The 144,179-nt window shown below is 47.6% G+C and overlaps 1 protein-coding gene across 1 annotated transcript; it reads left to right on the top strand.

The window, feature by feature from the left end:
• The first annotated feature begins 47,673 nt into the window (after positions 1-47,673).
• CALHM3 (calcium homeostasis modulator 3) lies at positions 47,674-137,466 on the top strand. The gene is made up of 3 exons (XM_069612210.1): positions 47,674-48,374; positions 74,589-74,844; positions 136,116-137,466. The coding sequence occupies exons 1-3, from the start codon at positions 48,088-48,090 to the stop codon at positions 136,584-136,586; spliced, it is 1,014 nt and encodes a 337-aa protein (XP_069468311.1). The 5' UTR covers positions 47,674-48,087; the 3' UTR covers positions 136,587-137,466.
• The last annotated feature ends 6,713 nt before the right edge of the window (positions 137,467-144,179 follow it).

Below are 144,179 nucleotides of genomic sequence, written 5' to 3'. Positions count from 1 at the left end.
GTTCCCTCCTTCATCGTCAGACCCTGAGCCCATGTTACTGCAAAAGTCATCTACAAAGCTCAGTCTTCTTGTGGTTGTGTCCATGTTTGGTTTCATGGTAATTTCGGTGTCACACAAGTCATGCCTGCTTCCGCCCCCTCAGGCCCCTAGGCCTGTCCTGTTTGATTCCGTGGCACTCCTGCACTGTACTGTCGTGCTATCAGTCTCTGCTCATTCCGCCCGTCATGTTTTATCATGTCCCTGTTCCGTTGTCCATTGTGTCTTTGTTGCCCTTATTGCACGCTCATCCTCCTCCTTTCCGTGCATGTTCCCTTGCAAATCTCTCCACCTGCAACTTTCTTTGTTCCCTCTCTATCAACATGTGTTTTTCCTGCTCTGCTGTGTCCCTCCACCTCTCGATCTCCTCTAACTCTCTTATCCTCCTGTACCGCTGCTCCCGCTCCTCTCTGCACTCTCTTTCCATCCTATCTTGTCTTTCCTTCTGCACCTGCTCCTTCTCTTCTTCTCTTCTCCATTCTCTGTCCTCGCTCTCTAACCTCTCTTCTCTTTCCTTCTCCTTCCTATCCGCGTACTCCATTATCTCAGCCCAAACCATAGCTTTGCAGTGCCCCATCATTGCCTTAGCTGCCCCCTCTGTCTCCTCATCTGTTTTCCCTTCCAGCTTCAGAAGAATTGGTCCCCCTATCCATTCGTACATAGCTATGCTCCCTAGCCCCTCCTTCGTGTCCTGCTGCGCTTCCCTGCTTGCTCCTCGCCCAGTGACCAGCTGCCCTGTGCCTCTCTGCCCTTCTTCCCTAGTGTATGGGGTTAGTTTATATGTCAGATTTGAATACCCATCTGCTGCTCTTAATTCTCGTAGTAGGTACATCCCCTGCTCATCGTCTGTGTCTTCGGAGACCACACTCGGAGAGACATGTGGGGGAGCACAGGGTGGGGTCGCGTGCCCCTGCATCTCCTGCTGGCTCAACATCCACTGACGCCTCACTGCATCCCCCTCATCCTCTTGGAACATCCTCCAGAGTTCAAATATAGCCATGCAGCTTGCTAGCTTCTCCCCCTTATAGGTACCCTGAATGTGTGTCCGTAGTGAATTCTACACATCCTTAGAAAAACTCATGCACAGTGGCCATGGTTTAGTTAACTTACCCTCTGTACCTTTGGACCGTTCTATGCTATATTTCCATATCTTGTCCTTATAGGGTGGGAGCATTTTACACCGGTGCTGGAGGGGCGTGTCCCCCCACACTTCCCTTGATACATTGCTCTTGCGTTTAACTGACCTCAAATTGAGGGTTTTGATAGTCCACTGTTAAGGGAGGCACACAATGGGCCTCATTACGAGTCTGGCGGCCGCCGTGCCGGATACACCGGCGGGCTGCCGCCGGACCCGAAATACCATTCCGCCTCCGTGATTGCCTGAATCACTGGGGCATTACAACCCTGGTGACCTGGTAATTCTGGAGGCAGAATTGCATAAATCCCCATTCCCAGGACTCCATGGGGATGGCGACAATGGAAACACTGGTTCTATGACGGAGCCAGTGTTTCCATATCCGCCTGCATGCCGGCGGCGTTACTCCCGCCAGGTCAGATGGTGGATTTACTGCCACTGTTTTTTCCAGACCGGCTGACTGATAATGAGGCCTAATGTGATCACAATTCTTTGATAAATCACTATAATCCTCTCTGGCTCCTCCACCTGTCGGGTGTGCTCCGCGCACCGCCCCTTTCAAAATTGCCGACTCCTCAGGCTCACGCACAATCTTGCGCATGTGCCTTCCACACACCGCCACTTGCTCACCTCGTCTGCCAATCCCAAGTTTTCCAATGCTAACTCTTCACGTCTCGTGCTCTCCGTGTCCTATGAATCAACCTACGGGTGACGTCACCAATTCACTAACCACATAGCGCTGAGATGTCAAATACTGCATTCACAATGTTATGTCTGTTACCCCAAAATACACAAAACCCCAACACAAACCCTACAGCTGTCTTCCTGCCTCCAAGCAGAGTTTACCAATATTCTATTCTGTTTGATCTGTAACTGCTGCGTCGCCTTGCAAATAATACGCCGTCCATCGAGACTTAACCAGTCTAATCACCTTCTGCAATCTAGGTCAGCTCCCTTGTTAAACCTTACGGGGATACAGCCATCTATGACCCGAGCTAAAATGCCCAACCCACAGGAAACCACCATTTATATACTTCTGTCATCCGCGCCTTCGAGTCAATAGTCTGGGTTGTTCACCAGAACCGTTTACCTCTAAGCTTGTTCCCTAACCACATATAATGATGTCTACCTCTGCTCCTGTCCTAGTAAGTTTAACAATGCTTAACACTACTTTGACAATACTAAACAGTGCTCAACGATACTTCACAATACTTAATACCCTCCCTCACACCCACGGTTGCCGTGTGACTCGGTCAATACTTACACTCCGTGGTCTGCTGGTGCTGCTCGGCTGCCGCGTCCCCCAAAGCTGCCACTTCCCTGTAATGTCTGCCTGGACGCCTCACTGACCTCGGGTAGGATATTTCCAAGCTAGCTCCTGACAGCCTTTCCATGGGTACGTGTTCCCCGTCCTTCTCGAAATATGCGAGGGACCTGCAGCCTCTCAGGTTCTGTGACAGAGGAGACGGCTTTGTGCCGGGCTGGCACAGCCAACCATCAACTGTCTTACCAACTTGTTGGGGGGGACTCCCCGGTATGCCATAGCGAGGCTGGGGGATCGCTGGCTTCGAGGGCCCAACACCATTCCCAGAATAAACAGAGGACTCAGTCAATGGCTAGTGAAAACTCTGGTTTATTGCAAATAAACCCAACAGGGATCAATACAAGAAAACAGGAATTCTCTGGTACATCTCAATCTTTCATGGCATGCAGAAGCACGGCATGAAGCATGGCAGAAGCACGGAAACTGCTCTTCTGAACATCAGCGAAGACCTGCTCTTTAACCTTGATTCCAACACCCCCTGTGTCTTCATCTTACTTGATCTGTCGTCTGCCTTCGACACGGTCAACCATACCATCCTACTCAACTGTCTCGTGATAATATGGGCATCACAGGGTCAGGCCCTGGCGTGGCTGATTTCTTTTCTCTCCGATCGACCCTCCCAGGTCCATCTCGGGTCCTTCCTCTCCTCCATCTCTATCTCTACCTGTGGTGTTCCCCAGGGGTCAAACCTCTCTCCCTGGCTGTTCAACCAATACCTGGCACTTCTTGCCCACCGCATTGCCGCACTCTGCCCCAACTTCCAGTGCTATGCGGATGATACTCAGCTCATTTTCAGGCTACCCTCAGCCACTTCTTCTCCCTCCCTCCCTCCCTCATCTCTGACTGCCTGTCTGCCATCCAGGAGTGGTGTGCCGCCAATGATCTCTGCCTGAATGCCAGCAAGACTTAGATTCTCCTCATCGGCACACCCACACCCTCCTTTCCTGTCACTCTGTGGCCGGCCTCTCTTGGCCCTCTCCCTGCTCCTACCTGTGGGGCTAAAAACCTTGGGGTCATCTTCGACTCCACACTCTCCTTCTCTCCTCACATCTCTGATCTCTAAGAAGTCACATTACCAGCTGCACCTCCTCAGAGGTATTCTACATTTCCTATCCTTCCCCCCGAAGCTAACAATAAGTTAGTGTGGCAAGGGCGGGGACTGAAGCAATTACTTCACACCATACTACCCTATCCTACTACACTACCACTCATCTGCCGAAAGCTAAACCACTGTAATCTCTTCCATCTGTAGTTTATTTGCATATAGAAGTGTGCCTAATGGCGTGCCCTGGTTGAAACGACTAGTGTCCCTAATAGCCTCTCTGTGTAAAGTTGAAGTTAGAAGTGTGCCTAATTTCCTCTCTGTACAAAGTTGAATTTAGAAAAGTGCCAAATAGCGTGCCCTAGTTGAACCTAAAAAGGTCCCTAATAGTCTCTCTGTGCATAGTTTAATTTTGAATTGTGCATAATAGTCTCTCTGTGCATAGTTTAATTTAGAAGTGGGCCTAATTTCCTCTCTGTACAAAGTTGAATTTGGAAGTGTACCTAATAGTGTGCCCTAGTTGAATTTAGATGTGTGCTTAATGGCGTACCCTGGATGAATTTGAAGTGTGCCTAATAGCGTGCCCTAGTTGAACTGACAAAGTTTCCCTAAAAGTCTCTTTGTACATAGTTTAATTTAGAAGTGTGCCTAATAGCATGCCCTACTTGAATGTAGAAGTGTGCCTAATATCTTCTCTGTGTAAAGCTGAATTTAGAACTGTGCCTAATTTCCTGTCTGTGTAAATTTGAATTTAGAAGTGTGCCTAATAGCCTCCTTGTACAAAGTTGAAGTTAGAAGTGTGCTTAATAGCGTGCCCTAGTTGAACTGACTAGTGTCCCTAAAAGTCTCTCTGTGCATAGTTTAATTTAGAAGTGTGCCTAATAGCCTGCCCTAGTTGAACTGACAAAGTGTCCCTAATAGTCTCTCTGTGCATAGTTTAATTTAGAAGTGTGCCTAATCGTGTGCCCTACTTGAATTTAGAAGTGTGCCTAATATCCTTTCTGTGTAAGCTGAATTTAGAACTGTGCCTAATTTCCACTATAGGTAAAGTTGAATTTAGAAATGCGCCTAATAGCCTCTCTGTGCAAGACTTGAATCTAGAAGTGCACCTAAATATCCCCTGTGTGCAAAGCTGAATTTAGAAGTGTGCCTAATAGCCTCTCTGTACAAAGTTGAAGTTAGAAGTGTGCCTAATAGCGTGCCCTAGTTGAACTGACCAGTGTCCCTAATAGTCTCTCTGTGCAAGGTTTAATTTAGAAGTGTGCCTAATAGCATGCCCTGGTTGAATTTAGAAGTGTGCCTAATAGCGTGCCCTAGTTGAACTGACAAAGTATCCCTAATAGTCTCTCTGTACATAGTTTAATTTAGATGTGTCTAATAGCGTGCCCTATTTGAATTTAGAAGTGTGCCTAATATCCTTGGTGTGTAAAGCTGAATTTAGAACTGTGCCTAATTTCCTGTCTGTGTAAAGTTGAATTTAGAAGTGTGCCTAATAGCCTCTCTGTGCAATACTTGAATCTAGAAGTGCACCTAAATATCCCCTCTGTGCAAAGTTGAATTTAGTAGTGTGCCTAATAGCCTCTCTGTGCAATACTTGAATCTAGAAGTGCACCTAAATATCCCCTCTGTGCAAAGTTGAATTTAGTAGTGTGCCTAATAGCCTCTCTGTGCAACACTTGAATCTAGAAGTGCACCTAAATATCCCCTCTGTGCAAAGTTAAATTTAGAAGTGTGCCTAATAGCCTCCCTGTACAAAGTTGAAGTTAGGAGTGTGCCTAATAGTGTGCCCTAGTTGAACTGACTAGTATTCCCTAATAGCCCCTCTGTGCACAGTTTAATTTAGAAGTGTGCCTAATAGCGCGCCCTGGCTGAATTTAGAAGTGTGCCTAATAGTGTGCCCTAGTTGAACTGACTAGTGTCCCTAATAGCCTCTCTGTGCATAGTTTAATTTAGAAGTGTGCCTAATAGCGTGCCCTGGCTGAATTTAGAAGTGTGCCTAATAGCGTGCCCTGGTTGAATTTAGAAGTGTGCCTAATAGCGTGCCCTAGTTCAACTGACTAGTATTCCTTAATAGCCTCTCTGTGCATAGTTTAATTTAGAAGTGTGCCTAATAGTGTGCCCTGGCTGAATTTAGAGGTGTGCCTAATAGCGTGCCCTGGTTGAATTTAGAAGTGTGCCTAATAGCGTGCCCTAGTTCAACTGACTAGTATTCCCTAATAGCCTCTCTGTGCATAGTTTAATTTAGAAGCGTACCTAATCGCGTGCCCTAGTTCAACTGAATAGTTTTCCCAAATAGCCTCTCTGTGCATAGTTTAATTTATAAGTGTGCCTAATAGCGTGCCGTAGTTCAACTGACTAGTATTCCCTAATAGCCTCTCTGTGCATAGTTTAATTTAGAAGCGTACCTAATCGCGTGCCCTAGTTCAACTGACAAAGCGTCCCTAATAGTCTCTCTGTGCATAGTTTAATTTAAAAGTGTGCCTAATAGCGTGTCCTACTCGAATTTAGAAGTGTGCCTAATATCCTTTCTGTGTAAGCTGAATTTAGAACTGTGCCTAATTTCCATTATAGGTAAAGTTGAATTTAGAAATGCGCCTAATAGCCTCTCTGTGCAAGACTTGAATCTAGAAGTGCACCTAAATATCCCCCCTGTGCAAAGCTGAATTTAGAAGTGTGCCTAATAGCGTGCCCTAGTTGAACTGACTAGTGTCCATAATAGTCTCTCTGTGCATAGTTTAATTTCGAAGTGTGCCTAATAGCCTGCCCTAGTTGAACTGACAAAGTGCCCCTAATAGTCTCTCTGTGCATAGTTTAATTTGAAGTGTGCCTAATAGCGTGCCCTACTTGAATTTAGAAGTGTGCCTAATATCCTTTCTGTGTAAGCTGAATTTAGAACTGTGCCTAATTTCCACTATAGGTAAAGTTGAATTTAGAAATGTGCCTAATAGCCTCTCTGTGCAAGACTTGAATCTAGAAGTGCACCTAAATATCCCATCTGTGCAAAGCTGAATTTAGAAGTGTGCCTAATAGCGTGCCCTAGTTGAACTGACCAGTGTCCCTAATAGTCTCTAAGTGCATAGTTTAATTTAGAAGTGTGCCTAATATCCCCTCTGTGCAAAGCTGAATTTAGAAGTGTGCCTAATAGCCTCTCTGTACAAAGTTGAAGTTAGAAGTGTGCTTAATAGCATACCCTAGTTGAACTAACCAGTGTCCCTAATAGTCTCTCTGTTCATAGTTTAATTTAGAAGTGTACCTAATAGCATGCCCTGGTTGAACTTAGAAGTGTGCCTAATAGCGTGCCCTAGTTGAACTGACAAAGTATCCCTAATAGTCTCTGTGTACATAGTTTAATTTAGAAGTGTGCTTAATAGCGTGTCCTACTTGAATTTAGAAGTGTGCCTAATATCCTCTCTGTACAAAGTTGAAGTTAGACGTGTGCCTAATAGCGTGCCCTAGTTGAACTGACAAAGTGTCCCTAATGGTCTCTCTGTGCATAGTTTAATTTAGAAGTGTGCCTAATAGCGTGCCCTACTTGAATTTAGAAGTATGCCTAATATCCTTTCTGTGTAAGCTGAATTTAGAACTTTGCCTAATTTCCACTATAGGTAAAGTTGAATTTAGAAATGCGCCTATTAGCCTCTCTGTGCAAGACTTGAATCTAGAAGGGCACCTAAATATCCTCTCTGTGCAAAGCTGAATTTAGAAGTGTGCCTAATAGCCTTTCTGTACAAAGTTCAAGTTAGAAGTGTGCCTAATAGCGTGCCCTAGTTGAACTGACCAGTGTCCCTAATAGTCTCTCTGTGCATAGTTTAATTTAGAAGTGTGCCTAATATCCCCTCTGTGCAAAGCGAAATTTAGAAGTGTGCCTAATAGCTTCTCTGTACAAAGTTGAAGTTAGAAGTGTGCCTAATAGCGTGCCCTAGTTGATCTAACCAGTGTCCCTAATAGTCTCTCTGTGCATAGTTTAATTTAGAAGTGTGCCTAATATCATGCCCTGATTGAATTTAGAAGTGTGCCTAATATCCTCTCTGTGTAAAGCTGAATTTAGAACTGTGCCTAATTTCCTGTCTGTGTAAAGTTGAATTTAGAAGTGTGCCTAATAGCCTCTCTGTGCAAGACTTGAATCTAGAAGTGCACCTAAATACCCCCTGTGTGCAAAGCTGAATTTAGAAATGTGCCTAATAGCCTCTCTGTACAAAGTTGAAGTTAGAAGTGTGCCTAATAGCGTGCCCTAGTTGAACTGACCAGTGTCCCTAATAGTCTCTCTGTGCATAGTTTAATTTAGAAGTGTGCCTAATAGCATGCCCTGGTTGAATTTAGAAGTGTGACTAATAGCGTGCCCTAGTTGAACTGACAAAGTATCCCTAATAGTCTCTCTGTACATAGTTTAATTTAGATGTGTCTAATAGCGTGCCCTATTTGAATTTAGAAGTGTGCCTAATATCCTTGCTGTGTAAAGCTGAATTTCGAACTGTGCCTAATTTCCTGTCTGTGCAAAGTTGAATTTAGTAGTGTGCCTAATAGCCTCTCTGTGCAACACTTGAATCTAGAAGTACACCTAAATATCCCCTCTGTGCAAAGTTGAATTTAGAAGTGTGCCTAATAGCCTCCCTGTACAAAGTTGAAGTTAGAAGTGTGCCTAATAGTGTGCCCTAGTTGAACTGACTAGTATTCCCTAATAGCCTCTCTGTGCACAGTTTAATTTAGAAGTGTGCCTAATAGCACGCCCTGGCTGAAGTTAGAAGTGTGCCTAATAGTGTGCCCTAGTTTAACTGACTAGTATTCCCTAATAGCCTCTCTGTGCATAGTTTAATTTAGAAGTGTGCCTAATAGCATGCCCTTGCTGAATTTAGAAGTGTGCCTAATAGCGTGCCCTGGTTAAATTTAGAAGTGTGCCTAATAGCGTGCCCTAGTTCAACTGACTAGTATTCCCTAATAGCCTCTCTGTGCACAGTTTAATTTAGAAGCGTACCTAATCGCGTGCCCTAGTTCAACTGAATAGTGTTCCCAAATAGCCTCTCTGTGCATAGTTTAATTTATAAGTGTGCCTAATAGCGTGCCGTAGTTCAACTGACTAGTATTCCCTAGTAGCCTCTCTGTGCATAGTTTAATTTAGAAGCGTACCTAATCGCGTGCCCTAGTTCAACTGACAAAGCGTCCCTAATAGTCTCTCTGTGCATAGTTTAATTTAAAAGTGTGCCTAATAGCGTGTCCTACTTGAATTTAGAAGTGTGCCTAATATCCTTTCTGTGTAAGCTGAATTTAGAACTGTGCCTAATTTTCACTCTAGGTAAAGTTGAATTTAGAAATGCGCCTAATAGCCTCTCTGTGCAAGACTTGAATCTAGAAGTGCACCTAAATATCCCCTCTGTGCAAAGCTGAATTTAGAAGTGTGCCTAGTAGCATGCCCTAGTTGAACTGACCAGTGTCCCTAATAGTCTCGAAGTGCATAGTTTAATTTAGAAGTGTGCCTAATATCCCCTCTGTGCAAAGCTGAATTTAGAAGTGTGCCTAAGAGCCTCTCTGTACAAAGTTGAAGCTAGAAGTGTGCTTAATAGCATGCCCTAGTTGAACTAACCAGTGTCCCTAATAGTCTCTCTGTGCATAGTTTAATTTAGAAGTGTACCTAATAGCATGCCCTGGTTGAACTTAGAAGTGTGCCTTATAGCGTGCCCTAGTTGAACTGACAAAGTATCCCTAATAGTCTCTCTGTACATAGTTTAATTTAGAAGTGTGCTTAATAGCGTGCCCTACTTGAATTTAGAAGTGTGCCTAATATCCTCTCTGTACAAAGTTGAAGTTAGAAGTGTGCCTAATAGCGTGCCCTAGTTGAACTGACAAAGTATCCCTAATAGTCTCTCTGTACATAGTTTAATTTAGAAGTGTGCTTAATAGCGTGCCCTACTTGAATTTAGAAGTGTGCCTAATATCCTCTCTGTGCATAGTTTAATTTAGAAGTGTGCCTAATAGCCTGCCCTAGTTGAACTGACAAAGTGTCCCTAATGGTCTCTCTGTGCATAGTTTAATTTAGAAGTGTGCCTAATAGCGTGCCCTACTTGAATTTAGAAGTATGCCTAATATCCTTTCTGTGTACGCTGAATTTAGAACTGTGCCTACTTTCCACTATAGGTAAAGTTGAATGTAGAAATGCGCCTAACAGCCTCTCTGTGCAAGACTTGAATCTAGAAGGGCACCTAAATATCCCCTCTGTGCAAAGCTGAATTTAGAAGTGTGCCTAATAGCCTCTCTGTACAAAGTTGAAGTTAGAAGTGTGCCTAATAGCGTGCCCTAGTTGAACTGACCAGTGTCCCTAATAGTCTCTCTGTGCATAGTTTAATTTAGAAGTGTGCCTAATATCCCCTCTGTGCAAAGGTGAATTTAGAAGTGTGCCTAATAGCTTCTCTGTACAAAGTTGAAGTTAGAAGTGTGCCTAATAGCGTGCCCTAGTTGAACTAACCAGTATCCCTAATAGTCTCTCTGTGCATAGTTTAATTTAGAAGTGTGCCTAATAGCATGCCCTGATTGAATCTAGAAGTGCACCTAAATATCCCCTCTGTGCAAAGTTGAATTTAGAAGTGTGCCTAATAGCCTCCCTGTACAAAGTTGAAGTTAGAAGTGTGCCTAATAGCGTGCCCTAGTTGAACTGACTAGTGTCCCTAATAGCCTCTCTGTGCATAGTTTAATTTAGAAGTGTGCCTAATAGCGAGCCCTGGCTGAATTTAGAAGTGTGCCTAATAGCATGCCCTGGTTGAATTTAGAAGTGGGCCTAATAGCGTGCCCTAGTTCAACTGACTAGTATTCCTTAATAGCCTCTCAATGCATAGTTTAATTTAGAAGTATGCCTAATAGCGTGCCCTGGCTGAATTTAGAGGTGGGCCTAATTGCGTGCCCTCGTTGAATTTAGAAGTGTGCCTAAAAGCGTGCCCTAGTTCACCTGACTAGTATTCCCTAATAGCCTCTCTGTGCATAGTTTAATTTAGAAGTGTACCTAATCACGTGCCCTAGTTCAACTGACTAGTATTCCCTAATAGCCTCTCTGTGCATAGTTTAATTTAGAAGTGTGCCAAATAGTGTGCCCTGGTTGAATTTAGAAGTGTGCCTAATAGCGTGCCCTGATGAATTTAGAATTGTGCCTAATATCCTCTCTGTGAAAAATTTGAAGTTAGAAGTGTGAATTTAGAATTTTGCCTAATAGCCTCTCTGTGTAAAGCTGATTTTAGAATTATGCCTAATATCCTCTCTGTGTAAAGTCGAATTTAGAATATTCCCTAACAGCCTCTCTGTGCATAGTTTAATTTAGAAGTGTGCTTAATAGCGTGCCCTGGTTGAATTCAGAGGTGTGCCTAATAGCGTGCCATGGTGAATTTAGAATTGTGCCTAATATTCTCTCTGTGCAAAATCTGAAGTTAGAAGTGTGAATTTAGAATTTTGCCTAATATCCTCTCTGTGTAAAGCTGATTTTAGAATTATGCCTAATATCCTCTCTGAGTAAAGTCGAATTTAGAATATTCCCTAATAGCCTCTCTGTGCATAGTTTAATTTAGAAGTGTGCCTAATAGCGTGCCCTGGTTGAATTCAGAAGTGTGCCTAATAGCATGCCGTGGTGAATTTAGAATTGTGCTTAATATCCTCTCTGTGCAAAATTTGAAGTTAGAAGTGTGAATCTAGAATTTTGCCTAATATCCTCTCTGTGTAAAGTTGAATTTAGAATTGTGCCTAATAGCGTGCCCTGCATGAAATGGCTAGTGTCCCTAATAGCCTCTCTGTGCAAAGTTGAATTTAGAAGTGTGCCTAATAGCGTGCCCTGGTGAATTTAGAATTGTGCCTAATATCCTCTCTGTAAAGTTGAAGTTAGAAGTGTGCCTAATAGCGTGCCCTAGCTGAACTGACAAAGTTTCCCTAATATCCTCTCTGTGCAAAGTTTAATTTAGAAACGTACTTAATAGCGTGCCCTAGTCCAACTGACTAGTATTCCCAAATAGCCTCTCTGTACAAAGTTGAATTTAGAAGAGCGCCCAATAGTCCACCCTGGTTGAATTTAGAACAGTGCCTAATTTCCGCTCTGTGTAACGTTGAATTTAAAAGTGTACCTAATAGCCTCACTGTGCAAAACTTGAAGTTTGAAGCATGCCTAAATATCCCTTCTGTGCAAAGTGTAATTTAGAAGTGTACTTAATATCATTCTCTGTGTAATGTAGAATCTAGAAGTGTGCCTAATAGTCTAATATCCCGCTGTGCAAAATTGAATTTAGAAATGTGCCTAAATATCCCCTCTGTCCAAAGTTGAATTTAGAAGTGTCCCTAATATCCTCTCTGTGCAAAGCTAAATTTAGAAGTCGACCTAATTGCGCACCTTGCCTAAATTTAGAAGTGTGCCTAATAACGTGCCTTAGTTGAATTCAGATGTGTCCCTAACACCCTCTCTGTGCAAATTGAATTTAGAAGTGTACCTAATATCCTCTCTGTGTACATAATATCCCTCTCTGTGCAAAGTGTGCCCATTAGTGTTGCGTTATTGGTTGAATATAGAAGCATCATTAATATCCTATCTGTACAAAACTCAAATTTAGAAGTGGGCCTAATAGCGCCCCCTGCTTGAATCTAGAAGTGTGCCTAATAGTGTGCCCCGATTGAATTTAGAACCACAATCAGAAAGTCCTCATAAATTGCACTTAAAAGTCAACCTAAACGCATACCTGTGACGTTGCTACATTCAATTTCTCCCTAATAGCTTACCTGTATTACAGCTTGCTAGAAGAAAGTCTACCCAACAGCGTACTTGTGCTGTAGTGGCAACTAAATAGGCCGCCTAATAGCATATCCTAAGGTGTAGCTACACTTCAAAATGGCCTAATATTTGCAACTTATTTTCAATTAATACCCTAAAACCTAGAATAAGTGAATAATATCACCCTGCTTAGTGGAACCTAGAAACCAAGTCTAATCTCACCCAGTGATATAGCTGAACTTATGAAGTCTAACATAAAGTGTAAGTAGCACCTGAAACTACACCTAATAGCAGGTACTAACCATGAGTGCACCCAATCCTCCTGGGTCGGCCAGAAACGATCACCATTGACCGCCTCCACTCTCCGGTCTGCCTTGCCTCTCGTCCCCCCTTCCCAAATCATCCCACCCTCCTTCACATTCCCTACCCATCCTCTTTCCAAACACCAAGCCAGAGGGGCACGATGGCGAGCCAACCACCCTAAGACCACTGCTCCCCCCTAACCCCACCACCGACCAGCCCACGTTGATCATTCCCGCTCCACTCACTATCATACCGAGCACACCCTGCCCTGCAATCATGCACCTGCACCCCCTGCTTTTCCCACTAACCCCCACCATCATCCCCCCGCGACCACACCCCTTCCCCTCCCTTAAAATTGCACGCCTAGCGCTAGCAAGAACAAAAGCCTCATCCCTCTCCCCTTCTTACCCCCCACCCTCTCGCACACACCTATCGCAACAAAGACACTAAAGAGGAAATGTACCTGGTACCCCTCAATCTCTCAGCACTCATCGCCTCCCCTGTCTCGACCCATCACCTCAATCTCCGAATCACCACCATCCCCCCTTGCTTCACCCTTCCTAAAACCCCTCTCCCTCGATTTCTCACCGACCGCAACTGAAACCCCTAACCGCCCACACTCCACCTTCAAATCCCCCATGCTAACACATGAATCCACCCACTCCCACCCGAAACACGCCAACCCTTCTGCCCGCCCACTTTTCCCATCGATCATCAACCACCCCACCCCTCTCCCTCTCCAGTTTCCACCCTCTCTGCCTACCCCCCTCCGCAGCAGCTCCGACACCAACCTCACCTACCGAAGTGAATTGCATCCTATTTAATGCCCGATCCGTAGCAAAAAACAGACACAGCATCTTTGACATCCTCGCCTGTGACAAACCAGACCTGGTTTTCATCATCGAAACTTGGTTCCCCGACGACTTCGCCCCAACCGCCAATGAAGCCTTCCCCCCTGACTACTCCCTCATCCCACTGAACCGTCCCTCTAAAGGAGGGGGAATAGCATTCGTCTTCAAGTCTCACTTCCACGCCTCAATCATCGACAATCAACCTTTCATTCCTTCCTGCGAATCACTCCTCATTAAACTATACCTCTCCCCGTCGTTCTCACACAGCTTCCTAATAATCTACAGACTCCCTGGCTACGATAGACAATTCTCAAACAACCTCTGCGACTCTATTGCTACCCTTCAACTAAACCATCCCAACCTCACCCTTCTTGGAGATTTCAATATATGGCTCGACATCCCCACCAACCCTATGACACACTCTCTGGTGGACGGTCTAGACACGATTAACCTAAACCCCACATAAACAGCCCGACTCACTTTAAAGGACACACTCTTGATGCCATCTTTAGCTCCCACAACCGGATACATCTAAACCCTCCCCACCCCAATCATCTGGTCCGATCACTTCATTGTTTCTTTCGCCATTCGCTCTCCCGACCCGCTTCCCATACTCGAACCTGAACCTCTGATTCTACTCAAATGCTGGAAAAAACTAATAATCGTTCCTGACCTAGCCGACACACTCCTCCAGTCTCCTCCACCTACCTGCCAACTCAATAAACAACTAACCCCCGACGCCTTTGACTCATGGCTCAACACCTCACTAATGCGGCTCACACCCTCCTGCAAACCATCAGCCCGCCGTGGCCTGTTCCCTAGATGGTTCACACCTGATTTGAAGAACATTAAACAACTATATAAATACCTAGAACGCAAATGGCAGAAAGACAGAACCCAAGAGAGCACAGCCACCTTGGCCCGACACCTTCATCAGTACAAGGCCGAAATCCGGAAAGCAGAAAAAGTCCACTACAACTCCCGAATCCTAAACTGCAAAAACCCCAGCAAAGAACTTCACAAAATCATCACCGAATTCACCAAACCGGCATGCACTACCACCGTCCCGACCCCCTCACAATCACTGTGCGACACACTCTCCCTCCACTTTTACGCCACGGCTCTCGAAAGAACAAATGCGCTAACCAACAAACTGGCTCTCTTACATCCACCAGGCAACCCTCCCCCCATACTGGCCAACCCGCCGCCTGTGACCACTGCGCAACCAACGTTCGACTCCTTTAGTCCAATATCACCCGACCAATTTCTCAAACTTCTCTCTGCCAGCAAACCATTCGGCTCTCCTCTAGACCCTTGCCCGGCCACAACCCTAAAATAAATGTTTGCTTCTACCTGCGCAGGAGAACACGCAAGATCCATCATAAATGACTCTCTCTCCTCGGGTATTTTTCCCAACGCATTAAAAATGGTTCATGTCAAACCTCTAATAAAAAAACCTTCCCTCCACCCCCTCAAGCCCAAAAACTACCGCCCCATCTCAAACACCAGGTTCCTTGCCAAACTCATTGACCGAACCGCCTACTCCCAACTAAATGCCTTTGTCGAAGTCAACAATCTCCTAGACCCCGCAAAATCAGGTTTCAGAGCCCGACACGGAACTGAAACCACGCTAACCTCAATCTGGGATGACCTTAAAAACACGGCAGACTCCGCGGGATGCGCCGCATTAATCCTTCTCGACCTATCCGCCGCCTTCGACACAATCAATCATTCAATCCTCCTTGACCCCCTCCACTCCTTAGGAATTCGTGGAACAGCTCTCAAATGGACAGCTTCATTCCTCAAAGATAGGTACCAAATAACAATACTCTCCACCTATTCCTACCAAGCCTGACCAGTCGACACGGGAGTTCCACAAGGAGCATGCCTATCTGCCCTCCTGTTCAATCTCAACTTGATCACCCTCCCACCAATAATTTGTTCACACAACATCCGGTGTTACAACTACGCTGATGACACCCAACTAATCCTAAAACTCTTGAACTCAAAACCCAACCGCCGACCTGACCTCGTCTCCTGCCTCCTCGACATAGAGCTCTGGATGACCCAAAGCCACCTCTTGTTAAACCCCTCCAAAACTGAAATCATGGTATGAGGCAACTCAGAACTTTTCCCACACCCACTACCTTGGCCATCTGCCATGGGCAACTCACCGACTCTGTCTAACTCAATAATAAACCTTGGATGCACCCTTGACTCTGACCTAACATTCTCGCGCCAAGTCAACAACGTCTCAAAGTGCTGCCACTACCATTTTAAAACTCTTAGACGCATCTTTCCATATCTCTCCTTTCCCAACAGACTCTCCGCAGTCCAATCAATTGTTATATCAAGACTGGACTACGCTAACCCCCTCTACCTCGGAGTTCACGCGTACCAACTGAATAAACTTCAAAGAGCACAAAACGCTGCAGCAAAACTGCTACTAGCGCTCGCCGAGAGACCACATCTCCCCAGCCCTTAAAACTCTGCACTGGCTCCCAGTGGCCCGAAGGGTGACTTTCAAAACCTTATGCATTTCTCATCGGGCATTGCAAAAAAACGGACCTAAATATCTTCAAGACAAGCTCAAACCCTATCACCCTCCACGTACTCTAAGATCAAGCTCAGCCGGCCTCCTAGTCATACCTAAAACAAACTCAGCCAGGTTAGGTCGATCATCATTCTCAGCCTTGGCCCCCACACTGTGGAACGCACTCCCACCCCACATCCGCCTAACTGAAGATCTAATGTCATTCCACAAACTACTGAAAACTTGGCTCTTCCCCTAAAACCAACACGTACGCAAACTAACCCAAACTGAATAACAGCATCTCAATGACACCAACCCAACAAACTACTATATCTTGAATAACAATAAAACAATTAACAATACAACATCAAGATCCATGCGAGAAATCAACAACTAATAACCGCTAATGTAAACTAAAAGGACAAACAAAATAGAATGAGTGAAGTGGATCAAAGCAGTGAGGTGGATAAAAAGAATAAATCGTACGAAAACAGTAATGAGGTTTAAATGAATGAAATGGATGTAATGAATTAATGAAATGGATGTAATGAGTGCAATCGACAAAATGAATAAACAGAAGTGGATGGAAAGATGAATACAAGAGACTGATGAGTACACAGACAGATGATACCGACTGTATGAGTGCATGGCATAAATGTAAAGTACAGAATAGACGATTCAAGTGCATGAGATGAGTATAGTGCATGAAACGGATAGAGAGCACGGAACGGATCCAGTACGTATGACAAGTGACATGGCCTGAAATCGATAATGCATGATGAATGAACGAGGTAAATGGAGTGGATGAAATCGTTGGAATGGACGAAGCACATGGAACGGATGAGTGCGCTGAGCAGATGAATGCGTTGAGCTGATGAGTGTATAGAATGGATGAGTGTGTTAAGCGGATGGGGAGTAGAGCGGATGAGTGTGTAGAGCGGACGAGTGCATAGAGCGGAGGAGTGTGTAAGTGCGGAGGAGTGTATAGAGTGGATGAGTGCATATGAGCAAACGACTTTGTAGAGCAGATGAGTGCATATAGCAGATTAGTGCGTGGATAGAACGAGTGCATAGAGCGGATGGGTGCAGGGGAACGGATGAGTGCATGGAGCGGGTGGGTGCGCAGAGCGGATGGGTGTGCAGAATGGATGAGTGCGCAGAGCGTGATGGGTGCGCATAGCGGAAGAGTGCGCAGAGCGGAAGAGTGCGCAGAGCGGAAGAGTGCCCAGAGCAGAGGAGTGTGTAAGAACGGAGGAGTGTGTAGAGTAGATGAATGCGTAGAACAGACTAGTGGGTAGAGCCGACGAGTATATGGAGCAGACGGGTGCGTAAGAGTGAATGAGTGCATAAGAGCGGAGGGGTGCGTGAGAGTAGGTGACTGCGTAGAGCGGGTGAGTGGGTGAAGACTGTAAGCTTTTACTAAATCATCACTGTCCTGAAGATGGCCCAACATTGACTATTCAGACCACCGTAGACAACGATGGTACTACTGAAAGGGGCCGAAACATATGTCGACCTATAGAAAATCCATGCTTGTTTTTTCCCAATGTCATACATATTACCAACAACTAATATGTTAGAAGTAAATGTTAAATTGCTGAACCCGAATGTCACAGAATGACTGAATTGATATGAATGGTATGAGTGAGATAATGAAAAGCCTATTATTACATGGTTTTTGCAATATATGTAATTTTATTATTAACTATTAAAGTGATTTATATACTTTCAACGGTCTCTGCTCAACAATTGTCTCTTCCATAAGGTTCCTGCTGTAAATTTACATATCAGTATTCCAGCACCCGTATCTGTTGTGTCGCAAGACCTGAAAGAGAGGGGTAATCAGTCTGTTACTTCTCTTCCCTTCCTTCATTCTCCCTGTTTACAGACCTGACCCCCCGAAAACAAAAAATTTGGGAGTACCCATCACTATATCCATAGAGATACTATGACACCATTCGGTATAGCTGTTCTCATACCAACATCTGCCTCATACTCCCCATCACTCTAACTAAACACTGCTGATTACACCCCCCCCCACCCCAGCCAGGCGTTCTCCTCAGGCCTAACGTAGCCAGAATCGGTCTGGATAAATCCTGCCAGAACAAACACATAGGGCCTCATTACGAGGCCGGCGGTAACCGCTGCGGTAAAACCGCCTGCCTGATTACCGCCGGACTCGTATTACCATTCCGCCTCCGTGACTCCCGGAAATACCAGGGCATTATGACCCCAGTGTCCCAGGAGTCACGGAGGCGGAATGGTGTTAATCCCTATTCCCATTGAGTCCGACAGAACTCAATGGGAATGGGGAAGTGGAAACACCGGCACCAACTCGTGATGGTGCTGGTGTTTCCACATCCGCCTACAGACGGGAGGTGTTCAACCCGCCAGGTCAGACCTGGCAGGATGATCACCTTCCGCCTGCAGGACTCGGGATTGGGCGGTCCGGAATTAACAGTGGCGGCGGGTTTACCGCCACTGTTAATTCCGGACCGCCTGACCTGTAATGAGGCCCAAACTCTTGATCTCTCAACCACCACACCTACGGCTAAGAAGCAGCTATTACACGAATGCCACACCAGCTGCACACATATCCGGTGCTCAGATGCACCTTGACTCTCTCTACTCTCTCTACTGACTTGAACTTCGGTTCCCAAGGGTGTTCAACCTGCCAGCGCTTTCAGACCATACCAATGGTACGTAAGGCGCTATATAAATGCAAAGTAACATAACATAACATATACTGAAACTGCACTGGCTTACCTGGCCACCCTCTGATCTCGGGCCCAAGTCTCCCCCCTCTGCCAGTCGCACACCTGCACTGCCCTCCTGGATACCCCAGCACTTGGGGACTGTTCTCTGTATCCCTACAGTCCTACCACTAGCACTTGACACCCCATGCCTGCACTTACCCTTCTCCCTTGCACTTGCCACCTTTTGGCCATTCTTTACTTTGTTATTTATTCTTATCCCGTGCATTGCACTGTCCACTTCCCCCTTCCCCCCTGCACTTCCCCTTCCCCCCTTCCCATATACTTGTGCGATCTGAATGACACTTGGCCTAGTAGGATCGTTGTCTGTCTTCCCTCTGTTCCCCCTCCCTTGCCTCGCCGCGCCTTGAAACACTTGTGTTTAGGGGCGTTATAAATGCCATATCATATCATATCATATCATATGGCATGGTTTTGTGGGACTCTGGCGTCATCACTTGGGGCCTTCTTCAGAAAACCTACCAGCACGAGGGATTGGGTATTGGAAGCATTACTACCTATAGGAGACCCGGTATGTTGTATTGCATGTCAGGTGGCTGGCATGTCCCATCCCCAAGAAACTGTCTATTACATTGTTGCAGAGTAGTGGGCTTATCATTGGTTTGTGCCTCTTGCCATCCACCCATGGGCTTCTAGGCTGTGATTGGTTAAAGCTGATCTCCCCAGGCCTGGGACTTCATTGAGATTCTCAGCTCCCTGTGCACCTCTTCAACGTGATCTGAATGATTATGTGTCTGTATTGTAACTTGTGTGTACCACCTTTTCCTCTGAGAATATGCTCCTCACGTGGTAACACTTGTTGCAGTCTGTGTCGGGCTTGCTGGGATCAGCTCCCTTTTCCCACCACGGATGACAGTCCATTGTCTCGTCTGGCTGTACCACATGTTTAGGGACCACAAAATCGAGCTCTTCAGCTTAGAATTGTGAGGATTTATTGCTTTTTTCTGCAGCTGGTCCCCTTGTCATCTGGAGATTGGAATGTGTCCACGTATCGCTGACCTTGGCTGTGAGCTTGTCTTTGCACGTCTTGCTCCCTGTGCAACGTGAATCAGCTTGGCTCGTCTCATACTCAGAGACTTGAGGCCTGCTGTCATTTTCCTAACCTTTATAATGCGGTTTCTACAATGTCCATGTTTTGCTAGGTTCTGTATATGTTAATAACACGTAGCTCCATCAGGCTCCATAAATACTCCTGTAATTCCTCTCGATCATTGTTATAAGCATCTGCAAGCTTGCTCAGAATCCCTTGTACCTTGCGGTTCTGCGTTACTGCATTTGGCGAATGGCAGATACAATAAATGCATTGACAGTATGTGTATGTATCTGTCCTCTAGCTATAGAACTATGCACTTATGTTCTTCATGTATACGAGTGTGTGTGTTACGCTCACCTGGTCTGTGCGGGGGCGTTGGGGCACGGTTGGAGCCCTCCCTCGACTTGGCTCCCCTGGATTGCCTCTCTGTCCCTGTTGCTGGAGAGCCTGCTGTTCTGGATGCTGGTATTGCCTCTGAGAGAAGGTGAGAGGCAATGAGAATGGCGTGGTAGTGTCGTGACTTCCCTCGACACTCTCGTGCCAAAATGATGAAGTGCGCAAGCATTTTCCCATGCAAGCTCACCTGTTGTGTTGTAATGTTCAGCTATCCATCCTGCTTCTTATAGCAGGGGCACGTAGAGTGGACCTAGTTGCTTCACTAGTCCGTGGAATTGTTGAACCAGACCGGCTGCGACCAATCCACTTAGAAGGTAAGTCTTTTGTTATGATTATAGTTTGTTTATTATAATGTCTTTTGTTGTGATCATAAATAGTAATTCTTGCAATGTCTTATCTCTTCCCAATAGGTGTGAAGATGCAGATCAGAGTCGTGGAGCAAATCCGGGGATTCCCCTGAGGATGATGGAGCTCCCAAAGTAGCTGGTAAGTAGGCCTTTATGATGAAACTCTAGTCTCAAGAATGGCGCGGCCAAGTGTTCGTTATCTATATGATTTCTAGCCTTTTGTGTTGTTTTTCCCTTGCAGGAGAAAGCAGGCGGCGTAGAGCAAAGCCTGGATGTTTGGCGCAGCTCCGCGGTTGCAGAATGAAGGTACCGCGAAGGAGAAGAAAAGAATTGGAGCTCCGAGTAGCTGGGCGCCCGGAGCAGGTGAGAAGAAGGCTCTGACTCTGATAGTGATGGGGTGCTAGTAAGAGGCGCACACAGCAATGGAGCGGTTGGGAGTAGGTAAGTTATGCCTACAGCGGTGGAGTAGCTGGATTCAGGTAAGAGACGCCTTCAGCGTTAGAGTAGCTGGAATCAGGTAAGATACACCTTCAGCGGTGGAGTAGCTGGGTTCAGGTAAAAGGCGTCTTCAGCAATGGATTTGCTGGAATCTGGTAAGATGTCTTCAGAGATGAGCAGCTGGAATCAAATGGATGCACAGGTAAGGACAGCGGTAAGCGTTACGCTGCAGAAAGCAGAATAACGCAAAGCGGAGGCATGTGGATGGGTTGGCCTTATAGGCTGTCCCTGGCTCCTCCCTTTAGCCTCACCTAGTGGCTCCACCTTGCCCCTCCCAGGAACTCCTGCACGTGCCTTCCAATGATGTTGTAGGGCCACGCTTAGGCACAGAGTGTGCAAGGCACACTTTTTCATGAGCCTGGCACCAGAGGCACCATGACTGGGTCCATTTGGACCCTGCGGGTGAGGGAGGACTGGACCCTTGTCCAGTGGCCATGACAGCACTCCCCCGCAAGGCCCCTCTCACGGCGTTCTTCTCCCCGGTCCAGGTTTGATGGGGTTGTTATAGTGAAACCGCCTGATTAGTCGAGGTGCATGGAAAAATTCCACAGGTTCCCAAGTGCGATCTTGAGATCCATAACCCTCCCAATCGATTAAGTAGTACAGTTTTGATCGCACTATTTTGAAATCTAGGATGTTTTTAACCTCGTACTCAGGTTCTCCTCTGATAATTTCAGGTTCCGGTGGTTTTTTGATCCTAGTCTCAGGCTTCACAGGCTTCAAGAGGGAAATGTGAAACACTGGATGAATTTGCATATTGACGGGTAGATCTAGTTTTACTGCAGCCTGGTTGATGATGGCCTTGATGGTTTAAGGTCCAAGATATCTGGGACGGAAGACCCAAGGCCCTTTTAATGGTATTGTTAGGTGTATCGACCCACGTTCAAGTTATTATGCTGCAACATTTGGTGCTGTGGGCTAGAGAATCCAAGATGGCCGAAAAGCCCACATTTGCACCAGAATCCGGGAAAACTGCGCAGTTTTTGCGCACACCAAAATGGTCGCCTGACCCGCCACCCACCAGTGCGAGCGTGATGGGCCAGAAGAGCCATGAGTGAAACGTGGTGCCAAAGGAAAAACAGCATTGCCTGTTAGCTCAAAAAAACTCTTTGAAATCACCTTTGTTTCTCTGAATGCAAGCTCAAAATGCCTATTTCAAACATTGCAAGATATTCAAAAATCTTACTGAACAACAGCAGACGTCTGGTAGAATGAAGTTTTGTGTGCATACCACATCTGGAAAGATGAAGAGCCTAAAATAATATTCATAACAAAACTGGCTGAGCTGTGGATGTCAGCAGCTTAAGTGAAATGGGATTTAAAGCCACTAAAATCGAAATGTTTAAAATAAATGAGGGACCTACTTTTGAGCGTCACATAGGTGCTTAAATGTCTTAGTTTTGAACTTAGAATCAGCGTTCTAACTGCATGTGTCAAAATTGTAAGTTTGATTTGAATGAAGAAAAATGGAAACAAAAGTGACCTTTGGCTGAAGCCTGGATTAAAGGGACTGAATTCTGCCCGGCAACTACCCCCGACAGGAGTTGAAACTTGCCCAGAAACTGCATTCACAGGCCTGGACTGCCTTCTGCTTCCCCACCAAAAGGAGATTACACCTCTCTGATTGAATAAGGGGGGGAGTACCTGGGACTGCAGTGAAACAGAACAATGAACTTCCCTTTGCTCCAAGCAATTGCTAAATCAGCGGGTCATAAATGGCTTCCTCTTGGAAGGAAATGGGAGGGGCACTGCCTCTGTGAGCCAGCTGAGCTTGGAGGAAGTGGACAAAGCAGAAATTCCCCATGTGCTTTGGGAAACCACACCCCTCTGGGCCAGAGCATAATTTTAGAAAGATGGATAATTTATAGTACATAATTGTCAAAATTATATCAATAATATCATTATTCCTGTGATTTTCTGTGCACATTTTAAGAGGTGTTAGGACTCTGTGGTATGTTCTGGCGGGTAGTGGCGGAAAATAGGGTATTGCTCCAAATGTCTGTATGTTAAAAAGCTGACACTTCATCATCTGATGCCCATATTCCTTGAACACATTTGTGTAAATTCTGGAAAATTTCTGGAAAATTCTGGAAAAGTTTAGAGATTGTGTTCTGGATGAAAAGGGCAGAATTCTGTCAGAAGTGAACACAACATCTTACAAAGACAGGGATGGTTTGGCGCTACAGAAAATATGTTAACTGTACATATAATATTAGAAAAATTGTACATAGATAAATATGCATTTAAGTCAAAAATAGATTTGTGTGCAAAGTGACAAGGGGAGTGTTCTTTCTGTATGCCATAAAAATGATGTCTCATGACACGGGATGACTCACAACTCAGTTCCCCAGTCAGGCGACAGAGAATCCTCTAGCCTATCAGGATCCTCAGAGGATTGGGCATAGAAAGTCAGCCTTCCCACCCACTTTCAAAAGACATAAAAAGAGCCAATGAAACCCAGGTAGGACATTCACTTTCCACTTCAAACTGATTTCTTGCGAAGCGCTTTGCCAGAAGACTCCAGAACCAGAACTTAGAATCCAGACTTCAGAACTTGTAGCAGAGAGGCCTAGTCCACAAGCTGAATCCTTCAGAGGCCCCAGAATCCAGCAACCTAACTAAACTATTCAACAGCCGGGCTGTGCTGTTTGCTTCTGGCTAGAACTTTTGCCGGAACCAGAGACCCAGACAAGAGCTCTGTGCCAGAATCAGACCGCTGTGCAGTGTCAAGAACTTTTGCCAGAACCAGAGAACCAGACCACGGTGCAGTGCCGATAGCAGACCCAGACAATGCTGTGAGCAGAACCAGTGCCAGAGACCGTCCAGGGCGAGTGAAGTCTAAACCTGACCAGATCTTGACAGCCTATTTCAAAGTTATAGTGTGAGTATCCAGCCAGAACTGTGCAAACCAATCTCTTAGTTTAAAATAATCTAATTCAAACCATTTCCACCTATTTAGAACTGCATAGAAATCGTGTGTCCATTCTGTGATTTCAAACCTGTGAAAGTGTCATTTGTCCTTCTGAGCTTTGCTTTAATTTGAGAAACTACCTCCACTAAATCGTCCGTATCTGTTGAACCGCGATTTAACTTTCATTTTAAAGCTAAGAATCTAGGCCTTCCAACAAGCCCAAAACCGACTTTCTACTCCTTATAGTTTTTCCGTAATCGCGATCGACACACTCGGAAAAAGTGCTGCGAATTGCAATTTGACTCAAATTTCTCCACCTGTCAAAAATAGCTGTCCTTTTGCTTGCATTGCTGAAATTCGTTTCCAGCATGATAATCATTCATGAATCACTGATAGTGTTGACCTGAACCAATCTTAAGTAGCGGTCACCTACCTTGAATCTCCTAGAGGGAATTAAAATCATTTTTTGCATATTTTCACTTCATTGCAAATCACATTAAAAGTATTTCTGCATGTTTCAAAAGCATACCGGTTGCTCCAAGCTTGCTAGGGGGGAACTAGAATTTGTATTGCATTTGATTATATTCCTGAAAATTGTGTGCTCTTCTTCCATCTCTTTATATTGCATAGGGGGGAGTGAATTGTCAAAAGAAAAAGTGATCATATTATTTCTTGTTGAAACCATATCAGTTTATTTCTGTGCTGCATTCTTTTCCATCGTTGCATTTCCTTGAAACCATAAAAGTATTTTCAGCTACCTTATCCTTTCTATACCAACTCCTAAGTAATTAAAAAAGTGTGCTAGTGTAATATTATCCATTGTTGATCACTGTCATATTCATAAGTGTGCTATCAAATATTAATGTATTCATAACAGTGTGATATATATATATATATAATGTTTAATTTTTCAAATAAATCTTTTTATTTGCAAAACAAACCTACTTCTTGGCTCAGTGAGGTCAGGGGGATTCAAAGAGAGGGGCGTTATACAAGGGTTTATCATCCAGATCTATGAACTTGCCTTGGGCATCCCAGACTAGACATTGACTTAGTTGGAGTGCTGAATTGAAGTCACTTTACAGAGTGGGGGCTCGTCCAGGATGTCTGGATTAGATCTACGTCTTGTGCAGCTTAATACAGTGTGCTAACTGACAGGATACATAAATCCTGTTGGATCACCACACTGTGTTACACTGTAAAAGCACCCCTCGAAAGAAGGATGCTCTAAGGAGATGGTCTGTTTTGCAAAATAAAATACTAACTTCTGTAAATCAGGAAGGAAATCAATTTCCAGAATGACGACCTTGGTAGATATCAAAATAGACAGAGAGCACCTCTTACATAAGCTATTTGTGAGAGGCGAATGGACAGAACAGGACCAGACGGTGTGGTTGCAGGCAATCGCACACCAGATCACTGCAACAGGGTCAGACATATGGAGAGATCAGGGTCCATTTCATGTGGCCCTCAGTGAACTATATATGGCCCCTGAAGCCAAAGATGAGCACGACAAGATTGTCAGGATAGCGGCATATTTATATTTATATATGGGAGCTATACAGGGCAAATATGCTGAAGGCCAAGACCTGGCAAATAGGCAACAGGTGGCATTAGAGAAGGCCCAATCTGACCTGGTCTCTTCTGAGCAGAGGCTGCACAGGAGCCAAGAGTCAGAAAATTAGAGTAGACAGTATCTCATTAAAATCAATGAGGATATGGGTATCCTGCAACAGGAAAAGTCTGACGAGGATACCAGATTTCTGGCCTTGCAGAAGGAGTACCAAGAAGGTCTGGACTCCCTACTGCAGAGCCAGAAAAAGCTGGAGCAACAACTAGACTTCAACAGGGCATGCACAGAGCAGGTAGCCACCCTGCAAAGTCATATAGATAGAGTGAAGGCAGAGAGCAATAAACTGATTCTGAAAGACCTGGATACCCAGACAGAATTTGAGGAAGAACGCCAGAAAGCTGGTGCCTTTCAAAGGCAGACGGATGACCTGGCGGCACAGATGCAGGCTCTTAGTCAGGAAAGGGACACCTTAAGCCGGGAAGTCTGCCGATTAAAAGAGAAAAATGAAGAAAATCACTTGGCCCTCCAGGGACAAGGTGACCTCCAAAAAGAGCATCAGGACTTGTTAGAGCACACCAGGATGGTGGAAGATGCTCTAGCAAGAAAGGAGCAGGCTAGTAGGGATGGGACTCAGGAGGTAACCCTCCTGCAGCAAAGACTGGCCCAGTACTCCAAGACTAACCAGGAAGCACGGAGAGAGAATGAGGCTCTCTGCAAGCACAATGATAGGCTCCAGCAACAGGTAGCCATGCAGGAGAGACTGATAGAGTCTAGTAAGGCCTTGACTGAGGAACTGAAAGCACAGGCTCTTGCATGGCAACAGGGAGCAGGGGCTGATAGAGGTGAGGTTCGCTGGGAAAGGGAAACACCTGAGCATAACCTCAGGAGCCCTAGTACCAGAGGCCTTCATCTCTCCCAGTCCCTGGACTCTGCCATCCCCATGTGCCCTGGCACACATGAGCACAGGGCCACAGGGATGGCAGATTACTATCCAGCCAAAAGTATGGGGCTCATAGGCCAGTACCACCCAGGAATGGATGGGCGGGCATCCGGGCATGGGCACCTAAGTACAGTGCAATTTAGTGGGGAACCCCAGGAGAGTAGGCCCACTAAGGGCATCCTGAAAACCTCTGCCCAGTTAGGTCAGTGGGGGGGTGGTACTCATAAAGTCCTGGCAGCAAGGAGGAATCTGAAGACTCCTCTGAACGTCACAGGAAACAGGAGACCAGGTCCCCACATTCTGCAAGCCATTCCCAGGCTTGCAGAATCCGGGAAAACATGGAAGATCAGACAGGCACCTCTGGGAGCAGTGCTTCTGAGTCAGAGGATGAATGGACCAGGGTTACCCGAACCAAAAAGGCCAATAAGGCAAAAATGGCCTTGCTTAAGGACCCCTTAAAACAGATTAAGGCAATAAGGAGTGTCATCACCCCTTATCACAAGAACGCCAAGTATTCTGTTTGGAAACACTTGGAGCTTTACAAGCAAATGATGGAGACTTTCCATCTGAAAGACAGCAGGAGCTGCATTCAGTATGTAAAATGGACATTCTCCCCAGAATACTCCAGTTTCTTTGCAGGGCTGGAGGACCAAAACCATTCAAGATGGTCCACATATAGGGCGGCCATCTTGAAACATTTTTCTGTATACAGAAATCCCCAAGAGGCTTGCAAGGCAGCCTACAATTTGCAATGTGGAGAGGATCAGGCCCCCAAGAATTTGTGCAGGAATTGAAGCATGCCTTTGCGCAGACTACCAGAAGGGTGCGCACGGACAGCAAAGAGTTTGTAAATACGTTTTTCCATGCCTTACCCAAATACATAATGACCCAGCTAGTGAGAGATTTTTACGAGAAATGGTCACTAGACTGGGTCATTGAACAGGCTACCCGGATCTATGAGGTGCAGAAGCCCATAGAAAATAAAAATAACGCTCAGAAAAGCCCCAAATCGACCAGCACCCCTGCTGCTGCCAAGGTGGCAGAGGTAAAAGTTGCCCCCATTTTAGATTTGGAGATGGGGGGCCTAAAAACCTGCCTGCACCGAAGAATTCTCAGCCCAGAAGGCCCTCAGGCCAGTCACAGATAGGGAGTCAAGGAGGTAGTCCCACAAATGGGGTCCCTCACTCCCCTGACTATGTAAGTCCCCGCTACAAGGGAAACCGACCCATCCTGGAGTATGTGTGGACTCCTCCAGCCCAATGGGGGGGGATCCAACCAGGCACCCAACCCAGGGAACTTCCCTCCTAACTCCCACAGGAGGGCAGAAATTCACCAAACCCTGGGCAGAACTTTTTCCCCAGGTATCCACCCAACTTCCAACCCCAAAATCATCCATCCTTCTTTCCCCAATTCCCTGAGCCCAGACCACTTAATCCGGGAGAGGGGAGGCCAAGCGTGGAGGGGCACCCAAATATTCCCAACCCGGGGTACTACCAGAGAAGGGATAGCTACCCTTCCCGGGATCAGCCCAGGGGAGAAAACCGAACTCCGTATCAGCCTGAGCGGGTTTCACAGTTAGAGCGCCACGTCCAAAATATGGCACGGGATCTGAGTCACATGCTGAGGGCTCAACAGAACCCTCAGATGAGCATGTCGGCTCAGAATGTCCCAAACTCTGGGCCTGGTGCTCCAGAACAATGACGGGGCAGCACCCCGATAACCCACCGGTTCCCAGGGAGGAAGCACAAGGGGAAGGGGGGTGTAAAGCCTTGGAGGAAGCTTCCTTCCCCACTTGTAAACAGCCCCTGGAAACCCAGGAACCGGAAACAAAATCTCCTACCCCTGAAAGTCTGCCACCCAAGGAGCAGAGAGGAGGTAGGAGAAACAAAGGACCCAAACAGACGCATTTTGTGGAGGAGGTACAGATCTTCCAATTTGAGGGAGAGGGATCCTCAGAGGATCCTGGGAAAAGGATCTTCTCCTTCAGAGATGGGGGAGCTCCTCCCAAAGAAAAATGGGTCCCAAGGGATCCAAATCCAGACTGGGTAGATGTGGGGACTGAGCTATCGCCGCCCATCATCTCATCCCAGAACCAACAGCATCAAAATCCCCTGGTTCAAACCCATTCTGGTGACTGCCTCCAAAAAGGGGGGGACGGCCCAGAACCGGAACCAGGGGAACCCACAACGGCTCTGATTTCCAGTTGCCAACTCTTTCTTGCAGATTCCCATGACTCACCACCGAATTCTGTCCATATCTCTTCTCTCGCAATGTCCAAAACTAAAAAATTAGCCCACCAGTTGTCCAAAAATGTGCATTATCTGTGCCCCCTTGAGGAGAAGGAGGGAAGATACTATGCCCCAGTACAAGTACAGGGGCACGGTACAATTTTGGCACTGGTGGACACTGGATCCCAAGCTACCCTTTTGTCCAAAAGGGCCTTTGATGAACTAAATGCAGGAAGGGGGGAGAATTACCAAATTCCTCTCACCTCTCTTCCTGGAAAACTTCAGAACTTTGACGGGAAGGAAATTCCAGTCGAGGGGACTGCAGATTTGGACATCAAAATTGGGCGACACAAGGTGAAACACCCGGTCATAGTAGTGACTCCAGAGGGCACCCCTTGTTTACTAGGGAATGACCACCTGAGAAGGTTGTCACCCCTAATAGATTGCATAAAGAAGGTCCTCTGGACCCAGACTAGCCGGCCAATAAAATTAAAATAGAGTGTCAACCGTGTTAGTTTAAACGGCACATGCCACATGGTTGAACAAAAATCTAACCAAGTAGAATTTCACTTCCAGAACAACCAAATTCCAGATGTGACAGTAATAGCAGTAGGACAACAGCCCAGTGATGGGGGATCCTCTCTATTTCTGAAAATCAACCTTCCTTCCAGTTTAAGGTGGTATTCCACACTGGAAGGAAACACTCTGAAATTCTTTACCAATCCACAATCAGACACTCCCACTCCAAAAGTCCAGAAAGATGTGAAATCAGCTCAGAGCCTGGCTGGTATTCAGCAAATTGGAGAGCGGTTGTTCATCCCTGTTCAGTTAAATGATGGGAAGGACTCTGTTCTCGCCAGAGTGTGTGTGAACAACGGTAAGAGCTTCAACAGCGAAGCCATGTTCCGCCAACTCCCAAAAGATCCAGCCATCCCCACATTCAAACTGATAGACAAATGGGAAATGGGAAATGGATCTGGAAACACCCAATTCCAAACATCTCCTGCCAAGCAGGTGTATGCTCAAAATCTCCATTGGCAACAAGAGCATAGTCCATAATTGTTGGGTCGAGCGAGACATCACTGCCGCCTTTTACTTAGGCAGTGATATTCTCAATTGCTTTGCCATTAATTTGGACCTAATAAACTTCAAAGCTTGGTCCCGATTAGCGGATAATCCCATGGGCTTTGATGATCCAGAAAAAGCATTTAGGTCGGCTCAATTGCTACCTTATGCAGTTGAAATTCAGATTAAAGAGAAAGTCACCATCCCAGAAAGGACCCGACAATTCTCCCTGGAAGTGAAAGTTAAAAGAGGACAAAAATTGAAAAACCCTGATGCTTATATTCATCTAAATGCTTTTCTTCAACAGCAAGGGTTGGGGGTAAACCCAACACCATTAGTCAATATAGAACATGACACCATTCCAATAGAGGTGGATAACAGCGACTTAAAGAGAATTACTCTAGCCACAGGCACCATTAATGGAATGGCTGTTGATGACCGACATTTTTCCATTGATTTAGGAAATGAACTGTTAGAAGCAATCCCCAAGGACTGTTTTGACAGTGACAGTGATGACAACACAACACCAGACAGGATCTTTACCCGGCATGGGGGGAACTTCCTGGTGTAAACTTCCTGCCCTTATGGTAAGGACGACGTGACTTGTGACTTCAGAATTGATGAGGTGATTTTCCAGGTCCATGAGGGCTGCCTTTCCCACCTGAAGCCTCCAGTCCAAACCAGCACCCTGACCAGGGACTTCTCCACCCAGCTGGAGGAGGCCGCTGAGATAGCAAAACTAGAAGTCTTTCCAGGCTTCAGGCAGATGGTGGAAGAGAGAGTCAACCTAGCTGATGCCTGTGTGACTCTGCAACAGAAGCAAAAGTTGAAACAAGTTTTCTTGGATTTCCAAGATCTCTTTGCGGTAGACTCATATGACTGTGGTCGCACCGACATCCACACAACAACAATTCCCACGTATCCTGGTATGGATGACTCCAGTGTTTGTGAAGCAATATCGCTTGCCTCTCACATCCATGGAGTCCCTTACTGAAATAATTAAGAACCTTGAGTCCTGGGGAATAATCCGTCCAGTACACCGCACCTTCAATAATCCGGTGCTGGGAATATTGAAGCCAAACGGCCAGTGGAGACTCTGCGCCGACCTTAGGGAGCTCAACAAACAGGTCCATACTTCCCGATGGCCTCTTCCTTACATTGACCAAGGGCTGGCCCAGATCCAGGGGTCACAGGTATTCACTGCAATAGACCTGACCAATGGATACTGGACTGTGCCTGTCAGTAGGGAGGACCAATACAAGCTGGCTTTTACCTTTGGGGGCCAGCAGCACATATGGACCCGGACTCCCTTCGGATACCTCGACTCCGGCAATGAATTCAACATTTTGAATGCCCGACCTGGGTGCAAGGGGTAACCTGGCTTATGTAGATGATGTCCTCATCAAAAGTTAATCTGTGGAGGAACACATAGCGGAGATCTGTTATGTTCTGACACAGTTGAGGGCCGCCGGAGCAAAACTTTCCTTTCAGAAAGCACAGTGGTGTAGAACCCGTGTTAATTTCTTGGGGCATGAGATTACTCCTCAGGGTCTCTGTCCCCAGGAAAAGAAAGTGGAAGCACTCCAAAAACTGAAAGACCCCACAACTCTGCGGGAACTAAGGAGCCTCCTTGGACTGACTAATTTCATTGAGGGCTACGCAGAGATCACCAGACCCCTGATTTATCTCTTGAAGGGGGGGGGTCAAGTGGGAATGGGGTCCAGAACAATCCGAGGCAGTAAGACAGCTCAAAAGAAGCCTCTCACAAGCGCCCTGCCTAGCTTACCCTGTCAGAAACAAGGAGTTTTTCTTGGAGACAGGGTTCTATAATACATGCTTGACTGCAGTATTATATCAAAAGCATGACAAGGTCAATAAAGTAATCTCCTATGCGAGCAAAACGTTATCCTCTGTGGAGGAAAAATTCAACGATTGTGAGAAGGCACTCCTGGCAACGGTGTGGGCATTGAAGAATTAACGCCCGTTTATCCAGGGGGAACACATCATAGTGGAGACTCCACACCAGCCTCTGCAATACCTCCAAAGTGACAGAATCCGAGCCGGAAATGTGAGTAATTCCCAAATTACTTCCTGGATTCTGTCAATGCAAGGCTTTCATGTGGAGGTCAGATATGCCCAAAACAAGAGGAAGTCCCCTTGCGCAAGGTCTGGCTGACTTGCATGATTGTGCCAGAGAAAACTGTCTCGAGGACGAAAGTCTAAAAATCAAGGACAACATGGAGGCATACCTTAATTCCCCACACAAAGTATTTGAAGAAGACAGGTATGAGGGAATGCCCACTGTCTATGTGGATGGATGCTCTTACCATGTTGACAACAACGGGGAGAAAGAACTGGTGGCCGGCGTAGGGAATGCATGGGTGAATGAGTCCTCAGAACCCTCCGCTGGGTACAAAATTGATCCCCGAAGTAGTCAGGTGGCAGAGGTGATGGCTGTGCATCAGGCCGTCCTCACTGCTGTCCAACATCAACTCCAATTGATTGGATTAATTGGAAAACCAGAGGCATGTTATCTGCTAATAACAAACCCTTGAAACATGGGAAGTTAATCCAAAATATTGATGATATGGTCACCTCGAATGGGATGACCATCTACTGGAAGAAGATCAAGGGTCATTCCAAAGTAGAGGGACCAGACAAAACTGGAAATGACTTAGCTGATCAGCTGGCCAAAACCGGGGCCATCCAAGGGGATCTAATAGAGATTGAGTCCCTGTTGAGGGAAATCCAGGCCACTGCTATCACTAGGTCCCAGACAAATGCTCACAATGATCTTTCAACTGCACAATGGAGTAAGGAGACCCCAGATGCTGATTTGATTACGGCTCAGCAGGGGGATCCAATAATTGGTAAGTTTTACCAACACATTGATGACCCTGAGAACTTTCCCCAGACGGATACCAATTACATTGGGAAAGAGGACCTTAGAGTGTTGATGAAATGTCCAAAAATGTTCTGAATCCAAGACGGTTTGTTGTTAAGGACATCCCAAGCTGGCCATGATCAGTGGGTGGTTCCTACCTCATTCCGAAGCCTGATGTTAAGTCACCCCCATGATGTGGCCACCGCCGGTCATAGGGGGTTTCATACAACACTTGAGATCTTAAGAGAGGTTGCATACTGGCCACACATGGGGCAGGACCTCGACCAATACTTGAATGGGTGTCTTGTGTGTGGAAAGATGAAGAGCCTAAAATAATGTTCATAACAAAACTGGCTGAGCTGTGGATACCAGCAGCTTAAGTGAAATGGGATTTAAAGCCACTAAAATCGAAATGTTTAAAATAAATGCGTGACCTACTTTTGAGTGTCACATAGGTTGCAACTGCTTAAATGTCATAGTTTTGAACTTAGAATCAGCATTCTAGCTGCATGTGTCAAAATTGTAAGTTTGATTTGAATGAAGAAAAATGGGAACAAAAGTGACCTTTGGCTGAAGCCTGGTTTAAAGGGACTGAATTCTGCCCGGCAACTACCCCCGACAGGAGTTGAAACTTGCCCAGCAACTGCATTCACAGGCCTGGCCTGCCTTCTGCTTCCCCACCAAAAGGAGATTACACCTCTCTGATTGAATAGGGGGAGGAGTACCTGGGACTGCAGTGAAACAGAACAATGAACTTCCCTTTTCTCCAAGCAATTGCTAAATCAGGGGGTCGTAAATGGCTTCCTCTTGGAAGGAAATGGGAGGGGCACTGCCTCTGTGATCCAGCTGAGCTTGGAGGAAGTGGAATTCCCCATGTGCTTTGGGAAGCCACATCCCTCAGGACCAGAGCATAATTTTAGAAAGATGGATAATTCATACTACATAATTGTCAACATTATATCAATAATATCATTATTCCTGTGATTTTTCTGTGCACATTTTGAGAGGTGTTAGGACTCTGTGGTATGTTCTGGTGGGTAGTGGCGGAAAATAGGGTATTACTCCAAATGTCTGTATGTTACAAATCTGACACTTCATCATCTGATGCCCATATTACTTGCGCACATTTTTGTAAATTCTGGAAAAGTTTAGAGATTGTGTTCTGGATGAAAAGGGCAGAATTCTGTCAGAAGTGAACACAACATCTTACAAAGACAGGGATCGGACGGTTTGGCGCTACAGAAATATGTTAACTGGACATATAATATTAGAAAAATTGTACATAGATAAATATGCATTTAAGTCAAAAATAGATTTGTGTGCATAGTGACAAGGGGAGTGTTCTTTCTGTATGCCATAAAAATGATGTTCATGACACGGGATGACTTACAACTCAGTTCCCCAGTCAGGCGACAGAGAATCCTCTAGCCTATCAGGATCCTCAGAGGGTTGGGCATAGAAAGTCTGCCTTCCCACCCACTTTCAAAAGACATAAAAAGAGTCATTGAAACCCAGGTAGGACATTCACTTTCCACTTCAAACTGATTTCTTGCGAAGCGCTTTGCCAGAAGACTCCAGAACCAGAACTTAGAATCCAGACTTCAAAACTTGTAGCAGAGAGGCCTGGTCCACAAGCTGAATCCTTCAGAGGCCCCAGAATCCAGCAACCTAACTAAACTATTCAACAGCCGGGCTGTGCTGTACGCTTCTGGCTAGAGCTTTTGCCGGAACCAGAGACCCAGACAAGAACTCTGTGCCAGAACCAGACCGCTGTGCAGTGTCAAGAACTTTTGCCAGAACCAGAGAACCAGACCACGGTGCAGTGCCGATAGCAGAACCAGACCACGTTGTGAGCAGAACCAGTGCCAGAGACCGTCCGGGGCGAGTGAAGTCTAAACCTGACCAGATCTTGATGGCCTATTTCAAAGTTATAGTGTGAGTATCCAGCCAGAACTGTGCAAACCAATCTCTTAGTTTAAAATAATCTAATTCAAACCATTTCCACCTATTTAGAACTGCATAGAAATCGTGTGTCCATTCTGTGATTTCAAACCTGTGAAAGTGTCATTTGTCCTTCTGAGCTTTACTTTAATTTGAGAAACTACCTCCACTAAATCGTCTGTATCTTTTGAACCGTGTCTTAGGAGCGAGATTTAACTTTCATTTTAAAGTTAAGAATCTAAGCCTGCCAACAAGCCCAAAACCGACTTTCTACTCCTTTGACTCAAATTTCTCCACCTGTCAAAAATAGCTGTCCTTTTGCTTGCATTGCTGACATTCGTTTTCAACCTGATAATCATTCATGAATCACTGATAGTGTTGACCTGAACCAATCTTGAGTAGCGGTCACCTACCCTGAATCTCCTAGAGGGAATTAAAATCATTTTTAGCATATTTTCACTTTATTGCAAATCACATTAAAAGTATTTCTGCATGTTTTAAAAGCATACCGGTTGCTCCAAGCTTGCTAGGGGGGAACTAGAATTTTTATTGCATTTGATAATATTCCTGAAAATTGTGTGCTCTTCTTCCATCTCTTTATATTGCATAGGGGGGAGTGAATTGTCAAAAGAAAAAGTGATCATATTATCTCTTGTTGAAACCATATCAGTTTATTTCTGTGCTGCATTCTTTTCCATCATTGCATTTCCTTGAAACCATAAAACTATTCTCAGCTACCTTATCCTTTCTATACCAGTGTGCTAGTGTAATATTATCCATTGTTGATCACTGTCATATTCATAAGTGTGCTATCAAATATTAATTTATTCATAACGTTTTGACCACACACCGTGGGTAATAATAAGCAGCGCTCAGATACCTGAGGGTTCGTAGCGCTATATAAATGCCTAATAATAATAATTATTATTATTATATATATATATTGTTTAATTTTTCAAATAAATCTTTTAATTGGCAAAACAAACCTACTTTTTGGCTCAGTGAAGTCCTGGCGATTCAAAGAGAGGGGCGTTATACAAGGGTTTATCATCCAGATCTATGAACTTGTCATAAAAATATATAAATAAGGGCTTCCCTTGGGCATCCCAGACTAGGCATTGACTTAGTTGGAGTGCTGAATTAAAGTCAATTTACAGTATATTTCTGGCAGCCAACCATACTTTATTGCCAATTTGGTAATGTGGAGCTTCCCTTCTATGCCTATCAGCAAACATCTTTTGTTGTTCCTTGGATTTAGCTAAATTCTTGGTTGCTTCCATAAGGGTCTGAGTAATAGTCTTATGTAGAGAGGTGATTGCCGGCATTCCTAGCTCGTCAAGCGGGTCAAAAGAGGTCGTCCAAGGATGCCGACCATTCATGATATAGAATGGGGTTTGTCCAGTACTAGTGTGGATAGAGTTATTGTATGCAAATTCAGTTAACCAAAGCACGCCCTTCCAGGATCCTTCTGTCTGCTGCAGCATGCACCTCAGATATTGCTCTAACGTCTGATTAGTCCTCTCAGTTTGACCATCGGTTTGGGGATGGTGACTGGTGGATAGGCAAAGATCAATCTGCGCTATCTTGCAACAACTCCTCCAGAAGGCTGAGACAAATTGCGTTCCTTGATCAGAAATCAGTACTGAAGGGAAACCATGTAGTCTGATTACTTGTTCTAGGAATACAGTAGCCAGAGTTCCAGCAGTAGGAAGTCCTTTTAGTGGAATAAAGTGTGCCATCTTGGAGAACAAATCTACCACCACTAAAATTGTGTTGAAGCCGTTGCAGGGAGGTAAATCTGTAATGAAGTCCATTGATAACGTATGCCAAGGGACCGGTGGTATATTTAGTGGACGCAATAATCCTGTGGGACTGGACTTTTGGGATTTCTGTTGTGCACAAACTCTGCAGGTTGCAATAAAGTGGCCCACGTCCTTTCTCCAGGTTGGCCACCAATAATTCTTCCTGATTTTGGCTTGTGTTTTAGTAATCCCGGGATGTCCCTCCACTAATGATTCCTGGTAATTGGTTATAATCTTGTTTTGAGTTTCTTTATCTCTAATGTATAGTCTCCCCTGGAAATAGGGCAAATTGTCCTTGATGGAGTACTGGTCTCCTTTGCTTAACCATTCTTGTTGGGTGGTTTGGTCCATTTGAGACTGGAGGTCAACCTTCAAATCTTTCCAGCAGGTGGTTACTGTGATCTGATTCTGAATTTGCTTCTCCGGAATGATGGGTACTGCTTCTGATGGTATAAACGCGTCTTTGTCTTCTCCCATTCATTAAAGAGCATCTGCTTTTCCTTTACGCACCCCTGGTCGGTATGCGATCACAAAATCATACTCCGCGAAGAAGAGAGCCCAGTGAAGCTGACGAGAAGATTGGGCCTTGGCTGTTTTTAAATATTGCAAATTACGGTGATCTGTGATAACAGTGACAGTATGTCTAGCCTTGAGGAGGTAGTGTCTCCAGGTTTTAAGGGCTCCTTTGATTGCCAATAATTCTTTGTCGGTTATGGCATAGTTCATTTCTGGTGCTGTAAACTTACGGGGCCAAAATTCTATGGGATGGAACTGCCCGGTGTCTGGGTCCCTTTGTGATAATACTGCCCCCATGGCCACACTGGAGGCATTGGTCTCAACCACGTAGGGTAGGTCGGGTCGAGGATGCCGAAGAACTGGTGCTGAAGTGAAAGACGATTTCAGTTCCTGGAATGCCTTTTCAGCGTTGGGTGTCCAAGAAAACTTTTTATTATTTCTTAGTAAAGAAGTGATAGGATGAACGATTTGAGAAAATCCCAGGATGAATCGCCGGTAGAAATTGGCAAACCCCCTCCCTCTCCATTGGTTGATGTCAGGGATGGCCACTGAAGAATAGCTTCCACTTTACGAGTGTCCATGGGCACCCCTCGTGGGGTAAGCATAAAGCCCTAGAACTCGACTTCCGTGACATGGACAAAACATTTCTCCAGTTTGCCGAATAGCCGATGCTTCCAGAGTTTTTCCAGAACAGCCCTTACATGGCCCACGTGATCTTCCATGGATGCTGAATAGAAGAGGATGTCATCGATGTAAACAAGGACACAGACGTCCAGCATTTTGTGGAGTACATTGTTCATAAAGAACTGGAATGCTGCTGGTGCGTTGCATAACCCAAAGGGCATGACCTGGTATTCGAAAAGCCAGTATTTGGTTCGGAATGCTGTCTTCCATTTGCCGCCTTTTTTCACTCTTACCAAATGGTAAGCTCCCTGTAGGTCTAACTTTGTATAGATTTGAGCATTCTTTACTTGGTCAAGTAGTTCGGGAATAAGTGGCAGAGGGTATCTATATTTTACAGTAATCTGGTTTAACACCCTGTAATCTATACAAGTTCTGAGGTCCCCTTCCTTCTTTGGCATGAAGAAGAGAGCTGAGGAGGCTGGAGACTTGGACGGGCGCATGAACCCATTAGCTAGGTACTGATCTAGATATGATCTTAGGTGCTGATTTTCTTGCTCAGTCAGAGTGTAGATCCTGCTGCAGATAATTTGCACTCCAGGGACTAGATCGATTTGGCAGTCATAAGTTCTGTGTGGAGGCAGGATGGTAGCTTGTTCCTTTTGGAACACGTCCAAAAAATCTTGATATTCAGAAGGTAATCAACCTGAAATTCCTAGGATGGGTTTCTCCTTGAGTTGTAGATTCCTCACGTCTTTATGGTAGCAGCTCCTTGCACATTCTTGAGGGAAGGTCAGCTTTCTTGTGCGCCAGTCAATTCTTGGGTTATTGGTTTCAAGCCACGGCATTCCGAGGATCATTTGGATCTAAGGGGCCCCTATAAGATCAAATGAAATGCTTTCCCGATGACCATCCTAATATGTCAGCGTTACCTTATCGGTGTGTTGAGTTACTGGCCCTGACAACAGCTGAGAGCCATCCACGGCAGTAACGTTTTCCGAGTATGGTTTTTGCTGAAGTGGAAGGCCTATCCGTGCGGCCAAATCCTGATCGATATAATTTCCCACAGCACCACTATCAATGTAGGCTTCTAGAGCATGTACTCTTGCCGGTTGTTGGTGATGGGTTATTAATACCGGGATGACCAGGTGTGAGGTCTGTACACCTTTCTTGATTCCACTCGACAAGTAGACCCCTACACTTGCCGGGCTTCTGAGTTTTCTTACTTCTGTTCCTTTTCTTCGTTGACATTGTCTGTGGCACCTGCTAGCTTCTTGGGTGGTTTAATAGGGCAATCTCGCAAGAAATGTCCAGCCTTTCCGTAATATAAACAAAGTTGTTGTTGCCTCCTTTTTTCTCTCTCAGCCTAGGAAATGGGAGCTCGAAATCCCGCAATTTGCATAGGTTCAGTGGTTTCACGAGCTCTGGTCTGATTGTGTCGAGGTTGTATGCAGACTGATCTCCCTTCTGCCCTCGTGCGGCCCATTTTTCGATCTTGTAATTGGTGGTCCAATTGCACAGTGAGGTTGATCTATTCCGCACAACATTCGGGCGGCTTGACAACTTGAGCTAGTACGTCTTTTAACTCACCACGTAGCCCCCGGTAAAACAGTGTGGTCCTCTTCTCCTCAGGCCAATTAGTCTGTGCTATGAGGCTGTTGAAGGTACCAATATAAGTCAATAAGTCGTGGTTTCCTTGTCTAAGAGATAGTAATTCGTTGTCTAATGCTTGTCCTTGGGTGTGCCTGGCAAACAATTTTTCCAATTCCCATTGGAAATCCACAAAGTTCCAAAGTATTGGATCGTCCTGGGTCACTAATGGTATGGACCAGTCAGCTGCACAACCTCCCAAATAGGAAAGTACAAAGGCCACCCTTGCGCTGTCATTAGGGAAGGCTCCTGGTCGGCACAAAAAGGGGAGACGGCACTGGTTCATGAACACAGCAAATTTGTTCGGGTCACCAAAGAAGCGCTCTGGTGGGGCCAGTGGGACCGCCCCTGGAAGTACCACCTGCACTGGTGGTGATGGCTGTGGCAATGGAATGGGTCTAATTCCGGGTAACGGAACTTGTCCTGCATATGCCTGGAGCATTTGTCTCGCCAAATCATCCGTCTGTCCTCCAGCTACAATAAGGTCTCTCCTCAAGGAATTAGTCTCCTGTCTTCAGGCATGCACTTCAGCCCGCAGCTCCCCCAGTAAATGGGCTAACTGGTCAGTTTCAGAGGTTTCCATAATGCCAAGGGAGAGATTCGGAGAGGCTTAGCGTTCTGTTACGCTCACCTGGTCTCTGCGGGGGCGTTGGGGCACGGTTGGAGCCCTCCCTCGACTTGGCTCCCCTGGATCACCTCTCTCTCCCTGTTGCTGCAGAGCCTGCTGTTCTGGATGCTGGTATTGCCCCTGAGAGAATATGAGAGGCAATGAGAATGGCGTGGTGGTGTTGTGACTTCCCTTGACCCTCTTGTGGCAAAATGAAGTGCGCAAGCGTTTTCCCATGCAAGCTCACCTGTTGTGTTGTAATGTTGAGCTATCCGTCCTGCTTCTTATAGCAGGCGCACGTAGAGTGGACCTAGTTGCTTCACTGGTCCGTGGAAGTGTTGATCCAGACCGGCTGCGACTAATCCACTTAGAAGGTAAGTCTTTTGGTTATGATTATAGTTTGTTTATTATAATGTCTTTTGTCTTGATCATAAATTGTAATTCTTGCAATGTCTTATCTCTTCCCAATAGGTGTGAAGATGCAGATCGGAGTCATGGAGCGAATCCGGGGATTCCCCTGAGGATGATGGAGCTCCCAAAGTAGCTGGTAAGTAGGCCTTTATGATGAAACTCTAGTCTCAAGTATGGCGCGGCCAAGCGCTCGTTATCTATATGATTTCTAACCTGCTGTGTTCTTTTCCCTTGCAGGAGAAGGCCGGTGGCGTAGAGCAAAGCCTGGATGTTCGGCGCAGCTCCACGGTTGCAGAATGAAGGTACCGCGAAGGAGAAGGTAATCAACCTGAAATTCCTAGGATGGGTTTCTCCTTGAGTTGTAGATTCCTCACGTCTTTATGGTAGCAGCTCCTTGCACATTCTTGAGGGAAGGTCAGCTTTCTTGTGCGCCAGTCAATTCTTGGGTTATTGGTTTCAAGCCACGGCATTCCGAGGATCATTTGGAACTAAGGGGCCCCTATAAGATCAAATGAAATGCTTTCCCGATGACCATCCTAACATGTCAGCGTTACCTTATCGGTGTGTTGAGTTACTGGCCCTGACAACAGCTGAGAGCCATCCACGGCAGTAACGTTTTCCGAGTATGGTTTTTGCTGCAGTGGAAGGCCTATCCGTGCGCCCAAATCCTGATCGATATAATTTCCCACAGCACCACTATCAATGTAGGCTTCTAGAGCATGTACTCTTGCCGGTTGTTGGTGATGGGTTATTAATACCAGGATGACCAGGTGTGAGGTCTGTACACCTTTCTTGATTCCACTCGACAAGTAGACCCCTACACTTGCCGGGCTTCTGAGTTTTCTTACTTCTGTTCCTTTTCTTCGTTGACATTGTCTGTGGCACCTGCCAGCTTCTTGGGTGGTTTAATAGGGCAATCTTGCAAGAAATGTCCAGCCTTTCCGTAATATAAACAAAGTTGTTGTTGCCTCCTTTTTTCTCTCTCAGCCTTGGAAATGGGAGCTCGTAATCACGCAATTTGCATAGGTTCAGTGGTTTCACGAGCTCTGGTCTGATTGTGTCGAGGTTGTATGCAGACTGATCTGCCTTCTGCCCTCGTGCGGCCCATTTTTCGGTCTTGTAATTGGTGGTCCAATTGCACAGTGAGGTTGATCTATTCCGCACAACATTCGGGCGGATTGACAACTTGAGCTAGTACGTCTTTTAACTCACCACGTAGCCCCCGGTAAAACAGTGTGGTCCTCTTCTCCTCAGGCCAATTAGTCTGTGCTATGAGGCTGTTGAAGGTACCAATATAAGTCAATAAGTCGTGGTTTCCTTGTCTAAGAGATAGTAATTTGTTGTCTAATGCTTGTCCTTGGGTGTGCCTGGCAAACAATTTTTCCAATTCCCATTGGAAATCCACAAAGTTCCAAAGTATTGGATTGTCCTGGGTCACTAATGGTATGGACCAGTCAGCTGCACAACCTCCCAAATAGGAAAGTACAAAGGCCACCCTTGCACTGTCATTAGGGAAGGCTCCTGGTCGGCACAAAAAGGGGAGACGGCACTGGTTCATGAACACAGCATATTTGTTCGGGTCACCAAAGAAGCGCTCTGGTGGGGCCAGTGGGACCGCCCCTGGAAGTACCACCTGCACTGGTGGTGATGGCTGTGGCAATGGAATGGGTCTAATTCCGGGTAACGGAACTTGTCCTGCATATGCCTGGAGCATTTGTCTCGCCAAATCATCCGTCCGTCCTCCAGCTACAATAAGGTCTCTCCTCAAGGAATTAGTCTCCTGTCTTCAGGCATGCACTTCAGCCCGTAGCTCCCCCAGTAAATGGGCTAACTGGTCAGTTTCAGAGGTTTCCATAATGCCAAGGGAGAGATTCGGAGAGGCTTCACGTTCTGTTACGCTCACCTGGTCTCTGCGGGGGCGTTGGGGCACGGTTGGAGCCCTCCCTCGACTTGGCTCCCCTGGATCACCTCTCTCTCCCTGTTGCTGCAGAGCCTGCTGTTCTGGATGCTGGTATTGCCCCTGAGAGAATATGAGAGGCAATGAGAATGGCGTGGTGGTGTTGTGACTTCCCTTGACCCTCTTGTGGCAAAATGAAGTGCGCAAGCGTTTTCCCATGCAAGCTCACCTATTGTGTTGTAATATTGAGCTATCCGTCCTGCTTCTTATAGCAGGCGCACGTAGAGTGGACCTAGTTGCTTCACTGGTCCGTGGAAGTGTTGATCCAGACCGGCTGCGACTAATCCACTTAGAAGGTAAGTCTTTTGGTTATGATTATAGTTTGTTTATTATAATGTCTTTTGTCTTGATCATAAATTGTAATTCTTGCAATGTCTTATCTCTTCCCAATAGGTGTGAAGATGCAGATCGGAGTCATGGAGTGAATCCGGGGATTCCCCTGAGGATGATGGAGCTCCCAAAGTAGCTGGTAAGTAGGCCTTTATGATGAAACTCTAGTCTCAAGTATGGCGCGGCCAAGCGTTCGTTATCTATATGATTTCTAACCTGCTGTGTTCTTTTTCCCTTGCAGGAGAAGGCCGGCGGCGTAGAGCAAAGCCTGGATGTTCGGCGCAGCTCTGCGGTTGCAGAATGAAGGTACCGCGAAGGAGAAGAAAAGAAGTGGAGCTCCGAGTAGCTGGGCACCCGGATCAGGAGAGAAGGCTCTGAGTCCGATAGTGATGGGGTGCAGGTAAGAGGCGCACACAGTGATGGAGCAGCTGGAAGTAGGTAAGGTGCGCCTACAGCGATGGAGTAGCTGGAATCAGGTAAGATACACCTTCAGTGGTGGACTAGCTGGATTCAGGTAAGAGGCGCCTTCCGCGATTGATTTGCTGGAATCTGGTAAAATGTCTTCAGAGATGAGCAGCTGGAATCAAATGGATACACAGGTAAGAACAGCTGTAAGCATTACGCTGCAGAAAGCAGAATAACGTGAAGCAGAGGCATGTGGATGGGTTGGTCTTATATAGGTTGGCCCTTGCCCTTCCCTTTAGCCCCGCCTAGTGGCTCCACCTTGCCCCTCCCAGGGTCTCCTGCACGTGCCTTCCAATGATGTTCTATGGCCACGCCCGTCCCTGCTGCATGTGCCTTGGGCACAGAGTGTGCAAAGCACACTTTTTTATGAGCCTGGCGCCAGAGGCCCCAGGACTGGGTCCATTTGGACCCTGGGGGTGAGGAAGGACTGGACCCTTGTCCAGTGGCCATGACAGCTTGTTTTTGTGAAGAAGTGCAGGACTGCAAGTGTGCTTCATGTCTAACCCTGCTACGTGATGGTGTCACTAGTGTTGTCAGCATTGTGGCTTCTTGGTGCTTTAGTTGTGGCTGTCCATATAGGTGTCTCTGTCCATGACATCTGGCTCTTCTCCCACGCATGTAAAGATTTGCATTGTATTCGGTCTGCATGGCTGGTTGAGAGGATACTTTTCTGTGTACTAGTCAATCATTGGTGCACTCGAGATTCGTCCAACGTAGGATGGGTGGCTGCGAGCATTTCTGTCTCTTCGTCTCAACATGAATTTGGGGGTGTGGAGGGGTGGTCACGGGACCCCCTCTTCATCTCTCTAACTCTCTCTCTTCCTATCTCCCCTTGCACTGCCTTTCTCTCCTTGCACAGCTACTTTTCCACTCTCTCTCCTTGCACTTGTCACTAGGGCTGTGCCGAATAGCATATTTAGTATTCGGCCGAGTACTGAATAGTTTGTCAACTATTCAGTCAAGGCCGAATATGAAGCCGAATAGTTGCTTTATTTAATAAATCATGTTCCAAGCTTGAAAAACACACTTATTAAAAAAGCATAGAAGAAAAAAGGGGGGGTCCCAACGAGCTACCTCTAGATGTAGACACTGGAGGTGACAGAATTATGTAACAACTTTCATGTGCTTATGACCCCATCAATATCAACAAATGTAAAACGATGGGGAGATCGGTGGTAACAGAAAATATATTCTTATTTTATTTTATAACTACTCATAGGTTAAATAAAGACTGATTGTTTTAACACTTTTTGTCCTTATGTTCACTCCTCGAATACATTTAAATTTCAAGTGATGTTAGTAACACATGGGTGACTTTGCAATATACAATTCATGTCCGACTATTTGCAGGGTCCCCATATATATTGTGACACTAACATCACTTGAAATTTAAGGAGTGAACATAAGGACAAAAAGTGTTAAAAGAATTATCTTCCTATTAATTTTGTTTTATGTTGTTCCAATTTGCAAACGTGACCTGTCTGTCTTTTTTTAACCTATGAGTAATCATAAAATAAAATAAGAATATATTTTTTGTTACCACCGATCTCCCCATCGTTTTACATTTGTTGATATTGATGGGGTCATAAGCACATGAAAATTGTTACATAATTCTGTCATCTCCAGTGCCTACTTCTAGAGGTAGCTTGTTGGGACCCCCCTTTTTTCTTCTATGATATTGAGTCATCCCCCATGAGCCCCTAACAAAAAAGAGGACTACTGTTCATTCAGTCTGCTCTTTGAGTTTTCACACTTATTAAAAAAGCAGCATTTTAAATGCATTCTATACTTGTATTTCTCTTCATTGCAATCAATGCAGCATCTTTATTTGAAGTATAATAACCAGAAAAAAGCAGATATAACCAAAATGAAGGGACCAAATGTACCAAATGTTGTTGCATATTCAAAACCAGTGCCAGTCAAAGTAGGAGGCTTCACAAGTGCAAAAGGACTAGGTTGCAATGAACAAAATGGATATTGCAATTTGCAACCCGCTGTCACACACTGGCCCACTTTTGAACTGGAGCGAATACCCAACATAAATTCCTCCCGGAGGCTTGTTAGGTGGGGGCATATTACTCTGCCTGTCATAACCAAGCCTTGCTAGCCTCCACTACCTATTGTGGATTCTAAATGTTTCCCTATGGGCATGGTCCATTACAACAAATACTGCTTACTTTTCAATTATCGTCGCCACTCCTTCCCGCCAATATACAAACATATGCACCATATTATTCCTGATAAAATATCAAATAATGTTGAACTCAGGACTCAAGTCCTTAAAAAAGGAAAAGGGGGGACTTTGATGTACGCAATGGGAAGTGACATGACAGTGAAATATGCACATTGGGCCTCATTCCGAGTTAGGCGGTAAGGGTTTACGGGCACCGGTAAGGATGCCGGTAAACCCTTACCGCCCAATTCATAATTCCCTTAGCGGGACCCGCAAAAGGACGTGTGGTTTGACCACACGTCCTTTGTGCCACATGTCCTTTGCGGGTCCCGCTAAGGGACCAGGGCTCTAATAACGGGCCCGTAATTAGCGCCTTCCCCATTCCCATTAAGCCCTATGGGGGCTCAAATGGGAATGGGGAATGGTTTACTGAATGGGGACTTACCGGGTCCTCCAAGGTCGGAATGACCCAGTAAGTCCCCATTCAGCCAGACCGGACCAGGACATGGGTTTGGAGGCAGCCATGGTGCTAATAGCACCATGGCTGCCTCCAAACTCGGAATGACCCCCATTGTCTTTTCCAACTGAAGAAAGTGCACATTGCATATAAACATTCACCAAAAGAAAAGATTTTCCTGTATTGTTGCTAGCTAAGTATAAAAGGTGAGCACCTTTTATGTCTAAGAATCTGTAACAAAACATGCCCTAAAGAGCATACTGCAATATAGGATATTTTACAGCTGTGTGATAGCAATTTGTCTGGTTTTGTGGCTAAGTGTCTGGTCTAATTCTATTCAGTTTTGCAAACTGAAGTCTATATTTGCCTTTCTAAGTTCTTGCATTGTATTCAAGTGAGAATGACAAAGTATTTGGCAACAGCCGAATAGCAACAAACTATTCGGCCAGAGCCGAATAGCTGTTCGTCATCCGGAATTCGGCTGAATATTTACTCAAAGCTGAAGTTCGGTACACCTCTACTTGTCACACTCTACTACTCTCTTTCCTTTCATTGTCATACTCTCTCACACCCTCTCTTTCTGCAGCCACATCCCCTCACACTCTCCTTGCACTGTCACATTTTCCCAAACTTTCTCCTTATGCTGTTACAAACTCTCTCTTTCTGTGCTGTCTCTTTCTCCCACACTCTCTCCATGCACTGTCACACTCTCCTACACTCTCTCTCTGCACTGTCACACTCTTTCTCTGTGCTGTCACACTCTCTCCATGCTGTCACACTCTCTCTGTGCGCTGTCGCACTCTCTTTCCCACTCTCTCTGCGATTGATTTCCTACTCTTTCTCCACTTTCACAATCTCCATGCACTCCCACTGCCCCCTCTCTCCCTGTGCTGCCACACTCTCTCTGAGTGCTGCCACACTCTTTCCGTGCACTGCCACACTATCTCTGTGCACTATCACTCTCTGTCTATGCACTGTCTCTGTGTGCTGTCACACACTCTCTCCATGCGCTTTCACTCTCAATGTGCTGGCACTCTCTCTGTGTGCTTTTACTCTTTCACCATGCGCTGTCACTCTCTTTCCGCGCACGGTCTCATCCTTCCTCTAACAGTCTCACCCTTTTCTGCTCATATCTCCTTTTGGTCACCATCAATTGCACCCTCTCTCAATGGCGTACTAGGTTGCCCTACTCATTCTCTTGCATATCTGCATCCCTTCTCACATCCTCCACTGAAACTTTGCACTCTTCTCCTTGCACTCTGGTGCCTATAAATGCTAAATGCAAAGAATAACATTTAACGTCAAAGCTATTGTCTTTGCCAATGCTTAATTGTCTAATGAAAAAACAGCGTCTGCTCTCTCACTTGCATTTCTATCCTTCAAACAAGGACACATGTATTTTTTCTTTTTTAAAGTATTTCACTGTGAAATGCGCCCCGAGGTAGAAAGGTGGGTGCTGGAGCCTATAATACATGTGTCGGGAGTGCTCTCCCAACACTGCGCTATGCAGGGGGCTGACCTGTGCATCTTTTGCGCTGTTGTCTGGCTCCCCATAAATGTACACGTAACCCTTGAGAATAAGGCGGCCTGTCTATTTCTAACAGTAACACAAACAAAAAAAGCGCATACTCTGTGCCTTTTTCATTTACGTTTGTTTTTGAGAACCTGCCCCAACATCTCAACTTGATCCCTCCCTGCAATTATATGAATGCAAAAGTACAAATAAAAGCCCTATGGGGTGCCTCCTGTTGAACGCTCAATTCCATTGAAGCTAATCCGGACCACAAGTCCCACAATGCACTCGGTTCTGAAATGAAAGGTCAGAACTGGTAGCGCTCGTTCCACATGATATGAAGTCATCGGGTCCCCCTGCGTGACAGTGACAGACTAGATTTTCCCAGGAACCACAACGCTGCTGCTTTAAATGCACGTAGCCTTCCACCCTGATCAGAATAGCTATGGTGTTTGCCTGCCTCCCAATCCTTTGATCTGCAGATGCTTCAAAGAGGGCGGAGGGCAATGAAAGAGATCGCCCCCATCGCCCTCCCTGCATGGCTGCAGCATTGAAGCGAGGCATGTAAATACACCCAGGTTGGGTGGAGGCGTCTGTACAAACAGATCTGCGCATTTGAATAGGCGATTTACTTTCCCAAAGCCTACAGTACATGGCAAATTTTCCACAGTAGCAAATGCGGAAGTGGTCTACTGAAGCCTAGCAGCTGTAGCACCTACCAAGATAAGCTACTCCAGGGGGGAATCTCCAGTCACCTCGACAAGTAAGGGGACCTTTTGGATGCTGTGGGGTGCAGGTGAAGGCCCTGCTCATTAGAGAGACAGTCCTTCAATAGAACAGGAAATACAGGTACGGAATTCCTGCGCGATCGCGCCGTCGCTGAGGATCCACTTGGAAAGACTTGCACTGAAACAGACATTGGCAAAGGCAACTTCCAGATTGCATAGTCTTAGATCGGCTGACGAATAAAGTTGGCCCTACAGATCCTTGGCATCAGCTAACCCTTAAATTCTCCCCTGTTGCCACCACCGTCTTCTCGTGCCATGGAGAAGTTCCGCATGGTCTTCCAGTACTTCCAGTCCAACTCTGAGTCGGTGATGAATGGGATCTGCGCGCTGCTGGCCCTGGCCAGCGTCAAGATCTACACCTCCTTTGACTTCAACTGCCCCTGCCTGCCCAGGTACAACATGGCCTATGGGATGGGCATCATGTTCGTGCCCCCGGCGGTCCTCTTCCTCTGCGGGATGCTTGTGAACAGGCAAACCGTGATCATGCTGGAAGAGTGGCAGAGGCCCATTGGGAGAAGGAAGAAGAATTTCGCCATTGTCAGGTACTATCACATAACTGCGCTCGCTAGCATTTAAATACATGAATGCATGAAGGAATCAGCCAATCAGGGGACTTGCATAAGGTAGCATCACATACTTACCCATTGGTACTTCTTGGCTATTCCCTGACCCTTTGTTGAATTGATTATTACTCTTAGATCTATAAGAAGTCAGTGGTGTAACACAAAATGAAGGTGTTCGCCTGTGAGATATGGTCAGGGGCCTTGGGCTAATCTAGGGCACCTGGATAGTGGGCGGTCCAGGTGCCCTAGATTTTCCTCGGAATCCCCAACAGTTTGGCACCGAGGCTCATCCATTTGGTTCCAATGTTTCTAGGGTCAGAGTTGATTCTCTCAGATCCATACACATTCCCTCCCAAAGCAGGTGCATATTATTCTGTTTTGTGTTTTGGACTCTTCTTTGAGGGTATAATACACCCTCAGGTGTTCCCTGATGGGCACATACATGAGCAGGTCATGTACATTTCACTAAAGTGGGGAGTTTCTGCTGCAGGGTGATATTTGTCAGTGGGCCAGAAAGGGAATAGTACACAGCGATGAGCCCCGATTACACCCAGCCCATCCTATGTTCATCGAAGACCAAAAAATCCCAAGCACCAATAGATCTAAACTCTACAGCTTCTATAACCCCGGGGACTGTTGTGAGTGTGGCTGAGGTGTTGATAATGGGTGTGAGTTAGTGCCCAGTTACTTATTCAGCGTGTAGTCTTCAGATGGTGAGCGGGGGATAGAACATACCGTAACACAGACGCTTTGCATGAGCAATCACCGTAAGAAGCTGGTAAACACAGAAGGTTTTGCATGTTCAGGTTTTCCAGCTGGCCCCATGTCACTAGGGGCGCCTTTATCCAGCCCCTGCTTTTTAGCCAACGGGATATTACATGCTTCGATTTGTAGGCACTTACTTACAAAGGGACAGGTGAAAATGACATGCTCCATCATCCAAAGCGCAGTTAGATAAAAGCCACGACGTTACTCTAAGGAGAAGCGTCTAGTGAGCAATTGCGTTTACTTTAGTTGGCGTTCCTGTTTGTATTAGCAGGGAGTGCAGTAGGCTTTGCTGTTGTGGAGAAATGCAATAAACACACATTGAAATGGAACGCGAGGAACTCAGATCATGCCTGTGTCATTGAGAGTTTGAAACTGCAGTTTCAATTTTGCTGTCTTTCCTACATTCTCCTACATCTTCCCTAAATGGCCAAAGCGAGGCCCAGACCTCACAAAAGGGCCATTTAATTCTCCACGAGTCCTGGGGTTCAGTCACACTAAGTCATATCAACACTATCGAATATAAGCCACAATCACTACTGGCCAAACTCGGGGCGCTATTCGCTAACATTTGCTCTCAAGCAAATGAGGAGATGGCTTGAGCGTTCAAGCTTTGCTCCCGTTACCTTGCTCCTTAAGGCTTATCCGCAAAGCCTGACACTGCAGCTGATCTGGAGCTGCTTTGAGATGCTCCCGTGAAAATGGGAGTCACAGCGATTTGCTCAAGGACATCTCTGCGACGCTCCGGGCAGCTCTGCATTTGCTCCAGTTTTGGGGTTTGTGACTAAGATACGAGATAGAAGGAGCAAATCTGAGATGGTCAGGGCACCTCCCGATTTGTTCTAGTGCAAATCCTTTTTAAAGTAAAGGGCATGATTACAAGTTCGGCAATATTTCCTTTGGAAGTGGGCCTCATTGCAAGTTTGGTGGTATCTCGGTGGTAAATCTGCCCGAGATACCACTAAATGGAAATACTGTTACCGCCACTTGGTCCAGCGGTATTACAAGTGGTGGCAGGTGGCATTAGTCCCCCTTTATTAGAGACCATAGGACTCTATGGGGGATTTTGGCAGTATTACCACAGGCGGTAATTCTGCTGTTGGTAATTCTGCTGAAATTGCTTGTTTTTGGCGGAAAGGTGGCAGATTTACCTCCAACTCTTAGCTGGAGGTGAATCCGCCACCGCTCTGCCAAGCTCATAGTTGGGTGGTGCAGTAATGCATCAGTAACCAAATTACCACCGCATTACTGCTGAGTTTTACTGCACCGCCCAACTTATAATGAGGCCCACTGTCAAATGGTAATATCGTTACCATCTGCAGTAAGCATGCCGTACTTTTAAGGGTCTATACACTACATATATGAATGTATGGGGAGCCATTGCGCTGCTTGACCCCTGGCTTGTGCCTTCCTCTCTGCCACTAATGATACTCTCCCAGCAGCAGAGCCTCCACACAGGGATGTCATTTCACCAAAATGCCTGGGGTAGTGGAAGCGACATCACATGCCCCTTGACCTCTGATGACATCACAGGAAGTCATGCCATTTGGCCCCTCTCCAAAGTGGCTTCACGGGAAGCAATGGAACACGACCTTTCATCCCTTGACAAAACAGGAAGTGGCATCACAAAGCAGTGATATACATGTATACAAGAATGGATCACCATATGTATCATTAATATCAGCCGATATAGACCCATATTACCAAATTACTGCGAATGCAAGCAGACTTCCAAGGCCAAACAATAATGATGTGTTAATTAGCACTTACGCTTAAGTGCTTCATATAGAACAGATATACATGCAATATTACCCAACCTGTGTTGGTACTCTTATCAACGTCAGCAGGATGAAAGGCTGAGTTGACCTTGCCAGGAGTTGAACCCAGAGATCACACACACACATTGCAGCAGTGAGCGCTCAACCCACTGAGCTATCTTACCGGCTATAGCTATCAAAAAACCAGCCACTCCAGAAACAAAGAGCCACATGCTGCTGGCCACAGCCTAGGAGCCTCAATTTAATAAAAAAATAAGAAATAAAAAGGTGTTTTTTTAATTTATTTTTTTAGGGCTAGCAAGGGAGACCACAAGGGTAGCAAGGGAGACCTCAGGGGTCGCAGATGTGACCCCTGGCGACCCCTAAATGACGTCCTTGGCTCTTCACCGCCATGCCTCTCCCTTACCTCTCTCAATTGGTTGGATTCTAATAGTGTTATTGAGCAGGGAGGCAAAGCTCCTGGAGTTCACATCCAAGCACTGTCAATCGATGTCACTACTGTTTTCAGGCTTTTTGTTGCCTTAGTAGTATAGGGTGGACACGTGGAGTGGTGAGCTCAGTTCCTGCCTCACAGTGCTGCTCGGGAGTGGGTCCATAAGTTGCGTCAACACCTGGGCATGCAGTTCGGCCTGAGGTAATGTAGACTCTCGCTCACAGGGGGGTCGCCATATGACTCTGATCATCAAAGGAGTCCACACCCAGAGGGCGCGCCTATTACGCTGGTCTTGGGGTAGCCCGACGTGTCTTCGGTTTCTGTGTCTTGTCAGTAAAGGGTGCCAATCATTTAGGAGTTGGGGGGGGGGTAGTGGGACTGTCTTAAACGGGGTGCTGGTTTGTCTGACAGTTTATTTAGCACGTCTTGGGCCTTGTTTCCTCTCCTGCTTGCTGCAGTGTCTCCATCCATGGCTTTGTTTGGGGTTAATAAGCAGGTGGGTGGTATGGGTCAAACCTAACACCTCGGGCCACACACACTCCCCACCTAACCTGCTGCTGGGCGCTCTGCTCCCCCGTTTTTTCTCCCCTAGTTGCTTGTAGATCCCTTCCTGCCACCCTCCCATCCCCCCTCCCGCCTCCACTGCTAGCTCCAATGTGTCTCTGCTTTCCCTCCCTGTGTGCTTCCCATATGACTTGTAAAGCGCTCCTTTGCTTCCCAAAAATAGGCCCCGATCAATAAATACCCTAATCCTATTAATAATAATGCTTGAGGGGGTTACTCGTGATGCAAGGAACCTGGCCAGGCCCCACCCTGTGCATGCAAGGGCTGTCATTTGATATAGTCTCAGAAATAAGGGTACCTACAGTTCAGAATCTTTGGGGGGTTGTGTGTGTTCATTGTATAGTTTTGTTTTGGGTCCTCGTGAAATGCTGAGACGACTCCATTAGCTTGAGGCCAGCATGCTGCAATCCAAGTGTGATTGACTCCACGTGAGTGTGAGAGACCAGTATGGTGCAATCCAAGTGTGATTGACTCTACGTGAGTCTGAGTCTGTTGCATTAGCTTGAGGCCAGCATGGTGCAATCCAAGTGTGATTGACTCCACGTGAGTGTGAGAGACCAGTATGGTGCAATCCAAGTGTGATTGACTCCACGTGAGTCCGAGTGTGAGTTGACCTTTTTCCTGTGGAAGGGGGACTGTTGCTTTAGCTTGAGGCCAGCATGGTGCAATCCAAGTGTGATTGACTCCACGTGAGTCTGAGACTGTTGCTTTAGCTTGAGGCCAGCATGGTGCAATCCAAGTGTGATTGACTCCACGTGAGTCTGAGACTGTTGCATTAGCTTGAGGGCAGCATGGTGCAGTCCAAGTGTGATTGACTCCACGTGAGTCTGAGACTGTTGCATTAGCTTGAGGCCAGCATGGTGCAATCCAAGTGTGGTTGACTCCACGTGAGTCTGAGTCTGTTGCATTAGCTTGAGGCCAGCATGGTGCAATCCAAGTGTGATTGACTCCACGTGAGTCTTAGACTGTTGCATTAGCTTGAGGCCAGCATGGTGCAATCCAAGTGTGATTGACTCCACGTGAGTCTGAGACTGTTGCATTAGCTTGAGGGCAGCATGGTGCAGTCCAAGTGTGATTGACTCCACGTGAGTCTGAGACTGTTGCATTAGCTTGAGGCCAGCATGGTGCAATCCAAGTGTGGTTGACTCCACGTGAGTCTGAGTCTGTTGCATTAGCTTGAGGCCAGCATGGTGCAATCCAAGTGTGATTGACTCCACGTGAGTCTGAGACTGTTGCATTAGCTTGAGGGCAGCATGGTACAGTCCAAGTGTGATTGACTCCACGTGAGTCTGAGACTGTTGCATTGGCTTGAGGCCGGGTTGGTGCAATCCAAGTGTGATTGACTCATTTGAATCTGAGACTGTTGCATTAGTTTAAGGCCAGCATGGTGCAATCCAAGTGTGATTGACTCCATGTGAGTCTGAGACTGATGCATTAGCTTGAGGCCATCATGGTGCAATCCAAGTGTGATTGACTCCAAGTGAGCCTGAGACTGTTGCATTAGCTTGAGGCCAGCATGGTGCAATCCAAGTGTGATTGACTCCACGAGAGTCTGCGTATGAGTCGACCTCTTTCCTGTGTTGGGGTCGTGGCCTCTGCTCTGGTGAAGCTCACTGCTTCCACGCCAGGGGAACTGTGGGGGTACATCTAACATGATGAGGAAGTGAGTGACTTTGGGTAGCAAGCGGGCGTCTTACTCACGTTTGGTGGCCTTGCACTTGTTGCAGATGGGAAATAGACTATGCTCTGCTCCAGTGGTTGAGCACATGTTCTAAGGGTGGCGTGGACTACCTCCTCCGCAAGCTGGTCAATCCCTGAAGTAGTCTTTCCCCCTCATACTTCCATTGAGCCTCAGACTTCCTTCAAAGGCCCCCGACGTGAGGCTGTCGTGGGTAATTTAGAAGGCTTCTTGGTGGTGCACTGAGCATTTCCACAAGGTGTAACCTCTAGCGTGTGTGCGTAGGTATTCAGTACGGTCTGTTGGGGGTACTTCCTGTTTTGCTACTACTGTTTTGAATCATGCACCTGCTATTTTAAAACTTCCGGAATGCACAGAGGAGATCCACCTTCCCGCAGGCTAAGGAGAACCCTGGAGACTTCTTCATGTTCTCACAGCTGCACAGGAGCTGTGAGCATGAACATGATCATTTTTGGGGCTCTTCCTTCTACATGAGAGCAGCAAACAGGGGGATTATTTGCATTTTTTCTGCTGCATGAAAGTAGCCAACATGGGTTTGTTTCCTGGTTATCTGCGTTACACAAGAGTTGCAAACATGAGAAATGTTTGGGTTCACTCTGCTACATGAGATCTGCAAATATGAGCAATTTCGGGGCTCTCCCTGCTACAAAGAGCCGCACATACTAGCCAAGAATCGCAAACTAGACCTTTTCAAGGGTGCCTGCTACATGAAGCCAGAAACATGAGCATCTTTGCAGATTCTCCCGATGCAGGACAGGTGAACACATCCGTATTTTTCAGCTGCTCCCTGCTACATGAAACCTGAAAACATTACAATACTTTGGTGTGTCCCTGATGCATGAAAGCTGCAAACATGGGAATTTGATCTGTTTTTCCTTGCTTCACAAGATTAACAAACATGAGCATTTTTCATGTTCTCACTTCTGCACAAAAGCCACCCACATATTCATTTTGGGGGGGGGGGGGGTTCCATGATGTCTGAAAGTCTTGAACATGCGAAATGTTGAGCTCCCCTTGCTACACAACGCCCGCAATGTGAGAAATGTTTCTTGTAACGCTGCTGCATTAGAGGCACACACATTCATATTTTTGGGGTTTTTCAGGCTCCAATGGAGCTGCTGCTAACAGGGGGTGGGGGGTTCATCAGGTTCTCTGGGCTGCTTTAGAGTAGCAACCAGAATAATTGCGCTGGCTCTCCCCGCTCCAAACACGGGAAGCTGCTGGGTTCTCCCTGCTACACAAGAGTCACAAACATGACAATGCCCTGTGTTCTTCTTCCTGCTGCATGAAAGCCCTTACATGAGAAGTTCTCCTCGGGTCCTGCATCTACAGGAGAGATAGAAATGTAAATATTTGTTGTGTTCGCCCTGATGCACGAGCTCCCCAAACATTAACTATTTTGTGTGCTTTCGCTTGTACACGAGAGCTGCAAAAAGTCTCGCTGCTTCATGAGACCGCCAACATGACAACCTTTGGGGTTCTCCCTTCTACAAGAGAGAGACAAACAAAAACATTTGTGGGGTTCTTCCAGTTATCCCATAGCTGCAGCTGTGTGGATCTCCCCCACACACGATAGTCTCCCTGCACACAATAGTTGGTTGCAGCCTCAAATATTGCTACAGGTTTCCTTCCTGTGCAATAGCAGTTCATTCCTTAGGTTCAGTGCTACACAATAGCTGTAACACAAACGTTTCTCTTGTTCTCCCTGATGTATAATAGCTGCATCTGCATACATGTTTCTGGTCTGCCTAATACATGACAGCTACTTCTTTCCCATTTTTAGTTTTGGCTCATGAGTGGTACCTCAGTGCCACCAATAAGCCAACATTATTTATTGCACTGCAGTAAAAACAGAAGGGAGATGACACGTGAGGAGGGACACAGAGCTAGTGGTTGCTGTTTGCCTTTTCCATTCCATTGACTGCCTGTGGCCATGTTAATTCTCACCCACTACCTTCCCCTCTACACCCAAAACGCATCCTCTTGGGATCAGCTGGATCTATCTTGACCAACCAGTAACATCTAACATTGTGTTGCCAGTCAGTGGTATTTCTAAGCAGTCTTCTGAAAGTTAATGGCTTAGTTGCAGCTATAAATGTGCTACTGTTGTAATTAAAGTGTTAGCCAAGTGTGCCTTCAACCACTTGATTTGTATCTGTTCCTCGCACTAAAGTCCTAAAACCAACATTGATAAAGCCAGTGGGTTTGGCTTGTGTATAGGTATTAGGTAGGCATTTGCTATTATATGGCAAGGTAATCCCAATGTTTTCCAATATTATGGTCAGGTGCCTTGCCAATGCCTATCTCAGGCCTGAACAACAACCAACGCTGTTGCCTTTGCCAATGCTTGTTTATATAGAAACACTGCTGCCAGTCTCTGCTTCCTCTTTGCTCACTTCATTGGGATTGGTGGGATGATGGGCATCCAAATAAATATACACAACATCTTGAAATGCACTGCCCGAGAGCTCTGCTGGGTGATCACCACCCCGCAATGCAGGCAGTGTAACTGCATTTTGGAGCAGGCAATCATACCAGTTGCCTATTAAGGAGGCACCACCACGCATTTCATTAGATGAGTGTGGATCCAGCACAAACCTGACATGTGTGACTGGTGCCACTGGTTGTGGCTGAGAACGCTTTTCGTGTTGCTGTGTGTTATAATAAGGTAGGGAACAGTTAGCATCTCCATACGTGCTGCTGATGCTTCATCTACACCACTGTGGAGGCTGAGGCAGGGACAGCTGATTTCACGTGAGTCTTAGAGGTTGCTTTGTAACACTGCTAAATGTGTTGATACATTGCAGCCATGCCCCATGCATAACACTCTTCTTGCCCCACCTCACACTCGTGTGGCAGAGCTTGTGCACTACTGTACACTTCTCTGTGTCTTCTCCTAATGCACAGGGAAGTACTGCCAAACCCAGAAGGAGCACATGTTTGACATTTATGTGGAAGTTCCCTGTCCTTTGTCTCTTCCTTTGGCCGGCCTTGCCCCTGTTATAGAGCCCCTGTCTCTTTAAGACAGAGACGGGGCCTCGAGGAGGAAGTCACGTGGTTCGTGACGTAGAAGGAGGGAGGGGAGAACGAGAACTTCCACTTCCATTTATGTAGCTGAATAAAGTAGATGTTGATTCCACCTGCTGGTGTGTGTCCTTTTCTTTACAAGGGCCGCAATGGCCAACAAATGGCAACGAGGCTTACTCCTTGTGCACCATGTTCCTCCTCCTGTGAAGGACAGGCGATCCCGCTGCGCAGTAGCTTGATAGCCCGTCCTCCGGCGCACCCAATCCCGGGCCCCGCCTTCATCCAGTACTCCCCTGCTATTCGTCCAAAGCCGACCGGTCCAGTGGCAGACCTGATCCCAGGCCCCGCGTTCCTCCTCCTCCTGCTGCCCAACAAAGCTGTCCCCCATCCACGAGCTGGACGGCGCTGAAGGAGACACGTGCTGTCCCATTGCCATGCGGCATCCCGCCAGCAGCCGGAGTTCCTGATTCCCACGTGGCCACGTGGAAACACCAAGTGGGTGACGCCCCTTCCCCACCGAACCCCCTTCATTGAGCCTCCTCTCCACACGCACGTGGGCCCCAAAGGGAAACCCACAGAGGTACACCACCTCCTCAAAAAGAAAAAAGAAAAAAGAGAAAGAAAAGGGGACACAAATAAAATTAATAGAACATTGGTAGAAAGGAGCCTGCTCCCCCCACACCACCAGCATGTCACCACACGGACAAGCCTACTCCTTCCTGAGACTTGCTGCTCGGCACGACAAGGACTGTGCCACACCCCAGCAATACCTGTTCCACAGTGCAGCCACCAATTGTGAGAGGCTTAACCAACTCAGCCCTGCACAGTGCAGCCACCAATTGTGAGAGGCTTAACCAACTCAGCCCGCTGTCAACATGAGTTTGCCCCCCAATCAAGGCATGCAAGCCCCGGCACCTCTTAACACTTGCAACAAAGTCGACTGCCACCGCATGGCGAATGCCTCTGCCATTCTCTATGACCCCGCAAGCTGAGAAAGGCCCCCGGTGGGTAGAATGGCTAGAGGACTTCAATAATTTCATTGCAGCAGCAGGCGAAGAAACCTCCCCAAGACTGCGCAGCATGTTTCTTAACACAGTTGGCAATGAAGTCAAAACGCTAATTAAAACCATACCAGTGGCTGAACACCCTGATTTCACGTCACTACTCACAGCCCTTAACAAGAGGCTTGTCATAGAGTTTAACAGAGACTATGAAAGATACAGGTTTAATCAATGCACCCAAAGAGTAAATGAAACTGTGAGTGAGTTCATCACCCGACTACAAATCAAAGGAGCACACTGCCAGTTCCATGTGTTCTCCTTAGATGAGGCCATTCGTCTATGAGTGATTGAAGGGTGTATCTCACCAACACTCAAGAAACAACTGCTCAAGAAACCTCTCACCATCGAAGAGGTCAGCGAAATGGCCAGGATCCTGGAAAGAGTAAACATACAAGCAACTCAAATGTCCAGCAACACCATGCCCAAGCAAGACAGAGGTGACATAGTAGCAGCAATTCACATGAACGCCACATGAGGGGGAGAAAGAGGCAATGGGTCTAGCTACCCGACAACCCCACGGATGCAACGACAGTGCTACCGCTGTGGGATGGCCTTTCCCCACGCAGGTACATGCCCTGCACTCACCCAGAAATGTGGAAATTGTGGGAGAGAAGGACACTTCTGGTCAGTCTGCAGGGAAGGCAGGCTGTTTCCCATGCCACGAGCACCCACAACACCACAGTACAGGTCATACCAAAGGACATCGCAGAACCAGACTTACCAGATGCGCCCATACCAACAAGGGTCGAGAAGGTATGTGAGAGTTGTCGAAGAACTCTACCCGGATGATGAACCACAAGAGCTTGAGGTGCAAGATCTGGACCCACAAATTTGTGATGAATATGATGGACCACTGCCATCATGTCAAGGATACTACACCATGGCACCCGATGGCCAAGAACATGAGAGTGAACAATATGACCACAAGATGAATATGTGAACCTCATTATGGATGACAGAGAAGCCAGAGAAGCACCCCAGATACCAATAGAAATATGTGGAAAACAGTTTTTCTTACTTATTGATTCAGGGGCCACCGTGAATATCATGGAGGAGAAAGAATTTCAACAGGTCCAGGACAGGCCAACACTAATACAAACAACTTCCAAGATTTTTCAATGGGGAGCTGACATCCCGCTACATTCCATAGGATCTTTCAAGCGTCGGCTCAACCATCGAGGTCAGGTCACGATAACGGTCATCCACGTGATCCAGAGTGCAACCAAGGGAAGGTGCCTTTTGAGCTACAGGACGGCCTCATGTCTAGGTCTAATTGGCATTCATGTCCAAGAAAGCGACACCATCCTCTCGACGACCCCCATGCCTTGAAATGAAAGAACGGATCTGCAACATGGAGAACAATCAATCAGCAACATTCTGGAGGAATTCACACTCCTATGCAAAGGGCTAGGCAAAATGAAATGTCCTTCCTGTCAAATTACACATCGACCTGTCTGTCGGCCCTGTCCCTCAACACTCACATAGAGTCGGCTTTCACCTACAAGCTGCCATATCCAATGAACTCAACCAACTCCTAAAGGACAACATCATTGAAGCTGCCACAGGCACAACCCCATGGGTCTCACCACTCGTCATTGTGTCGAAAGAAGGAGGTCGCCTAAGACTCTGCGTGGACATGAGAATGGCCAACACTGCCATCCAGCGAGAACGACATCCCGGGCCAAGAATAGAGGACATGATTGTCCAATTTAACAAAGCCGTCCTCTTTTTCAAGCTCGACCTCAACCAAGGTAACCAGCAAATGGAACTTCACCCTGAGTCCAGAGGTATCACCACCTTTGCCACCCATGACGGGCTCTTCCGCTACAAACGGCTGAACTTTGGCATTTCACGGCGGCCGAAATCTTCCATGAAGCCATCAGGCAGGTCATCAGACCGATTAGAGGGACAATCAACTACAGTGATGATATTCTCATGATTGGGAAGTCACGAGAAGAGCATGATACGGCCCTACGTGCAACCTACGCCGCCGTTCAAGAGGCAGGACTGATGCTCAATTTGGAAAAGTGCAGTTTCAGCAAATCCAAACTCAAGTTTTTCAGACATATCTTTTTAGGTGAGGGAATGACGCCAGACCCTGATAAAGTTTCCACCATATTCAACCTGCAGGAACCGAGCCAAGTAGGGGACGTGAGATCATTCTTGGGGATGGCGGACTACTGCGCCAGATATATCCCCCACTTTGCCACCATCACAGAGCCGCTACGGCGGTTACTACAGAAGGAGGTCCCATTCACATGGTCCAATGAGTGGCAATCAGAATTTGATACTATCAAACATGCGTTGGCGGAAGCCAGGAGACTCGCCTACTTCGACACAGACTGGCATACAGAGATTGTGGTGGACGCAAGCCCAGTGGGGCTAGGAGCCATCTTGGCACAGACCAGCGGAATAGATGCTCACCCAAGACACATCGTGGCATATGCCAGCAGAGCAATGGCCCCCCCAGAATCAGCCTATTCGCAAGCCGAGAAGGAGAGCCTGGCGGCTGTGTGGGCATGCAAACAATTCCCCCACTTTGTGATAGGGAAGAAGTTCAACCTCATCACGTACTACCAGGCTCTGTTGTCATTCTTTGGGAACGCCAGGACAAAGATTAAGTGATGGGGCATCAGACTCCAGGAGTACGATTTTGAGATCATTCATTGGCCGGGAGGCGAGATCAACCCGGTGGACTACTTATCGAGACACCCAGCCGGCAAGCCCGTCCCCAGACCTGGGGACACTGAATACACCAGTTACATCACGTCCAATGCGCTACCTACTTCCATCTCGCTCAAGACCGTGGCACCTGCCTCAGTGGCAGACCCTTCCATGGCCTTGGTGATTAGCCTTACCGAAAACAACAGATGGAAGGACTATCGCCGTGCCGTGCTCAGACATCCAGGCGTTTGCAAGGATGAACTTGAAAGGATAGCCATGGTGCACACAGAGCTAGCCGTACAGGACAAAATGATCCTTCTGAGAGGGTGCCGACTGGTTATCCCGGTGACCCTCCGCTCGGAGGTCATCAAGACAGCCTATGAAGGCCACCGTGGGGCAGACAATACCAAAAGACAACTCAGATGTCAGGTCTGGATGTTATGGTAGACCGGTGGCTAAAGACTGTGTAGCTTGTCAATGTACGGCCAGAGCCGAACCTTTGATCCTGCTCCGACCAACACAGATTCCAGATCACCCTTGGGAGAGAGTTGCGGTAGACTTCTACAGGCCCCTTGAGTCTGGCGAGTACCTGTTACTCTTCATTGACGAACACTCCAGGTTCCCGATTGTAAAGAGGGCAAAATCCACAGCGTTTGCCCAGGTAGCAGCCATTTTGGATGAGGTCATAAGCGAATTGGGAATCCCAGATACCATTAAATCAGACAATGGTCCACCCTTCAGCGGCCATGAGTTCGGGGTGTTCGCAAAACACATGGGGTTCAGCCATCAAAAGATCACACCACGCTGGCCCCAAGCCAACGGGATGGCAGAAAGATTTATGGCTTCGATCAAGAAGACTCTGCAAAGGACCTGTGTTGAAGGCACTGATCCACACCAGGTACTCTGTCGAATGCTAAGGGACTACCACAACACACCCCATGAGGTCACGAACAGCACCCCTGCGGAACCAATGATGAAGTAACAGGCCTCACCAGAATTGTCAGGAACCCAGCAAGCCAGCCCAAAGCAGACCAAGAAGTCATAAGGAGAGACACTGAGCGTAAGGAAATGACACGGATAGAGACAGATGAAAGGAGAGGAGCCAGACTGAAAGAATTCCACATAGGAGATGAAGTCTGGGTCCAACAAACCATGAGCAAGAAAACGGACTCACAATTTACCCTGAAGCCTCTTCAAGTCACTGCCATCAAAGGGACAATGATAACTGCCGCAAATGCCGAAAAGAAGATAACCAGAAACAGCTCATGATTCAAGCATGCCAGCAGGGGAGAAGAGGAGAGGCCTCCACCTCCTGAGCCTGATCCTGTGTATCATTATGCCAGAGACGATTTGTGGATTCCTCCAGAGCCTCCAGCTCGACATCAGATGGAACCGCCCAACAGTCCCGATGGTGGCCCTGTCCAAGAGCCACAGAGGCGTCCGCAAAGGACCATCAAGGAACCACCAAGACTGGTTGAAGAATTTTGAGTACAAGCAGGGACATTTGTCCGGGGGTGTTGTTACAGAGACCCTGTTCTCATCTTCCTGGCCCTACTCTGCACCCGCCTCCTCATGTCCCACCTCTTGCTGCACCTCCATCTCCTCCTGACCCTCATTTGCTTTCTTGTATTTTGCCTGTTGTTCCTCCTCCTCTGACCTTCCTCCTTCTGTTATACTCACTGATAGCCCCACTCCAGCTGCCATGCATCCACTTTCTTATGCTATATCTCCTGCTGCCCCGTCTCCTGTCCTACATTCACTGCTTTAAACTCCTCCTTCTGTCCCAAATCTGCTTCTTCATATTCGGTCTCCTGCGTCTCATCCTGTCCTGCAATCTCCTCCTCCTGTAGCTAGCATAGGACTGCTTGTGTTTACACCTCCTTCTCTCCATTCACATTATGTCCACCCATCTCCTCCTCTTGTCACGCATCCACTCCAAAGGCTTCTTTCTCCTGTAGTGCTTCATTTTCCCACCACACCTGATCCTCAATTGCTGCCACCACCACCTCCTGCCCCACAGTCATCCCATCGATCAAGCACTGAACTGCTCAGTGCCTCCTCCCTCTTCATTTGTGGGAGATCCTCAATGACTCCATGCTACTGGACCCGTTCCACCTCTTCCATGCACTGTTCCTGTCCATTGCTTGGCGGCTCTCCTCTAGGACCCCAAATAACATCATCCTTGTTCACTGTATGATCCACAGCATCTTCATCATCAAGCCTATGATCACATCAACATTCTTAGATGAGGAGGTGTCAGCTCCATTTTTAATCGGCTCACATACTTTATTTATTCATTTATTTATTTAATGTATTTATTGTTTGCTTGTTAGGCGCTTACACAATAAGAACATACTGTTTCAAAGAGCCCAAAGGGCAGGGGGGGAGCAAGGGTGGGACTACATTACAACACAATATTTAAGAGCAGTGGAGGGAAAAGGGGGGAGGGACGGGCCTACTATGCCTTGAGGGAAGAGGGGGTAAGTGCTGGGGAGTATAAGCTCATGGGTGAGCCACAGATAAAGTGCTAGGAATGTTGAGTGCTACACAGACTGGGGCCGCGGGAGGTGTAATTGCGAACCTCCAGAGCGGAGGGTGTGCAGATGCAAGAGCTGGGCAGAATTGGTGTGGGAGGTCAGGGCACCCGAGGATGCATAAGGGCCAGGACATTGATTTAGCAACTGTCGGATTAGCAGAGGAGAGAGGAAGGGAAGGAGAAGGAAAAGAGGAAGGTCTTAAGAAGCTTACAAAATATGAGAAGATCCTGCTCAAGGTGCAGGGGGAGGGGGCGGCTATTCCAAAGTAGGGGGCTGGCTTAGGAGAGTGAACAACTTTCTGCCCTCTGTTTAGTAAAATGCTTTACACGCTTTATCACAGTTATCCCAACAGCCACCTTCTCCCACTCGTCCAAAGACTAAATGACCAAAAAGAGATCAAATATGACCTCTTTTTCAATCAATCTCTACAGAAACTCCCACAAAATTCACAATAGGGAAGGGCGGGCTGTGTGCTGGCTGGCTACCGGTTCTGGAGCTGCTGGAGGGTCCGCTGGATTCGGTATCTCCCTCTGTCTAAGGTATTGTATCTTGGCTGGACATTGCTTTTTGAGTGTGTGTCAATTTATTTCTTAACAGTGCCCAGTGTTCCCCATTCCCAGTGCCTTGTGTTACCCAGTCCATCAGAAGTATTGTGCAATCAAAGTTTGGCGTACAACACGTCCTTCATTCACATTTTGCCGCTGCTGATATGCAGCATCTTCACCATCATCCTCCTCATCTTCTGGTGGAATCAGGTCTGTGTCGGGGGCCAGGGGTGCGTTGCACCGGAAGCACATTTTGTGCAGCATGGCACATGCCAACACTATCTTGCCCACCTTCTCAGGCCTGTATATGAGTGCCCCACCCGACCTGCTGAGGCAGCGAAAACGGGCCTTCAACAAGCCAAATGTCTGACACATTTGCCTGATGTGCTTCATGATACACAATGGTTTGCTATACATGCTTTCGACTACTTGATGTCACCATGTACTTGTCCATCAACGCCCTCCCCCATTTGACCAAGGCACAATGGCATTGGTGGTATGGTCCGCCAGTGAAGGCAAACATTACTGTGCAGGGGCTGGGTGTGTACTGGCATGTGGAGCTGAGGTAGTATGGATGGGTCCTGCACTACTCGCTCATATGTTTGTGGTGGTAAATGATTGATGATTACAATAGTTGCCTTGCTTGTACCATTGCATTTGGGAGTGTCCCTTAAGGTGCCTGGGCTGGTAAACTGGTCTGCGGTGTACCTGTGGGGTGGGTGCAGTGACAGGAATTCCCATGTGTGGCAGTTGGATTTGGCTCAGGCACGGCTACATGCCCCGTGAAGTACTTTTCTGCGCTCATGTATTTCATGCATTGTGTCTACAGGGAGGTGCATCGTGGTACCCGTGGTTCATGTATGATGGTGTTCCAGGTGCATGTGCTGGCGTGGGCGCTGTGTATGTTGATTACATTTACGCACAGCTGTGTAGGCATGCCACATCTGCATCCATTGGTTGTGTCCAACATTCTGTTGAGGTAATTGGGGTCACATTTTGTGCCTCCAGGTTGCTGTGGACTTCCCTCCCCCAGGACAACACCCCACATACCCCAGCCAGCAGACAGATTGCCTATGCTTGTGGTCCCCCCCAGAACAACACCCCTTATACCCCAGCCAGCAGACAGGTTTCCTATGCTTGTGATGCCCGCCCAGAACAACACCCCTCATTACCCTGTCGTTGGACTTAGCGAGCAGCCAGGTATGTTGTGCAGCGCATCATGCCATGTAGCGGGGAAGCATGAAGTTGCGCAGCACCATGGCATCATGTGTGGATCCCGGGAATCTTGCACAGCAATGAGTAATTATTTTGCTTGCATCGCACACTATCTGGACATTCAGGGAATAGTAGAGCTTCCTGTTGCGGTACACTACCTCCACGGCATGCCAGACTACCAGCTCCATATGGGTGCTGTCGATGACACTGATTACTTTTGGCATGCCTTCCAGTGCATAGAATGCTATTTTAGAAGCATTCTCCTCCTCCACAGTCTGTGGTAAATATATGTGGTCCCTTCCATGTTTCAGGAGGACATCTAGCACCTGGTTGAGCACACGGGAGAAACATGGTTGTGAGATGCCATGCAGCTGCCCCACTGTGTGCTGGTAGGTGCCTGTGGCAAGGAAGTGCAGCACAGACACTACCTTCAGCAGGGGGGATGCCTGCCCATATGTTGATGAGGTTTACCAGGTCATCATGGATGAGGTTCACTATTGTGCATATGGTGTCCCTGTCCAGGTGGTACACGGTGTGGATCTGCGCAGGGGTTAGGTCAAATGGACTGGCCCTTAGGCGAGGGATTGGTAGCTGCCTGCAGGGTAAAACTGCCTGTATTGGTGGTATGTGCTGGCCCTGTCTGACCCACCTTCTCCTCCGCTGCATTCCCTGGATCAATGCCTGCTGGAGTAGTAGCAGTGCAGGCATGTCCTCCAGCCCCAGTATTGCAACTGCTAATGGTAGCATTTTGGGTTTGGAAGGGGTGTGGTGTGTGGGTGTGCTCCTTTTGTGCTGTGCCAGACTCCATTGCCTCCACCTGTGCTGATTGTGTGCACCTGCGGCAGGTTTCAACACAGCAGATTGCTATTAACTGCTGCTCCATGCCGGTGTTGCCGGCATCATGGTAACCAGTCTTACCGGCATCTGGATGCCGGTAAGTTCATGTCTGTGCCGGTCGTAATGTGCACTTCCTTGCAGCATGTTAGTGTTACTCGCACGGCTGCCGCGTGCCCGTGCTCAATCTGGGAAGGTGCTACCCGGTCACAAAGTGTCCCTGCAGATTCCGGTAGCACCGGCATCACGGTTTGTAATGCACCGGTTCGGTAGACGATGCCTGTACTCCCATACCGGTATCGTTATTACCGGACCGGCAACCTTGTAATGAGGCCCAATGATTCCTGGCCCCAAGCAGCCTTATAGGCCATCCTACAGCCTGCAGCCGGACATCAGTCGGCAAGACAGTTTGTCCAGCTTTGCTCGCTGAACTGCCTTGCCGTCTGATGCCCGCAGCAGACTTCCATCTTGAACTCTGTCGCAGAATCCTGCAAAGCGCAATGAAGCTTACTCAACCCTGTCAAGCACCAAGAACACCTACAGCACAAGGTACATTGTGGTTCTGTCCCCCTATAGATATTTTAAGACCTGTTGCTCCCTTTGTGCTGAAGCAAATAATCTTTGAACTGTTGCAATTAGTTACTATACAGACCACCTGCCTGTCAGGCTCCATAGTGCATCCCTTTTCTTTCTTTGAAACTGTCTATCCTCTGCATTCCAAGGTGGGTTGTATTTTGTAGTTTTGCTGGAACTGTCCGGTGTGATAATAATAAAGTAGATATTCTTATACAACTTTGACTGGACAGTCCCTTTTATCATTGGGTAATATTTGTCTTTTTTTCTGTGTTGCAATTTACCAATGAACCACAACCTTTCGGAGAGGGGCTCAGTCACCCTTACATCTAACAGCTTGTCAGCATGAGCCTTGATGTGGTTTCAGAGTTTATCTGATATCCTCCAACTCTTGTTTTTGACAGACAGTCTCCAGTGTCTACATCACGCATGCACCATAATGTAAGACCAGGATCCAGGGAGAAAAGCAAGCGAAACTGGACACAAAACATTCTGCAGTCCACCTGCTTCCTCATGCCAGTTTTATGGTTTGCCTCCTTCAACCAAGCCATTTGTGGATCTGCGTTGTAGTAGCTTGGGGAAAGGGTAACTTTTCCCTAATCCCTGGTCAGAAACATCAAGTTGGGAAGCGAACTGCTCACGTATGAGGAAATTCTTGACTGTGTTTACATGGAACACTCTATTGAGATCCCTTGGTGTTCCTATGTCCACTAAGTAGGTTACCTCACCTCTCGGGTTATAGACTGTGGGGGAGAGTCCACTTTTTTTTTTTTTTAAATGACTTAGGCTTGGTAGGTTCCATCACAAGGACATCATGCCCTTACTGTCTAGTTAGCCTTCTGATCATGAGAACCATATTTCCATTGTATATTTATGTACAATTCAAGGTGAACCCTCGGGTCCTTAAATCAGTAACACATCATGAATGGATGGGATGCAGAATAACTCTGACGCCAAATAAGACCGACTCAGGACGTTGGCAAAAAGTCTCCTCCAACTGTTTTATTATCAATTGTCTAAAACAAGGAGTTACAAAGGACATCAACAGACGTTCGCTTGTGTTCTCTCCTAAACATCTCATAAAAAACAACATTTATGTAGCAAATATTCATCATACGTGATGTCATACTACATGGCAAATCATCTTTATCAGCTATTAGGTACACGCTATACTATTGGGTCTTAAACTATAAGGCTCTTCATTATATGGCTTCTACAATTGGTTGGCATGCTTGTACCCTTCTGGAACATTTGGCTCACTAGCAGCACGTAAGCTGGTATTCCAGGTGTCAGTGGGTGGACTTTGACCATGTCTCCCCACCCTATTAGCCCAACATCTCTCATCGCTCATGCCTTCTGTCATTCAGATTATCTTTGACCTTGGCCTTGCAAAGTATCCTTGGTCCTGGTAATAAAAGGTGTGCAGGCACGTGCTATCTTAAATCCAGTGCAGCGTGCCCACCTTCTATTTTTGGCCTTAGACGTGACAGGAGACTGTATTTTGGCCTATTTTGCAGCATTTAATTGTCTTCAGTTAATAAACGTGGTACTCATGGTGTTCTTTCTTTGTACCTTAACACAAGCTGATTCAGCGTCTCATGGTTACTGTTCTTTTCAGATCGATAACCAGTTCTTGGCTATTTCATCCTTTGACACCAAGCCAGACAGCTCTTCCAGACCTCTCCATGCTTTTAACTTCCTTTTGCTGTGACACAGCTTTCCGATCCTTCCTTCTTCGTGTGTCTGAGCTTACTAAACATGTGATGCCGATGTCCAGCTTCTATAAAATGGCAGCACCGCTGGCAGTCTATTCACTACATATAGCCAGCCTTTATGATTACTTAGTCTACTTGTGTTGCTGCATCTGCACAGTTTTTAAATGGCTTGCATTTTCGCAGTGCTCTTCACGTGTGCAATTTTCATTCTGCATATGAAAGTTTACTCAATTCTTTTTTTCGTAATCAGATTCCATAAAATCTATACATCCTCTTCTTTAACCACTCTTCTTAGTGTGTCACGTTCCTCCCGTGACGTCACAAGCTCTCTTTCTTTCATCTTCATATTCCTTCGGGAATCTCCTCCAAGAGATTGTCATCTCTACGGGGATACATCAGATAGGGTTTTCTTAGTGGATACCTTTTCTGAAAGGGTCTCCGCAGAATAGACACAATCACTGGTGTCGTGCATGTCGCGATTTCTGGCTCGCAGCATATAGGAAGGCTGGGGCGTTACTTCCTTCAGAGGCATTCCGCTGCTCCTCTACAAAGGGTTTACCGTTCTCTGACTGTACATTGTCCATATTATTTACATACATTACCCTGATGAAGGACCTTTCACTGTCCAAAATGCATCGGCCAATATTGTTTGCCTATCAAAATGTGAAGAAGATGCTGCTGCATTAAAATTTGCTTTTTTATGCTCAATGACTTGAGGATTTTATGCTGAATGTTCAGTAGTATTGATTACTAGGGTGCATTCAGATCTGTTTTTAATTTCCAATCCATTCTTTGATCAGAGTCTGGCTTGCCTCCAGGCTATCCTTTGCCTTGTGCATTAGGTGGGCCATCTTTTGTATGGATACCTCCACTCATACTTCAGCCCATCTTATGCATGATTGCAGAGGATTAGATGCTATATCTCCTTCCCAAAGGAGAGGGGCTCCCTTGTAAGATAGCCAAAGGAGAACTCCATAGGGGCTTAACCACATTCCTTTTGTGTGGCAGATCCCTAAAGACAAACAGCAAGCATAGGAAGAGGCAATGTTGATGCTCTAAAGCACCCATATGGTCTTTAGGCTCTTGTTGAATTGATCGACTAGACCATTGGTCTTGGGTGGTAGGATGAGAAGAACATACACATCATTTCACACTGTCACATATACACGTTGGAATGCTGGAATCCACTTCTTTGGGGAAATCGTCTCTTGAAAAGATTCTTAGTAGAGCCCTCACTAACACCAGAGCAGTGATGTTACTTGAAAAATGGTCAGCAGAGATGGGAGGCTGGTCTTTGGAACCAACAGTGTTGACCACAACTCTGCATAATTGTACCCTCACCACTGGCAGTGGTACAAGGGACCCTTTTATCTGTTTTCCAGTTAACTGGCAATTGAAAAAGGGTCATGGCAGGGCAGTAAAAGTGTCAAGACAACGTGCCCATTATTGTTTGAAACAATGGATGCCAAAGGGTTTGCCATGTGTCAACTGCATTAGGAATGTTGTCTAGCTTTCGGGTACCGCAAGCCTTCAGTGGCAGCTGGTTGAGGGGTCTTAAAAGGTGACATCCTTCCAAGTAAACTTTTTAACAATTCTTTTAAAATGATTGCTTTGCATTGCAATGATAAAGAACAGTGCCAAGTACATCTAGGAACTATTTGTTTAAAAAAGAAGTACGTAGCAATCAGGAGGTTCCACACAAAAAAGAAAAAGGGAAATATATCCATATTCACATTAATGCTTAACAAATTCTTAAGCCATTATATTTACTGCTAGGTGGGCCAATGATGTCAGGGTTGGTTTTACTGCAGTTGCAGACAGTTACAATTGAAAAGCCATCCGGTCTCTAACAATCTAAGACTGGAAAGAGCGAGAACAGTATAACATTTTATCACAAAGATAGCTTATTCATGACATGGCCATCACAATGTCTATATGATCTCGGCTGGGTTAACCCACCATGTTTCCTAAATGTGTCTCACTCAATTCAGTTGCCATCTAAAGGAATGATACAGCACTTAAAAGGGAATGAGTGCGCAATCATTGGCTTATGATGCATAAGGAGATAGTCGTTCGTTTCCACATAAGTCAAAATAGGAGACCACACTTATAAATATTTGGGGATCTAATTATGGTGGATGCAGAGATTCTGATCATAGCCATTGTTGTTCGATGTCAGAACCACCTTTCATTGATATTGCGGGAGCAAGGGCTCTTCCATTGGTGGGGCATCATCAGCTTACCTGCCACCAACATGTTTGACAAAATGCGCTTTGGTCAATTGCACCAAAGTGGGTAGTGGTCTGTTTTGTCTAAATCGCCTAATAAGATCACTTGGGTTCCTTAGGAAGAATCACTGCAGTTTAATAGTTCAGATATTAGAGAGGGCTCTGTCCCATGTGACCCGATCATGCAGCACTCCCACCAGATATGCAGAAAGGCGCCACGTCCCAATAAACAGAGAAAGCAAAAGGGCAGTGTATTGGGATCGATTCTGTTGAGACAAATTTGGGGAAGATAAAATCTGAAGAGGAGGATGTAGGCATTTTGATTTGCGTACATATGGATCACTTAACTGCTCTCTTCCAAATACTGGACAAAGACACTTCTGAGAGCTCCATACCCAAGCCTTCACTTCAACATTACACAACAGGACGAGAACTACCTGATGCTGAGTATAGTAGAGACATTTTCTTTTTCATATGAACTTCCAAAAATAGATCTTCAAATTCCTAAGCGCTGGTTAATCCTGTGGCAGAGGTGAATGTACATAAATCTATCCACTTTCTTGATATTAAATATTTGTTTACAGTCAACAAAGTCAAGGTGTTGGCTCTGTCTGTAGCGAAGGACTAGTCACTGCAGTCCCCCCACTGTCCAGGAAGTAAGCCACCCAGATGCACAGCCAGGAGTGAAATCATTCGAATTGCAAATAGTGACAGTGGGGATGGAAATCATGAGACTGGCGCTTTTTAGTAGCGAGGTCCCAATGTTGCATAGTGGTATGGGTGAATTCAAGCGTACATTGAACCAAGGATGGTGATTCGGGAGACAGCCTGAGTAAGTCGTTAAATTTGTTGGGAAGGCCACATTGCTCAGTTACAAGCCATTTATTATTTTGATTTTACAGCCTCCAGTCTAACATGTGAGACTGGATGTGAGGTTAGCTGCCAGGCGCATCAAGCAATAACTGGGTCTCCCAAACCACCCTTCTCTGCATAGGCCATAATTGGTTTAACTAAAACCCTGGGGATTTCATTTTGCCATATACATTTAAAGATTTTCTGTTGAATCTGTCAAATAATTGTTTCAGGTGTAATAATAAGAAAAGTCATCTTAACTGTGTGCACTCTTCCATCTAAGAAATCAAAAGCCTGTTCTATCTTTCTATGTCTTGAAAGAGGAAAGCCAGTACCCGAGGTATGTTGAGTTGGTAAAGAGAGTGGAATGATATTGTTAAAAATACTGCCTGATGTTTAAGTTTGGACCACTCCCATGGGCAGTCAAAGGTGATTGGTCAGGAGCCAACTGAGGCTTTCGACTCAGAAGTGTTCAATAGCTCACATTTAGAGGGGATAGTGGTGAAGCTTGTGATGGCATGGAAGTGATGAGAGTTCACGGATTAGTGATGGAAGGGTTGTGATAGAATGAATCACAGTAAAGATTAGATCATCCCCGAACAATGCGTGCTTATGACATCTACATTTCCGATAGGGATTCCTTGAACTCTTTTGCCTTGTTGAATCGGTTGGGCTAACGGCTCGATTGTCAAAGTGAAGATTAATGGGGATAGTGGACAACCTTTTTTGGGTGTCCCTAAACATGGAACTCATATGGGATAACACTCCATTGAACTTCAACACCGCTAAGGAGCATTTCTAATTAGAGAAAACCCACTTTTGAAAACTGAGCCCAAATCCGAATTTCTCTAGCACTTTTTGAACTTAAGACCAGTCTAAGTAGTCAAATTCCTTTTTGGCAATTACTGAAATTAATGCAAATGGGAGATCGGTATTGCCCACATGATCAATAAAGTTGTCTAGGCATCTAATGTTGTCTTGAGTTCTCCTGCCAATGACACATCCAGATTGATATGCATATATCAAATTGGGCAAAAGAGATGCCACCCTGGATGTCTGCACTTTAGAGAACATACAAGTGTCATAGTTGAGCACCTGTGTAGGGCGATTGGAGGAAAAGGGTGAAACGTTTGTATCTTGGTTGCCTCGTAAATTTACCAAAGATTTTCCCATGATGGGGGTAACCTTTCCTCCTGGGAAAAAGTTCAGAAAAAGAGAGACCCTCTTGGATGATAGGATATGTGAACAGTTATTGTACAAGAGCTTAGAGAAGACATCAGGGCCTGGTGTTTTCTTTAGGGGTAAATGTTTGATTATAAGGCTCATTTCTGTGGACGTGTTCAGGCTGTCTAGGTTTGCGATATAATTAGGTTAAAGGTAAGACAAATTGATAGGTTTCTAACCCCACAAGGTTGTGGTCATAAATCTGTAAAAAGGAAATTAAAGTAGTTCATTAAAATTGCCGTTTTGGCCTTCTCAGTTCAATGTTCAATATCTTGGTTATTCTGTAAACCTAAAAAGCTATTACGGGACCATTGCTTTTTAAATTTGCAAGCCAGGAAATTATTCAATTTCAGTGGGTTTGCATAGTGGCATTGTTTAGGTTTGCAAAGGCCATAAACTGCCCCATCCAGCCATGAATCTTCTAATCTATCCATGGACAGCAGTCTGTGTTGTGGTCAAGCCTATGGCCTTGTGTTGGGTTCCTAAGTTATAGCTTTTAGTTTCTAGTGTTTGTTGTTTCATATTTTTCATCTTGTTTCTGGCTGAGGCCAGAGTTATAAGTGTACCCCTGACAACAGGTTTGCATGCTTCCTATAACACTCCCTGTGGCTTCTGAGGGAGGTTGTTTGTGTGAAGTATCTGTTTAAGACTAATTCACTCTCAGCGTCTACAGCCTACTCAGTTAAAAGCAAGTTGTGTATTCTCCAGAGGCGAGAGGGCCGTGCCGCTTGCACTGACGATACTTGAGGCATGGAAATTAGGGAATGGTCAGAATTATACTTGCTAGTCGAATAAATTTGGGAAGTGATGGATCTCAAAATAAGAAAATAGTCTAATCTAGAGGAACTCTTGTGTACATAAGAGTAGTGAAATCTCCAGTAGAAAGGTTCAAATAGCTCCATTTGTCTATTAAACCAAGATCTGCAGTTGATTCAATCAAAGTTGGAATATGGCGGGGAGGTTGCACATTGGTATGTTACCTGTTTTAGTCCATTATTACATTCAAATCACCCTCTATGATCAAGTCTCCTTTTTGAAAATGAGTTCATGTAGGAAACATTTCCTTAAGAAATTGCTTCATCGATTCCATCTGTGATTGCAGCACTCACCATGAGACTACAAACTCCTCAACTCGGGTAATTTGGTGGGTGGGCCCTTAGGTGGCTCCCGGGTTGGAGATCATTTTTGGTGTGGTCTACCATCTTTGATTCACACTCTTCATCATAGCAGCCGTGAGTGCACTGCAGATTCTGGAGCACCTCCAGGAAAGCGGAAGGTGAAAAAGGGATTACTTGTGTTGTGACGGCTCTTGAGAACACCAGCAGTCCCGATTAGAGCAGACCACTGATGAATGTCTCTTCTGAAATCACTCGGCAACAGTGTTCTGTGCTCCGCATATAGCGGGATAGCGGATCAGTGACCCGGCAAGGCAAGTGTATGAAACCTCTTCTGCTTCCCAAACATGTCTTTCATTTCCATATTATCAGCGAGTCCCCTCTAAAGTGTACAAGGGACAACTACCCGGTTCTCTATGACCCGCACCACAGACATCCTTCTACGTGAGAACACTTAACACTTCAGACTATGTTTTTTTATGTTGATGTTTATTTATTTATAGAGTGTAACGTACACCACAAGGGCATCTTGGCGCTACTCGACAGGACACTAGCCAGAAAGAGTCAGAAGAGGTGAGTGATGATTAGAGAGGCTGCGTAGTTCGCAGGGCAGAGAATGTCACAGTGAAGAGGCAGCAACTGAGAAGGCCCAGCCTCCAACCCAGCTGAATCTACACCTAGGGACCGCTTCCAAGCAGGCATCCGAGGAGCAAAGTGGACGGCCTGGCACATAATGGGGGAATTTCTCCGGGTCTATGTATGAGTCACCTTCTAAGCACCAGGCATGGGGTTCCCTGGGGTTGTTGGGGGTCTGAAACAAAGAAAGCCATGGATAAATAAGGGAACAGGGGAGATCCTTGCTGGACATCTCGAAAGGCAAATTTGCAGAACGAAAGGTGATCCACAGCCCCAGTGGTTTTCCTAGTCCCATCCTCAAGCCTAAAACATTGGATTTTGTTGCAAGACACTGCACCAGACGAGAAGATTAGAAAGATTGTCCCCCACACCCCCTGGTGTCCCAAAGATACCAGAGTTTAAAGGAGGAGACTTCCCTCTCCCCTAGGGTACCCTTATGCGCCTTTGCTTAAGTATACAACACAATAATTTTGTCAACGAGCACTACCAAAAAAAACCTCAAATAGCTCAATTCATATTTGTTGATGAAAAAAGCACAGTTTGTGTTAACAGGAGACATTAAAGACCATTGGTACTGTACAATGCATGTTATGATCATTTCCTTGGACGTGCGTTGGTTTTGCATGGTTGGGGACTATAGCAGCATGCAGCTGGATGCACCAGGCTCTCATCCGCACAGTGGCTCTGATGGATTAGTAATGCAGCATCTTCTTTACCTCTTCCAATAGGTACATGTGCACCTCTGTAATCCAGCGGGCAATGATCGCTCCTGTGGTCTGGATCATTGTCACACTCCTTGACGGCAAGTGCTTCATCTGCGCCTTCAGTGAGTCGATTGACGCAGAAAGGTTCTCTGGCTTTGCCAATAAGACCTCCCTGGAAGTGCTACTCCTGCTCTCCAAGGTCCCCTGCAAAGAGGATGAGCTCATGAGAAACAACCCTTCCAGGAAGGCTGTGTCCAGGTACCTGCGCTGCTGGTCCCAGGTAACCCTTCCTGCATGCCTCTAGTGAGAGCCGCCAAGGCTCGTCTATGCAAATCCAGTGTTGAAGTTGCTTAAAGTGCTACCACCACATGAAGTTCAAGTGCAACGAATGTCTACCTGAAATATGCAATTTACAAATGCAAACAAGAACATTGCCCTCAATCTGCTGCTTCTAAAATGTTACTTTTTATGTAGCCAATCGTGCCTTCAATTAAGCCAAACAAGGCCAAATACATGTGCAGTATTCTATCATGCCAAAGCAACTTGACTATCAAACTCAGCATTTCCTGGTACATTGAATTAGAAACCAGAATAAGAGTTTAGGAATCCGTAGGATGTTCTCTGGGGAAGGCCAAGATCTAAAGTAAAGTAGATCTTACCCCTACCCAATCCCACAGGTTACAAACGTGCATGTCATTCCAAGAAGCCAGATGTCACCATTGACCAAGAGGAACACGGTCTTCAGATGTAAATTCCTTTATCCCAAAGCTTTGCGGGAAGTGCTCCCCCAGTGGCGGGTTGGCGCAAGACTCATCAGAATGGCTTTTTCTTTGATAGCTCCCAATCTACACTGCGGCAAGTGCAACAGCACCTATGTGGAGGTGGCCGATTTCTTAATGCACAGGTCCCCAGGGCATCGTCAGGCCTATAGAGTTTTCCATCACATCTCTACAATTCTCAGTTGGCTTAACTTCCGGCCTGTCACCAGTGGGTCACGTGTAAAACATTATCAAAGGTAATTATCAAAGTTGCCTCCCTACCCTTACAGAAAAATGTAAAAACTATATTCCTAGAGGTTGTTCATAAGGAACTACCAGGTTTCTTTCCTTCCTCATTTTTCGATTTTGCATTTCATTCACCCGTTCCTCATGGCAAATGGGTCTCATTACAAGTTTGGCGGTCATGGAAAAAAGTGGCAGTAATTCCGTTACTGTCACTTTTCCGCCACCGCCAAATTATAATTTTTAGTGGATTTACCGCTGGCAAAATTACTGTGTGGTAAATCTGCTGATTTTCGCAGGAAAGGTGGCAGACTTAACTCCAGGATTTTGCTAGAAGTAAATCCTCCACTTTACCACCAAAAATCAGCAGATTTACTGCACGATAATTCCACTGGCAGTAAATCTGCCTAAAATCCAAATGGAGTCCAATGGACTCTAAAAAAATCGAATTTCACGGGACCAAGTGGCGATAACAGTAATTCGGACCAAGTGGCGATAACAGTAATTCTGTTTGGCAAAATATCGTGAAACATGCAGTTAGGCCTTAAAGGACAGCTGGCTGCTCCCTGCTTTGAAAAGGTTTAAAAAGGTGGTAGAAATGTTTTAAATTTTCCTCCCCTAACTTTAGAATGCATAGAGAGTGATACTAAGAGAACATATTTCCAACCTTTGGATGTTTAACATTTGGCTCTTCTTTATGTCATTTAAACATAACTTCCATTCATATGGTATTCTGTAGTTACAAATTTATTTCCGTATGAATGGAAGTTATGTTTACACAATATGCCCATATTTGAAAAAGGCTTGGTAAGAGCCGAAACACGTGTCATAGAAAAGGGCACTCTTTCGGGAGATCTGTGATTGTTTTTCTTGAACAAAGATAAAGTTACAGTTGAAACTACCCCATTTTGTGTGGCGCAGTTTATGTGTGAAAATAACATAACCTTAATCAACCTCGTAGGAGGGGTAGTGGCTCCTCCGAACTTTCTCTTTCACACACTTGCGACACTGGCACATTGTGGATTTAAGAGATCGCAAGGCTGAGGAAGTTGACTCCCACAAGTAAACCCCCCCCCCCACCCTCCGCAAGTATAGTTTACTTTATAAGAAAAGTGTCTTCCCCAGAGTTACACAAAAGTCCAAACTATTGCTATGGCAAAATACACATGACAAAGTTCAAAGTGTCTTCACCAGAGTTACACAAAAGTCCAAAACTATTGCCATGGCAAAAATACAAATGACAGAGCGCAAAGTATCTTCACCAGAGTTACACAAAAGACTGCTGTTCTGGACAATGTTTGTTTTTTAAACAAATTTTGAGAATCATTTGTGGTTGAAAGCGCCAAAGGAAAAGACCACTGCATAGGCAGCGCAGGCGGCTCTTTGCCAGATAATAAATATCAGTGGCAGAACCCATCTCTTGTTAGCCAGCGAGAAGTGTTTGCCTTTTACAGGGCTGTTACGGTGGAATCTTAAGGATGATGTAATGCTTTGACTCATGGTATTTTGGAACTTCAGATGGTTCATACTAACATTTTTTCACTCTGCAGACCTCAGCAAAAAAAGTCATATGGCTATTGATAAGAAGTGTTTGTATTTCTCTGTGTAAGCACCGGCGCAGAAAAATATACATGGGGTTGTTTATCTACAGGCATCAAGGATAGTATGAAGCAAACAGAAAACGGGTGTATCATAATGGGGGTGCTGATATAATATGCAGAGAACACATGGCACAGCCCATGTCTGTTTATTGTTTATATTTGAACAGGCCATGTTCTTCTGTCACCTGGGGGTTGCTTGGAAGGGATCTGGGGGGGTCATTCGTGATCGAGGTCACACTGACTGCAAAGTGTGTTTTGGGAGAACCAGGAAAGGCTTTTATTAACATTTATTCATATTTTTTTCACTGTGGGGGATTCTGCACATCTTATTAATTTATTTTAGATAATATGTTTACGTGGCTTTTTTAGCATTCAATCGGGGTGTGAAGGCATTTTCTAGCTGTATTTTCCTGTTTTTCTTTAAATAATTCAGTGTTTGTTTGGTGCTTATTCTGACACATTAGCGATATGTATTTGTATATAGGTTGCACAATATCACTTCTTTTTTATGGCATGCAGAATATATCTTTTGCAAGTCCTGATCTAGTTACAAGACTTTCAGGGTAATTCATCGAAATTCGCACAAAAGTGGCGCACGCGGCTGGCGCACAGCGTGCCCGTGCGAATGTCTGCGTCAGCCGCGTGCGCTAAAATCGATTTCCGCGCACAGCGTATTCATGGATTTTCGCATCCAAAACCAGCCGTGGCGCAGCGTGGCGCAGCGACCCTGCAGCAGCGCCAGTTACGCCCCCAAAAACGCCCTAGCGCAAGGAAAAGCCTTCAAAATCCCCAAATAATCGCGAAGGGCTGCGCTAACCCTGGACTAGTTCACAGGGCTGGCAAACAGCAAACGCCAAGCGGGGAACGTGTATTTCAGTGGTTCGTGGGAAGTTCCACACGCGATTGTCCTGTGTACGGGTGCATCAGGGGTTCGTGGGAAGTAACACACGCAAAAGCATCAGGGTACGTGTATTTCAGGGGTGCGCGGGAAGTATCACACGCAAAAGCAGCAGGGTACGTGTATCTCAGGGGTGCACGGGAAGTATCACACGCGATTCCATCAGGGAACATGTATTCCAGGGGTGCGTGGGAAGTATCACACGCAAAAACAGCAGGGTACGTGTATTTCAGGTGTGCGCGGGAAGTATCACACGCAAAAGCAGCAGGGTACGTGTATTTCAGGGGTGCGCGGGAAGTATCACATGCAAAAGCAGCAGGGTACGTGTATCTCAGGGGTGCGCGGGAAGTATCACACGCAATTCCATCAGGGTACGTGTATTCCAGGGGTGCGCGGGAAGTATCACACGCAAAAACAGCAGGGTACGTGTATTTCAGGGGTGCGCGGGAAGTATCACACGCAAAAGCAGCAGGGTACGTGTATTTCAGGGGTGCGCGGGAAGTATCACATGCGATTCCATCAGGGTACGTGTATTCCAGGGGTGCGCGGGAAGTATCACATGCAAAAACAGCAGGGTACGTGTATTCCAGGGGTGCACGGGAAGTATCACACACAAAAGCAGCAGGGTATGTGTATTTCAGGGGTGCGCGGGAAGTATCACACGCAAAAGCAGCAGGGTGCGTGTATCTCAGGGGTGCGCGGGAAGTATCACACACGATTCCATCAGGGTACGTGTATTCCAGGGGTGCGCGGGAAGTATCACACGCAAAAACAGCAGGGACGTATATTTCAGGGGTGCGCGGGAAGTATCACACACAAAAGCAGCAGGGTACGTGTATCTCAGGGGTGCGTGGGAAGTATCACACGCGATTCCATCAGGGTACGTGTATTCCAGGGGTGCGCAGGAAGTATCACACGCAAAAACAGCAGGGTACGTGTATTCCAGGGGTGCACGGGAAGTATCACACGCAAAAGCAGCAGGGTACGTGTATTTCAGGGGTGCGTGGGAAGTATCACACGCAAAAGCAGCAGGGTACGTGTATTTCAGGGGTGCGCGGGAAGTATCACATGCGATTCCATCAGGGTACGTGTATTCCAGGGGTGCGCGGGAAGTATCACATGCAAAAACAGCAGGGTACGTGTATTTCAGGGGTGCGCGGGAAGTATCACACGCAAAAGCAGCAGGGTACGTGTATTTCAGGGGTGCGCGGGAAGTATCACATGCGATTCCATCAGGGTACGTGTATTCCAGGGGTGCGCGGGAAGTATCACATGCAAAAACAGCAGGGTACGTGTATTCCAGGGGTGCACGGGAAGTATCACACACAAAAGCAGCAGGCCCGTGCGAATGTCTGCGTCAGCCGCGTGCGCTAAAATCGATTTCCGCGCACAGCGTATTCATGGATTTTCGCATCCAAAACCAGCCGTGGCGCAGCGTGGCGCAGCGACCCTGCAGCAGCGCCAGTTACGCCCCCAAAAACGCCCTAGCGCAAGGAAAAGCCTTCAAAATCCCCAAATAATCGCGAAGGGCTGCGCTAACCCTGGACTAGTTCACAGGGCTGGCAAACAGCAAACGCCAAGCGGGGAACGTGTATTTCAGTGGTTCGTGGGAAGTTCCACACGCGATTGTCCTGTGTACGGGTGCATCAGGGGTTCGTGGGAAGTAACACACGCAAAAGCATCAGGGTACGTGTATTTCAGGGGTGCGCGGGAAGTATCACACGCAAAAGCAGCAGGGTACGTGTATCTCAGGGGTGCACGGGAAGTATCACACGCGATTCCATCAGGGAACATGTATTCCAGGGGTGCGTGGGAAGTATCACATGCAAAAACAGCAGGGTACGTGTATTCCAGGGGTGCACGGGAAGTATCACACACAAAAGCAGCAGGGTATGTGTATTTCAGGGGTGCGCGGGAAGTATCACACGCAAAAGCAGCAGGGTGCGTGTATCTCAGGGGTGCGCGGGAAGTATCACACACGATTCCATCAGGGTACGTGTATTCCAGGGGTGCGCGGGAAGTATCACACGCAAAAACAGCAGGGACGTATATTTCAGGGGTGCGCGGGAAGTATCACACACAAAAGCAGCAGGGTACGTGTATCTCAGGGGTGCGTGGGAAGTATCACACGCGATTCCATCAGGGTACGTGTATTCCAGGGGTGCGCAGGAAGTATCACACGCAAAAACAGCAGGGTACGTGTATTCCAGGGGTGCACGGGAAGTATCACACGCAAAAGCAGCAGGGTACGTGTATTTCAGGGGTGCGTGGGAAGTATCACACGCAAAATCAGCAGGGTACGTGTATTTCAGGGGTGCGCGGGAAGAATCACACGTGAATTGCACGTGTGGGTCCTCCCAGGTGTTCCCTCTACACCCTCCACGGCCCCTGCAGGTGGCCCACACCACTGGGGCCTACCCTGCACATGTCCTGCAGGCACCCCATCCACCATGGCCATGTCCCCCAACCAACCCACATGTCACCTTGCACTACTGCCCACCAACCCATGTCCCCCTGCACCCCCAGCCACCAGGGGCAGCCTCCACCAGGCCCCACCCATGTCTCCCATCACCCCCACCCCGCAGCAGTGCAGGGGCAGCCTCCACCAGGCCCCCACTCATGTCTCCCTGCACCCCCACCCCCCAGCCACCAGGGGCAGCCTCCACCAGGCCCCCACCCATGTCTACTACCACCCCCACCCCCCAGCAGTGCAGGGGCAGCCTCCACCAGGCCCCCACTCATGTCTCCCACCACCCCCACCCCCCAGCAGTGCAGAGGCAGCCTCCACCAGGCCCCCACTCATGTCTCCATGCACCCCCACCCCCAGCCACCAGGGGCAGCCTCCACCAGGCCCCCACCCATGTCTACCAATACCCCCACCCCCCAGCAGTGCAGGGGCAGCCTCCACCAGGCTCCCACTCATGTCCCCTATCATCCCCACCCCCGCCACCAGGGGCAGCCTCCACCAGGCCCCCCACTCATGTCCCCTATCACCCCCACCCCCCACCCACCAGGGGCAGCCTCCACCAGGCCCCACCCATGTCTACCACCACCCCCCAGCAGTGCAGGGGCAGCCTCCACCAGGCCCCCACTCATGTCTCCCACCACCCCCACACCCCAGCCACCAAGGGCAGCCACCACCAGGCCCCCACTCATGTCTCCCTGCACCCCCACCCCCCAGCAGTGCAGGGGCAGCCTCCACCAGGCCCCCACTCATGTCTCCCTGCACCCCCACCCCCCAGCCACCAGGGGCAGCCTCCACCAGGCCCCCACCCATGTCTACCACCACCCCACCCCCCAGCAGTGCAGGGGCAGCCTCCACCAGGCCCCCACTCATGTCCCCTATCACCCCCACCCCCCAGCCACCAGGGGCAGCCTCCACCAGGCCCCCACTCATGTCCCCTATCACCCCCACCCCCCAGCAGTGCAGGGGCAGCCTCCACCAGGCCCCCACTCATGTCTCCCACCACCCCCACCCCCCAGCCACCAGGGGCAGCCTCCACCAGGCCCCCACTCATGTCCCCCAGCCAACATGTCACCACAATGTAGATCCCTGGCCCTTATGGTCAGCCTCCAAATGCCAAACACCCACCCGGGTATTGCATCCACCCACTTAGAAATGGCAAAAACATGATAGAAGCCCAATTGCAAGTTTGGAAATGAACACATGTCCCTCACATACACCCAAAGGGTGTCAGTGAATGTCAAAACCCATATCATGAAATGCATGAAACCAATGAGATGATACTACACATTGAACTTTGAATAAAAAATATGTATTAAAAGCAACATAAATTGAATCAAAAATAAACAAACAATAATAGATTTTTTTTTAAAAAAACCCAGCAGGTCCGTGAAATCATAATGCAAAGGAAAGGTGTCCAAAGTCACAGTCCACAAAAGTAAATCCAATGGAAAATTAAAATCGAAAACCATTGCTCCATGGCGAAATCATAATAAAAATTGAAAATCCAAAAGTCAACTATGTACAGACAAACAATCCAGGGTCCATGATCCCAACCGAAGAAATGAAACCTACCTAATAACACTACCTAAAAAAAATAACTATATACAAAAATGTGGCCCATTGTCCAAAAGGTCCAAAAAAATGCTAAACCAAAGGAAACCTAACACTAACTATAGAACTATTTACAAGGGCAGCGGGCAAGTCCGACGGCTCACTTCGGGATGTTCCGGGCCAGGGCATCATCGAACTCCTGCTCAATGTCCCGGAGGCGCTCCTCCTCCATGGCCCAGAGGGTCCGCAGGGCCGTCCACATGTTCCCCCCAAACTCCCTGCGGATTGCCTCGAGGCACACGGCACGCCTCAGGGCCCTCCGCATGGAGTTCTCCGCCCTGACCATCGTGAGCTGTGCCTCTTCCGCCCGCTGCCGCTCCGCATCTATGGCGTGGCCCAACCGCTGCCACATGGCAGACACTCCCCGTCCTGGGTCCTCCTGCCCTCCGGCCGATGCCTGCCCCTCCGATGTGGAAGGCCCCGAGCCATCATGGCTCCCACCACGTTCCTGCTGCTGCGCCTCTGCCCGTGCACTGCCTCCTGCTGCCTGCACATCCTCCGCTGGCTGGGGTGCAGTCGTTGATGTGGCCACCCCTGCTGGACGTCCGACTCCCGACTGTGGCAGGGATGCCTCCTCCAGCAGCCTGGCCGCACCGTCAGAGGCAGCTCTACAGGGCACCCAGGTGACTGATGGGTGGGAAGATGGCACGGAAGACGACTGGCGCATAGGGGGTTCAGTTGAGGAGGGGGTCGTAGCAAGCCCCATGAAACGGAGGAATCCGGCCTGGGTGACCTGTCCCAGTAGGCCGATGCGGTCAACGAGCCATTCGAGATGACGTGCAGTCTCCTCATGAAAAGACTGCAGGTCACCTCGCATGGCCCGTTGACGCAACGCCACACCAGTCAGGACAGGCTCAACCCGGATAGCCACGTCCGCAGGCAGAGGAAGGCCAGTTGTCGTGAGCTCATCCCCTGCCTGAACATGGGTCTGGACGTAGGCATCCCTGCTGGTGCAAGATGATGCAGTGACAGGATCAGGGACAGGATTGCACACAGGCACCTCCGCGGCGACCTGTGCTGCCTCCTGTCCCTGGTCCTGGACTGCACCACTAGCACCAGTGGAATCCCCACCTCCAGACCCCGTCTCTGTTGCTTGCACGGCCTCCTCCTCCACCAAACCCCCCACCAACCTGGATGACTCCGTGCCATCTTCCCCCGTTGGGCCCTGTGGGGTCCCAGCTGCCCCTTCTGCTGCAGAGGAGTCCAACTCCGACCTCTGCCTCTTGGACCTCCCCCCGGCAGCTGCGGCCTGGGACGCGGCACCGGACTCCTCACTCCCCGACGAGATCACAACCTGGGAGGGGAGCCGGGCCTTGCATCTCCGGCTGGCGGTGCGATCCCCGCCGCTGTGCTCCACAGCACCTTCTCCGCCCTCTTCATCAGTTGACGCTGCAGACAGGGAGAAATAAAGCACAGGCATCAGGGCACTGTACAATGGACACATACACACATGACAGTTGCACATGAGTTGCATTGGCAAACCTGAGACATGGCATCACAATCGGCAACACACATGTCATTTCAACTTGCACACATGAGCCATACCACAGCCACATCGCAACTGCCAGCAGCATCCATACACATACAACAGCATGAGCAGGCAAAGGTGAGCCAGACATCACATGCAACACAGGGAGTGCACTACACATGCATGCACACCACCACACTTGCATGCATGTGTACACCTCAGCCAACTGACGCAGTGTTCCGATGGGCATCCATGTCACATCTGCCAAACAGGCTTCCCCATCCCGCTGTCACATGCATCCATGTTGCATCACTGTTGCACCCTTGTCAAATATACACACATGCACATGTACACAGTGCTGATACATACAGCTGAAAACAACATACATGCGTGACATCACGAATATGCCCACTTACATACACATTCATCCAAACATGTGTGCCCACACAACTGCATTTGGCATGCAAGCCTACACACACAAGCACCATCCATGTCTCACACATGACAGCCCTCGCATGTGTTAGCCTCACGGTCCTGTACACCCCCACCCATACTCGGCCCCATACAAACAGATGTGCAACCGGCACACTACTGGCACATCATCACACGCACAGCTTACAATCATGATGCATGTACACTTACCGCTCGACTCCAGGCGGGTCTGCCTCTCAAGGACCTGGATGTGGAGCGCTGGGGATATGCGTTCCAGGACCCTCATCTGATCTTCCGACAAGTGGCCCCGGCGCCCCTTAGCATCCGCTGCCTTCAAGAGGCGCCGGTCCTTGTTCAGGGTCCTGGACCTGAAGTCCTCCCAGCGCTTCTTCACATGTTGGAAGTCGCGGACTGCCACCCCCTCCGCGTTGATGGCAGTCACAATGTCCGTCCAGATCCGAGTCCGTCCTTCCTTGTCGGCGCACACACTTCCGTAGAGGGCATCATACTGCCCCAGGACTTGCTCCACCAGGACACCAACATCCCTGGCACTGAAGCTGGTGCCCCTCTGCCTCTCTGGCCGGGGGTTGTCAGTGGTGCCAGATGTTGCAGTGCCCGACATGACAACCCCAGAGGCAGGAGTGGGTGGGCAACTGGGTCCTGGGGCTGGGCTGTGGAGCGATGGAATCCCAGTCGGGAGTCTTCGGTTCCAGCAGGGGTGGTCACAGCAACAGCACCCCTGGCTGATATGCAGGCAGCAAATGGCAGTCAGGCAGCAGCAGATGGCAGGTGGGAGCATGTTCGGGGCTCTGGGGGGCAGTAATTCGGCCTTGTGGGCAGGAGCGTGGTCTTCCGTGTGCTTACGCGTGGCCAGCTTGATATGGAGTGATTTGGCACGTGAAAATCCTGCACGTCTGCGTGTAAATTGAGGAAAGGCCCTTAGCGCGTATGCACGTCAGCACGCATATGCGATTTCATTGGACCAAAGGCCCTTAGCGCGTAAACGCGTCTGTGACGTGCGCGGGTGTTTCCCTCATTACACGTGATGACAGAGCACACGTGGATTTCCACCAATCGCGTGTGAAACTTCCTGCGCACCCCAGAAATACACGTACCCAGGCCAATCGTGTGTACGCTCACTTCCCTCCGATTACACGCGATGACACTCGGACGTGCAGTTTTACCACGTGTGCTCGCATATGTGATTTCATTGGCCCAAAGGCCACCATGCGCAGCTGTGACATCACGCGCATGGCCGTAGAGAATGGCGCGTGTAAAAAAAAGAGATACACATCCGAGTGTCAAAGCGCGTAATTGGTGGAAATGGCCTCATCGCGTATGCGCGTCTGTGACGTGTGTATAAAAGGTACGTGTAGAACGCCATTTCCTTGTACGTGCTTTTCGTGGAGAGCGAGTGGGTGAAATCTGTACTTCTTGTCGGTTCACACTTGATTTACTTCACAGCGTTTCCAGTTCGTACTCCCTGTTACCTCTGACAGCTTTTTTTTTTTTCCTCTTTTTCCTGGGCCTGTTTCCTCAAACAGCGTTCCCTTCTACTGTTGTCCTGTCTCCTCAGACAGCGTACAATTCTTCTTTTGGCGGGGGTGTTGCCAACGCGCAAACGCGCATATTTTTCACGCTTTTGTTCCTGGCAAACGGTGAGTCGCGCACGTATTTAACATCTGTGCTTGCCCCGTGTGTCGCGTACCCCTTCAGAGGTCATTCTAGGCTGCGTGTGACATGCATACGTTCATTCTTGTGTTTCTGGGTGCCACAGCGTAGTGCAGGTTTATTTTTCCACGCACGTGGTCTAGGAGGGGTTGCGTGCACCTTACTTCCCTTTGTTGGGGTGCCTGTGCGTTGCGTGACCCGTCATCTTTCCCCAGGGGTGACATACAGCCTTGCTAGAGCACTAGGGTACGATTACCATCTGGTACCCAACCCCTTTGACCCCCAATTGCCCAGGACAATAGTTCACATTGACTCCCATACGCACAATAACATCAGTGCCATGGCTGGGAGGCGACCAAGCCGTATGGGTGGCAAAGGTGGCCGAGCCCCAAGTGGTGGCCGTGGTGGATCCGGTAGGGGACGTGGCCATGACTTGCAGGGTGCCCCTAGCCCCCATGTGTGGAGAAGCAGGGAGCAGTCAGGGACACCCATGCCCCCCCCGGTTGAGGTTAACGTGGCTGACACCATCCATGCTCAGCACTTGTTGGACCAGCCCACTGTGGAACCAGACCTGGCACCGGGTGACTCCATGGCTGACTTCCAGGTCAGCAGGTCTAGGCCACGTGCGCCGGTGAACGTTGGTGTCATCAGGCCACGTGGATCAGGGGCAGCTAGGTCATCTGCTGCCCCGCGTAGGCAGGCTGGGGAGGCTGCAGGGGCAGCTGCGGCTCCATCCACCCCACCTCTCACACACCCAGCCAGGACAGTGTCGGTCCATGTCCATCATGCTGACATTCCCCCTGACACGATCACACTCGAGCTAATGCCTGCACCAACTCCCATGCTGAGTGTGCAATCCCACGCTCCTGCCCCTAGTGTCCAGAGCGGCGTAGGACACTCAGGATCCCCACCACCTTCCAAGCGGAAGAGGAAGAGTGCTCGTCCAGTAGAGGCTGATGCTCCAGACACGGCTACACAGTCCTGCCCGTCAAGGAAGCCCAGCTTCAATGAGGCCGAACTGAATGCACTTGTAGAGTATGTGTCCGCACATGACCGCAAAATGGTGATTGTTGCAGGATCCAAGACCACACCTGCACAACGTCAGGCACACTGGAAGACCATTGCAGACATCATAAGTGCCCTTGGAATCGTGAGGCGCACAGCTAATGAATGCTACAAGCGCTGGAATGACCTGAAGCGCAGGGCAAAGAATAAGCTGGCCTCAAGTCATGCCGCAACTCTAGTGACTGGAGGTGGGTCTCCAGCAGACGACATAGAACTCACTCCACATGAGCAGGTTGCTGGGACCTACGTCACGGAGGAACAGATCCAAGGCGTGGGAGAACTGGCAGAGTACGAGGCATTGTCCGGTGAGTGCACATGCATGTGTGTGTCATCCATATGCATGGTGTGTGTGGGAGGGCTTCTGTTTGGGTGCCAGGTGAGGGTGTGTGTGCCTGAGTGGTTTGGGTCACCCAAGTGCCTCTTCCTATACATTCTTGGCACCAGCATTTGGTATAGCAGCATCCCTTCTGCCAACATTAGACATCCAGCCCAACACCACGCCAGTTGCCCTTGGAGTGTCATCTTGCCACAACATTGTTGTTTATTTACCTCTGTTTATTCAGGCAGATTGTTTGCATACCACCACTTTTACTCGGGATTTCTCAGTCCTATTGTCACATGTCTGACATGGCTATGGTACAGTGGACTGGCTTAGTTTCCTGGACATGATTAGTTTAGACATGTCCCTGTGCTATTGGACCATTTTGGACTAGCAGCTGCAGGTTAAACATTTGAACCATTTCAATGAAAAAATCAATTACATGAGCAAACTGGACTGAATGAACAATTGGTGACCTCCTCTCCCTCTTCACTTCATGGCTAGGGTACATGCCATCTGTGTGATGGCATGTGTATTTGACCTGCCAATCACTGGCCAATGTGTGATGCCACTGCTAGGCAGCATGCAGCAAATGTGTTCATCTTCCATCTTGGTGTCATCAATGTGTGCCATCTGCCTCCCCTTCACACGCAGTGACGGTGCATGCATGGGAGGGTTTTAGTCATGTTGGACATGTGTCAATCAAGTACTGTTTCTGTAGCCTCTCAGCCCTAATTGTGTGCCATAGTGCTAATGCCTGTTTCCATTTGTTTTCTTTTTTGTCTTTGCAGGGGATGACGCACTTGATACTGCTGGGGTTGTGGAGATGGTGCAGACCCAGGAGGGGTCTGAGGGCCGACCGACCACCAGTGAGGGACGTGGTGTGGTGGTGGGTGAGAACCCACAACTGCTGCAGGTCGTCCTCTCAAGGGGTGTCTCTGGCTGCACCTCCCCCAAGCTGTATTCAGGTGTTGATTCGGATGATGAGACCTATGTGCCGTCGCAGGTGAGTGTTCCTGGGAGGGATTCTGTTCTGTCCGACCCACCTGCACCAGGGTTAGAACCCTCAATGGGGATGTCAGTGTTGGCAGGTACGCCTTTGGTGGTTACGGATGCAGGGTCACACTCCGCGACATCTGATCCTGTTCCTGGGCCAGCAGATCAGAGGGGGAATGCAGTCCTGCAGCCTCAGGCAGTGCCGGCACAGCAAGGCGCAGTTTGCCTTGCCCCAGACAGGTGTGGTGCCCGCCGACGTGGTGGCCGTACGCCACCTGGCAATACCGCATGGGAGCAATCCATATACGGTATGGCAACCCAACAGGCAGCATCATCAGAGATGATGGCTCAGGCCATGGATAGGGTGGCCACTTCCATTGTCCCCCCCGAAAGGCTGATGGAGCGACTACAGCAGGCAACCGACTCCATCTGCCAGTCACACAGGGAGGACATGTTGGCGTCCAACAGGGACAGGCGGGCGGCACTGGCGACTCTGCAGGAAGCGATTTCCATAGAGTCCCAGGGCCACAGGGAAGCCCTGAAGGTGGAACTCCTTCACCTCAGGACGACTCTTGTTGAGCTTGAGGCTTCAACAAACAGAAGGACAGAACAGCAGCTGGAGCGTCTCACACGTACACTCTCAGCTGAGATGCAGGCAACTAGGGCGGAGGTCCGGGCATCCTGTGAGTTGTTGCATGGGGACCTCCGCACACTTATCCTCCAGACCTACGACACCCGCATGCTTGCAGCCATGGAGGAACAGACTAGGGCTTTGCGTGGGCTGCCTCCCATAGTGCCACCACCTCCTGATGCAGCTGCAGAGGGTGAGGAGAGCGACAGCAGTGATACTCCCACAATAGGGTAGCCGTGTAGGCCATGAGCCCATGGAGGTGTTTTTTTTTCGCAAGATCCACACAGGTGGGTTTTGGTGTGCACCCTGTCCTCGGACCTCCTGGGTGGCCTCCCCCCCCCCCCCGGGCCCATTGATGGCCATTTTTGATTTTGTTTTTTTTTTTTGGGACAGTGTGTTGCCTTGTGTGGCTCCCGTGGGCATACGCTGCATTGTGGCTGGGCACATGCAGGCTTGTCATGAATTTGGTTCAGATGCTTGGGTTTTTGTGTCACACACCCCTCCTGCTTCCCGTTTCCATGGGCTTGCAAAGGGTGTGCCCAAGTGACATTGACGTATATGGTGACATTGGACTCCCATGAGCTGTGTGGGCAGTCTGTAGTCAATACTGTGTATACATTCATAGTGCATATTGTTGTTGTATTGTACACTGCATGGTGTATTGATATGTGCCTCTGCATCCATCTCATCCTCCTAATTTGCAGGTCCATTCCTCATGTCTTCACAATGCGGTCCACCTTGGAACTGGAGTCCATGTTGTAAGCAGTGCACCTACACTCTTGCATGGCGCTAACACTGTATGCTTGGAAGTGTTCGGAGGGCTGGCATCATCAGATAGTGAGGCTACCAAATTTTTAAGTCTGTAATGTCATGTTTAAGGTAGGTTGGAGGTTGTGTAGGTGATTGGTATTCTTGGTAAGTATTTGGTAATGTGTGTTGTAGGTCCTGCATTACTGTGAGCATTTCATGTGTGGACATGTTTCCATTAGGGACACTGTAGCTGGTGACACTTGGGGCATGTTGTGGGGATTAATTTCTTTCCTCTCACATTGCATGACATGCCATGGTGTGTTGCGTGGCCGTGCCGGGGAGGGGTTGGGTGACATGGCACTGTTTTCATGTAGTATTTTGCGAGTGGGTATTCATTTCTGCAGCATGGAAGTGTCTTTTGATGACACTGCATTGGTGGTGTTTGTGTAGGTAGGGATGCACACATTGTGACACTTCCACATGAACAATCTCAGGCTGCTATGGTTCTGACAGTTGACTGTCCCTTTGTTCGTCTTAATTGTCAGGTCGAGTCATCATTGCTTATCAGATGGTATGTGCCAGGGCTGTGTGCACTCCACTGGGGTGTGATTTCTATGTCAAGTAATTAGCCACCAGCTGCGTAAGGGCTGCCTCACCCCGTGCCCTCTCCCCTCCCATGCGCAGCGGGCATGCATGTGGTTGGAGATGTGGGGGCACCACCATGTCCACAGCCAGGCCCCGGCGTGTTGCAACATTGTGCAGGACACATGCTGCCACTATGATCCTGCACACTACTGGGGGCGCATATAACAGCTGCCCGCCAGAACGGTCAAGGGAGCGAAAGCGTGACTTGAGCACTCCGAATGTGCGCTCCACTATGCCCCGGATTGCAATATGGGCTGTGTTGTATCTTACCTCTGGAGGCGTGATGGGGTTCCGAATTGGCGTCATCATGTGGGTGCTCAGAGGGAAGGCACTGTCCCCTGGTGAGGAGGTGATGGGTATCATTAGTGGGGTAGTGACATAACTCTGAATCTGACATGCATGCATGTGCAGTGGCATTCATACTCACCAAGCAGCCATGTATCGCCATGCCGCCCAGCTTCTAGGTCCCGGCTTAGGGTAGACATTCGGTAAATGAAGCTATCGTGGGTGGACCCTGGATAGTTGGCATATACTGAGGTGATGATTCCCTTAGCATTACATACTACCTGCACGTTTATGGAATGCCAGTGCTTGCGGTTCCTATAGATGTGCTCAGATGCCCTGGGGGGACGTAGTGCCACATGGGTGCAGTCAATGGCACCTAGCACTTTTGGGAATTGTGCCACACCGTAGAAATCGAGGGTGGCAGCCTGCCTTTCTGCGGGTGTCCTGAGCAGGTATATGTGCCTACGGACTGATGGGCGTGCAGTGATGATGTTCAAGACCTGGTGTAGGCAGCGTGACTGCGTGGCCTGTGACACCCCACCCACTATGGCACTTGTCCGCTGAAATGATCCTGTGGCCAAGAAGTGCAGTACATTGAGGACCTTCTCCAGGGGGCTGAGTGCTTGGGAGCACAGGGTGGGGGATGTGAGGTCATCCTCCCACTCACTGACCAGGTCCAGTATTATGTGTGGTGGAAACCTGTACCTCCCATACACCTGGTCATCAGGCATCCCAAAAAGGCTGGTTCAGGGAGTGAAAATTCTGGCCCTCACTATCCTCCTCCTCCTTTGGTAACCCACGGCCACTGCTGCTAGGAACGGTATATTCATCCTAGGCATATGAGCTTGTTTGTTGTTTGCGCGCACTTTTATGCTGCGCGGGTCGACGTACGCCTGCTTCATGCTGGCGTACGTGTTTCAGGATTGGACCATTTATTTTTCGGAACGTCATAGGCGAACGTGTGAATCTTCCCGCCCACCCCAGGAATACACGTAGCACGCTCTCCCAGGCCCAGTCGCGAGTAAATATTCCCGCCCACCCCTGGAATACACGAACCCCACTCTCACAGGCCCAGTCGCGTGTGGAACTTCCCGTGCACCCCGAAGTACACGTACTCAGGCCAATCGTGTGTGGAACCTCCCACGCACCCCGTAGTACACGTACCCAGGCCAATCGCGTGTGGAACTTCCCGCGCACCCCGTAGTACAAGTACCCAGGCCAAACGCGTGTGGAACTTCCCACGCACCCCGAAGTACACGTACCCAGGCCAATCGCGTGTGGAACTTCCCGCGCACCCCATAGTACACGTACCCAGGCCAATCGCGTGTGGAACTTCCCGCACACCCCGAAGTACACGTACCCAGGCAAATCGCACGGCTGGGGGGTGGGGGTGATGGGAGACATGGGTGCGGGCCTGGTGGAGGCTGCCCCTGGTGGCTGGGGGGTGGGGGTGGTGGTAGACATGGGTGGGGGCCTGGTGTAGGCTGCCCCTAGTGGCTGGGGGGTGGGGGTGGTGGTAGACATGGGTGGGGGCCTGGTGGAGGCTGCCCCTGGTGGCTGGGGGGTGGGGGTGGTGGTAGACATGGGTGGGGCCTGGTGGAGGCTGCCCCTGCACTGCTGGGGGGTGGGGGTGATGGGAGACATGAGTGGGGGCCTGGTGGAGGCTGCCCCTGGTGGCTGGGGGGTGTGGGTGGTGGTAGACTTGGGTGGGGGCCTGGTGGAGGCTGCCCCTGGTGGCTGGGGGGTGGGGGTGGTGGTAGACATGGGTGGCGGCCTGGTGGAGGCTGCCCCTGGTGGCTGGGGGGTGGGGGTGGTGGTAGACATGGTGGGGGCCTGGTGGAGGCTGCCCCTGCACTGCTGGAGGGTGGGGGTGATGGGAGACATGAGTGGGGGCCTGGTGGAGGCTGCCCCTGGTGGCTGGGGGGTGGGGGCTCAGGGGGACATGTGTGGGAGCCTGGTGGAGGCTACCCCTGCACTGCTGGGGGGTGGGGGTGATGGGAGACATGAGTTGGACATGAGTGGGGGCCTGGTGGAGGCTGCCCCTGCACTGCTGGGGGGTGGGGGTGCAGGGAGACATGAGTGGGGGCCTGGTGGAGGCTGCCCCTGCACTGCTGGGGAGTGGGGGTGATGGGAGACATGAGTGGGGGCCTGGTGGAGGCTGCCCCTGGTGGCTGGGGGGTGGGGGTGGTGGTAGACATGGGTGGGGGCCTGGTGGAGGCTGCCCCTGCACTGCTGGGGGGTGGGGGTGATGGGAGACATGAGTGGGGGCCTGGTGGAGGCTGCCCCTGGTGGCTGGGGGGTGGGGGTGCAGAGGGCCATGTGTGGGAGCCTGGTGGAGGCTGCCCCTGCACTGCTGGGGGTGGTGGTGCAGGGATACATGAGTTGGACATGAGTGGGGGCCTGGTGGAGGCTGCCCCTGCACTGCTGGGGGGTGGGGGTGATGGGAGACATGGGTGGGGGCCTGGTGGAGGCTGCCCCTGCACTGCTGGGGAGTGGGGGTGATGGGAAACATGAGTGGGGGCCTGGTGGAGGCTGTCCCTGGTGGCTGGGGGGTGGGGGTGGTGGTAGACATGGGTGGGGGCCTGGTGGAGGCTGCCCCTGCACTGCTGGGGGGTGGGGGTGATGGGAGACATGAGTGGGGGCCTGGTGGAGGCTGCTTCTGGTGGCTGGGGGGTGGGGATGGTGGTAGACGTGGGTGGGGGCCTGGTGGAGGCTGCCCCTGCACTGCTGGGGGGTGCGGGTGATGGGAGACATGAGTGGGGGCCTGGTGGAGGCTGCCCCTGGTGGCTGGGGGGTGGGGGTGCAGGGGGACATGTGTGGGAGCCTGGTGGAGGCTGCCCCTGCACTGCTGGGGGGTGGGGGTGATGGGAGACATGGGTTGGACATGAGTGGGGGCCTGGTGGAGGCTGCCCCTGCACTGCTGGGGGGTGGGGGTGATGGGAGACATGAGTGGGGGCCTGGTGGAGGCTTCCCCTGGTGGCTGGGGGGTGGGGGTGGTGGTAGACATGGGTGGGGGCCTGGTGGAGGCTGCCCCTGCACTGCTGGGGGGTGGGGGTGATGGGAGACATGAGTGGGGGCCTGGTGGAGGCTGCCCCTGGTGGCTGGGGGGTGCGGGTGCAGGGGGACATGTGTGGGAGCCTATTGAAGGCTGCCCCTGCACTGCTGGGGGGTGGGGGTGATGGGAGACATGAGTGGAGGCCTGGTGGAGGCTGCCCCTGGTGGTTGGGGGGTGGGGGTGATGGGAGACATGAGTGGGGGCCTGGTGGAGGCTGCCTCTGCACTGCTGGGGGGTGGGGGTGATGGGAGACATGTGTTGGTGATCAGTAGTGCAAGGTGACATGTGGGTTGGCTGGTGGGCATGGCCATGGTGGATGGGTTGCCTGTGGGACATGAGCAGGGTGCAGGGTAGTACCCTGTGGTGTGGGCTGCCTGCAGGGGCCGTGGAGGGTGTAGAGGGAACACCTGGAAGGACCCACATGGCCAAATCACGTGTAGCATTCCCCGGCAACACCGAAATACACGTTCCCTGCTGAAATCGCGTATGAATCTTCCCGCGCACCTCGGAATACACGTACCCAGGCCAATCACGTGTGGAACTTCCCGCGCACCCCGAAGTACACGTACCCAGGCCAATCGCATGTGGAACTTCCCGCGCACCCAGGAACACGCGCACACACTATTTTTCACACAGCGGGTGTCCGTGTTTGTCGGTGCCCCTTTGCACCTCATTTGTCCTAGAGGGCCACTGTATGGCCCATTCATCATGGCTGTATATGGGTGCTTTTTGTTAGCGCACATTTTGGCGCACATTTTTTTCAGTCGCAGGGGCGCTACCGCCTGCTTTCTTGTGGTGTACTTGTTTGGCCCTGAGCGTGTCTTTGACCGTGCGCTGGTTTGCCCTATTCGATTCCATGAATACGGGTTGTAGGCGAGCGTGTGGGCGTTCTGCGCATTTGCCTCCTGTACTTCCCCCATATTTTCACGCATTGTTCCCCATTCCGAGTGTTACGCCCCGTGTTCCGTCTACTTTTGTGATGTGCGCCGCACTATGTGCGATTTCGCAGTGGCTGTGGCGCACACTATTGGATGTCCTGTGCGCCGGCGTGCACGGCGCACATTTTTAGCGCCCATCCAATGTTTTTCTCGCGCACAGACTTCCATGAATCGATGTGCGCTGGTTTCCCTGCGATTTTCGCACTTGCACTGCGATTTTTGTACTTTTACTGCGATTCGCACGTTTTGGCACCTCTGCGCGGCAATTTTCGCCGCACATTATTTCCATGAATCGACCCCTTTATGTTTTAAATGAGTGCTGGGATGTTTTAAACAATTTAGGTGTGGTGTTTTATATCTAGCAGTTAAGAGCAGTTGCGGCCAAAAGCCGACTTTGATCTAACTAGCACAGAAATATGAAGGCTATATTTATAATTTAAATTAATTTAGCATTTATATAGCACTACAAACCCTCAGGCATCTGAGCGCTGCTTATTATTACCCACGTGTGTGGTGCTCATTTATCTAACTCGGGAGGATTAAAGGCTGAGTTTGGCCCTGCCGGGATTTGAACCTGCATCAGCAGGCTCTGCACAGATGTCAAAGCGAGCGCTCTACTCACTGTGCTATCGGACCAGAATTTAGACTTGGGGCCTGATTTAAAAACGTGCATTATACCAGGTCCTTAGATGTTTTGTCCCTGAAAGTTTCTATCTTATATTTTAAGTGTGTTACAATTTGCAGTATTTAGTCAGTGGGGGCAAAGCAGTACAATTTATATTATTGTTTTGTGTAAGAAAAAGCGCTAAAAAGCCTTTCTGCATATTTTCTGTGTGTGAGGAAAACTCAGAGTGTTAGGACTGGGTTTCACACAATACTGGTTGCCAGTGTCAAAAAGCCTGACTTTACTGTTTGTCCAGAGTGTGTTGTCTTGTGCAATTATTTAAGCCTACAGTGATTTAACTATAAAAAATGGTGAGGACTTGTTTCAGGCCATCCAAGCCTATACCTGTGCACCCTGGATAGATACCTGCTTTGGCATCCTGTGGGGCTGTAATGCATACAGGATATAGGGGTTTTGTGAAGCCCCAGTTTGGCAGGCTGTGCATGGTTGAATTTGAGGTTTGTCAAACAGCACATATTTGTTGAAGAGGTGTAGCTGAGATTTTTCTGGAAAGTTTCCTTTTCCCTGTGTGCATGGCTGTCTGTGCACGGTAGCTGTGCTTTGTCTGGATATGCCTGGCAGCCTTCTCTGTGTCTTGAGTTCTCGAAACTTCTCCCATTCACTCCAATGTACCCATAGTGTCAATCTTTATTCGCATGGCCGTCTCTGTTAGCTGTGTTAAGCGTCAGCAAGCTTTCCTTATGTATTCTAATGTGTCTTCCAGTTCTCTGCTCAGTAAAAGGGTGTACGTGTATCAGTCCACGAACTATGTGAGTCATAAGCATTGGCTTTGTGTCTATCAGCAATAAACTAAAGTGTTCATGTAGGTTCATGGATGGATGCCTATGTGCTTCATGTCTAATGTATCTATGTCATGTTGTCAGTCGTGATGTCTCTGGCGTTCTGTGACTGCGGTCAGTTGGCTTGCTTTATCAGTTGCAGCCTCATCTCTTCTGTGACAACCTCAGGGTATGGTCTGAATGGATGTCTGAGTGAATAGCGTTTCTCACACCTGCGGTACATCAACGATGAAGGGGAGGAATGGGCCACGAGTGATGTACACGTATTGTTTCTCTGTCAACGGGCAGAGTGGGTGACAGGTGCAATGAGGGCTATATTTAGGTCCCCCTCTTCAATCGCCCTCTGGTCGACAGGTTGGCTACACTGCCCAAACTATTCTCCCTTGTCAAGTACGGTTTTGGGATCCACACCTTCGCCACTCCTCCCAAGTGTCCAGCATGTCTCACTTGTTTGTCTAAGCTCCAGGTCATGTAGCACCAATCTTGCACCACACCCATTTTCCCCAATAGTTGCGTGGATCTGGGGGAAAGGAGAATTTTGTACCTGGCAGGAACAGAGGACACTGCTTCAATTGTGATTGCAATACGACAAGGGTCTGTGTTTCTCTGTCTGCATTCATCTCTAAATCTAATAAGATTTTCATCCCTATCGTCTTTTCAGTCATCTTCTTACATTGTGCTATTGCTACTTTGATAACACAAAAGACAAATAGAACTAGTACTAAAGTTGCTATCAGAACCTTCAGTCCATTACCCACCCATACTGGTATCCAGGAAAAGGTGTATGACAGCCCGTCTCCATCTTCTTCTATCAGGTTTGTCACTGCCTCCATCTTAACATGTAGGTCTGACAATTGCATGAGCGCCTCAGTAAGTATTCCATTGTCTCCATCGTGGGAGTGCACGTACATGCAACATGAAGGCCTGAATCTTGTGCAAACGCCTCCTTCCATAGCTGTGAGCAGGTCCGGGACATATCTGTTCTGTAGGGTCAGCAACCTAACAGCTGTCAGCTCCTCCTTGATAGCATTGAACACCTTGACGGTGGAGTTTATTGTCTGCAGCAGTTCCTATCTTGTGATCTGGAGCCATTTGGTGTTTATGCTAGACTGAATTCCTGGCATCACTGACACAAAAAACATTTCAATTCTGCTGAACAGTCTGTGCTCTTCTGGTATTGAATCTAATGCATCTTCCATTCTGGTCGATATGTAGTTACTTCTATTCATCCTTGTCAGGTCGGCTGAACTTTTCGTCCTCAGGTGTGCTTCCATTTTAGGGAATCCGTCCATTTGTATGTCCTTCCGATGCACTAGTAATGCTGGTATGCTCAGTTGTACTAGAGAGAATATCCCTCCCTAGTTTGGCGGGAGTTGCATGTATGCTTTGGACCCAGAGGACCAATAGTGATTAATTAGTACTGCAGTACCAACCTTCATGCCTGGTATCTTCGATATTTGCTTACATCCTTTGTTTGCTCCAACCTTCACTCGACCATCATTCTGGAACGATAAGGAACCATTCTCAAGCGGTATAATTGACATAGAACCTGCCTCATTGTCCACCCAGGTGAGCAGGTTTGCACTTGCTGGCCATTCCTTGATGCAATCGTTGATTTCCTTCCTTACCACTTCGACTGGAACTGTCAAGAGTGCATGTGCTTTGCTCCCTACCATTCCCTCTTTCCATCCTTCTTCTGTGAATATGTGTCCATATACTAACAGAGGAGGTCCCTCCCAGTATCCTGACTGTCCTCCTATCTCCCTTTGTCCTGTCCTTGGGCATTGTAACTCCTGTGGTGTCTAGCTTCCCCTTTGATTGGTCTGTCTGGAATGTACTCAATTGTCTTGTCAGTGCTCCAATAGTTGTCTATCATTTCCTGGGTCTTGATGTAACTATCTTCATACAGGAATCGCCTTGGTATCGCCCCCTAGTAGTGCAGAGCGATAGGTGCATATGACATTGTGCTCTGGCTGTTGGGATCTCTGTTGCTATGAATGTTCTGGAAGTGATCATGGCATAGCGGATGAGAGAGCACACATATCAGCTCCCCCTCGTCTCTCTCCCCAGCTTGGCCATGTGCTTGTACCACATGTTGTTGGACACGTGGGCTAAATCAGTTAGGTATGTATTTACTGGTGTAAATTCTATATCCGCACTTCACCTGGGTCTCTTTGCTTCTCTGGCAGTGCTAGTCATTCTTTAAAATTCAACATGGCTAGTTTAGTATGTTAGTCAAGCTCTTCTGCAGTGAAAATGAGCAAGTGCAGCAAAAAACAACTGCCCCCACCAAACAAATTGGATCTTCACACTAGTAAGCGGTGCAATGAGAGATGTATCACCTCGTGTTCGTGCTGGGTAAGTGTGTGCCACGTAAAGAAGGGAAGCGTAAAAGAACTCTTTGTGTGGTATCATTGATCCGAATGTTGTGACAAGTTTAGAAAAGTGCGTCTTCACATATTTGCAGGTAGAGAGACATTAAACAATCCACAACTTTCACGATGAATACCTAGTGTAAAGAAATAACACTGTGCCTATTGTAGCTCTTCATTTTGCTCTTGCCTAACTCTAGTCTGTGACCTCGTTTGCACACGTTGCAGTGTATTTTCTTCTTCTTGTTCTTTTTCTTGTATCCAATCGTCTACGAGTTGGTCCAAGGAGGTCTCATCTCTGCAGGGCTTGACGTCTCCAATACAGGTCCAGGCCATTTTATCAATGAACTTCACAGCCTTGTCTGTTGCCTGCTCCACTGAGTATGGATCTTTAAAAGTGGGGCTTATGCCAGCAGCGGATAAAGTTTTGTAGGAACACCTAGTCTCAAGGATTATGTAGTGGTTGTTTGAGCAGTTCAGAGTCTGTTACTTGGGCATTATCTTCCTCATTCTTCTTTGACCTCCCGCACCAGGATAATTGAAGCTGTTGAGAGATAAAAGAAGCACTAGCCATCATTGAAGCAACATAGTCACACATTTCATCACCTAGGACATTGGATGTACTCTGGGCATCTGTCAACGCTGTAATGGGAGGAGGAAGTGGGAGTCGCATGCATCGTCCTATCACCATCTCATGAGTGGTTAAATGGTGGTTGGATCCAGGTTGATTGCGCAATTCAAACCAAGCTAAGTGCAGGCAAAGGGGCCATCCCTTCTTTGATGTTGCTTTTATTTTTGCTATTTTCTCTTTGAGCAAAACCATTGAGGTGTTCACAAACTCTGTTTTCTTGCTGGTGATAAGCTCAGGGAAATGTATGCTTAATCCCCAGTAGGGTTGTGATGTGCTCAAAGGTTTTGTTTACAAAGTGAGGCCCATTATCTGAATGCAGAACCTCGCATACCCCTATCCTGGGAATACCTCTATGGTGAGGAATTTTGCTGCACTGAGGGCATCGGGGTGTGAGCATGAACCAGCCTCAATCAAGCAAGAAAAAGGGCATACAACCACTATCATATAGCGGTACCCGTGGCAGATTTGGATCATGTCTACATAATCGATGTGGAGATGTTGGAAGGGCCCAATGGGACGCGGTATTGCTCCTCACACTACGTGCAACATGTGACTCGCATTAAACTTTTGGCATGCTGTAGAAGAATTCATAAAAGAGTCAAATAGTTCTGCCAGGTTGGAACAGAACAGAACTAGCCTTCACCCAATCAGTGCTGCAAGAACGACTTTACTAAGTGGGATAGTGGAGCTGCGTGAGCACAATCTGCAACAATGGCATTGGAATTACTGGCTTTCCTGTGCTCTCCTGTCACCATAATGCAACTGTATGGGATATTGAACATCCTCTCTTTATGAGTCTGGCCAATAGGGGCGCATTCTGCACTGGTGTGCTGTCAGCACATCGATAGCCCCTCCTCTTCCAACGTGACAGTCCTTAATGTACGGTTGACATCACGTTGTCAGAGTCAGAGTACACAGTGATCTCCTCCTACTTATGTGCTTCTAATGCCATGATGAGAGCTACCAGTTCTGCTGCTTGTGCTGAAAAATGTGAAGACAACCTTGTGCTTGCTACCACTTCAACTGTTCTTCTTGGTTTTATTCTGACCAATGCCATCCCAGTATGTCTTTCTCTTGTTATCTGGTCTATGGTTGAAGATCTGTCAATAAAGGATACCTCTCCTGCATGTTTTCTCCTACCCTAGGAATGTTGTCATAGGGTACCGTATACATAGCACAGTCGAGTACATAGTCTCCATCCTCTACTGGTTCTGCTATGAATGTCGCTGGGTTTACAACTCTGCATCTTACTGCCTTTATTGCTTGGTTAGAGATAATCACCTTTTATCCTGGTGCTCTCTGTGTGGGCATTGTGCTCTTGGGCTTTTTGAGAATGGCGAAAAGGGCATGCTCCATGTATTGCGTGGAACTACAGCCCATTGTCACGATTGCTGACTTCTCTACTGCAAATGCAGCAGCAGCCAACACTTGTTTCCACAGATAGTGTCCTCACATCACTGGGTCCAATCCCCACTGTAGTAAGCTATTGGCTTGTGCCCTAAGGTCATTTTTTTCTGTGTGAGCACTGCAGTCACCACCGCACCATTGGAGTGTGAGAATAAATATCATTCCTCGCGATAATCAAGAATACCTAACACTGGGGCTATACATATCACCACATTTAATTTCTCAAATGCTTCAGTCATCTCTTGTGTCCATTTTATGCTACTGTCTTCCCTCTGGGCCTTCCGAAGCCCGCTTAAAAGGGGTCTTGTGAATGTGCTGTAGTCAAACACACAAGGTCTGCATTAATTACAGAGGCCCAAAAATCGATGCATTTCCCTTACGGTCTGTGGCAGTTGCATTCTGTAGATTGCCTCCGTTCTTTCTGGGGTTACCTTCCTGCTTTCTTGTGATATCATCTGTCCAATATACAAAACCCCGGTTTGGCAATATTGCAGTTTTGCCTTGTCCACCTTGTAGCCCTTTTCTGTTAACACAGTCAGTAATCGTACAGAGTCTTCTTGCACTCTTCTTTTGACTTTCTACAAATCAAGATGTGATCTACATAATGGATAATCGTGCTGTCCAAATGTATGTTCCCTATGTCCATTTGGAGCACCATGTTAAATATGGAGGGTTACGCACAGCACCCTTGAGGAAGTCTCTATGTTTCCAGTTGGTGTTTCTATATAGAAAGGATGTCAGGTCCTGTGACTCCTCATGAAGTGGGATAGAGAAGAAAGCATTCTTCAAATCTATCACAGTGAAGTGGGTAGATTCCGTAGGAATTGTACCTAGTATTATCGCTGGGTTGGGAACTAACAGGAATCCTGCTTCGACAATATTGTTCTGAGGGTGCAAATCCTGAATAAAATGCCATGATCCCCCTGTCACCTTCTTCACCAGATATACTGCTGTGTTACACTGTGACTCTGATGGTACCAAAATTACCTGCTGCACTAACGTGGATATTGTCTCGAAAATGCATTTGTCTGCTTCCCTGGACAAAGGATATTGTTTTGCCCTTGGTAGAATTGCTCTTGTCTTGAGCCTCATTTTGACAGCTCCCACTCCCTTCAACAGGCCCACATCATACAGTCTGTTGGTCCATAAAACACTTGGCACTCATGCTATATCTTCAGCAAGAAATGGTGCTGGCGCCTTTTTTAATAGGGCTATTCTCTGTGGCACCTCCCCTATAGTGAACTCTCACCCAGTAGGTAATGGCCATGTAAAACACTGTCTTGAGGTCTGAGTAGTCATCTCGAAACAATTCTTCGTCTGTCAAGCCAGTCAGCATGTGTCCTTCTCCTACCGTGATTACTGTCCTCCATGTCCATTCTGAGTCATCGGTACTGTGTATTACTAACCTCTCGTCCCTCACTATAGCTGCCTCTAGTTCTAATGGGAACATTTGTCCCCCCTTCTCGTCTAAGGGGATTTCTGGCCTGAATAGAAACTTGTTGGGTGTGCAATACCTTCTGTCCATGGAAGCCATGCTAATAGTACTTCCACTCTGTATTGGAACAACTCTGAGTTCACAGGCACCCCCTGCTGTACATTCTGACCACAAAAGGTCTGAATGAGTTCTCGTACGTTCATGTAGTAAATTCCTGGGGTTGAACATACTATCCCCTGCTGGGTGAATGAAATGGTCATGTTGAGTTGGCTCATCATGTCCCTACCCAAATTGTTGACTGGTGTTTCATTTGAGAATATAATAGTGGCATTGTAAGGTCATGTTCTCCTATAGAAATCAGGATTTTGTCGGTAACAGGAACCATATCTGTAGCCCCAGAGAATCCCTGCATGACATTGGGTATCTTGGGCATGAGCGCCTCAGTAAGTATTCCATTGTCTCCATCGTGGGAGTGCACGTACATGCAACATGAAGGCCCAAATTTTGTGCAAACGCCTCCTTCCATAGCTGTGAGCAGGTCCGGGACATATCTGTTCTGTAGGGTCAGCAACCTAACAGCTGTCAGCTCCTCCTTGATAGCATTGAACACCTTGACGGTGGAGTTTATTGTCTGCAGCAGTTCCTATCTTGTGATCTGGAGCCATTTGGTGTTTATGCTAGACTGAATTCCTGGCATCACTGACACAAAAAAACATTTCAGTTCTGCTGAACAGTCTGTGCTCTTCTGGTATTGAATCTAATGCATCTTCCATTCTGGTCGATATGTGGTTACTTCTATTCATCCTTGTCAGGTCGGCTGAACTTTTCGTCCTCAGGTGTGCTTCCATTTTAGGGAATCCGTCCATTTGTATGTCCTTCCGATGCACTAGTAATGCTGGTATGCTCAGTTGTACTAGAGAGAATATCCCTCCCTAGTTTGGCGGGAGTTGCATGTATGCTTTGGACCCAGAGGACCAATAGTGATTAATTAGTACTGCAGTACCAACCTTCATGCCTGGTATCTTCGATATTTGCTTACATCCTTTGTTTGCTCCAACCTTCACTCGACCATCATTCTGGAACGATAAGGAAGCATTCTCAAGCGGTATAATTGACATAGAACCTGCCTCATTGTCCACCCAGGTGAGCAGGTTTGCACTTGCTGGCCATTCCGTGATGCAATCGTTGATTTCCTTCCTTACCACTTCAACTGGAACTGTCAAGAGTGCATGTGCTTTGCTCCCTACCATTCCCTCTTTCCATCCTTCTTCTGTGAATATGTGTCCATATAATAACAGCGGAGGTCTCTCCCAGTATCCTGACTGTCCTCCTATCTCCCTTTGTCCTGTCCTTGGGCATTGTAACTCCTGTGGTGTCTAGCTTCCCCTTTGATTGGTCTGTCTGGAATGTACTCAATTGTCTTGTCAGTGCTCCAATAGTTGTCTATCATTTCCTGGGTCTTGATGTAACTATCTTCATACAGGAATCGCCTTGGTATCGCCCCCTAGTAGTGCAGAGCGATAGGTGCATAAGACATTGTGCTCTGGCTGTTGGGATCTCTGTTGCTATGAATGTTCTGGAAGTGATCATGGCATAGCGGATGAGAGAGCACACATATCAGCTCCCCCTTGTCTCTCTCCCCAGCTTGGCCATGTGCTTGTACCACATGTTGTTGGACACGTGGGCTAAATCAGTTAGGTATGTATTTACTGGTTCAAATTCTATATCCGCACTTCACCTGGGTCTCTTTGCTTCTCTGGCAGTGCTAGTCATTCTTTAAAATTCAACATGGCTAGTTTAGTATGTTAGTCAAGCTCTTCTGCAGTGAAAATGAGCAAGTGCAGCAAAAAACAACTGCCCCCACCAAATAAATTGGATCTTCACACTAGTAAGCGGTGCAATGAGAGATGTATCACCTTGTGTTCGTGCTGGGTAAGTGTGTGCCACGTAAAGAAGGGAAGCGTAAAAGAACTCTTTGTGTGGTATCATTGATCCGAATGTTGTGACAAGTTTTGAAAAGTGCGTCTTCACATATTTGCAGGTAGAGAGACATTAAACAATCCAAAACTTTCACGATGAATACCTAATGTAAAGAAATAACACTGTGCCTATTGTAGCTCTTCATTTTGCTCTTGCCTAACTAGTCTGTGACCTCGTTTGCACACGTTGCAGTGTATTTTCTTCTTCTTGTTCTTTTTCTTGTATCCAATCGTCTACGAGTTGGGCCAAGGAGGTCTCATCTCTGCAGGGCTTGACGTCTCCAATACAGATCCAGGTCATTTTATCAATGAACTTCACAGCCTTGTCTGTTGCCTGCTCCACTGAGTATGGATCTTCAAAAGTGGGGCTTATGCCAGCAGCGGATAAAGTTTTGTAGGAACACCCAGTCTCAAGGATTAGGTAGTGGTTGTTTGAGCAGTTCAGAGTCTGTTACTTGGGCATTATCTTCCTCATTCTTCTTTGACCTCCCGCACCAGGATAATTGAAGCTGTTGAGAGATAAAAGAAGCACTAGCCATCATTGAAGCAACATAGTCACGCATTTCATCACCTAGGACATTGGATGTACTCCGGGCATCTGTCAACGCTGTAATGGGAGGAGGAAGTGGGAGTCGCATGCATCGTCCTATCACCATCTCATGAGTGGTTAAATGGTGGTTGGATCCAGGTTGATTGCGCAATTCAAACCAAGCTAAGTGCATGCAAAGGGGCCATCCCTTCTTTGATGTTGCTTTTATTTTTGCTATTTTCTCTTTGAGCAAAACCATTGAGGTGTTCACAAACTCTGTTTTCTTGCTGGTGATAAGCTCAGGGAAATGTATGCTTAATCCCCAGTAGGGTTGTGATGTGCTCAAAGGTTTTGTTTACAAAGTGAGGCCCATTATCTGAATTCAGAACCTTGCATACCCCTATCCTGGGAATACCTCTATGGTGAGGAATTTTGCTGCACTGAGGGGATCGGGATGTGAGCATGAACCAGCCTCAATCAAGCAAGAAAAAGGGCATACAACCACTATAATATAGCGGTACCCGTGGCAGATTTGGATCATGTCTACATAATCGATGTGGAGATGTTGGAAGGGCCCAATGGGACGTGGTATTGCTCCTCACACTACGTGCAACATGTGACCCGCATTAAACTTTTGGCATGCTGTAGAAGAATTCATAAAAGAGTCAAATAGTTCTGCCAGGTTGGAACAGAACAGAACTAGCCTTCACCCAATCGGTGCTGCAAGAACGACTTTACTAAGTGGCGATAGTGGAGCTGCGTGAGCACAATCTGCAACAATGGCATTGGAATTACTGGCTTTCCTGTGCTCTCCTGTCACCATAATGCAACTGTATGGGATATTGAACATCCTCTCTTTATGAGTCTGGCCAATAAGGGCGCATTCTGCACTGGTGTGCTGTCAGCACATCGATAGCCCCTCCTCTTCCAACGTGCCAGTCCTTAATGTTCGGTTGAAATCACATTGTCAGAGTCAGAGTACACAGTGATCTCCTCCTCCTTATGTGCTTCTAATGCCATGATGAGAGCTACCAGTTCTGCTGCTTGTGCTGAAAAATGTGAAGACAACCTTGTGCTTGCTACCACTTCAACTGTTCTTCTTGGTTTTATTCTGACCAATGCCATCCCAGTATGTCTTTCTCTTGTTATCTGGTCTATGGTTGAAGATCTGTCAATAAAGGGTACCTCTCCTGTATGTTTTCTCCTACCCTAGGAATGTTGTCATAGGGTACCGTATACATAGCACAGTCAAGTACATAGTCTCCATCCTTTACTGGTTCTGCTATGAATGTCGCTGGGTTTACAACTCTGCATCTTACTGCCTTTATTGCTTGGTTAGAGATAATCACCTTTTATCCTGGTGCTCTCTGTGTGGGCATTGTGCTCTTGGGCTTTTTGAGAATGGCGAAAAGGGCATGCTCCATGTATTGCGTGGAACTACAGCCCATTGTCACGATTGCTGACTTCTCTACTGCAAATGCAGCAGCAGCCAACACTTGTTTCCACAGATAGTGTCCTCACATCACTGGGTCCAATCCCCACTGTAGTAAGCTATTGGCTTGTGCCCTAAGGTCATTTTTTTCTGTGTGAGCACTGCAGTCACCACCGCACCATTGGAGTGTGAGAATAAATATCATTCCTCGCGATAATCAAGAATACCTAACACTGGGGCTATACAGATCACCACATTTAATTTCTCAAATGCTTCAGTCATCTCTTGTGTCCATTTTATGCTACTGTCTTCCCTCTGGGCCTTCCGAAGCCCGCTTAAAAGGGGTCTTGTGAATGTGCTGTAGTCAAACACACAAGGTCTGCATTAATTACAGAGGCCCAAAAATCGATGCATTTCCCTTACGGTCTGTGGCAGTTGCATTCTGTAGATTGCCTCCGTTCTTTCTGGGGTTACCTTCCTGCTTTCTTGTGATATCATCTGTCCAATATACAAAACCTCGGTTTGGCAATATTGCAGTTTTGCCTTGTCCACCTTGTAGCCCTTTTCTGTTAACACAGTCAGTAATCGTACAGAGTCTTCTTGCACTGTTCTTTTGACTTTCTACAAATCAAGATGTGATCTACATAATGGATAATCGTGCTGTCCAAATGTATGTTACCTATGTCCATTTGGAGCACCATGTTAAATATGGAGGGTTACGCACAGCACCCTTGAGGAAGTCTCTATGTTTCCAGTTGGTGTTTCTATATAGAAAGGATGTCAGGTCCTGTGACTCCTCATGAAGTGGGATAGAGAAGAAAGCGTTCTTCAAATCTATCACAGTGAAGTGGGTAGATTCCGTAGGAATTGTACCTAGTATTATCGCTGGGTTGGGAACTAACAGGAATCCTGCTTCGACAATATTGTTCTGAGGGTGCAAATCCTGAATAAAATGCCATGATCCCCCTGTCACCTTCTTCACCAGATATACTGCTGTGTTACACTGTGACTCTGATGGTACCAAAATTACCTGCTGCACTAACGTGGATATTGTCTCGAAAATGCATTTGTCTGCTTCCCTGGACAAAGGATATTGTTTTGCCCTTGGTAGAATTGCTCTTGTCTTGAGCCTCATTTTGACAGCTCCCACTCCCTTCAACAGGCCCACATCATACAGTCTGTTGGTCCATAAAACACTTGGCACTCATGCTATATCTTCAGCAAGAAATGGTGCTGGCGCCTTTTTTAATAGGGCTATTCCCTGTGGCACCTCCCCTATAGTGAACTCTCACCCAGTAGGTAATGGCCATGTAAAACACTGTCTTGAGGTCTGAGTAGTCATCTCGAAACAATTCTTCGTCTGTCAAGCCAGTCAGCATGTGTCCTTCTCCTACCGTGATTACTGTCCTCCATGTCCATTCTGAGTCATCGGTACTGTGTATTACTAACCTCTCGTCCCTCACTATAGCTGTCTCTAGTTCTAATGGGAACATTTGTCCCCCCTTCTCGTCTAAGGGGATTTCTGGCCTGAATAGAAACTTGTTGGGTATGCAATACCTTCTGTCCCTGGAAGCCATGCTAATAGTACTTCCACTCTGTATTGGAACAACTCTGAGTTCACAGGCACCCCCTGCTGTACATTCTCACCACAAAAGGTCTGAATGAGTTCTCGTACGTTCATGTAGTAAATTCCTGGGGTTGAACATACTATCCCCTGCTGGGTGAATGAAATGGTCATGTTGTGTTGGCTCATCATGTCCCTACCCAATATGTTGACTGGTGTTTCATTTGAGAATATAATAGTTGCATTGTAAGGTCATGTTCTCCTATAGAAATCAGGATTCTGTCGGTAACAGGAACCATATCTGTAGCCCCAGAGAATCCCTGCATGACATTGGGTATCTCCCTTGCCTAATTCAGGACCCACGAGAAAAGAGAATGGGCCTCATTCCGAGATTGGTGGCAGTCATGGTGCTATTTGCGCCATGACTGCCACCAATAACGGGTCAGAGTCTGGTGTTGTTCAATGGGGATTTACCGGTGTAGTCCGACCCTGGCGGGACCGGTAAGTCCCCATTGAACTAACCATTCCCCATTCCCATGTGAGCCCCCATAGGGCTCAATGGGAAGGGCGCTAATAACGGGCTTGCGACCTGCAAGCCCGTTATTAGCGCCCTGGTCCCTTAGCGGGACCCGTAAGGGACTTGTGGTCAGACCACACCTTCCTTACGCCCCCCGCCAAGGGACCTTGGAATAGGGCAGTAAGGGATTACTGGCACCGGTTTCCTTACCGGTGCCCGGTATACCTTACCGCCCACCTTGAAATTACCCCCAATGTCTTGTCACCTATGGTCATACCTACACATGGTTCCTGGTTTGGGTCCAGTGTAACGGATAGGGTTGAACACATCAGGTCCTGTTGTAGGCTGTCCTTTTGTGGGTACATGGTCATTCTTGTTCTCGTGAAGAGGTTCCCCCCTACCACAGTTGCTCCCCCTAGTTTCCTTACAGGAGTCTGTAGTGTAGGGTCTGTATGCCTTGCAATAGCATTCCGTTGTACAGTTCCCTGCTGGGTTGTCTGTGGGGGCTGTGTGTACCTCTGTATCTGCAGTATGTATCCCATAGTCTGTAGTGACTGTCTCTGTGTCTGCTGCACTGGTGACATTTGCGGTGCATATGTCTGCATCTGAGTGTGATCTTGGGCATAGTAGTTGGGCATTTCAGTCTGGTATATTGAACAGTCTCCCCATGTTACCTGTCCTTTCGCATGTCCAGTATTGTAGTGGACCTCCCATAGGCCTTGGTGGTCCACCATTTAACCTCTCGCCTCCCTGCTGCATTGGATATCCAAACCCTCTCCCCCAGGGCACTCCTCTTCCCCATGTCCAATAACTGGTATCTCCTCTTCCTGCAAACCTTCTCCCTGCCATTTGTGGTCGGCTCTGTGTGTTTTGAGTAACTACTCCCTCTCCACTCATCAACATAGCTCCTGCCATTGTATACTTCGATAGTTTATTCTGCACTAACTTCACTTCTTTCTGCTTCCTCTCCTCGTGCTTTTTCCTTGTGTTCTACTGCATCAGTCGACACTAATGTACTATTGTTAACTGAATTTCTGACCATGGCTTCGCTTCCATTCCCAATCATTTCTTTAACTTCTTCTGTACCTGCTCTAGTAGCCCTTGGCTTAGTATGTGGTAAAATAACCCCATTGTTTTGTCCCATGGCTCTCTCGTCTCGAGATGCCAATGTTCTTAGATCTCCTGTACAGTGGGTCTTCGTCTGCACGCATTTTGCGTGCCATAATCACGCGTATACCCGATGTATCTGGGTATTGTACTCTAAGACCTTGCCATATGGTTGCTCTGTAGTTAGTGAACGGCGCTCCATTGAGCGCCTTGTTCTGGGCTGTACTCTGGAATACCCTTCCCGTTTCCAAACATCGTCAGCTACCTCGCCAAGAATGGCTGAGAGTAAGCTCTTCATGTCACACACTGGCAGTGTTGTCCCTGCCATCTGCCCTTCTAGCTCATTGATCCATTTCCCCACTCCTGCAGTCAACAAGGGTAACTGACACCTCAAATTAAACTTATCAATCTGTTGCCATGGTATATATTGTGGTCGTCTGCCACCCTTTTCTAGCAACTGGAACTGTGTCAATTCTACTCCCCTGTCGTGCTTCCCTACTTCTTTGGTGGTAGTGAACACTCTTGTCATGCCCGCCCTTTTCCGTCTGGGTAAGGCTCTTAGCCTCTGTGCATATGGAGTAAATCCGTCTGCACTTTGCGATCTACCTTTGGGACATTCAAGGCATCAGTCGGGTCCCAGCTTACTGTTCCTGATGTGTTCCTCTCCACCCTATAATGTCTCCCACTCAGGGCTCACTTGCCTGGATGGGCGACATGGTCTTCTCCCTTCGTTATCGTCACTTTCCCCTAGGTCTTCATCTGACCCCATGGTTCCATCACTATCATTGCTGTCCTCTTACTCTTCATCTTCCAAAATGAGTCTCCTAACAGGTGTCTCTCCTGCTGTTTTCCTGTTATACCGTCTGGTGAGTGGTTCTCCCCCCTCAATGAAGTACCTGCTATACTCCTGCTTGGCTTTGGGGCAGAGGCTCTACCCCCCTGCTCCCACACAGTGTCCATATTCTCCTCCGTATTCCCACATCATCATTTAACTGTGTTGGTACTGTCATAATGTCTGCCACCTCCTTAAGGTGCCTTTCTCTGCTTCTCTCCCATTTCTGTTCTTGTCCTCTGTCCCTTTTTTCTTCTTCTCTACGCTGACATTCTTTAACGAGCCTCTCGATCTCTAACTTTCTTTTCTCTCTGTTCACCTGTAATTGCCTCCCCGTTTCCTCTTCCGCTTTTCTTCTTACCTCTTCCTCTATTTCTTTCCGTCTGTTCCTGTCTCTTTCCTCCCTTTCCCTTCCTTCTGCTTTCTCCTTTTCCCTTCTCAGTCGCTCTTGTTTCTCTCTCTCTTCTCTCTACTTCCTCCATTATCTCTGCCCATTCCCTATTTTCTTCTTTTTTCTTCAGCGTCTATGAGCTTCCTCTTCTGTGATAGAATGCTCACCTGCATTTCCCCCATCTAATTTGAGCAATATCTGTCCTCCTATCTACTCATTTGCGTAACTCTGTTGAATAAACTCTGCACTCTGTGATTTGTATTTTTGCCATAGCAAAGGTTTTCGTCTTTTGTGTAACTCTGGTAAAGACACTTTGCGCTTTGTCATTTCTATTTTGCCATTGCAATACTTAGGTCTTTTGTGTAACTCTGTTGAAGACACTTTCATTATAAAGCAAATTGTTTTCATTATTTAAAATAAAATTTGCATTGTTAAATGCCGATAGTTTTATGTAAAAGTTTCATAATTCGTTACAAAAAGAAACACGCATTGTCCAAAGCCAGTAGTTTTGGGTCTTTTGTGTTAGCACAATAAACCACACTTTGCCTATAAAGTGATTTCACGTAGGGCCGACATGCCAGCCTGTATTTGCACTCTATATCAAAACTATAATCAAGTTTAATGTTACTAGCCATTGAAGCTCACTCTCTAGTCTGTGTCATTAAATTATAAAATCATAACATCATCTATACCAGCGGTATTCAAACTGTGGGGTGGCCGTGAGAGGCCAGCATGAAATCTTTTTTTTAAAAACATGTTTTTATTTTTTTTTTAATTTAAGATTGTAAGAAAGGGCAGGGGCGGCTCACATGGTCGGGCAGAAGCATGGAACTGTTTCAGGCACCAATGAAAAAGTGGCCCGCAGTTGTAAATGGATATTCATTCCTGTTAGGGAGAATTCTCTGTTAAGGCAGAATTTCCTAACCTAGTGAGTCCCCCAGCAGCTTTGCTGGATTTCTGCAGTTTGTTTTTTTCTATCCTGCCAAGAGTGAGACTCTTTTCCTCCCACTCTTGGACATGTATGTGTGTAATTCCTTTGAATGTCAATGTGTTCTATGGGCTATGGGGTCTTTTACTCCATAGGGTCTCATATGTTTTTCTATGTGTTACACCGCACCCTACGTGCCGTAACACTGGGGCGTCCTAGCGGACCTGCACCATAGACTCCATACCCAGGGATTGACTACTGTCTCCCCGGGCATGTAAAGTCACTATTGGCTTTACTAGACCTAAATTTACTAACAGAACTAGTACCAACCATCTTATTGTGGACGTTCTAGTAGGGGTAATTCGATAACTTCTGGGTCTGTTACTCGAGGGGGCACTGTCCCCTCCCCCCTCGTCGAGTTTTGGCTGGTGGCAGTGGAAACTACTCGTTATGTTCGACCCCGGACATAACCCTATGAGATTCGTCCCATTGTTGGAGATTGATACTTTTCCTCGTTAATCTCTAACCTACCACCGGTCTACTTATCTTAAATAAGTTTATCGGATGGTATTTTCTGCCAGAACTCGTTTTTTTAAAATGGCGTCTGTGTTCATCTCTGTGACTCCTAAACCAAAGGTTGAGTCCTTTGTTCCACTTTTGGCGGGCCTCTGTTCAGAGACCCTCCAAAGTGGTGCCATTCTGTCTGGATTACCACAGGGGTGTCGGAGGGGGTTTAGGCACCCTGGACCGAGTTGCCTTGCCAACTCCGGCCGCACTCTGGAGTGATTGGCCCAAGTGGTGAGCCTCCCAGCTCACCACTTAGCGAGTGTTGATTGACAGCTAGGCTGAATGAATGGGGCTTTTCTGCATAAAAGCAGGGCTTTTAGGACTGGATCTTCAGAAGTCGCCATAGGACCTAAGAATCCGACGAGGGTAACGCTGAGCCGACCTGCAATGACGACACCTCTGGTGGAGCCCTGCTGAACCGACTCACCACTTCCCGACGACAGAGGAGATCTCCCTGCCGTAGAGTCTCTTTCCCTGACTGGTGGGAACACCCAGTCCCCTTTGCTTTTTCTTCGCCTCAGGACGCGGTGGTCGAATTGCCCGTGCAGAGCACCCCGGCAACGGGATAGCCACTACCCCTGTACCGCGACCAAAAGGTGGTGCCTTGTGACGGAGCACTCCGCGGCTGGTCTCTTCCCTGGTGGTGCACCGGACTTCACTTTTCTTCGACGATGAGATCATCTCTACTCTTGGCAAAGACCCGACGTGCATCCACCACCAGGAACAACTGCCCCTGCCGGAGCTGTCTCTCCACAACAAGGTACCGTGTCCAACTGGCTTCCCTTTCGATCGGTTCGAGTGAGGTGTCTTAATCCTCGCCTTTCCGTTGGGTCGCCTCCAAGCTTTTTCTAGCGTGTTGTTCTGAACTGGTTCAATCTGCCGATAACAATTTGCTACAAAGACTCAAACGCATTTCCACTAGAGACTTTTTGGGACATATCGCCTTGCCTCTCTCTGAGTGGGCCTGGCCTCTGAACTTTATGATCTATTGTGGTTCTTGCTTGCATTTTATCTGTGAAGTATTGAACTGTGTTGATTTCGTAACCTGCCTATTTTTCTCTCCCGTCCTAACTAATATTAGAGTGCCATCTAGGTTGAGGTATACACCTCTGTCTGAAAATAAGTGATACCGGTAGAACCTAGACTTGTCGAAATATTGTTAGGGGGATTGATCGTTTTCTTCTGCGTAGAGTAATTGTAATTGAAGTGTTTGCCGTGATGGTGCCATAGTGTTTTCTATAGATGTTCCGTTATAAATAAATACCTTAATATCTTTACACTGAAGCCTTGTTGCGTGTTTGCTTGTCTTACGGTGAAGAATTGTCCTATATTGTATACTCCACATACTGCTCAACTCTTCTTGAGAGAAGTCTGACTGCTCAGCCACAGCTACCAAGTGAATCTGTGTGGTGCAGACTGCTACCAAGTGGGTTCACCGCCAAACACCTGTAGTCCTAAATCTTTTGCAGTGGTCCCAGAGGGAACTGCACAGGTTTCCGCCTAACATTGGTGTACAGCGGTGGAATTTGTATCGAGTATACAGTTTAGAGTGCTTTTTGACGCTTTAGGATAACTAACCACAAAGCTTAGCACTAAAAAGCAACTTTCACAAACATGTCTACGATGGAAACTTACAGTCAAGAATCCTTGTCAGGTGAAAATACTGAGAGTTTGCGAGCTCTCTGTAGGCAAGAGAATCTTTCTGTAAGAGGCAAGAAGTTAGAACTAATAGAAAGATTGCTGGCGAACCAAAGTCTGGGTACTGGTTCAGAGGAACCAATTTCTCCAGCAAATGTAGATAACAGTGATGGTGTTGATCTAAATCGTAATTCTGATGATAGCGATGAAGAGGCTGACGAGGACGGAGAGGCTAACGAAACTGTCTCCCCTGCTCCTCTACCTGCCTTACCAGCTGTACCTACGGGGCCCATACCAGGTCCCACAAGTAACCCTGCTTATTTTGAACTTGAAAAAATGAAGCTCGAATTAGAATACAAACGGTTCTTGGCTCAATCTGAACGAAACCAAGAGCTCGAGTTCAGACGGATGAATGCCCAGGCTGAGCAGAAGCAAGCTGTGTTAAGACTCAGGGAAATTGAACTTAATCACGAGTTAGAAATGAAAAAGCTGTCTATGGAAAATGCTTCTCTCTCCTCTGGTTCCTCTAGGAGCTCCAGTCCCAAAAGACCCCGGATGCCAAAGGAATTAATGGGTATGTATGAACCGAGATTGGATGTGTTGGATTGGTTAAAACTGTTTGAGTACAATCATGGGCTCCAGGACATCACCGGGAATGCTTTACTTCCCTGGTTGTTCTCTAGGCTCCCTCCTGTTGCGACTGATGTGGTAATGGAGTTGGGGGAGGCGGATAAGACGGATTACGAAAGTGTGGAACTAGCTTTGATAGCTAGATTCGGGAAGACCCCTTCCCAGTATCTTAAGAGGTTTAGAACCCTCAAAAAGCATGATGGTACCCCTTGGGCTACCTGGGTGAGTGAAGGGTTGAAAAACTTAGAGGGATGGATTAAGGGTTACAAAGTGAACACTTATGAGGGTATGAAGAATCTTTTTATGTTGGAGTCGATTTATGATGCCTGTTCTCCTGAGCTCAGACAACACTTGGCTGATTCGAAGGAATTGGATTCCCGGACGCTAGCTAAGCCCGCTGACTTGTGGGTTGCCAACATGGCTACTCATAAGGATTCTGGGGCAACTCAGAAAAAGGATGAGGGAAAACAGCCTAAAAAAGACTCAAAAGAGAATTCGAATAACTCAAATTCCAAAGAGGGCCCCAAACAAAACCAGAAGGGTAAGCCACCGGGAAAACCACAACAGAATAGTGTGTCTTCTGGTGCCAAACTGGAAGGAGGTCAGAACAAGCCACCATTCCAAAAAGCGTTCGGTAAATGCTTTGTTTGTGGCTCGACTGACCACGTGAAAGGAGATCCCAGATGTAAGGGTAAACCTTCAGGGGTCCAGCTTGTCTCCTTAGCCTTCGCTCCAGAGGAGGAAGTCCAAATGGCAAGTGGAAACTTTCTACTGCTAGCTGACGAACCCATTGGAGTCTCAGCTAGTGTGTTTCTGTTAGTATCTCTGGGGTTGTGGGAACAACAGAATTTAGATGTCTATAATTCTATCCCCGATAATACTAAAGAGTATTATAAGGACAGTGTCCAGGTGAATGGCCAGGAGACTCCTGCCATTAGGGACACTGGGGCCAGCATAACTGTGGTGGATAAATCGTTTTTTCAGGCTGAGGATGTTGCTAAGGCACCCAAACGCCTCACCAAGTTAGCTGGAGGGCCTGTGCAGATGCTTCCCCAATTACCAGTTATCATCCAGTGTAACAACATGACTGTAAAGATACCTGTCAGCATACAGAGTGAGGTACCAGGACGCGTACTGTTGGGTAACGATTTGAAAACTCTCGGAGTTGTATTGCACACTCCCAGACCTCCTAGTAAATGGTTACAGGAGCTTACCAAACCCGCAAGAGGGAGGACCATGCGCGGTACTCTCCAGGAGATGATGAAGACTGAAATCACTCCTGCTCCACTAGAATTGTCGGCAGCTGTCTCCAAGAAATCAGAAGCGAAAGGGAAACCTAAGACTTCTATCCCGAAACCACCAGCCAGCATTTCAGTGCAGCCAACACGGACTTCCCCGCGGTTGTCCAAAAGTACACCTGTAACTCCACCTCCAGCTGAGGCTGAGAGGAAGGTACACCCCTGTGTGGTAGAATTAGACTCTGAGGAAGAGCTAATGGAAGGCCAGGAACTCATTGGAGATCTGGATCCTGTTGACCATCCTGAGCTGCAGTCTTTACTGGCAGAAGGTGGACCCAATAGGGCAGACTTCAGTAAGGGACAGAGAGAATGTCCAACTCTGGAAGGTCTTCGCCACCAGGCAGAAGCTCAGGCTGAAGGGCAAGAGCCTGGGAAATACAGGTTGCACTGGGAAGATGGCTTCTTCTACAGTGAACCGACCGAGTCTGCCCCTGGAGACTACAAACGACTTGTAGTACCCCAAGAGAACAGACCACAGTTCTTGCAGTTAGCCCACGAGATTCCTTTGGCTGGTCACTTGAGTTTCAAGAAGACTAAGGAAAGGCTCTCTCTCTACTTCTATTGGCCAAAGATGGGGGCCGAAGTAGAAAAACACTGCAGGAGCTGCCACACCTGCCAGACCTCTGGTAAGGTTGGCTCCAAGAATGTGGCACCTTTAGTGCCTCTCCCAGTTGTGGGAGTCCCATTTGAGAGAGTAGGGATTGACATTGTTGGTCCCCTTGATTCTCCAAACTCCTCAGGCAACAGGTTTATACTTGTTGTAGTAGACCATGCTACTAGGTATCCTGAGGCAATTCCTATGAGGACTGTTACAGCTCCGGCTGTGGCTAAGGCCCTCCTTGGTATTTTTACTAGGGTCAGGTTTCCTAAGGAAGTAATCTCTGACAGGGGGTCAAACTTTATGTCCCACTACATGAAAGCCATGTGGAAAACCTGTGGAGTTACTTACAAGTTCTCAACAGCTTACCACCCCCAAACCAATGGGTTGGTAGAACGGTTCAACCGAACCATGAAGAGCATGATAGGTGCTTTAGAAGAACCCCTTAAGCGTAAGTGGGACCTTCTACTGCCATGCCTTCTCTTTGCTTATAGAGAAGTCCCTCAGGAGGGAGTAGGTTACTCTCCCTTCGAACTTCTCTATGGTCATCCCGTCAGAGGTCCATTGGCCCTGATTAAGGAGGGGTTGGAGAGTGCTACTTCCCCCAAGCCAGTCAGAGTGACTGACTACGTGATAGGTCTCCAGAGGAGAATGTCGCACATGATGACGGAAGCAAGCGATAATTTGAAAGCTGGACAAGCATTGGTCACGCACTGGCACGATCAAAAGGCTAACATGGTTGAGTTCGCTCAAGACCAGCTCGTTCTCGTTATGATCCCAACAAGGCAGAGGGCCTTGCAAGATAAATGGATGGGACCCTTCAGAGTTGTGGGCAAACTCGGAGAGGTTAACTATCTGGTGGACTTGGGCAATCTCAAGGAGGCTCCGACCGTCTTCCACACCAACCGCCTCAAAGCGTATGTCTCACGACCTGATGTAGGAGCATTGCTTCTAGCATCATCCGAGGAAGAAGAAGAGAGTGAAGCTCTTCCGGATCTCCTCAGAGGCTTACCTTTAGATGAAAAAATTGAAGGAGTAAATCTCTCCTCCAATCTGACACCCGAGCAACAAGAAGAGTGCAAATCCATGTTGAATCAGTTTGCCTCTCTGTTCTCGCTTTCGCCAGGCTTGACCCCTTGGGGCCAGCATGACATACTCACTGGTGACTGTCTGCAAGTCAAAAGCAGAGGATACAGAATGTCAGAAAACGTACGAACCCACATCAAAGGTGAGGTCAGCAAGATGCTTGATCTCGGGGTAATAGAGCCCTCTACTAGTCCAGGGTCTAGCCCAGTTGTGTTAGTACCAAAGGCCGGATCTAAAGAGCTTAGATTCTGCGTGGATTATAGAGCTCTTAATGCAGTCACCACGACTGATGCCCACCCTTTGCCAAGAACAGATGAGTTGGTGGATAAACTTGGTGCCGCCAAGTTCCTCAGCACATTTGACTTGACGTCAGGCTATTGCCAAATAGCCCTGACAGACCATGCCAAGGAGAAAACTGCATTTTCTACCCCCGTTGGCTTATACCAGTTTAAGGTAATGCCTTTCGGATTGAAGAATGCACCTGCTACATTTCAACAGATGGTAAACCAGGTTCTGAATGGGATGGAGGACTTCTGCATGGCATACTTGGATGACATCGCAGTGTTCAGCAATTCCTGGGAAGAACATGTAACCCACCCAAGAGATGTTTTGCAGGCTCGTGGACGAGCCAATCTGACCATAAAGGCGAGTAAATGCCAAATTGGACAGAGTAAGGTAGTCTATCTTGGACATGAGGTCGGAGGTGGAGAAATAAGGCCTTTGTTCAGTAAGATTGAAGCTGTGCAAAATTGGACAACACCTACTACTCAAACCCAAGTGAGAGCCTTCGTAGGCCTCACTGGGTACTACAGGAATTTCATAGAGAACTATGGGACCATAGCTTCTCCACTGAATGTCATCTCCTCGCCCAAATTTCCTAAAAAGGTTAAATGGAATGAGGAGTGCAATCAGGCTTTTGAAAACCTGATAAAGGCTCTTTGCCAAGCCCCAGTACTCAGAGCTCCTGATTACCGCCAACACTTCATTATGCAGACAGATGCTTCCAATGTAGGGATAGGTGCAGGACTCAGTCAACTGGATGGGAAAGGTAGGGAGCACCCCGTTTGCTTCATCAGCCGCAAGCTGAAGGATCCTGAAACAAGGTGGGCAACAATCGAAAGAGAGTGCTTTGCTATCGTGTGGGCTCTGAAGAAGTTTAGGCCGTACTTGTATGGTTCTACTTTTGTCATTCAGACTGACCACCAACCCTTGAGATGGTTAATGCAAATGAAAGGGGAAAACCCAAAACTATTGAGATGGTCGATCTGCCTGCAAGGGTTTGATTTCACCATTGAACACAGGTCAGGGTGTCACCACCAAAATGCTGATGGTCTCTCTAGGGTGTATGTCATCGACTAGAGGTCTGAGATTCATCCAGGAGTGGATTAAATCCTCCTGTCCCTTAGTCTGGGGGGGCGAGTGTTAGGAAGAATTCTCTGTTTAGGCTGAATTTCCTAACCTAGTGATTCAACCAGTGCTTTGCTGGATTTCTGGAGTTTGTTTTTTTCCATCCTGCCAAGAGTGAGACTCTTTTCATCCCACTCTTGGACATGTATGTGTGTAATTCCTTTGAATGCCAATGTGTTCTATGGGCTATGGGGTCTTTTACTTCATAGGGTCTCATATGTTTTTCTATGTGTTACACCGCACCCTACGTGCCGTAACACTGGGGCGTCCTAGCGGACCTCCACCATAGACTCCATACCCAGGGACTGACTACTGTCTCCCCGGGCATGTAAAGTCACCATTGGCTTTACTAGACCTAAATTTACTAACAGAACTAGTACCAACCATCTTATTGTGGACGTGCTAGTAGGGGTAATTCGATAACTCCTGGGTCTGTTACTCGAGGGGGCACTGTCCCGTCCCCCCTCGTCGAGTTTTGGCTGGTGGCAGTGGAAACTACTTGTTATGTTCGACCCCGGACATAACCCTATGGGATTCGTCCCATTGTTGGAGATTGATACTTTTCCTCGTTAATCTCTAACGTACCACCGATCTACTTATCTTAAATAAGTTTATCGGATGGTATTTTCTGCCAGAACTCGTTTTGTTTAAAATGGCGTCTGTGTTCGTCTCTGTGACTCCTAAACCAAACGTTGAGCCCTTTGTTCCACTCTTGGCGGGCCTCTGTACAGAGACCCTCCAAAGTGGTGCCATTCTGTCTGGGTTACCACAGGGGTGTCGGAGGGGGTTTAGGCACCCTGGACCGAGTTGCCTTGCCAACTCCGGTCGCACACTGGAGTGATTGGCCCAAGTGGTGAGCCTCCCCGATCACCACTTAGCGAGTGTTGATTGACAGCTAGGCTGAATGAATGGGGGTTTTCTGCATAAAAGCAGGGCTTTTGGGACTGGATCTTCAGAAGTCGCCACAGGACCTAAGAATCCGACGAGGGTAACGCTGAGCCGACCTGCAATGACGACACCTCCGGTGGAGCCCTGCTGAACCGACTCACCACTTCCCGACGACAGAGGAGATCTCCCTGCCGGAGAGTCTCTTCCCCTGACTGGTGGGAACAACCAGTCCCCTTTGCTTTTTCTTCGCCTCAGGACGCGGTGGTCGAATTGCCCGTGCAGAGCACCCCGGCAACCGGATAGCCACTATCCCTGTACCGCGACCAAAAGGTGGTGCCTTGTGACGGAGCACTCCGCGGCTGGTCTCTTCCCTGGTGGTGCACCGGACTTCACTTTTCTTCAACAACGAGATCATCTCTATTCTTGGCAAAGACCCGACGTGCATCCACCACCAGGAACAACTGCCCCCGCCGGAGCTGTCTCTCCACAACAAGGTACCGTGTCCGCCTGGCTTCCCTTTCGATCGGTTCGAGTGAGGTGTCTTAATCCTCGCCTTTCCGTTGGGTCGCCTCCAAGCTTTTTCTAGCGTGTTGTTCTGAACTGGTTCAATCTGCCGATAACAATTTGCTACAAAGACTCAAACGCATTTCCAATAGAGACTTTTTGGGACATATCGCCTTTCCTCTCTCATAGTGGGCCTGGCCTCTGAACTTTATGATCTATTGTGGTTCTTGCCTTCTTGCCTTGCATTTTATCCGTGAAGTATTGAACTGTGTTGATTTCGTAACCTGCCTATTTTTCTCTCCCGTCCTAACTAATATTAGAGTGCCATCTAGGTTGAGGTATACACCTCTGTCTGAAAATAAGTGATACCGGTAGAACCTAGACTTGTCGAAATATTGTTAGGGGGATTGATCGTTTTCTTCTGCGTAGAGTAATTGTAATTGAAGTGTTTGCCGTGATAGTGCCATAGTGTTTTCTATAGATGTTCCGTTATAAATAAATACCTTAATATCTTTACACTGAAGCCTTGTTGCGTGTTTGCTTGTCTTACGGTGAAGAATTGTCCTATATTGTATACTCCACATACTGCTCAACTCTTCTTGAGAGAAGTCTGACTGCTCAGCCACAGCTACCAAGTGAATCTGTGTGGTACAGACTGCTACCAAGTGGGTTCACCGCCAAACACCTGTAGTCCTAAATCTTTTGCAGTGGTCCCAGAGGGAACTGCACAGGTTTCCGCCTAACAATTCCTTTAGTCACATACTGTTTGAATAGTACCCAAGGGGATTCTTGGTATTAAAATGGAAGTAAATTGTGATATTTAAACATATCTATTCAGCAATCAATGGTCAAAATTACTAACTGCTCAATGGTCAAAATCTAACTGCATAGCGAAGTAACTCATCAAACTGGCCCACATTGGCCAAAAGGTGTGCCGATTTTAAATGGCCCACACTAGCATTTTGCATTTTTGATACATGCATTGCCCTATAGGCTAGTCCGAGCCTGGCGGTTCATCCATAATGGCGAGGGGGCGCCCACCCTGTGGCCCCCTCACCCATTATGGAAGAGCTAACGAGCCAGCAGAGTGAAAAATGAGCACTCCCTCAGCTGTTTTTTCCAGCTGAGTAAGTGCTCCTGGCTGGCTGAACTGTCAAAGGGAAACACTATTTCCCTTTGACAGTTCAGTTCAGTGCCCCAGCCGCACATGCTCACTGAGCCATGCAAAGCTGGGGCGTTTTGCTTCAACAGCTTTGCATAGCTCATTGGAAATGCTGGCTGGGGCACTGCATGTCTGTATGTGCGAGGGGGAGCACCTGCGCTTCCTCGCACATATGGACAGAGGAGCCTGGAGCAGGGCGTTTCAGCACCCACATGCAGGCCAATGCAGAAGGTACGTTTATGTTCATTTTCTTAACTTAAACATGTGTATGGATGCGTGTATGCTTGTATTATGAGTGAGTGTATGGTGATGGATTCTCGTGTGAATGATAGAGTGATTGCTGTATGAATGTGTTAGTGTGTTAGTTTGTTTTGGTCCGTTGAGCTGATTTTGGCAAGTGGTGGATAGAGGGGATGGAGGGTTGTACAACAAAGGCATTTAAAAAATGCCAACATGCCTTTGCTGCACAATCCCCCTACCCACCTGCCAAAATCAGCTCTCCTTCTGAGGCGCTGTGGAGCCCAGGGAACAGATATGGTATTTATTTTTTTACTGGATTTCTACCATAGATTTCCAGTTAGAAATACCATGCTTTCCCCCTTGGCACCCCAATGCCTTGCATACACACATAATCATGCTGATTGTGTTAGGCCCAGTGGGGCCCAGAGGACAGGGATGGTATTTTTTTTACTGGACATCTATGATAGATGTCCAGTAAAAATTATCATGCCTGCCACTTGGGCCCCCGAGCACCAATTGCAAACTGTTTGGCTATTTACCCATTTCTTTTTTTAAAGTTTGCTCTACAATGAAACATTTTAACCCATTATTTTAAAACTCCCCGATTCTCCATTGATTGGTTCAGGCTCCCTCACTACGCTCGGTTGCTTAGGCATTTTTTGGGGAAATAGTTATGCCCCTTCACTTCAAAAATTCATCAGCCGCCACTGGCCCTCGGACTGTGTTGGGAACGGGATGGGGGAGCCCAGGGACTGTGGTGGGAGCAGGATGGGTGGGGACCATGGGATAGTGGTGAGAGCAGGGTGGGGAAAGCCCATGGTGTGTGATGGGGTGGGGAGAGCCCAGGGACTGGGCAGGAGTGGGATGAGGGAGCCCAGCGACTGTGATGGGAGCAAGTTGGGGGAGCCCAGGCAGTATACTGGGAGTAGGGTGTGGTGACAGCACGCAATAGTGGTGACAGCCCAAGAAAATAGCTCAGCGGCAACGTGCTCGCCTTGGAAGACGACACGAAGGAACACAGGTTCGATCCCCGGGTCCGCGCTTAGAAACCTCTGGGTATTAAGCGCGTTATAAATAACCTATCATATCATACATACTGTCCATTTGGCATTTTTGGGGGGTCCCAGCCTGCCCAAATTGTGCTGCGGGGGGACCCGGACAAAAAAGTTTGAAGACCACTGATATATACTTATATAAAATGTATATATGCTTCATATAACATCAACGTCGGAACACCTCTGCAGCGTCATCGCCGCGTCACTCTGCAAAACCCTAAGTTCACAGTCTCTGTCTTCAGAGCTCACTTCGACCTCATGGGTCGTCCAAGCAGCACCACCACAGGCTGCTCCAATGGTTATACACATTTTCATATAACATTTATTTTCTCTTTATATCAAATCATCCCAACATCCCCAAAAAATGTTTTGTTCTCTTGTTTTAATTGGCATTTAAACCATTTTTCACAATAACAATCCCAATCCCCCACACCTCTCCCCCCTGCAATCCCCAACCCTCCGTCCTCCATACCTTCCCCCGATTCGCTACAACCTTATCGTACACGGTCTTACAATAAGCTAACCATGCGGGCCAATGTCTACAATACATCCAGCAGGCGGATTCTTTAGGGACACCATTGTTTCTGATAGCCCTTATGGAGAAAGTCCAGGACCGAGTCCCAATCGTCCTTGCATTTGGCATACTCCCCCTGAATAGTAAATGTGAACCATTCTAGTGATGTATAATGCCATATTTTTGCTATCCATACTTGTTCAGTGGGAACCCCAGCTTGTTTCCATTTTTGGGCAATCAAGGAAAGAGTGACAACACTCAAAATCATGTGCGCTTTCTTCTGAGGTTTAGACGTGAGGATGTGCAACACATCACCCAACCCGAACAGAGCTTCTCCACACTCTGTTCGGATTTGAGAGCCAAAAATAGATTGCATTGCCTCATTAACAGAATCCCAAAACTGCTTCACGACCTGATATGCCCACCATATATGCACCGAAGGGCCAGCCTCGTTACAACCTTGCCAGCATGCCCGGGACATCGACGGATAGAATTTATGCAATTTCTCTGGCGTAGGTTGCCGTTGTACTAAAACCCACATCCACATTTCCTGGATCTGCAACCGCCCTCATTAGTTTTGGGATCCTCTGCCACACTTCCCACCATTGCTCTTCGGAGTTAGGGCAGGCTAACGCATTTGCCCATTGTTTCATGTAGGTCCATTGTATCTGGGCCGCGGAGAGGGAAAACATTCTATACAATTTACTTATCAACTGATGCTCATCCGTTTTTTCAAGTGGTGTGTGTTCCCTAATAATGGACTGCTTCATACCTGGAGCTGACAACCAATGTCTCAGCTGTGCATACCGAAGCCTATCCTCCTCTCGCAGTACGATGGCCTTTCTGCATTGGTGGAACGACATGACCTCCTGCCCTTCCATCATATCCCTCGCTTGCCGACAGCCTGCTTCTTCCTACCTGGTGAACACACCAGCAGTAAATTTAGGATTACGTAGTAGGGGAGTAAACAGGGACGGGAAGGTTGTGATACCGGTCCTTTTAACAACGGCATCCCATGTGTCACCCACCAGGGCCATTATCCGGCTTCTATACATATTGAGAGGTCTATCCATTTTTGGGTACCAGAGGACTTCATCTAGGGGCCTGCCTAACACCTCTCTATCCATCCGTCGGCAAATCTTATACAGAATCCCACTAAACCATTCTCGTATGACCTTTAGTTGGCTGCTTGGAAATATATTTGGAAGTTACGAGCCCCCAGCCTGCCACACCCTGTTGGGGCTGTCACATCCTTCAATGCTACCCGTGACCTCTTTCCTTGACAGATGACCTTTCCCAAAAGTCTATTCAGGGTCCTGAAAAATTTCAGCGGAACCACTAGCGGGAGGGCTTGAAAATAATACAGTTCTCTGGGCAGGACCATCATTTTGATAACATTGATCTGGACCATCCATGAGATGTTCAGTGGGCCGCACTCTTCTAGCCCTGTTTTTGTCATATCTAGTAAAGGGGGGTCATTTGCCTGATACATGCTATCTAGGGTCATGGTTATCACTACGCCCAAATATCGGAGGCCTCCCTCAGCTCGCACAAATTGCCCGGCATCTACCAGACTTGACGTCGGCGCCCCCTGCCCCTAAAGGACCATTAATTCAGACTTTTGGGTATTCATCTTCAAACCTGCCACTTTACCAAATTCCTCCAGGTGAGTCGACAGCCTTGGGAGTGAGGTGTTCATGTCCATCAGGACCACCAGAAGGTCATCCGCTAAGGCCATCACCTTATGTTCCTCTCCCATGAATGTAACCCCTTTTATCCCTGTCTCTTGCCTGATCTTGGTTAGCAAAGGTTCCAGATATACTGCATACAAAACCGGGGAAAGCGGGCAGCCTTGTTTGGTACCCCGGGAGATGTGCCCATTTATGGCTAACCTTAACGATGGTGACCTATAACTGGCTTTGACCAAGCAGAGAAAACCCGGTCCAAACCCCATAGCCTCCAAGGTGAGGAACAGAAATGACCATTCTATTCGATCAAAGGCCTTCTCCACATCCAGGGCCAGTACCCCTGCAGCGAGGCCGGTCTTATTTAGTTTTACTACCAGGTGGCATATTCGCCTAGTGTTATCAAATGTTTGTCTCTGCCTGACAAAACCTGCGTGATCTGGGTGGATCAACCCCAGAATGGTTTTGGCCAGCGTGGACGCTAGTATCTTAGTAAAGATTTTTGTATCTAGCTTTATTAGTGCGATGGGGTGATACGAGCCACACTGAGTTTTGTCCCCGTTAGGTTTGGGGAACGAAACCACTTTCACCTCCTCCATTGTCCGGGAAATGTGCCCCGACGTGGTGAAGGAATTAAAGAGAGATGTCATGATCGGGGGCAGAGTATCTTGAAATGCCTTATAATACATTGCCCGGAAACCAACCGGGCCAGGGGCCTTAATTGATGGTAGGGATTGAATCACTGCTCGAAACTCGTCCTCTGTGATCTCTCCCTTTCACTTTGGTTTAGCCTATTCAGTGGGTATGATCTTAGATATGCCTCTCGGCTTTCCCGATTTGGGGCGCCTGATGAGTACAAAGCCGCGTAGTACTCCGTAAAGGCTTGGAGGATCTCCTCTGACACAGAAGTGACTATTCCCCGAGAAGTTTGAATGCAGAGGATCACTCTAGTTGCTTCCTTTTTCCTTATTTGCCGGGCTAAGAGTCGGTCGGCTTTATTCATAGGGACATAGTATCGGTGCTTGAGATAAAGTAGCGATCTTTGCTCTTACTTACTTTGGAAGATGTCAATTTGGTCCTTGAGATGCCTGTATTCCTTCCTGATTGATACCCCTTTGTCTGTTTCCATTCTAGCCATCACCCCCACTAAGCCTTGTTCTTGATCCTCCTGGAACACCTTTTCTTGCTTGTCCCACAGTGCCTTCTTTGCTATCAATTCCCCTCGTATAGTTGCTTTAAAAGCGTCCCATAGTACCTGTTCCTGTATAGCCGGGGTCTTGTTTCTCTCAAAATATTCACGAATGGTGTCCTGCAGTTCGCAACAGATCACCCTGTCCCACAGCAAGTGTCTAGGGTATTACCCCCAACCCGCAAAGGGACCTCGTAGTAAGGCGGTAAGGATTTACCGGTACCGGTATTTTACCGGTACCAGTAAATCCTTACCACCATCCGTGTAATGAGGCCCTATATTTTAGTTCTCGTATGGTGCTGCCAATATATATGCGCGCACATGTGTAGATTATCGCATATACAATATATTTGCTGCAGCAATTTATGGTATCCTTGATTGAAAAGGTTGTTCCTCTCGAGTCCCTGAAGGTCTCTGTATTTGAGTGCGCTAATTTGCACGTGCTGCATGATCCACATTTCCTGAATCCTATAGGTAAACCAGGTAACCATAGTTCTTGTCTTGGTGTAGGCAGATTTGGGAGTAGAGATGGGCTAAGCATGCTTTTCAAGGATCTTGCTTTTTTTAAAATTAAATTGGGTTGGTCATCAATGAGGTCTTTGAGGTGATCATCAAGTTTAAGCAAATGCCAGTTTTTGTTGAGTATTTTTCGTGCACACTCTACGGTGATTTCAACGTATTTGTGTCAGACAAACTTGTTTTTCTGATAGGAACACATAACATTGGCGCATATTTTGGTTTGAATAAATTACACCCCATAAACACAAATTCTTTCTGTTTAAAAGCTATGGCTTTTTAAACCACACATACCTATAATGTGTTATTTTTGATGTTATCTTTGATATGATTTCTAATAGGGGGATTTAACCCATGACTGTGTGTTTCACCCAATTGAAAGCTTTTGACTTGAGATTTAGGTAAGGCCGACAAGGGCAAAAATCTCCAAAAATGTCAATCATTCAAGCAATTGTCTTTTTTCTTTTGATTATTTATTTGCTAATAACGTTTTTGTGTTTTTTGTCACTTGTTTTTGTTTATTTGTTTTTTCTCATTATGACTTACCTTTGACCTCCCTACCCTTCACCCCTCCTTATTTCTCTGTGACTACACCACACCATGATTTATTTTTTTCGCTATGGGTCTTGTTCAATTTGATTTATCATGACCTATGATTGTAATGCACATCCGTCTATTTTTCTATATGTTCACTGTCTTTATGCTACCTATCAGCATTGCCATCAGCCCTGATTTGAAAAAGACACTGGTGTGTCGATACACGTGTCATCCGTAAAGGGCATTTTCAATTTAATATAATAAACCAACCTACCCTTCACAAATACTCAGTGTGGCGCTTTTTTGAGGTGTGGAGAAGTCTTTTCAACTATATCAATGATGGCCCTCATTAGGACCCTGGCGTTAAGGGGTTAACGGCGATGTAAAAGGTGTCAGCGCTGATAAATCCTTAACGCCTTACTACGAGGTCCCTTTGCAGGACCCGACCTTAAAGGCTGGTCTAGACCAGCCGTTAAAGTAGGGACCCGCAAAGGGACTCTCAAGGTAAGTACGGTACCGCAATTTGCGGTACCGTACTTATCGCCTTCCCCATTCCCTTTATGCCCTATGGGGCAAAAATGGGGAAGGGCCATGGTGGCATGGGGAATTACCGCCCCGCCAACCTTGGAATGGGGTGCTAATTCCCCATTCCGCCATGGCGGACTCCGGCATCGACCATGGTGCTAATAGCACCATGGTTTTCAGCCGGAGTCCTAATTAGGGCCATGATGTCTATTATCTTGGTATGCAAAACAAAAGTTGCTTTAAGTCACCAATCAAATGTTTTTAACATTATGAATAACAACGTGCTGGAAGTTTGTGACAAAGAATCTACATGTCTATATTTGTTTATTACACAACCTCTTTTATTACATGTCCTAAATCACTGAAAGTAACGTTGGGTTAGCTAAAATGTTCAGGTTGACATTATCTTGCATTCTGAGACTTATAGTTTACCATTCAGGATGTGAAAATGAAAGCCACAATGATATTCTTTTGGTTTAACATGTTACTATAAGGATTTACATGCTGTCATGTGGCTTTTTTAAGCTATTTGTTTTTTGTAAGTAAACAAGACAATGGGCCTCATTATGAGTCTGGCGGTAACCCTGCCGGTGCTACCGGCGGGGGCAGGGTTACCGCCAGACTCGTAATGAGGCCCAATGTCTTGTTTACTTACAAAAAAAGAATTGCATAATAAAGCCACATGACAGCATGTAAATCCTTATAGCCGGACTCGTAAAGTTTTACTGGCGCCTGACTTCCCAGTGCCACCGGGAGATTCCAAGTCCGACGGCCCGGGAAGTTAGGCGCCGGTGAAATGTAAGTCCCCATTCCCATAGCGTCCCATATGCAAGTGGGGACACGGAAGCCATGGCACTGTTGCTAACAGTGCCAGTGCTTCTGTGACCGGTCTGCCTCCCGTGGCCGCTATGCCCGGCAGGGTCAGACGTGTCGGGCACAGCGGCTCCGACAGGCAGACTCGTAGTTTGCCGGTCTGGAAATAAGGGTGCCGTTAAGCTTACTGTCACCCTTGTTTCCGGGCCTGCAAACTTAAAATGAGGCCCATTGTTACTGTAGACCTTGAAATCCAACTATTTGAACCAAAGTTTGTGATCCTGGTTAACCTCCCCCAAACCCCTCTACTCGACACCCCCTGTAGCCACCCCACTGCCCTCTCGGCCATCTGTCTGACCATCCCACTCCCTCCTTTTTGGATGCAACCACTAGTTCCCTTTTTTATTTTTATTTTTATTTTTTTTATTCTTTTGTTGATAAATCAACCTTTCAATTTGAAACACAATTACATCAACATTATTATTAATACTTTATAATAAAAAAATTACGATTTTACGGTCTTTAGCATATCTGTTAAAATTGACAATGAGTGGAATTTTCAAGGATTAAAACAGGAATCATAAACCCTATTGGGCCTCATTACAAGAGTGGGGGAATGGGTTAACGGGTGCCGCAAAAGGATGCAGACCCGTTAACACCATTCTGCCACATTACGAGGTCCCCTCGCTTTACCCGCTCTGCACGTCTGGTTTCACCAGACGTGCAGAGCGGGTCCCACGAGGGGAAGAGGGAGCTAACAACGGGCCGATCGTAATCGGCCCGTTGTTAGCTCCCTCCCCCATTCCCATTCAGCCCTATAGGGGCTGAATGGGAATGGGGAATGTCCGGGCCCGGGTTCCACGAGGGAGGAATTACCGGGCCCTCCGAACTCGGAATGGCCCGGTAATTCCCCATTCTGGGAACCCAGACCCGGACACGATTTTGGCGGCAGCCATGCCGCCAATAGCGGCATGGCTACCGCCAAAATCGTAATGAGGCCCATTGTATCATATCAATCATATAAAAACATTTGTTACTTTTTATAAAGAAAAAAACACATTAGAACAAATCAGCCTTTGATTAGGATCACAACCAGTACGAGTGATACAAAATTAAAACTACATATTCCGTGTCTTCCAAATTCAACTCTAGAAGGAATTGAGTAGTTGCAGTGCAGACCGCTTGCCGAGTAGCACCGAATATTCGAATCTAAAATACATCAACAGATAATATTCTAGTTCTGTTTTTCCACTTCCACCCCTGGTTAACTGGTAGAACCAGCATCTCTTGGAGAAATGATAGTGGAGGAGTGACTACAGCACCGCGCCCCCCCCCGGGACAACATTTAGGATAAGTGACTCAGCAAATTGCTCAGATCATTGTGTCCTCACATGTTTTGGTTGAGCTGGGAGTTGGGCCTATTTCCTAACTGGGCACAAGGATTTGCATTTTAATATTAGAATTAAAAGGTGCTTCTGCCAATGGGCAAATTAAGCTATAGGGCCTCATTACGACGCTGGTGCTCACGTAATGAAGGGTGCCGGTACGGGACCGGCATCCTTCATTACGTGAGCGCCGATTACGAGGTTCCCTTTGCGGGACCCGGACTAGACGTCTGGTAAAACCAGACGTCTTTTCCGGGTCCTGCGAGGGGAAGAGGGAGGTAATAACGGGCCATTTGTAATGTGCCCGTTACTACCTCCCTCCCCATTCCCATTGAGCCCTATGGGGGCTCAAATGGGAATGGGGAATGGTCCCTTCAAGGAGGAATTACCGGGTCCTCCAATGTTGGAATGACCCGGTTATTCCTCATTGAAGGAACCCGGTAATGGAGCCCGGTTTGGAGACTGCCATGGTGCTAATAGCACCATGGCTACCTGCAAACTCGTAATGAGGCCCATAATCTTAACTTGTCTGGATGAAAGAGGCAGTGGCCAGCCTCCCCTCCTGCCCTGCATTTTACTTAAGTCATATGCTCCTACTGCCTTGGTACAACTGGGCTGTCGGGCCATTCCTTTGGTGAGAAAACATCTTTAAGCCAATCTGCTGCACCTATGTTGGCGGCAGATCCCAAACCCATGGTCGGAGTCGGGTATAAAATTGTCTCGGGCACCAATGCAAAAGTGGCCCACAGTTGCAAATGGTAATTTAATCCTTTTGTGACAGACCATTTGAGTAGTACCCTAGGGGGAGTTTTTTGATAAAATGTGGTACAAATTGTGCATTTTAAAGAATATTTATTCAGTAACACTAGTCCAAACTACTTGCCGCATAGTGAAGTAGCTAATCAAACTGGCCCATATTGGCCCAAAAAGGGGCCTGCTTTAATAAACAAAATCTGGCCCACGCTAGCATTTTGCGTTTCTGGTTCGGGCATTGCCCTATTTCCCTATAGGGCAGTCGGAGACTGCCCAAGCACACAGGCACTGGGCCTCATTATGACCCAGGCGGTAAGTTACCGCCTGGGTCGTACCTTTACCACCATGGCGTAAACTATGTTTACACCATGGTGGTTGGCAGACTTACCGCCCCATTCCGAGGTTGGCGGGGCGGTAAGTCCCCATTAACCCATTTACCCTTCCCCATTCCCATTTTTGCCCCATAGGGCATAATGGGAGTGGGGAAGGCGTTAATTACGCCACCGTAAATTACGGTGGCGTAATTAACAACAAGGTCCCTTAGCGCCATGGATTTTAACACCTGCTAAAAGCAGGTGTTAAATCCTCCATGGTGCTAAGGGACCTCGGAATCAGGCGGTAAGGGTCGGCGCTGTTTACGCCGCCGTAAACCCCTTACCGCCTGGGTCATAATGAGGCCCACTGAACTTTAACACAAGGTACAAGTAGAACATCAACTAATTGCAAAAGGTGGAAACTCAACATAGTCACATTTGGGGAAAATTTGACTATGTGCAAGGACCATAAATCGAAATATTACGGTAGGATGGATCCAGACGGCAGAGATGTCTGTGTCCAAGATCCTCACTGCCTGATTTAGAAGATTATCCACACGGAGAAGATGTTGAATTCAAACAGTCCCGGGTTATGGCGAAAACATTCGGTACATGTGAATAGTCTAGTAGGATCATGGACCTGCATTCACGCACCAGGGGGTCTGGTAACATTGGGCCTCATTACAAGTATGGCAGTGCAGATAGAAAAACAATGGCCATGGTCAATGCTGGTGGCCATAATATACGAATGTGATTGCTGCCACGACCATGGACCCCAGTGGACTTCACCTGCCCTTAGAACATGCACACGTGTGGCAGAAACTACAGGGATCAGTGTTAGGGTGACCAGATTTCAGAAACGCGAAACCGGGATGTCCAACAACATAAAAGAAGGACTACCCCATTGCAGCCCATCCATTACCGCCCCTCCCTCAACACGCCCCCACAACCACCACAACCACCACCCAACACTATTACCAGCACTTCTCCTTTCCATAAATTATACATGATCTAAATTGTGCAGTTTTGTCTGTGAATCTTGGCATGGGAATTAAAAACAAGCTTCTGCTCTAATTGATAATACAGTCTCTGTGGCACAGTCAGTAAGTGTTGTAACTCGTACTGGAAAGGTTGGGTGTTCAAGCCTATCCTCCAAATTCAAAATTCTGGAAGGGTTGTGAAAATAATTACAATTATAATTGTGGTCACCAGCCCTTTGTCCAAAACCAGGACAGAGTTTTTCAATTTAAAAAACCCTCGGGATGGGTGGACAGCTGGGATGGTCCTGGCAAAACCGGGATGTCTGGTCACCCTAATCAATGGCCCTCATTACGAGTCCGGCGGAAACCGTGCAGGAAGAACCGGCAGGTAGTTGCCGGACCCGTAATGAATTACCGCTGTCTGACTTGCCCGAATAACCATTACATTAAACCCCCGGCGGTCCGGTAAGCTAGGCGGCTGCAATTGTTAATCCTCATTCCCATTTAGGACTCAATGGGAATGGGGACCATGGAAGCACCGGCACCGTTAATAACGGTGCTGTTGCTTCCATGAACATCTGTGGCCGGGTGCCATTCCACCCTTCAGGCCAGACCTGGTGGGTGGCACGGCACCAGGCCGCAGACTTGAACTTTGCCAGTGCGGAAACAATAGTGACAGTAAGCTTACCGCCACTGTTTTTTCCGGACCGACAAAATTGTAATTAGGGCCAATGTCTTCCCCACCTGCATCAAAATGTGATGCGGGCTGAGATGCGTGCATATTTCCAGCACACATTGGGGACACACGTGGAGTGGTGGGTTTCTTGCTCTGTGTCCCATTTCGTTCATAGAATCGTGATCAAAATGGCATTGATGCACGAACACACGGAGTGCTTGCCTGAACACACTTGCCCGAATACAAATTGGGCCTCATTACGAGTTTGGAGGTAGCCTTGCCGGTTAGAGTGGCAAGGCTACCTCCATACCGGCATGAAAGTCCGGCACCCGCGAATGGTCTGTCCTGTTATTTGGGTCTGAGATCTTTATTGGTAATTCCATCTGGCACTGAGAACGCTCCAGGTGCTACAGCACACCAGATAAGACAAACATACAGCAATTGAACACCTATCACAGACATCAAACATCAGAACATTACACCTCTGCAACCAATTGACATATCACACCTTTCAGCGAGTGCATACTAGCAGCCTGGGCACATGAGGCTCTCCTTGACACAGGAAAGGTAGAAACAGACCCACGCTCAGGGTACTTCCGGTCTTCACGCACCAACATCAAAGCTATCATTAATGTTCCCCTCTTTCCCAACTAACCTCACTCAACCCCCTCACTTTCTGATCCGCCGCAGCACCTGGAGACCATGCAGATAGCAGCGGAGCGTGGTGTTAATCCTAATAACATAATTTAACATATTTGTTTCACTCTCTCAACAGTTTGAAACCCAGCAGTGCATTGACTGGGGAAAGGAACAGCAGGTGGTTGGGGCTCCTGATGATGACTTGAGTCCGGGTGTAAGCAAGAATTTCACCCGTCCCCCTCTTGGGGGTCATGGGTGCAGAGGGGATTAGAGGACTCGAGCTACACACATAGGTGGAACGTGCATGTTCCCTGGGTGTTTGTATAGTGATCCCCACTCCAGTGAATGACCCTGTGTGTATGGCAGATAATTCTGAGAAAGACCAGAATGACAGAGACACCAAGTGAGGGTGGACCATTGCCTACACAGGGTGCCTGAAAGGAGCAAGGCAACACCTGGCCCTTGTAAAATATGACTAGCAAACAGTATTCCAGAGTAAAGGAACCAGCTCATGTGCAGAATAGCATGCATGCATCCAGTAGTCGAAGCAAAACGATTTCCATTTTAATATTTCAAACTCAACAGTGTGGGAATTACAAGTTTTTTTTCCTTCATATGTGCAGTCAAAGGGGGTCTGGTAACATTGGGCCTCATTACAAGTATGGCAGTGCAGATAGAAAAACAATGGCAACGTGGCAGTAATTCTGTAACTGCTGTATTACCACACCGCCGTACTACAGGTTTGGCGGGGAGACGGAGGATTTTCCTCCAGCAAAAAGCTGGAGGAAAATCCACCACACTACTGCCAAAAATTGGCAAATTCATCACAATTACAGCTGTTGGTAATTCCACTGAAATCCCCATGGAGTCCTACGGACTCAAACATCGGGGCTTACGCCACCTACCACCTCTTGCAATCCCACAGAAAATCTGCAGGACCAAATTGTGGTAACAGTAATTATGTCTGGTGGTAGTCCGGTAGATTTACAGCCAGAATACCACCAAACCCGTAATGCAGCCCATCGGGTCAGTGTTGAGCACGTTCATGACATGCAGTCTCCACTCACTTCTGAAAGCCTTAGATACTGCTTGGGCATTATGTCCTGTCCTGCCTTGCTTTGCCCTGACCCAGCCTAGACCATGCATTCCATGCAGAATGGAATGTCATTGTAGAATGTGATGATGCCGGAGTGCCAGCTGAAGCTGGGCTAGCAAAGGGGGGAGCCTGGTCCAGCAGCAAAAAAAAGCCATTCACTCTTCACCTGAGCAGCCTTGCGAGCATCACAATTATATTTGGATGAGCTGCAGCTGGAAGCAGCTCCTGGGGATCCAACATTAACCAGTGATCAGGAGCTACCCTGGTGAACAAGGAGCATAGCGTTCCGCAAATGTAACTTGACATAAGATGCAAACTGATTATTTTGTCCATTATTTTTCACACCTTACGCTTTAAATGTTGTATAGATGTGTCCTATTGTTTATTTTTAGATTGCCCAAATGCACACAGTTAAATGGATATAGGTGTGTTTGTTCAGCATCAGGTGGCCTGGGGAGCCAAAAGTAGCTCCTAATAGCTTTTGCTGTCAAGCTAACCAGGCCCCTTTAAACTACAAGGAGGAGCTAAATGGCCCCCAGCTCCCCTCAATTTCGAACCCTGGACTGTATACTTTTGTTGATAGACTGACTTTGTGTCAGTGGCGCCAATTTCTTCCTGGTCCATTGCAGCACCACATACTTTATCCATTTCCATCACTATTTGAGAACGGTATGCCTTTTCCTCCAGCACCACCTACCCACATTGGACTAAAGCGCGTACTACTACTTCTCCACCCAGCTGTACCAGGGCGGCATCTAAGCTCCCCATTGCTCAGGCCATGCAAGTCCCTCACTCCAGAAAGCAGAACAGCCCATTGCATATTTACTATTTACCAGAGTCAGGGAAAAGACAACAAATGCCCTTTGTGAAGTGCACTTGAATACTTAGGACAAGTATCGTGCCCATGCCCAACTCCATCACAAAGCACCTTATGCCCACATTGAGCTCTGTAAAGTCAAGCTGAACATCCTAGCCAGTTAGTAAAAGTGGTGTCGTGCTTTGGGTCTTGTCACCGTAGGTCCGCTCATTCCGAGGAACTCTCCAGAAGCTTAATGCTCTTTTTCTAGGGAAGGCTGTGGGCGGGGTCTGATAGGAATACGGGAGCCACACATGGCTTTGGTGATGCATGCATCTTAAGAAGGGCCCGATCCCCTGGGTTTCCAAGTTCTAAGGGGAAGCCCCTTAGGGGTATCAGGTAATATTATCCCCACCAATAATATCGCCATATATATGGTCGTGGGGTAAGGCCATAGGCAATATTATTAGTGGGGATAATTTATGGGGTAAATGGGACCAGGGGTTGCGGGGGTGTCCCCCACTCCCTTTAAAAAAAATATAGGGGTTGCAGGAGTTTCCCCCGCAGGTTCCATGGCGATATCGTTGTATGGTGATATTTTTGCGGAGATATTAACACATGGAAGCCCCTTAAATTGTGGCCTATGCTGTGGCAACAAGTGTTCCCAAGCAGATTAAGATATTGTTTGTGTACTGTGTCACCCCCCCAGACACGCCCTGAAGTCTGCAATCAATATAGGGCACCAAAAAGAACAAGTTATTGGGCCTCATTACGAGTTTTGCAGTATTCCTGCGGTTAATCTGCTGGAATACCGACAAACTGTATTACCCTTACAGACCCTTGGCCCTGTGGGTTTACCACGGAATCACAAGCGGCGTTAGCCAGTGTAAATCCCCATTTTATGGAGTCCTGGACTCCATTGGGAATTTTGGGGGGTATTACCACCGGCGGAATTACAGGGTGGTACTACGGCCGATTTTTGGAGGTAAAGTGGAGGATCTACCTGTTTACCGAGTAATGGATAAATAGTGCACTGTAACCGACATGTCTTGAGAAAGGATGCATGAGCAGCCAGCATATTCCTATGATGAAGAGGCAGTTCTTCACTTAAGCAGATGCGATGCAACCCCTGCAACAACAGCGGTGTTGCAAGTTAGTGGAAAGCGATAGAATGTAGGAGAAAATGGATGGCGGGAGAGCCATCATGGAGAACATGGCTGCTGGGGAAGACATACACTGTAGGGATGGAAAGAGGCTGCCCACGAAAGAGTGAAACTGGGGAGGAAGAGAGGGGCTGGCCAGAACATTTCTGGGGGCAGATTCTTCAGGGTCTAGTGGTTGTATAGGAAAGAGCAAGACTGGCGAGTGGACTGTTCTGAAGACGAACTGTAGGGCGCATGACTGTGGTAGAATAAAATGGTCTGTTTTGGAGGCAAGGTTGTTGCAATCTGCATTTTGAAGCATAAGGGTGGTGTAATGGAGGCTATTAACTTCTTCGTTTCAGGTGAGAGTAGCAACACTGAGGTCAATTGTAAACCATGCACTTAAGAATGGGGGTCATTGTATCTATTTAGTTAAACCACCCTTTTTTCCAGCACACTAAGTTCACACTGTCTTTTATATTTCCATCTTCACCTAGGCTCTTGGCTGGAGCATCCTGCTGTTTCTGATTGTCTTGGCATTTGTTGCCCGATCCATCAAGCCCTGCTTCAACCAGACTGCCTTTCTTCAAACCCGCTACTGGAGCAACTATATTGATTTGGAGCAGAAGATCTTTGACGAAACCTGCTGTGCGCATGCTCGGGAATTTGCGCACAAGTGCATCCTTTACTTCTTCGAGAGTATGCAGAACGAGATGCGCACGCGGCATCTGACCGTCAAGGTGGCGGAAGAGGAAGAGGAGGATCACCTGCATGGGGTCACGGACCTCGATCAGATGAATAGCCTTTTGGAGTTCTGGTATGAAGATAAACCTCCCCTCGATATCGGCCCAGCCTCCCGGCGCCAGCATTGCCGGGCAAAACACTCAATGCCACTGGGGGGCTACAATGAGTGCAACGGGTGGCATTTTCCACAAGAATCCAAGAACTCCAAGCACACAGATGTTTAAAACTCATGATGGGCCCATGGAATCAGTCTCATTGTCACTGTTCTTTATCGATTATAGAAAAAGTAACCAATATATCTAAACCTTCACAGTGATGATTAGAATGATCACAGTTAGTTTGTGGTCTGCTAGTTCGACTCTTGTACGTTGACTTTTTTTTTCTTTTTGAATATATGTGGGTGTGTGTGCAGTGGTATTATGGGAAGAGGTTAGGGTAGGGGCAAGGATTGGGGGACTTGAGTGGCCCCTCATCACAAACTAATTGTGGTTGTTCTAAACACAGAGCCATATTTACAGTGTCTTTTTAAAAAAGTGAACATTAATTTGGTTTAAAAGGGGTACATGAAAAGTGCATTAGTTTCAGGGGTTCCCAATGTGCTTGGTTGTCGCTGTGGTAGTGGTAACTCCTTCTGTGTAAATGCAACGCCAAGGGAATTGCCACAGCGCTAGGAGAGCATTAAGTAACTTTTTTGCAGGATCACAATGCATTTGTATGTGGGTGTATATGGCGTGTGCCAAGCTAGGGAGCAGCAGAGCAGCAGAGAACCACATTACAAAAAAAGAGTAGTCAGGCTCTCAAGGGTACAGGTTCTGACTGTGGATCAGGGAGGTTCTGATCATCAGTGCTGGCCCCGAGGGTTTTAGATGTTCCATAGTTACTCCCTGAAGAGCAGGGTCTTGAGGTCATTCCAGAACTGCAAGAGCGTTGGTGTCCTCCTAATTGAGACTGGGATGGTTTTCCAGTAGATAATGTGCTTAGTTGGGTAATATTGGCCGCAACCCATCGTTGGCAATACCATGGTTTTCAAAATAACGACGAGGGAACTTAACAAGAGTGAAATATGACTTTGCTGTAAATTATAAATCATTGTTAATTATTGTATGCATTTGTTTATGTAAGTGGCCCAGTTAAATTCTTCAGCTCTTTCTTCCTATATGATGTCAGGGGGGTAACAGGTGGAGGCCATGTTTCAACAACCATTTTGTCCAACGTGGAAATGACAAGAAGCAGCCAGCGTTGGACATGAAAGCCGGTGACGTGGAGAAGATTGAAGGGTAATCAGGCCAAAGGTTGCCATTAAGATGCTCGACTTTAGGGTGACAATTGGACAGATAACGCTTTTTTCTTGCCCCCGGAATGGCCATTTCATTAACACATATCACCACTATTTTGCCTCTAAAATCCCCATGAGATGTATCTCACACAGCCACTAAGTGCTTTCCTGCCATTCAACAGGGGTCATCATGCCTGCGCATGCATGGTCTGCACACAATTTACAAGAGTGCACTGCTCAATGGCTTATCTGCTCAGGTGCATGTCCTAGGCAGATCATCGATGGATACGAGGTTAGAAGACTCACTCATGGAAGCGCACTGTGATGAGCCTAGGTTTGATCCTCATCAAATGTTTATATTTCAGTCATTTAATAAGATTTACAATATAGCTCGATCACAGCAGATTTTCAGGTATAGACACTTACTATACCGTTGTTACTTTAAACATGATCATAGTTTTAGGCAGGGTATTAGTAGTATATTGGAACTGTTTGAGGTTGCAGAGCGTCATCATTAATCTGGATTCTTATATTTATAAAGTTGGATTCCACCAAGACGACCCATAGTCAAAGGCACTGTAATCCCTTCCTATGACAAATATCAAAAACCCCTCTACACATAATACTCTTTTAAAAAAACAATTCCAGCCACTAGCTAATGAGGTAAAGATCTACTGTAGGCACAAACTTGGGAATATATTAAAAAGAACCCCCTGAAACAAATGTCCACCAGAAAAAGTTGAAAGTAGACTTTATTCCCCTACGTCATGACATAATATCGGAGCTTCTGTCTCTAAGTAATTAGATTCAGCACAAACACTGTATGAGTCTACTGCCACATGCCAGCTGGGAAGGCAGTGTTAAACTCAGTACTGTTGCTGTGGCAACGAGCATCCTCCCCATCCCTGCCTGCTTCTGATAGCTGCAGCATGTCCATACCCATCACACCCCGGTCCATCCCTCCATACCCATTCCCCTAGCTTCAGTTGCTTGAGTGTGGCTTTCCGCTGGCCCCCCATCACCTGTCTCATCCCCCCACACTGTGAATCAGGGCTTGGGTAATCACGGCCACACGTCCCAGTCCTGGGCTTTTATTTCTCCATCAGTTTCATTTTGGGAGTTGTGGGCTACAGTATGAGAGCCTTCTTCTGTGCCTTCCCACCTCCACTCACCCCAAATAGATCTTGAAAGATCAGGCATCTTGTTAAACAATATTCTCCTCCTGTTAAAAGATATACTTTTACTTTTTTTGAATGGATATACTGCTACTTTTTTTAATGTAACTTTCACTTTTGGGAAAATTAGCCAGTGGATAATGACCAACGCAGTATGAACTCCAGTAACTTACCTGCTGAGCCATCCAAGGGGACGGGTGTCTTGAATAATGACTGCCACTTCGTGCTGCTTTTTACAGTAAAGGTCACAGCTCACGTTGAGCTCCTCTGCCTGAGCTTTGAGCACCTTTCACATCAAGACCTAAGTGCAGTGAATGAATCCACAAACGTGGGAGCTTTTCTCTTATGGTATCTTCAGACGTGAGTCTCCAGGTGCCCACTGCAAGCTGCATTAGCCAGCTGGGCTGTCATGCTCGGTGGGTGGCTAGGCATTCAGATGTGTGTCATGCTCAGAACACAAGCGGACAAGGGGCTGGCACACTGCCAAACATAATAACCAAACGTCCGGCTTCTTTGGTGGTGCACACACAACACACATATTAGTGCTAAACCGAAGCTTGATTACTAGGATATTGGTGCAGAGGAAAAAAAGAAAATGAATTATTCTGGCCTTGCTTTGAGTTCAGGGTGCTTGTGGGATTTCAGCTTTTGATGCATCATGTTCCTTTTCTGTTTTATCAACTATTGATGACCAATTCTCTTTTCCTTTAATGTCATGCAACTGTGCTTATCTAGGTGTCCAGGTGCTGCTCTTCCGCCCCTCCCCCGCGCCTCCCTAACTGAGTGGGCCTGGGCATCCATAACCAGAGCCACTTGGAGGATGAGTCCTGAATTAGCCTAGCTCTCACCTGAATGTCTATTTCAAGTGCGGTTGCAGTAAAGTGGCGAATACACAGCAAGGCACTATCACACATTTCAAACACACAAGGAGTGGTCCCCACTACGACTTTGGAGGTAAATTGGCTGTTCATCTGCAGAATTACCAACACATGTATTTCCTGTTACTGCCACTCCATTCAATGGAAATACCACAGGATTACCAGGGCGGGCACAGTAGTGTAATTCACAATTTCTGGATTCCATGGAACTCCATAAGGATTTTTGTAGAATTACAGTGAGCCCTAGTTCAGCCACAGTAATCCCAATAGTTTTGAGGGATAAAGCGAAGGATCTGCTTCCAGAAAATCCTGGAGGTAGTTCCTCCACTTTACAGTCAAACCTCTTAGCAAGGTGATGTGGTAATACATCAGTAAAGTGATGGTAACAGAATTACCTCCAGTTTACTAGCATTTGTACTACACCGCCATGCTCGTAACGAGGCCCAGGGTGTGTTAATGTAAAGCCATTTTATGTCATTGCCCAAACAAGTTACAAAAGGTAAGTAGAGCGCTGGCTGAGAGGTTGGAATCCAGCTCCCATAGCTGTTCCCTTTTTGAGTTGTATGTTCAAGCCTCTATACTACCACTTGAAATGTGTACACTCGTATATGAACTTACATGCAAAGAGATGTACCACTATTCTCCTGTTATTATTTAAAGAATGCCAGCTCCTCCGAGAAGGCATTTAACCTAGCACAGGGTGTCCCACCCATTACTGGCCCGGTCTCTTCCTACTTCTGCACAGGCGGCGGGTCAGTTGAGCATTCTGACCTTGCCGCCTGTTACCGAGGAAGAGATCTAGACATTCCTTCAGCAATTGGGGAGGGGGGGGGGGAATTCAATCGTAGCTCCCCTCAGACTGACATTTGCCCCAGGTTTGCGCAGCCGCCATACATTCCCCAGTGCATGAAAACAGTACTCAGAGACATCGCCCATGAGTGCGCGAGGGTTACATGTCTTTATAATGACACATTTTATGTAGAATGCACTCATACAGAAAATTTTACAACGAAAAACATAACGATTTTTATTTTTTTTAAAGAACTTTGGGGGGGCAAATCCTGTCTCCCACCCGTAAAAACCCACTCCAACCGTTTCCCCACACGATTTAACCCTTTACCGCGCCCCACATACATTTTCATTATGTTTTGTCGTAAAAGTTCGGGTATATTTGTATGTCTACATACGAATTTCGTTAGAAAGACTTCATACTGTGCGGGAGGCTCTGTTAGACCTCCCCTCACTTACAACCTTCGTCTCCCTTACAGTGGTGGCTAAAAGGAGTTGGGGCACCACACCCTCAGTCACTCACCAGTGAGGGGACCAGACATAACCATGGTAAATTGCTACTGAAAGAACCCACTCCAACCCAAAATAAAATGGCAGGCCCGAGTGGTGTATGCATTAGGATCCCATAAATATGTGTATATAAAATAGTTACACTCCAATTATCTGTCGAACCTCCCACCCCCCACACGCCTCTACCTTCATTCTTTCCACAGGCTGTGATGATCACAGTAGTTACATACATTTGGTAAAGAAAACTTTTGTTACGCAGCTTTCTCAAATGATTGTGCTATTGTAGGTATGTCTACCAGATCCAGGATATTAATTGCAGGTGGGCCTCATTACGACTCAGGCGGTAAGGGTTTTACGGCGGCGTAAACAGCGCCGACCCTTACCGCCTGAGTACGAGGTCCCTCATTACAACTCAGGCGTTAAGGGTTAACGCCACCGTTAACCCTTAACGCCTGATTCCCACCTTAACGCCTGCTTTTTGCAGGCGTTAAGTTCCATGGTGCTAAGGCACCTTGGTGCTAATTACGGCACCGTAATTTACGGTGCCGTAATTAACGCCTTCCCCACTCCCATTATGCCCTATGGGGCAAAAATGGGAATGGGGAAGGGTAAATGGGGATTGGGGACTTACCGCCCCGCCAAGGTCGGAATGGGGCGGTAAGTCCGCCAACCACCATGGCGTAAACGTTATATTTGTTTTTGGGAAAACAGCGTTTGAGAAAACAAGATAATATAGAGTTCACAGAGAGCAATTGTTTGCAAATACTTTATTTGCTCAAAGCTGATCAAGAGCACCTCCATCAGATTTGGCTTATGGGCACCATTGTGATACCTGCAGACCAGCAAGCACTGAGGCGGGCGGGGGCAATTCTAGGGTTTATAAATGTGAACACTGCAAGTTAAACGTACATGGTGGGCAGGCAGTTTGCAAACTTTCGGCCACTTGAAAGATGCCCCCTGCTAGGCCCTTCATACACATAAGTCGGTTTTAATTAACAGTGCAGAAGGCATGCACACAGCCTTTTCTTGGAAGGCTGTTTGAGCTGATTACAACACTGGCTTTTTACCCACGATTCTAGGACTGGACAGGCATGAAAAAGAAGCCTCTTCCCGCACGCAAGAGCCATTTTATGCACAGTGCTCTGAAAGATGGAGTCCAATCCGAAAGGTGCAATTTACACCATTCTGTCAATCTCGTAACCTTGCAAAAGTACTATGTCCATTCCCTTTCCATTCTATGACAGGGGAGCCGAGTGGGACACACAAAGAGACAAGGCAGACACAGGGCTAGCTTATTGCCAAAGTGGGTTTATTCTAGGTTACAGTCCAGAACAAGTCTAATGTAATTTGTAACATAAATGTCTCATAGAACAGTTCCTGGGATGGAGGCCTTCCACTCCCATAGGTCAGTGATAACCCTTGCCTTTGTCGTTGGGTTGCAAGCTTTGCAGAGTTTCCTATCCCTGATCCAGTGAGTACATAGGCCTGGGCCCTCCTCTGCTGGGTTTTGCTGGACTTGGGTGGGCTTGCAGGACTCCTCCAAGCACGTTTTTCCAGTAACATCTCTCTCACTTTGGTGGTGGGGAAGGGACCTGGTGGATCAAAATGGCCCATTGGAAAGTCCCTGGTCTTGCCACTTAGGAATGCCTTTGCCCCCCCCTACACTAGTCCAGTAGGAAAGGCTCCCCCTCTGGAACTTCTGTGTCTCGCTCTCTACGACTCTTTCTGATGGCTCACCGCTCCCTCCACTCTTCCACACTACTTCTCCTCCTGGTGTGACCCCTTTCCTTTCCCAACCTCCTCCTCTCTCAAATAGCTCTCCTCCTCCTGATGACACTTCTGTCTCCTTCCAACCTCCTCCTCTCTCAAACAGCTCTCCTCCTCCTGATGACACTTCTGTCTCCTTCCAACCTCCTCCTCTCTCAAACAGCTCTCCTCCTCCTGATGACACTTCTGTCTCCTTCCAACCTCCTCCTCTCTCAAACAACTCTCCTCCTCCTGATGACACTTCTGTCTCCTTCCAACCTCCTCATCTCTGAAACAGCTCTCCTCCTCCTGATGACACTTCTGTCTCCTTCCAACCTCCTCCTCTCTGAAACAGCTCTCCTCCTTCTGATGACACTTCTGTCTCCTTCCAACCTCCTCCTCTCTCAAACAGCTCTCCTCCTCCTGATGACACTTCTGTCTCCTTCCAACCTCCTCCTCTCTCAAACAGCTCTCCTCCTCCTGATGACACTTCTGTCTCCTTCGAACCTCCTCCTCTCTCAAACAGCTCTCCTCCTCCTGATGACACTTCTGTCTCCTTCCAACCTCCTCCTCTCTCAAACAGCTCTCCTCCTCCTGATGACACTTCTTCCTCACTCCAACCTCCTCTGGACTCTCTCTCCAAACTATAGCTCTGTCTCTCTGCTCCCCTATCTTTATTGCTCTCCCTCACCAGACTCCACCAAACTCCTTCCCCCAGACCCTACTCAAACAGCCAACACTCCCAGAATGGGCTTGCTGCATTATACAGCAGGGTCTCTCCTCCAATCGGCTGGGGCTCCCTGGTATTAGGGGCACTTGTCTGCTGAGGACTGTGCTTGCTTGTGATTGGGTTTTAGGATGAGGGTCAGATGGTTCGCAAGGCGGCTGGCCTAAGGTTATAGGGCGGCAGCCATCATATTGGACCTTAGATGGGCAGTGGGCTGGTCTGGAGTCTCCTTTCCTTCTTCTGTAAGCCCCGGTATTAGTGCCTGCCTGGGTTTGGGTCACCCCAGTTCTGTGATTCTTTAGCTAGAAACCCCTTGGTAAGCAGTGGAGGTGGGTTGCTATATTCAGTTCTCCGTCACCATGGAGAGCGTGTACGTTTGTCACTATGGTGACGCAGAGAGAAAGCTGTGTTTTTTCTTTGTTTACACATTTCATGAGAATCCCAATTGCATTGTTCCAGTGAAACTTTGCAACCACTGACCTCCATGGTACACGCAATTGTGTGTCTTTCCCAGACACCCACTCAACAGAAGAGATTTTATTTCTTATTTAATCAGAGATTGACAACTGCTATAACATGTTTCTTTTATGGGAGAGGCATTCCTTTCTACTCTGGAGTTGTAGGACTCTAAAGAGTTGGATTGGTTCTCTGGACGCATGCACCTAAGAGAAAGGCTTTCTTTGGGGGTCCTGAGCGTTCCCTGTTCCCAACTCTGG

This window comes from Ambystoma mexicanum, chromosome 8, assembly GCF_040938575.1.
Source record: "Ambystoma mexicanum isolate Mex_15411 chromosome 8, UKY_AmexF1_1, whole genome shotgun sequence".
Classification (NCBI taxonomy): domain Eukaryota; kingdom Metazoa; phylum Chordata; class Amphibia; order Caudata; family Ambystomatidae; genus Ambystoma; species Ambystoma mexicanum.
Note: the sequence above shows the minus strand (reverse complement) of the source record. Positions and strands in the feature narration are given on the sequence as shown.

Coding starts and splice junctions, on each gene's coding strand:
- CALHM3 (XM_069612210.1), top strand. CDS start 48,088: ATGGAGAAGTTCCGCATGGTCTTCCAGTACTTCCAGTCCAACTCTGAG. Junction 48,375..74,588: donor AAGAATTTCGCCATTGTCAG/GTACTATCACAT, acceptor CTCTTCCAATAG/GTACATGTGCACCTCTGTAA. Junction 74,845..136,115: donor ACCTGCGCTGCTGGTCCCAG/GTAACCCTTCCT, acceptor ATCTTCACCTAG/GCTCTTGGCTGGAGCATCCT.